The sequence below is a fragment of the Oncorhynchus masou genome, chromosome 32 (assembly GCF_036934945.1).
Source record: "Oncorhynchus masou masou isolate Uvic2021 chromosome 32, UVic_Omas_1.1, whole genome shotgun sequence".
Classification (NCBI taxonomy): Eukaryota; Metazoa; Chordata; class Actinopteri; order Salmoniformes; family Salmonidae; genus Oncorhynchus; species Oncorhynchus masou.
In genome coordinates, this window is record NC_088243.1 from 60549562 (window position 1) to 60656323 (window position 106762).

The 106762-nt window shown below is 43.9% G+C and overlaps 6 protein-coding genes, 1 non-coding gene and 1 pseudogene across 8 annotated transcripts; 5 read left to right on the top strand and 3 right to left on the bottom strand.

Annotated features, from left to right (window-relative positions):
- Nucleotides 1-21323: 21323 nt before the first annotated feature.
- dnd1 (DND microRNA-mediated repression inhibitor 1) lies at nt 21324-23956 on the top strand (the record flags this gene model as incomplete). The annotated part of the gene is made up of 4 exons (XM_064954707.1): nt 21324-21441; nt 22581-22906; nt 23054-23186; nt 23322-23956. Coding segments are annotated over 4 exons (1089 nt in total), but the record flags the coding sequence as incomplete, so codon positions are not given.
- Nucleotides 23957-24012: 56 nt separating this feature from the next.
- LOC135526375 (histidine--tRNA ligase-like) lies at nt 24013-29629 on the bottom strand (annotated as a pseudogene).
- A 352-nt stretch (nt 29630-29981) lies between these two features.
- On the top strand, nt 29982-30053 carry trnaa-ugc (transfer RNA alanine (anticodon UGC)). Its single transcript has one exon. It is a non-coding gene; the product is annotated as a tRNA-Ala (tRNA).
- A 17165-nt stretch (nt 30054-47218) lies between these two features.
- On the top strand, nt 47219-54813 carry LOC135527058 (matrix metalloproteinase-17-like). The gene is made up of 11 exons (XM_064955711.1): nt 47219-47309; nt 47831-47963; nt 48345-48498; nt 48598-48706; nt 48857-49034; nt 49321-49497; nt 49580-49676; nt 49824-49897; nt 51489-51638; nt 53309-53569; nt 54050-54813. The coding sequence occupies exons 2-11, from the start codon at nt 47924-47926 to the stop codon at nt 54424-54426; spliced, it is 1617 nt and encodes a 538-aa protein (XP_064811783.1). The 5' UTR covers nt 47219-47309; nt 47831-47923; the 3' UTR covers nt 54427-54813.
- A 402-nt stretch (nt 54814-55215) lies between these two features.
- LOC135527059 (saxitoxin and tetrodotoxin-binding protein 2) lies at nt 55216-56896 on the top strand. Its single transcript, XM_064955712.1, has 6 exons — nt 55216-55410; nt 55663-55805; nt 55930-55994; nt 56092-56202; nt 56338-56442; nt 56776-56896. The coding sequence occupies exons 1-6, from the start codon at nt 55294-55296 to the stop codon at nt 56844-56846; spliced, it is 612 nt and encodes a 203-aa protein (XP_064811784.1). The 5' UTR covers nt 55216-55293; the 3' UTR covers nt 56847-56896.
- Nucleotides 56897-58375: 1479 nt separating this feature from the next.
- Nucleotides 58376-92242, top strand: LOC135526377 (alpha-1,3-mannosyl-glycoprotein 4-beta-N-acetylglucosaminyltransferase B-like). The gene is made up of 15 exons (XM_064954708.1): nt 58376-58715; nt 66010-66171; nt 68872-69003; nt 69370-69503; nt 79591-79637; nt 79829-79942; nt 80097-80172; nt 80265-80379; nt 82386-82516; nt 82667-82774; nt 83655-83848; nt 84939-85017; nt 90026-90101; nt 90756-90868; nt 91491-92242. Exons 1-15 carry the CDS (start codon nt 58631-58633, stop codon nt 91506-91508), a joined length of 1584 nt encoding a protein of 527 aa, XP_064810780.1. The 5' UTR covers nt 58376-58630; the 3' UTR covers nt 91509-92242.
- A 4-nt stretch (nt 92243-92246) lies between these two features.
- LOC135526378 (short coiled-coil protein B-like) lies at nt 92247-95724 on the bottom strand. 2 transcript variants are annotated; one of them, XM_064954709.1, is made up of 5 exons: nt 95608-95724; nt 94403-94474; nt 94210-94290; nt 93977-94115; nt 92247-92984 (listed from the first exon to the last, which is right to left on the bottom strand). In XM_064954709.1, exons 2-5 carry the CDS (start codon nt 94419-94421, stop codon nt 92954-92956), a joined length of 270 nt encoding a protein of 89 aa, XP_064810781.1. In that variant the 5' UTR covers nt 94422-94474; nt 95608-95724; the 3' UTR covers nt 92247-92953. The 2 variants fall into 2 exon arrangements, with proteins under 2 accessions (XP_064810781.1, XP_064810782.1); XM_064954710.1 differs by lacking the exon at nt 92247-92984 and having other exon boundaries at nt 93078-94115.
- A 435-nt stretch (nt 95725-96159) lies between these two features.
- Nucleotides 96160-97240, bottom strand: mgst2 (microsomal glutathione S-transferase 2). The gene is made up of 5 exons (XM_064955713.1): nt 97074-97240; nt 96816-96915; nt 96660-96730; nt 96487-96568; nt 96160-96382 (listed from the first exon to the last, which is right to left on the bottom strand). The coding sequence occupies exons 1-5, from the start codon at nt 97132-97134 to the stop codon at nt 96256-96258; spliced, it is 441 nt and encodes a 146-aa protein (XP_064811785.1). The 5' UTR covers nt 97135-97240; the 3' UTR covers nt 96160-96255.
- Nucleotides 97241-106762: the final 9522 nt, after the last annotated feature.

A 106762-nucleotide genomic window follows, 5' to 3' on the forward strand; every position in this document is an offset into this window, starting at 1 on the left:
ATTACAAAAAGCAATCATCAGTGGGCCATTTTAATGATGACACCCACAGACACCCACACGTAATGTTGCCACTCCAGAGGTCATATAACCCAACAGTCTGCTGGGGGACCAATCCACCTGGACCAATCCATTAAGCTAATTGGAGAAGAGGTCTTGGACAACATGTGACAACACAGTCAACCTTAACAGTGTTGGCAGAAAGCAGATGTTTCTGGTTTTCAGGGATACAATATTTTCAACCTAACTTTCGTTTCCCCTGAAAACAGGAGTGGGGACTACGCTCAGGCGTCTTTCTGCTCTACATTATGTTATGTAGGGGGTGGGTCCCAAAGACCCTCCCCATTATTGATTAAGGGGACCTTAAGATTCATGTGTTTTGCTGCAGGCCTTATAATAAGATACTGTTGCTATGTGTCTAAAATCTCTGCCACTATATGTTGCACAAGCTATCTATATTAGTCTTTGTGGTTAAGCCCTGGCTGTTGCGAGAGTGTGCTTGCAGGCTAGGTCTGAGTCAGACCGACACTAGACACAGAAGTAACCACTGTCTGGTGTTGATACGAATTCAATGATGGAAGAGAAGAGCCAATGCTTACGCTCAACGTTAATGGACATGACCTACCATTTCTAATAGACACGGGAGCTCACTGTTCCTGTTGAGGGAAATCTGGACAAGTTGTTCAGGCTTCCCTGAGCAAATCATCCGTTACAGTAATTGGGGCATCGGGACAGCCCAGCAATGTGTACTGGACAAAAGATCTGACACTGGACTTTGGCGATGGGGGTAGAATCACAGCCCCCATGTTAAACTCACCTGAAACACCTGTAAACCTACTAGGTAGAGACTTGCTAACAACCATGAACGCCCTGACGTTCAGAGGAGAAAGGCTAACTGCAGATATACTATGGATTACTGGAAGAAATACCATCCCGGTTATGATGAACCAAGTCTACACTGAAGACTTTACTACTATCGTGGGAAGGTCTCATAGAGACACGTGTTATCAGTTGGAACTTTTGAATCTCCACACCATATCAGAATGGTTAATGCCCTATGACAACATACTGAACCATACTGATGTCAGGGGGTAACAGGATGAAGACTACAGGGTTGACTGGATGGATTACATGAAAGGTCCTCACCTGTATGTCATCATGCAGAACTGTTACGTGGGCCCTGAAGAGGTGGCAGCTGGGGTGGAAGTCTCCAGACATGCATGGCCATGGTTCAGGGGATGTGATAACTTTGACCCTCATGTTATACTTCGTGTAAACCCTGGATAAGAAGCAAAATACCTGGTTCCTATGGTGAGGATGATGAACCAAGACAGAACGTGGGTGAAGAGGAAGGATTTCAAAATAACTTGCTGTAATGTCTACAGCAACATGGATGGAGACCTGAAGATTGATATCGAAAATGTGCCCTGTGACCCCGAAGATAATCGTCTATGAGGAAACCGCACCCGACGGTATATTCCCACCTCGAAGCATGGTTCTTACTGCAGAGGGAGAAAGAGATCTGGAGGAGGTCAACTCTACCCTATGGTCAAGCGGGGGGAATGAATTAGACAGAATAAGGTCAGCAGAACCAGTGATAATCAAACTTAAAGAGGGATGTGCCAGACCGAGACAGAAACAATACCCCATGTCACCTGAAGGAATGGAGGGAATTGGAGAAACAATAACCAACCTATTGGGAGGTGTCACTGACCTTAGTTCTTTTGTTATCTTTGTTTTAGTATGGTCAGGGCGTGAGTTGGGTGGGTTGTCTATGTTCTTTTTTCTATAATTTGGGATTTCTGTGTTTGGCCTGGTATGGTTCTCAATCAGAGGCAGCTGTCAAACGCTGTCACTGATTGAGAACCATACTTAGGTAGCCTGGTTTCACCTTTGAGTTGTGGGTGATTATTTTCTGTGTCAGTGTTTGTTCCACATGGAACTGTTTCGGTTTTGTTATTTCACGTTGTCGTTTATCGTTTTGTTCAGTGTTCATTATTCTTATTAAACAATATGGACACATACCATGCTGCGCATTGGTCCTCCGATCCTTCCTACTACTCCTCCTCGTCCACCGTGACAGGAGGAGATGTGATTTTCCCTTGTTACAGTGATTGTAACACACCCATCATCCATTTTAAGAAACCGTCGGGAAAATACAGGATGGTTCAAGATTTCAGCCTACTAAATGCAGCAGTGGAACAAGAAATGGCAGTTGTTCCAGACCCTTCGACCATACTCACCAACATTCCAGCTATGTCAACCCATTTCTCCATTGTTGACCAGAGTGGTGCTTTTTTTCTCTGTGCCTCTAGCTGAGGAGAGCAGGCATCATTTACCTACAGGGGAACTCAGTATTCTTACAATCGTCTCCCACAAGGTTATGCTTGCAGCCCTTCAATCTTCAACAGGATGCTTCAAGCTGACCTAAGAGACCTTGAGTTCCCTCATAGGAGCACTGGGCGCGAACCCAGAGTCTCTGGTGGCACACATACGTGCACTCTTGTACAGTATGTGGATGACCTACTGGTGTGCTCCACCTCTCAAGACGAGTGCAGGAAAGACACCCTGTATCTACTAACTGAACTCTGTAACAAGGGACACAAGGTGTCAAAGGACAAACTAAAGCTCTGGAAAGAGAAGGTGTTGTTCATTGGACTGAACTTTTCATATTAGGAGAAGCATCTATCACCTGAGAGGATTGAGGCTATCCTGAATAACCCCAAACCAAAATCAGTGAAAGAGATGGTTTCTTTCCTGGGATGTGCAGGATAATGCAGAAATTGGATCTGTGATTTCTCCCTCATCACCAGACCACTCAGAGAGATGTGTGCAGGTGGTAACAGCAGAGTTCTAAACTGGGGAAAAACAGAAGAGAAAGCATTCAAGGATTTGAAACAGGCCTTGGGAATGTCTCCTGCCCTTGGCTTACCAGACTACTCTAAACCATTTTTCCTATACGTAGGGGAAAAGAATGGGTTCGCAACGGCTGTGGTAACTCAGAAAAACCAGGGGAGGATGAGGCCTTGTGGTTACTATTCTACCAGACTTGATGCTGTTGAAAGGGGTTCCCATCCATGTGAAAGAGCAATGGCAGCGACTGCATTCGGCCTTGATAGAGCACAGAACCTGTTACTAAGCCAACCCTGTAACAGTATTTGTGTCACATTCAGTAATGACGATACTGAATCATAAAAACTCCTGTATGTCAGGTACAAGGCTCGCAGGCTATGAATGCTTGCTTACTCAACCCAATGTTGAAATCCAAAGATGTTCTGTTGTAAATCCTGCACAACTGTTGGCATCCCTTGAAGATGGGGAGGAGCACAACTGTGTTGGATTAATAGAACAAGACTCAAAGGCAAGACCAGACTTGTTTGATGAACCTCTGGATGACTCTGACATGGTGCAGTTCATTGATGGTTCTGCATACATAATGTAGACCGGAGTACAGGTAAAAACACATAGGATTTGCTGTAGTAGATTGTGGAAGGTGATACAGTCCCTACCAGAACATTTATCAGTGCAACAGGCGGAATTGTTAGCTCTGAAAACAGCTTGTGAATTAGGGGCAGGAAAGGCACTTACTGTTTATTCAGACTCAGCTTATGCTATTGGGGTTTGTTTGTCATGGTGTGTGGTTTGGAGGCGAGAGGGTTTACTAACACCACAGAAACACCTATTAAGAATAGGACGTATGTTGAACAGTTGATTGAAGCAATGCGAAAACCTAACAAATTGGCTATTGTTAAGGTTGAGGCACACACAGGTAGGAGTGATTATGCTTGCATTGGTAACAGCCTAGCTGATGAGGTGGCCAAATTGGCAGCATCCCGTTGTCACACACATGCACTCTACTTTCAGTCGGTTGTTTCATCTGAAACTACTGACCTTGAGAAACAGCAACAGGCATATGTTCTTAATCATCAGGTTTGGAAGGACAAAGGGTGCACCCTTTGCCCTAAATCTGGATTATGGTTTGAGGGGTCAACCGTGCATACCCTCCACCACGATCTTTGCTGTTTGCCGATTGGTTCGTGGTGTTTGCCGATTGGCTCATGGTGTGAGTCATTCGTCAAGGGGGGGGATATATATAGATTCCGGTCCAATGGTCTTGTCCGAATTTGATGCAGCACGTAAAAGAGTTCATCTACCGTTGCGCGACATGTTTATTATATGACATAGCCAAGGGAACTCCACTGCCTGGTGATTGACCGGTTAACCAGGTGGGGGAAGCATTTCCCACAACCAACTGTGATTTGCGAACAGTTGCAAAATTGCTAGTCAGGGAAATCGTACCCAGGTTCGGTGTGCCTGAGGTTTTGTCTGCAGACAATGGCACCCATTTCACAGCAGATGTGATTGCCCAAGTGGCCAAAATTATGGGTGTTGACCAGAAGTTTGTGTCCATCAATCACCCGCAGAGTAACGGGATTACAGAGAGGTCTAATCAAACTATCAAAGGGGGTTTGCAAAAGCCTGCCATTTCACAAAAAATGAGCTGGGTGGAATGCTTGCCCCTTGTCCTCATGAAAATGTGCAGCAGCCTCAACAAAGGTATTGGGTGTACACCTTACGGGATATTAACAGGACGACCCATGAACACACTAGGTTTTCGAGCTATGACTGACCGACAGATAGATATAACTGAGGCACAGTGTGACCACATTTAGTACATGAAAGAACTAACCTTTATTGTCAGGTCTCTCCACTCTGCCAACAGGAAAGCAAACAAGGTTCCCCCAGGTGAAGACCCTGACAAGCTTCCCATAAATGTTGGAGACTGGGTGAAACTCAGAGTCCACAAAAGTAAATGGAACCAATCACGATGGATGGGTCCGTTCCAGGTAACTATGGTGACACCGACAGCCCTGCGAGTGGCGGAGAGGTCCGGCTGGCATCATCTCTCCCACTATAAGCATCTCCCAGGGTTGAAGCCATGGATGAGTGACTGGAGGGAGGGAACGCAGGGCCCCGAGAACATCTGAAGAAGGACGTAGGTATGAGCCAAAGGACAGAAGCAGAGGGCCCAGACCAAAAGGCCGGAAAGAAAGATGAAGAAGAAGGCTCTAGCCAACGAGCAGAAGAAGGAGGCATCATTTCACACTCACACTGAGGGGTTTGATTTCCCCATCGTCCTTTCCATGGGTCTCCTTGTTAGCGAAGCCATCTGAGCCATCTGAGGAAAACAACAAATGGATACAAATGGTGAGAAAAATTGGAAATCAGACTAAGAGGCCAGGAACCCAGGTTTTAGTGTTTAGAAAGCCTACATCAACCACTGAGCTGTTTGGGAGTCAGGTTGAGCATATGAGAAGGACGGAGTTGGACTGTGTTTTTTTAATACTTTATGCAGAGAGGTAATGAGAAACAACCTACTAGGCGAAGGGAGACCACAGGACTGTTCTTTGGGAGAAGAAGTGCGAGGTTAGCCGGGGAACATGGTACACGTATGCTTGGGTGGTCACAAGAAGGGAGCAAACTTACCTAATGTGGTAGAAGGAAGCAGGCAGATCCCTCTATGGCCTTGATCTCGCCTCGGGAGAGGTGAGTCAGTCTTTTTAATTTATTTTTAATTTATTTCACCTTTATTTAACCAGGTAGGCAAGTTGAGAACAAGTTCTCATTTACAATTGCGACCTGGCCAAGATAAAGCAAAGTAGTTTGACACATACAACGACACGGAGTTACACATGGGGTAAAACAAACATAGTCAATAATACAGTATAAACAAGTCTATATACGATGTGAGCAAATGAGGTGAGATAAGGGAGGTAAAGGTAAAAAAAAGGCCATGGTGTCAAAGTAAATACAATATAGCAAGTAAAGCACTGGAATGGTAGATTTGCAATGGAAGAATGTGCAAAGTAGAAATAAAAATAATGGAGTGCAAAATAAATAAATACATTAAATACAGTAGGGAAAGAGGTAGTTGTTTGGGCTAAATTATAGGTGGGCTATGTACAGGTGCAGTAATCTGTGAGCTGCTCTGACAGTTGGTGCTTAAATCTAGTGAGGGAGATAAGTGTTTCCAGTTTCAGAGATTTTTGTAGTTCGTTCCAGTCATTGGCAGCAGAGAACTGGAAGGAGAGGCGGCCAAAGAAAGAATTGGTTTTGGGGGTGACTAGAGAGATATACCTGCTGGAGCGTGTGCTTCAGGTGGGAGATGCTATGGTGACCAGCGAGCTGAGATAATGGGGACTTTACCTAGCAGGGTCTTGTAGATGACATGGAGCCAGTGGGTTTGGCGACGAGTATGAAGCAAGGGCCAGCCAACGAGAGCATACAGGTCGCAATGGTGGGTAGTATATGGGGCTTTGGTGACAAAACGGATTGCACTGTGATAGACTGCATCCAATTTGTTGAGTAGGGTATTGGAGGCTATTTTGTAAATGACATCGCCAAAGTCGAGGATTGGTAGGATGGTCAGTTTTACAAGGGTATGTTTGGCAGCATGAGTGAAGGATGCTTTGTTGCGAAATAGGAAGCCAATTCTAGATTTAACTTTGGATTGGAGATGTTTGAAATGGGTCTGGAAGGAGAGTTTACAGTCTAACCAGACACCTAAGTATTTGTAGTTGTCCACATATTCTAAGTCAGAGCCGTCCAGAGTAGTGATGTTGGACAGGCGGGCAGGTGCAGGTAGCGATCGGTTGAAGAGCATGCATTTAGTTTTACTTGTATTTAAGAGCAATTGGAGGCCACGGAAAGAGAGTTGTATGGCATTGAAGCTTGCCTGGAGGGTTGTTAACACAGTGTCCAAAGAAGGGCCAGAAGTATACAGAATGGTGTCGTCTGCGTAGAGGTGGATCAGAGACTCAACAGCAGCAAGAGCGACCTCATTGATGTATACAAAGAAGAGAGTCGGTCCAAGAATTGAACCCTGTGGCACCCCCATAGAGACTGCCAGAGGTCCGGACAGCAGACCCTCCGATTTGACACACTGAACTCTATCAGAGAAGTAGTTGGTGAACCAGGCGAGGCAATCATTTGAGAAACCAAGGCTGTCGAGTCTGCCGATGAGGATGTGGTGATTGACAGAGTCGAAAGCCTTGTCCAGATCAATGAATACGGCTGCACAGTAATGTTTCGTATCAATGGCGGTTAAGATATCATTTCGGACCTTGAGCGTGGCTGAGGTGCACCCATGACCAGCTCTGAAACCAGATTGCATACAGAGAAGGTATGTTGAGATTCGAAATGGTCGTTAATCTGTTTGTTGACTTGGCTTTCGAAGACCTTAGAAAGGCAGGGTTGGATAGAAAAGGTCTGTAGCAGTTTGGGTCAAGAGTGTCCCCCAGCCCGCAGCTGCTTTCCAATCTTTGGGAATCTCAGACGACACGAAAGAGAGGTTGAACAGGCTAGTAATAGGGGTGGCAACAATTTTGGCAGATAATTTTAGAAAGAAAGGGTCGAGATTGTCTATCCCGGCTGATTTGTAGGGGTCCAGATTTTGCAGCTCTTTCAGAACACCAGCTGAACGGATTTGGGAGAAGGAGAAATGGGGAAGGCTTGGGCAAGTTGCTGTGGGGGGTGCAGTGCTGTTGACCGGGGTAGGAGTAGGCAGATAGAAAGCATGGCCAGTCGTAGAAAAATGCTTATTGAAATTCTCAATTATGGTGGATTTATCAGTGGTGACAGTGTTTCCTATCTTCAGTGTAGTGGTCAGCTGGGAGGAGGTGTTCTTATTCTCCATGGACTTTACAGTGTCCCAGAACTTTTTTGAGTTAGTGTTGCAGGAAGCAAATTTCTGCTTGGAAAAAGCTAGCCTTAGCTTTTCTAACTGCCTGTGTATAATGGTTTCTAGCTTCCCTGAACAGCTGCATATCACGGGGACTGTTCGATGCTAATGCAGAACGCCATAGGATGTTTTTGTGTTGGCTAAGGGCAGTCAGGTCTGGGGAGAACCAAGGGCTATATCTGTTCCTGGTTCTAAATTTCTTGAATGGGGCATGTTCATTTAAGATGGTTAGGAAGGCATTTAAAAAAAAAATCCAGGCATCCTCTACTGACGGGATGAGATCAATATCCTTCCAGGATACCCCGGCCAGGTCGATTAGAAAGACCTGCTCGCTGAAGTGTTTCAGGGAGCGTTTGACAGTGATGAGTGGAGGCCGTTTGACCGCTGACCCATTACGGATGCAGGCAATGAGGCAGTGATCGCTGAGATCTTGGTTGAAGACAGCAGAGGTGTATTTAGAGGGCAAGTTGGTTAGGATGATATCTATGAGGGTGCCCGTGTTTAAGTCTTTGGGGAGGTACCTGGTAGGTTTATTGATCATTTGTGTGAGATTGAGGGCATCAAGTTTAGATTGTAGGATGGCTGGGGTGTTAAGCATGTTCCAGTTTAGGTCGCCTAGCAGCACGAGCTCTGAAGATAGATGGGGGGAAATCAGTTCACATATGGTGTCCAGGGCACAGCTGGGGGCAGAGGGTGGTCTATAGCAGGCGGCAACGGTGAGAGACTTGTTTTTAGAGAGGTGGATTTTTAAAAGTAGAAGTTCAAATTGTTTGGGTACAGACCTGGAAAGTAGAACAGAACTCTTTGCAGTAGATTGCAACACCGCCCCCTTTGGCAGTTCTATCTTGTCTGAAAATGTTGTAGTTTGGGATTAAAATGTCAGAATTTTTGGTGGTCTTCCTAAACCAGGATTCAGACACAGCTAGAACATCCGGGTTGGCAGTGTGCTAAAGCTGTAAATAGAACAAACTTAGGGAGGAGGCTTCTAATGTTAACATGCATGAAACCAAGGCTATTACGGTTACAGAAGTCATCAAAAGAGAGCGTCTGGGGAATAGGAGTGGAGCTACGCACTGCAGGGCCTGGATTCACCTCTACATCGCCAGAGGAACAGAGGAGGAGTAAAATAAGGGTACGGCTAAAAGCAATAAGAATTGGTCGTCTGGAACAGAGAGTAAAAGGAGGTTTCTGGGGGCGATAAAATAGCTTCAAGGTATAATGTACAGACAAATGTATGGTAGGATGTGAATACAGTGGAGATAAACCTAGGTATTGAGTGATGAAGAGAGAGATATTGTCTCTAGAAACATCATTGAAACCAGGAGATGTCATTGCATGTGTGGGTGGTGGAACTAATAGGTTGGATAAGGTATAGTGAGCAGGACTAGAGGCTCTCCAGTGAAATAAGCCAATAAACACTAACCAGAACAGCAATGGACAAGGCATATTGACATTAAGGAGAGGCATGATTAGTCGAGTGATCAAAAGGGTCCAGTGAGTAGAGAGGTTGGTTGGGGGTCACGGCAATTTAGACAGCTAGCCAGGCCATCGGTAGAAAGCTAGCATAGGATGGAGGTCTGTTATTAGCGACCTCTTGCGTTCCGTCAGTAGATTAGTTGGGTTCCGTGTGGTAGAGGGGATTAATCCAAATCACACAACAACAAAAAAACAAAAAAACAATAGATATAGTTGAGGCCCAAGAAGAAGAAAAAATAAACAAAAATAATAATAATAATAAAAATAAATAAATTCTCCTATTGTCTATTCAGATAGCAGCCGATAAGACAGCTAACGGTTAGCGGGCCGCAGATGGGCGTTCAGGTAACGTCGCGACGGAGGAGCCAGCCGGATAACTCCTTCGGGTAGATAACGTCGGCAGTCCAGTTGTGAAGGCCCGGTGGGGCTCCGCGTAGGTAGTAAAACGGGTCCAGATAGGTGATTGTAGCCCAGGAGTGATTGATGGAACTCTTCAGCTGGCTAGCTCCGGAATAATTGATGTTTGCTCCGGAATCGACGAAAGCCGATAGTCACACGGATAGCAGCTAGCTAGCTGTGAGATCCAGGTATGAACGTCCAGAGTTAGCGGTTGAAATCCAGGGACATGGAGAGAAAAATTGGTCCGGTATGTTCCGTTCCTAGCCGCGCTGCGCCGTACAAAACTGGCGATAGATTTTCGAGCTAAAGGATAGCTGATGACCAAAAACCGTGGTTAGCTGAATACTAACGATTAGCCAGTAAAGAAGCTAACTAGCTTCTGATTAGCTTCACGGTAAGAACTACCCATTCTGTAAGGTGTAATTATCCCAGCAGGCACCCGTGGATAGAATTGTTAGGAAATGGGAGCTTGAGCATCAATCCCATACTGACCTCCCTAAGTCCGAAATCAACCCCTTCCCTGTGTCTTTGTAATAATGGGAAGGAAGACATGGGAGATACTAGAGCTTGTTGTGTATATATGGGTCAACTGAGAGAAGAGTGTAGTGATAGGATAAACTATACTAAAGGGGATTTTAGTGTGTTAGACTTACAGCAACAGGTGACAGGAGTAAACCTTTCCAAGATAGAGGAAGGCATGAGAGCACCTTTTGGATGTATGTGGGTATGCAGTGACAAAGGGTACCTCACTTTACCTCCTGGATGGGGGGGTTGTTGTTATTTGGGGAGAACAGAAATGTACATGTTAAGAATTCTGGTCACCGATCTTTTCAATGAGACAAGTAAAACCAAATCTGGGGAACTGAAGTGTGCCAAATGACTCACCCCAGACAATCAGAAAGCCTATGGTCATGTCCTACACCCGGGTGAGATTTTTGGTATGTCATTCATACCCTCCTGGGGTGTTGCTGTCCTGGGAAAGTGTGTAAATAATTGTACCTATTCTTTACAGGCCCATATGAATATAATGACCTGAGGATTTAGCCAACTCTCATTAGATGTCCAAAATCTGAAAGCAGTCGCCGGCCGCCATGAGTTGGCTTTAGATGATCTTTTGTCCTTGAGTGGCCGAGCCAGAGCCAGGACTTGAATCCAATTGAACATCTCTGGAGAGACCTGAAAATAGCTATGCAGCGACACTCCCCATCCAACCTGACAGAGCTTGAGAGGATCTGCAGAAAAGAATGGGAGAAACTCCCCAAATACAGGTGTGCCAAGCTTGTAGCATCATACCCAAGAAGAATCGAGGCTGTAATTGCTGCCAAAGGTACTTCAACAAAGTAAAGGGTCTGAATTCTTATGTCAATTTATTTTGTGTAGATTGGTAAGGGGGATAAACAAGTTCATCCATTTTAGAACAAGGCTAACATAACAACATGTGGAAAAAGTGAAGGGGTCTGAATACTTTCTGAATGCATGAGTACTATGCTTGTGCATCAACATTTATTTGAAAAGGAGGAGAGACTGAGGAGAGTAGGGTGAGTATCCACACAGACAATACCCAGATTTTATTCAAAAATCTCAAACAATTTTAAATGCAAATTCTCTCTCTCCTCTCTCTCCAGTTTTCTGCTTTTTAGTTCCACTTGAAATGGCAAATGACAAGCAATCCAAATCAATGAGGCGGTAGTTTACCAGCTCACAGAACCAGGAAGACAAAACAAACAAGACATTCAGTGAAAACTACACAACGCAGGCTCCCAGTGATCATGCTATACACCATATGCACTTCTTGTTCAAACCGTGCCAATATATCCAAACACTGTCTTTGAGGGCATTATCACTTTTATACAACGGGTTACCAACATATTCAAGTAATGATTGACATATTTTCATTAAAAAAATTATTTTGATTCATTTGCATAAGCTGTTTTGTAGTGACATTTATTTGGATGCATCCATAACAATGAGCTAATGAGGCGTGATTACGCCGGGCATAGAAAATGTGCTCTTTCATCAGGACCAGTGGAGTGAAGTACTTAACCTTTGTCTGGTGTTCATGTTTTTGTTATTCACCCAATGTTTGACGGGTCTGATGGACCCACACAATTATTGTGGTTTTAAAACAATACAGGCATAACGATTGACGCAAAAATACTTAATACCTAATACTTAGATGTTGACTTATATTAATTACAAGCAATATAGACAGCATACATGGTTAATATTTGCCATTTACCTCTGCTAGATCACATTTATCAATAAAAGCGCAATTCGTTTTTTGGGGATTTTTTTATATTTTTGTAACAAAATTATTTTTGTAAACAATTATAATCAAGACATAAATCATGTTTATTTTGAACAAATATAAATGAAACAAAGTTTATCACTATGGATGTTTATTGCTTTGAACTGATTTTTTACATATAGTATTATATGAAAATGGTAAATGAGCCCCATTGATCATAAATTAAGGCCGGTCTACACACCACATGAGGGACAGTTTTACTGTGTGTGTTGCAAATGTATTTCTTGCACATCACAGCACTTCTTCTTGTTGCTACCGGCTGCAATCTAGAATGATGAAAACACTTAGTTCAGAAATTTTACTAACATCTCACTCACATATATAGTTACAGCAGGCCAAGGTAGGAGAGTCAGACACACACATGCAACAACATCACTCACACTTACTTCTGGTATTGGAGTTGTTGGTTCTGTGGGCCAGGAGGATGGGGCACCACCATCCTCCTCACGATGGCTGCAGAAGCTGAGAACCTTGGGATATGTTGCTTCCTCTGGATTTGAGGTCTTACCAATGCCTTGCCCAGCTCCTCGAGAAAGAGCCGTCTCCTCTGGAGCTTCCCTCTGTTCTAATCTGGGTTCAATGCCATCGAGATGACAAACGTGGTGTACGCCGAGATGTCCAAGATGTTGAAGAATATCACAAGAGGCCAGCATAAGGTTCTTCTTTTGCAGCTGTAGCCAGTCACCAATTTGTCTAAATTGTGCACCCCTCCTTGTGTAGCATTGTAATCCATTATGATTTCTGGTTTTTGATGTTCCTGGCCAGATTCTCCCATCCTTATGCAGCGTACTCATGAGTACCACATTTTTGCCTTTCTTTGGCACGTAGGACACTAGGGACACGTCGACCGTGGACATAAACTTTGTGGAATTGATAGGCATGTTCCGTGTATTCAACAGCTGATGTGGGAGCTCTGGCTCATTTTTTCATATGGTTCCTACCATCGTCAGCTTCCTCTTGAGGAGCTTCTGTCCCAGCTTGTGCGAACGTAAAAGGTGATCGCATGTGATGATGTGGCCACGGCATCCCTGTGTCACGTCCAGGACAACCCGCATCCCTTGGCAGGCCAGGAAAATGATCCAATTCACACACCTATCAAGAGAACATCATTGGTCATCCCTACTGCCTCTGATCTGGTGGACTCACTAAACACAAATGCTTTGTATGTAAATCCTGTCTGAGTGTTGGAGTGTGCCCCTGACTATCCATAAAATTAAAAAAAAAAAGAAAATTGTGCAATCTGGTTTGCCTAATAAGGGTTTTGAAATTATTTATACTTTTACTTTTGATACTTTAGTCTATTTTTTAAATTACATTTACTTTTGATACTTAAGTATATTTAAAATCAAATACTTTTAGACTTTTCCTCAAGTAGCATTTTACTGGGTGACTTTCACTTTTACTTGAGTCATTTTCTATTAAGGTATTTTTACTTTCACTCAAGTATGACAATTGGCTACTTTTTCCACCACTGGCCAGGACACTGATTCCAGAGGAGCTAGCCATCAACATAGCTAACACAATAACTTCAAACTGAAGCTGGATGACTGCAAACTAGCTGCCCTTCATTTTATTTGACCTTTTTTTAATTAACATGTATTTGTATACAATACCGTTCAAATGTTTGGGGTCAGCATAAAGTAAAGTTCAGTCCAAATCACAATCAATTGAAATAAATCTGTTAGTAAAGTGCATAAAAACAATCTGAGTACAATAAGTACAAAGTGAAATGCATAAACGTTATTGGCTCTGCTTTCTATAGAAAAACACAAGGAAATACAGAGACCACAATGTTCATTCACAGTTAGAATGGACTTTCTAAAATTTCAAATACTTTATACCACTGCGCCACTCGGGAGCCCATGAAAAACAAAAACATTTTTTGTCATAAAATAATATGAATACTTACAAACACACTGCCCACGTAATATCCTAACCCAACATAGGTTACAATTCATAAATGAATAAATAAAATAAAATAAATAAATAAATAAAGCTTTACACGAAATAGAATGTAATTCTGATAATTACTCACGCTTCAAATAATGTTATCATCAACTCCACATTGTGGTTCTGAGAGCACTGGTATTGAACTAGCAAGAAGCTAACATCCTCATGTCAATCTGAAAGTATCAAAAGGCTAACATGGCCATCTAGTATAAATATTACAAACAAAGTCTTATACACTGCAGATGATGCAAAATATGATATATTCCGGTACTAGAGTAAGATAAAAATATATATATATTTATCCATCTAAAGTGACGTTGGACCCACAATGGATTTCATCAGCTCTCCAGTGTAATTTCTTGCTCTCACTCTTACACACTGGGCAATCCCATAACCGCCTGCACACGTTATTTATTGCTATCTTAAGGGGACAGTGCCATCTAGTGGATATAAATGAATACAGCTATGTGCTTTTACCACCTGGCTACATTCTCCCCTGCTACAAAGTCAGAGTCCTTGGTGACTTAGCACAAGATTTTAACTTCTCTTACAGCTTCGCCTGAAGAATACAGTTCCCAGAATGGTTATAATCTGGGAAAACACTTCAGGACTGAATGAAACTGCATTATTATAAGCTGATTTAGGAATGTTATTTGGGTTTGAGTGTACCCCAGCGTTTGCTCTGGTACTTCTGCGCGGAGTAGGAACAGGCACTTCAATCTCAGGTTCATTCACAAAATAATCTGCATGAACTGGCTCAGAAACATCTTGTTCCTCAGCAACATCTTCATGTTCCTCTATCGGAAGAATAACTGTCACTATCAGCGTTTACTCCCAGGTTCTGTGTTTTCCTCTCAAGTTACTTTTGGACAGGAGGCTTCCTCAAACACTACAATCTCAGGAGTTGAAGGCTCTGGCAAAGACTTAACAGGAGAGGGGATGGGGGTTACTGGCGCACTGTTCTTCACTAGTCTATGAGCAGGGACAGGATGGTCACTCACACATGGCCTTAGATTAATTCTATGAACCGTTTTTACAGGACCACCCTCTAACGGCTCGACGGCAGGTGTAGTATCCTGTACCTCGATCGCTCTGTACACAGTAGGACCCCAAGCATCCTGAATCTTGTTTCTACCCTTAGGTCTGTGGCGTTAGTAAACCAGCTGGCCGACATCAACGGGTGGACTTTGTGAAGTTCAACTCTCTCTGCTGCTTTTTGTTCTGTGTACTCTCTTGCTTACACAAAGCTTACACAACTCGGCGAAGACTTCACACTCAAAATGTATCCCTCGGTCAGAGTGCAATCACTCAGGCACCCAATACTTCACGAACCACTCCTTGAGAAGGACCTAAGCTGTAGTCTCCGCTTTCTGATCACGAACAGGGAACCCCTGAATGAACTCAGTGAAAACATCTATTACCAATAACACATGTTCACAACCATCAGATGCAGGTTCAAGGATGGTGAAATAAATCCACACCAACTTCAAGGGTCCGTGAAGCTAGGAAGGGTTTCATTGATGCCTGTATTTTGGGCTGTGGCATATTTGTCAGAATACATCTCTGGCATTTCTTCACCCACTGCTCAACATCTTCATACATCCCAACCCAGAAACATCTCTGTCTAAGTAGGTTGTGTGTGTTCTATCCCCTGGTGGCCCATGCAATCATGTACACTTTCAAGTACTGGTCCTTTCAAGCAAGCTGGCAATAGGAGCTGGTGACATTCACCTACATGGGTGTCCTCAATCACACAGTACAACAACCCATTTTGCTCTTTTACTCGATGCCACTGCTTCAGCGTGGACATATCTGGCTTAGTTAATCATGACCTCTCCTTGTGAGTAGATTTGTTCTGTTTGTCCCAAACCTTCCTCAGCCCGCTGAGTGTAGGGTCATGAAACTTCTGTAACTCATCTTTAGAGTAACCAGGAAGTGTTGGTGAGTTACCCTGAGACTCACTACTATCAGAAGCCACCCTGGCTTCTGAGGCACAAATCTGTCTGATCTTACAGCACTTGGCTCCTGCTGTCACTAAGTCTGGTTCTAGAACTGTCCCCTTTCGAATGAAATTGCAAATTGCCACACAATCGTCATACTTAGCATGATCATTACCAGGCTCAGGCTCCCCTGCAAACGGCTGCCTAGAGAGGGCATCTGCAGCCGCACTGCAGCGTCCCCGGCGATACATGACCTAGAAGTCAAACACTTCTAACTGAGCCACCCATCTTTGCTCGATGGCACTTGGCTGTGGCGAGGTGACACAGGGGGTTGTTGTCTGTTATCACAGTGAACTTAGAGCCCAAAAGATAACCTCAAAATGTCTCTGAAACAGCCCACTTGAGGGCAAGGAGCTCAAGTTTCATACTACTGTAGTATGCATTACGGAGCCTCCTGCTGGCGTACGCTATTACTCTCTTCTTATCTCCTTGCTGCTGGTAAACAACAGCACCTAATCCTAAGCCACTTGCATCTGTCTCTACAATGAAAGTACGAGCAAAATCAGGATAACCTAACACAGGAGCAGTGGTAAGTTTCTCTTTCCACAGCTCAAAAGCAGCCTGGCACTCAGATGTCCATGAACCATCAAACAAACGTTGAGCTTTTGCAGGGCTACCTTCTCTGAGGCACGCATTGACAAGGTCATGGAGAGGGCCAGCCAGTTTGGAAAACCCCTCAATGAACCTTCTGTATTAGCTACAGAAACCCAGAAACGACCTCAGATCTTTGAGTGTACTGGGGACTAGCCACTGTTTTACGGAGGTGATCTTCTCTGGGTCTGCCCCGGTACCCTCTGCTGAGGAAACATACTTCTTGCTGAAGGAAGGAAATGGCACTTCTCAAGCTTCACTTTCAACCCTGTCTCTTTCAGTCTCTTCAGAACTGTCTCAAGTTTCTCTGAGTGGTCCTGGAATGTCTGAGAGAACACGAGTATGTCATCCAAGTTTACTAACAGTATCTAAAAGACTAGGTCACTTCTAGTAACTTGCATGAGTCGTTAAAACGTTATAGGCCCATTACGAACCCCAAACGGCATCCTAAGATACTCCCATAGGCCAAAAGGAGTTGTAAATGCAGTCTTGTGTCTGTCACGTTCTTGCAATGCAACCTGATGGTAACAACTAGCAAGATCAATAGTCGAAAAGAACTTTGCGACGTGAAGGGCATCAAAACTTTCGTCGATGGGAGGCAAAGGAAAAGCATCACGTCTAGTTTTTGCATTCAGTCGCCTACAGACAACATATAGACCAAGACTCCCATCAGTCTTACGCACTAGGACCATAGGGGAAGCGTATGAGGTCGCCTGGATGACACCCTTCTCATCTCCGCTGTTGTTAACTGAATGTTAGTCTAAAAGAAATGTGAGATAATGTCTAGATGCTTTTTATAGTGGAGATCAAGTTCATAACTTACCTAGCTGGGCTGATGAGACAGTGGATTGCGGAGTCAGATGGAACAGAGTAAATATGCATTTTAACATCATAGATTTAGTGGGTAGTAACTGGTGGAATAGACACTGGCGAATGCTCTTTTAACCAATCAGCATTCAGGATTAGACACACCCCTTGTATAAAATTATATAGACATGTGCGTGGATGAACACACACACCAAATTATATACAAATAAAATCGTATTAGTCACATGTGCCGAATCAACAGAGCTTACAATGAAATGCTTACTTACAAGCCCCTAACCAACAATGCAGTTTAAAAAAATAAAAAAAATAAAAAACATTTAAGAATAAGAAATAAAAGTAACAAGTAATTAAAGAGCAGCAAATAAATGCTAAAAAAGTGTTTAGTTGAAAATGTAATTTATATTACAGGCACGCTGATATTGTCAAGTTTAAATTCAGTTCTAATGCCTCACCACACACACATTGCTCAACACACTTCCTTATTAAACATCGGCTGGCGGCAGTGTGTTATTGTTGTCCCAGTACATAGATATGTCTTTCCTGGTGAGTGACCGCTTGGTTCCACGCATATCACTATCAGGAACATCGGAGGGCGGGAGGGGGTTGTGGGTTATGAGAGGGAAGGAGAGCAAACACATCACTTCGAAAATGTGCCTCCAGAGCTAAACTTGACCAACACGCTAGACTACACACAGCAGTAGACATTAGCTGCAGTACCAACAACCACACAAAGGAACAATGACACATGTTATCACCTGGCTGAATTAGGCCCGTCTGCCGCTGATCAGCAGTGCCCAGACACAAATCCATAAATATCTTTCACATATGAGACACACACACACACACACACAAACATGACAGCACACTGTATATATGTAACTATCATTGAATCTAGTACTCTGGCTCTATACATAGGTGGCATAAAAATAAACAAAAACATTCGTATAGACTAAAGTTATTTTAGAGACCAATTCCCAAACCCAGAAATAAAATGCTGATAAATATGCTGATAAATGCTTCCGACATAATAGTCTTCAGCTTCAAACAGCTGAAAATACAACATCTTTGTTTAATGAAAAGATATTTCACAGCGGTTTAGATGGTACAGTGATTATCTAGACATTGCTTGTTTTGTCACAAACTGAAATGAGGCAAACTATATTCAAATTTTAGCAACCAGGAAATGACGGAGTGACTTCTGCATATTGCACCTTTAAAAGTTTGTTTCAAAGTCTTGAAGACTTGTTGGGAGTTGTGTAACAGCTGAGCAGAGCTGAGGAGATGCAGGGTGACAGGGAACAGATTGACTCTGCCCGGGGCACACCCTCAGGTTAGACTGGGAAAAGAGATCACTCCCTCCCCCTGATGTTTAGGTGAAAGAGGCGGGGACACAGCTGTGTGTGTGTGTGTGTGTGTGTGCACACGCATGTGTGTGTGTGACGCCAAGGCCCTAAGGCTCAGAATCTGCTGTCGCTATGCAGCTGACATCTCCTAGCAAAAGAGTGACAGTCTCCGTGACTAATTTGACTCTAAATACTTTGGGAGAAGATATTCTGGAAAGTTTGCCTCTACTTCAAAATGTACCTTCCAGCTTTTAAAACTAAGAAAGATATACAGCTGAAAATTACCCAAAGGCAGCAGCATAAAATAGCAGAAGCCAACTCAGTTTTATATGCTTTTTCTATTGAGAAGACATTAGATTTCTTCACCAACACAGTTGCCATGAATTTTACAGTAATAAAACATACTTTCAATAGGCACAGTCCCCTGTGTCTCCCTGCTTCTGCCATGTACGTGTCTCCTAACCAAGGCCAATGTGACAGGAAGCAGTTGGGCTTGCAGTGATGTAACAATTTGCGGAACTAAATCCTATAGTTTGTTTTGCATAGACAAACACAATGTGTGATACAGTGCCCTGTAACCACTAAATGGCCCTGTGCTGTTGTGAGTACTGTGGGTGTGTTCCTTTGTCGCACACGTCAACACTTTATATTGCAGTCAATTACCACAGCCTTTCATGGTAAGACACACAAACACACACAGGATGGTGCAGAGAGAAGGGAGAGAACCCTCAAACCAGCACAAAGTGGAGAACACATTAATCTACTGTATATCCACCTCAGCATTAAGTCCAGAAACCATGGTCAATAAATATTGACCTTGATGTAAATCTCCTTAGCCTGAAGCATAGCTCTTATCTGGAAGTCTAGATACAGTAATTCACTTTGTTTCATAGAGATACTTCAGATAAAGCAGTCTACAGGGAACAGTCAAAGAGGAGGAAACAGGAAACTCTCCCTCTTCTCCAAAATTCCATCTCACCTTTCTTTGGCAGAGGGAAATGAACAAGCTACTCCTAAAGGCATGATCAAAAATCCATAAAAGTCATCTGAGGGTGCAATGCATTGCACCACCTCAAAGACATGGCCAAAATACTCCACAGTAGCAACTCACGGTTCACCCACCACCCCCACTGCATTGTTTTGTACCCAGACAGTCAGCCCCTGCTATCACACCGTGACTCACAGAGCAAGCAGGTTGAGGATGTTTACAGCCCGCGTCTTTTCAGCCTCAAACGAACGGCTCTAATTACCAACGGTCTGTGGCGTGGCGCTGCACATACAGACCCCGGACCCAATAATTAAAAATGGATGTTACAGAGAGAGAGAAGACCTTGATGTGCAGGTGTAGTTAGTGTGGTGGGGAGTTGCTAGCAGCAATAAGGAAACACTCCTTTAATGGCAGACAGACACCTGGCTACATCACACTACAAAGCAGAACCACACCAAACCCAGTCAAGCAAACCTAACCCCATGGTCCAATCCAGCCTCATACTCTACAAAACCCCATACCCCCTCCCCTCGTGTACTTCCATTATATGCCATAGGCCTACAGATGAGTTACCAACAACACCACTGCAGGGATAAAACAAAAACCTTTGTTGCACAATCCAGAACGACTGGCTGTGTGCAAACTGCGTTTGAGAATGTGGTCAATTCGTGTGTACTGAGAAGTTCACAAGGTCCTATTGAGAGCGTAATCATTATGATGACACATACGTAGGCCTACATACAGCAGACCGCGGGACAGGCTGACATCTTGTGAGAGAAAGGTGTAGTCGCACCCCTCTCCGTAAGGGACCAAAGTCATCATTTGAAACGTGTAGTTGATTCGTTTAAATGTTTCATTCAGCTCAGGATTAGCGAAGGATGCACCTGTTGAAAATGCACCTAGAACTACCTGTCGAAACCCAATGCAGTTCAAATACTTTGAGGCTTCTTCTCTAAATTACTTTCAACATGCACTGCTTCAAGTGGCCTTTCCATCACCATCGTCTTCAAACGTAACTGATTTAACAACCTTTGCACACGCCCCCAACCTCCTCCGTGATCCAATCGATTTTTACCTAAGGTCACGGGATTTCACCGTGGTACCACTAATGACTAGAAAGCAGATAATTGTTGCTACTTTTTCGAGACCTAGGATAATGGAGGAGCGTTCAAGTCAGGTAAACTGAAATAGCATAACACCGTTTTTATTTTAAAGCGTTGTTTATTAACATGACACCGATAACTTGCCATGGACGTGTATCTAAAGCAGTTCACTAGTTGCTGGCCTTCATGTAATATGATTCACACACTGGACAATGGTGTGCAATTAATGCCTTTTGCAAGTGAAGTTCTCGAAATGTTGCTTGTTTCACAAAACATTTGCTCATACAATTCAACACTCTTAGCCTACTTATGTCAGTATCATCCGAAGTGTTTCTAGTTGTAAATAAGAGAGCCGTTCTCGGGTATTATAAACGTCGCAAAATGTTAACTGATTCTGTAGGTTTGTTTGCAAAAGCGGTTAATTGTTTAGTATTGATCTACAAAACCCACATGTCAAGTACAGAGGCCTCTGATCAACTGCCCACTCCGTTGGATAACAAAAAAGCACATTTTCAAAATTGGACTATATATTGACAGATTAATAATACTTTCACGACGTGTCTTCATAAAGTAGATTGAAAAGATAAACGTTTCAATCTTTGTTCGAGCAGGTGTTGAACCCGGAGCGACTGAAGGCGCTGGAGATGTGGCTGCAGGAGACTGACGTCAAACTGACCCAGGTCAATGGGCAGAGAAAATATGGAGGTCCACCTGATGGTATGTATGATTGGAACCAAATGGCCTATGGTGCTGTAAATGCTCATGTTTTCAGTGGTAGGCATCAGACAGTTTGAGGTATCCAGTGGTGTAAAGTATTACTTAAGTTGTCTTTGGATGCATCTGTATTTTACTATATATATATATTTGACAACTTTTACTTCAATACATTCCTAAAGAAAAGTGTACTTTTTACTCCATACATTTTCCCTGACACCCAAAAGTATGCCTTACATTTAATGCTTAGCAGGAAATGAACATGGTCCAATTCATGCACTTATTAATTGAACATCCCTGGTAATCTCTGTTTCTGATTTGGTGGACTCACTAAACACATGCTTTGTATGCAAATAATTTGTGTGCCCCTGGCTATCCCCCAAAAATATAAATTGTGCCTCTGGTTTGCTTAATAAGGAAATTTTTACATTTACACACTTGATTCTTAAGTATATTTTAGCAATAACATTTACTTTTGATACTTAAGTATATTTAAAACCAAATTCTTTTAGACTTTCTCAGGTAGTATTTTACTGGGTTACCTTAGTAGAAAATTACCCACACAAGTATCTTTACTTTTAACCAAGTATGACAATTGGATACTTTTTCCACCACTGGAAGTATATTCAATGTATGAAGAACTGTAGAGTTGTGGATAATTTTGGCAAAATCTATATGCCTATCGATCTCCTGCATGGCAATAGCCATTTCACCTAATCACTCTTAACGGCACACACCTGTTGGTGAAGTGATCAGCTCACACATGGAGAACTTACTCATCTACAGTGAAGACTCGCAAGCCAATTGGAATTAAGGCAAATTCACCAGGGGGGTATTCATTACGTAACCATTTCAGAAGCAAACTAAAGCAAACCGTTTCTATTGAACATTCCGGTAGGTCCCTCACTGTTCCATTTGCCTCCGCTTAAACATTTTGCAACAGAATCCGCGTAATGAATACGTCCCTGGGTACCTCCGATGTTTGCTGATCTGTAAAGTGGAAAAAGTTCCTCCATTACACTGCTTCTACCTATCCATACCCTTCAGATCTGTAAACATAAAGGTTAGGAGAAAGGCTAGGGAGAGAAAATAACTTGCAAGTTAAAGCTACTCCTGACTCCACTGCTCCCTCTGGTGGTTAGACTGGCTAGGCGCCCCCCCTGGGCCGGGCTGTGAGGTGTTCATCAGCCAGATCCCACGGGATGTCTTTGAGGACCAGCTGATTCCGCTGTTCCGTGCGGTGGGCCCTCTCTGGGAGTTCCGCCTCATGATGAACTTCAGCGGACAGAACCGTGGCTTTGCCTACGCCAAGTACGACAGCCCTGCCTCGGCCGCTGCCGCCATCCGCTCGTTGCATGGCCGTGCCCTGGAGTCAGGGGCACGCCTCAGTGTACGGCGCAGCACAGAGAAACGTCAGCTCTGTCTTGGGGAGCTGCCCACCAGCACAAGGAGGGAGCAACTGCTGCAGGTCAGGAGGGAGGGAGGGGTGGGTGGTTCAGGTGGAGGGACTTGTGGGGTGGGAATGATGCATGTAGAAACAGAACATTACAAAAATAGCTGAATTTACAGTTTAGATGTTTGGTCCGTTTATGCAATTCTTGTGCCCCACCTGCAGGTGCTGCTGGACTTCTCTGAGGGGGTAGAGGGCGTGTCCCTGAGAGCAGGGCCTCGGGAACAGGGGATGTCTGCAGTGGTGGTCTATGCCTCCCACCATGCAGCTTCCATGGCCAAGAAGGTGCTGATTGAAGGTAGGCCAGGGTTCTCATGGAGATTCAGTGTACTGATCAGTGCACACACAGCTTTCTGTTAGCAGCTCTTACATTTGAAATGCTCCCATCTGACCTTTTAATGTGTTCCGTTTGCCTTTTCTCCTCTCTCTGCAGCCTTTAAGAAACGCTTTGGGCTGGCCATCACTTTGAAGTGGCAGTCCTCTTCTAGGCCCAAGCACGAAGAGCCTCCCAGACCCCCCAAAACGCCTCCTCCTTCTCCCAAACCTCCCCGCTGCTCCCTCCTCGACAGCCCCCGGCCTCCCCTGCGCCTCGCCCAGCGTCAGCTCCCTGCCTTCTCCCGGGCTGTGAGGGCACCCCCTCCCATGGTGCACGCTGCTCCTGAATCCCCCAGGGAGGTGACCATTGTGCCTCCTGTGGATGCAGCAGCCCTGCTCCAGGGTGTGTGTGAGGTGTACGGGCAGGGGAAGCCCCTCTATGACCTGCAGTACCGCCACATGGGGCCTGACGGGTTCCTGTGCTTCAGCTACCGGGTGTATGTGCCGGGGCTGGCCACACCCTTCACCGGGATGGTGCAGACTCTGCCCGGCCCCACATATGGAGCCATACAGGAAGAGGCTCGCAGAGCTACAGCCCAGCAGGTCCTCAGCACTCTGTACAGGGCCTGATAGTGTTGAAGCACAGATCCCATACTTTGTTTTAATTATGAAAATACTTAATATTTTGCACTCTTTTATACTTAGTAAGTAGATGCATGATTTTACTTTAATTTTGAACAACTTTTGCATGTTTCTGCACCATTGAATTGTTTCTCATAATAAAATGAGATTTGTCAAATGTCTAGCAGTTGTGTGGTATACATCTGAAATATGCTTATGTATTGATCAAGCAAATATCAGATGAATCTGTTTATTGGTGGGTTAAAATAACAGGCATATTTTACCTTGGTGCTCAGACTGAAGCTGTAATGCAGTGACTTGCAACAGTGCCTCTCAATAGTATATGTTCATTGTCCTTGAGGCTACGCAGGTGTCTGGGTAGTTGGCATGAAACCACTGCCTTTAATGGTCTTAATATAATGAGAGCAGCCTGGACGAGTGGAACAAATTCCACAGTTGAAGGCAGCGGTGAGGCCTGTGGTGAACTTTTTGGGCCACGACCTAGGGTGCTGTTGTCAGGCAAAAACCATGACTTAGACATCTGAGGTCCTCTGCTAGTTCTGCTCTCGATACGTCAACCTGGGAGAAACATGTTTTATTCAACCAGGAAAAGCACATTGGAGACCTACCTGGCCAAGGCAACAATCAATACATTACATGATCGAGCCTAAAAAAAAAGCATTTACACTCCCATCTATTTTAAATTCATTCAGTGGCACTAACATATGAAGTATGGATTGTAGACTACTCCATGCATCTGGTGCACAAGAAGAGAAGGCAGTCTTGCCTAACACTGAATGTCCTGGGGACTAGCATACCAGGTATGGTAACTAGTGGTGAAGGAGACCAGACAGAGGTAAAGAGGGAGTTTGGTGTGTGACTCACTTCCTCTCGGCTGTGGACTGTTCGGAGTTTCACCACCCCGTCCTTGAGCTCCTGCTCCCCCAGGATCGCCACCAGGGGGATCCCAGAGTCCTCACAGTGCTGCAGCTGGCTCAACAACTTAGGGTTCTTCTTATACATCACCTCTGCCTGACAACACACACACGGTCATATCAGTGCTATTAAAAAGGTTCCTCTTATGAATAGTCACACAAAGCCTTTTCAGAAATTAACTACATGCACATCACTCACTAATCAAACTTCGATTGAACACACACCTTGATCCCAGCGGTCAGTCTGAGTCTCTCGTTTAGGAGGTTCTTCTGTGCCGAGGCCACCATGACCTGGGTCTCTGTGGTGCGCACCTTCTGCGCCGAGGCCACCATGACCTGGGTCTCTGTGGTGCGCACCTTCTGCGCCGAGGCCACCATGACCTGGGTCTCTGTGGTGCGCACCTTCTGCGCCGAGGCCACCATGACCTGGGTCTCTGTGGTGCGCACCTTCTGCGCCGAGGCCACCATGACCTGGGTCTCTGTGGTGCGCACCTTCTGCGCCGAGGCCACCATGACCTGGGTCTCTGTGGTGCGCACCTTCTGCGCCGAGGCCACCATGACCTGGGTCTCTGTGGTGCGCACCTTCTGCGCCGAGGCCACCATGACCTGGGTCTCTGTGGTGCGCACCTTCTGCGCCGAGGCCACCATGACCTGGGTCTCTGTGGTGCGCACCTTCTGCGCCGAGGCCACCATGACCTGGGTCTCTGTGGTGCGCACCTTCTGCGCCGAGGCCACCATGACCTGGGTCTCTGTGGTGCGCACCTTCTGCGCCGAGGCCACCATGACCTGGGTCTCTGTGGTGCGCACCTTCTGCGCCGAGGCCACCATGACCTGGGTCTCTGTGGTGCGCACCTTCTGCTCCGAGGCCACCATGACCTGGGTCTCTGTGGTGCGCACCTTCTGCGCCGAGGCCACCATGACCTGGGTCTCTGTGGTGCGCACCTTCTGCGCCGAGGCCACCATGACCTGGGTCTCTGTGGTGTGCACCTTCTGCGCCGATGCCTGGGGGGCCAGATCCCAACACACTAGTCAGACACACAGGCTCTCATGCATTTTATGAATAAACAAGCCTGTGTGTAGAGCTGGCAGCTGATAGACAGTTTGATAATGCCCCTTCATTACCTCAGCCTTCTGCTCCATGATGGAGAAGACCCTTTCGATGCCGATGCTGACCCCCACACACGGCACCTTCCTGCCCTTGGGGTCAAACATGCCCACCAGGCCGTCGTAGTGCCCGCCACCCGCCACGCTGCCCACGCCCTCCTCTGCCCCATTCTGGGTCGCCGTCAGAATGGCCTCATAGATCACTCCTGTGTAGTAGTCCAACCCACGGGCCAGACTTAAGTCAAACACCACCTGGGGGAGGAGAGAGAGGACAGATTGGGAGGAGGCGGGAAGAAGGAACACGAGATTAATGATATGGCAAAAGGACTGCAACCTATCTGGCTAATTTCAGCTGATCATATCTGTATAACCGCTGACCCCCAAAACAATTTATGTTAAACTAAATGCCTCTACAGAGTGAGCTGTTGATGTACAGATTACCTCAGTCATATCACCTTGGTCACCAGACTACCTCTCACCTTGTCTGTGACCTGGAAGAGCTGTAGGTAGCTGAAGAGCTGCTTCATGTCTGTGAGGCCGGCACACGCCTGCTTGCTCTGCGACATCTTAGCGTCCTGCAGTAGGCGCTCAGCTAGGTCCATTCCCCCTGGAACACACACACCAACCAGACAAGTTCAGACAGGGGAAAGGTCAAAGGTCAGTCTGCGTGTGTGACCTGTCCTCACCCTGCATACTGACATATTGTCCGATCTGATCAGCTGCCTCCTCAGAGAGACCCTTCTCATCCACCATCTCACTCTTTACATCCTCCCACGACATCTATAGAGAGAATAAAGAAACATTTTATCCCTATCAACTTGTTTTGCATATTAAGATATTGCTCAGGTTTATTGTTATGCATTCCATTTCCTTAACCACATAAGAGTTGGGTTGAGTGCAGTGGATTTACCTTGTCCAGTTTGTCCACTGTGGAGCAGATAGTACGGAACTTGTCATCTGGAACACCACACACTGCAAACATCCCATCTAGAATACGTCTGTCGTTAACCTGCAGAGAGGATATTATGGTGGGGATGAGAGTTAGGAGGAGTACGTCCACAAATTCCTTGCTTCAGATTGTATCTCAAGATGTTGGACCGTGGGTGCTGTGTGTGTGGATGAGTCTCTTACCTACCTTGATGCAGAAGTCTCCCAGCTCCAGCTCACTCAGGATCTCGTGGACAATCTTCAGGCACTCAGCGTCTGGGAATCATGGGGTCGTACTGGCCTGCAATGTCAAAATCCTGGGAGGGGGAGAGACGCACATAGAGAGCTAGACAATGGGTCATGTGTAACCACAAACACCTGGATGTAGCAGAAACCAAGAACTATTCCAATGTTAAAGTTGATGTTGAAAGTCTAACACCAGGGTTTACGTTTCACCCAATAACCCGATCGCTCGGATGCTTACACACTGATAGAACTCCATGTAGCGGCCGCGGGTCATGGCAGGGTTGTCACGGCGATAGACCTTGGCGATGTGGTAGCGCTTGATGTTGGTGATCTTGTTCATGGCCAGGTAACAGGCAAAGGGCACCTGAGAGGGGGCGGGGTCAAGGACTTGTAGACACCTGATTGGCTCACAACGTGGATAAAACCCACAAGTGGATATACAGCTGGTTTGCTTTAGGGGAATTAACTTACCAATCTGCAAGCTATCCCACTTAACAATGTATGCATCAGGACTAATACAAGGATACAGTGAGATCATATCTAAGAGACAACAGCTCTCCTCCTTGGTCCTTCAGGTCGTAGATGAGCTTAGAGTCCTCCCCATACTTTCCCGTCAACGTTTCCTACAAAATCATAGATGGGAGAAAATGGTCAACATAAGTGCATTATGTATTACATATAGAGGGGCTAGTTCATCTCTTTCTATTCTTCGTCAACGGTGTGTTTTGTGTGTGTATTTGTCACGCACACACACCTTCAGCTCAAAGACGGGCGTGTCGATGGTCTTGGCTCCGTGGCGTTTGAAACAGCGAATGATGGTGTTGAAGACTCTCTCTCTGATGGCCATCTGCTTAGGGTTATAGTCCCTAGTGCCCTGAGAGAGAGAAGGAGAGGGAGATGAAGAGATGGGAGGGCAAGAGAGAAAAAGAGTGCATAAGTAATACAACACCTAGTGATTTGGACTTTCAATAAAGACAAGTAGTAAACATATTACACAACAAGTTCTCTTAATGATCATCCACTGCCTGTGAGATGCACTCTCCATGGTGGCAGTCTATACCTTAGCAGTCTTGAGTGTGAACTGGTGTTTGCCTTCATCTCCTCCAATTTGAGCCTTCAGCTTTAACAATTTGGCCACTTCCTCATCAATCTAGGAAAGAAACAAACAAGGTTAAAAATCAGTGTTCACCAGGACCTTGAACCGATCCTCCCCCATTCCACCCTCTAGAAAATGGGTCTTACCTGAGACACAGTCATCCCAGAAAGGGTGCGTAGAGAGCGGACACACAATCGAGACAGATGGCCCGCCAACCCCGCACACAGACGCAGGGATGCCATACCCAGGGTATTTATTGCAGCAGGAAAAGCAACCAAAAAACAACCAAAAATGGCCGTTCAGGAGTGCGGCATCACATCAGCAGTACAGTCCAATAGAAAAAACATCCACCAAGACAGGTGAGGGGTTATCCAATTCAAAAGCAGGGTTATCCAGGAATATCCAGTGGAAGTGTTTGGATCCCAAGTAGTGACATGTGGAGGAGGTAGATGATGATGGACGTAGATTTGGCCCCAGCAGGGTGGTTGGCATCGAGCAGGAAGAACAGGAGAAAAATGGAGAGCAACCCTATCACTAGGGAGGAGGGCAGGCATGACGCATCATCACAACATGGAGGACAAAACACGAGAGGCAGGGGTCAATCAAACCATCAAGCCTAATCACAGCCCAGAATTAAACCAACGAACTGGCCTATCAAAGCCCAGAGACATGGGTGGGCGCAGGACTTAACTTCCCCTGGAATCAGAACTAGGCCTATCTCTGGACCAGACAAGCACTGGGCCTTGTTCACAAGGAACAAATCTGGATATAAAAACAAAATAATTAAACTGTGTGTCCTACTGAACACGACCTGATCCGGTGATGTAGGAAGGTCTGACCTCCAGCCCCTTGGCATTCAAATCAAATTAAAAAGATAGAAACACAGAGAAAGAGAGGCAGAGAGAAACGGGTTGGGAGAGGTAGAGAGAACATTACAGTTGAGGATAGAGAGCCTAAAGGTGGAGACAGACTCAGAGCAAGAAGCTCAACATTCTGCCACTGAAAAGGAACTATGTATTCACACAGGCTGGAAAACAAATGTACAGCGATTGACCAGCCCACTAACAATTGCGCTTGTTATGACAGCTATCTTGCTAATTATGCCAAATTGCAGGGAGATTGCATCATCAGCGTTGATGCCTGACAGCTATTTTTTGCTGAATAATTTGGGTCACTATTATTAGCCACGTGCATCAGAATGTAATTCATTATTTACTTCGCAATGAACATGACACAAATGCCACTTCTAATTGAACTAACGCTAGCTAGCTACTTTGCGATTCATTCATCTGATAGAGAACCGTCGAGACCGGTGTCTTTGCACTGCTACCGCTAGCTTATCGCGTATGGCACGAGAGTCTACGTTTCCACCAAATGTCAATAAAACGGAACCTTCGTGAATACTGACCTGCTCTTTGCTGGCTTTCTCTGTCTTCAGCTTCCGCACGACTTCTCCTTGTGTTATAATTGCATCTTGTATCTGCGCTTTATCGGCCATTGTGTGATATCTAATGTCAATGAAACTAGAAGGAATATCTATATGCTACTGCTGCTAACGCTTCCTCGAAGACCGGAAGCTGGGATCCGATGACATACCTACACGTACCACACAGTCGCAGTATATTCAAGACCGCGTTTGGCAGAGCGTGATGAAACAATGTAGCAATTTAGCGCTAGTAAGAGGTACATACCAGATACACTATAAAAATCATGTTTTAGCAGAAACACATGGAATGAAACGAAGGCACTTGCAATAAAAAGAGTTTCACACTTCCGACACTGACTATTAACTTGATTTTGTACTTATTATACAGTATAATTCGTGTGCTTTTCACTTACTAACTATGTAGGGGATGTAGCTCAGTGGTAGAGCGCATGCTTTGCATGTATGAGGCCCCGGGTTCAATCCCCGGCATCTCCACACCTTTTGATAATTATCTGTTTTCTGGTGTTACAATTGTATGAAGCGGATGAAGTTGACTATACATATTCCCGGATAAATGAAGAAATTCACCAATCAACTAAGTGTTTCTCATCAACAGAAATAAGTTACATATTAGATTTCATTTGATGGAAATTTTAAAGATTTTTTATTTCCCTTCCAGTAGGCTATTATTTGTTATCTACGTTCTCAGTAACCCGGGTTAATTCAAGAACTCAGATACACATGGCATTGGTTGAGCCTAATAGCCTAACTTAGCATATAGTATATTCTATATTCATAGTATATTCTGGAGCCCTGTTCTTCTCTCATATATCACGTTCTTACTTTTTACGACTTGTATTTATATAGTATTTGTATTCACTTGTAGTTTGCTTACTGCTGTTTTTTTTTTACATTACTCTGTTGTATTTAATTGCACCGTTTACACTGTATCCTGTGCATATGACCAATCAACTTTATTTGGATTGGATTTATAACATTTTCACGACCATTTTATTATGTGATAGGCAAGGTTTTGTGCTGCACTTATTCTTATGAACAAATATCAACAGACAGTCTGATGTTGAGTTGTCTAGTCTCAGCTTTCTATTTGCTCACTGAGAATGTTTTGTAAACAAACATCAGTGTTTTGGTGTGAAACTTGATATATTTTATTGTTTAGAATGTCTCTCTGAAGGCATGAAAATGTCTGCTACAGGTTAGGTTATGCTTGTAATGTGTAGATTGTCAGTAATATAATACCCTATTTTAGCCACACGCACACACACTTCTCAACTGTAGCATTGGTGTCTGTGCAACACCCAATGTTTATGCTCCCTTTAGACATCTAGTTAACAGGGGAATGTTGGAGGCACAGTAGTCACATTGTGACCTGCAATACCCAGCTAACAGCAGGACCTACATAGTCACAGTATGAATCTGTATTGTCCTACAAGTTAAATATGGAGTTGGCCTCACTTGACACCAGTTACTGTAAGTCTAACTCCAGTTGTCCTAGACATGATACCAGTCTGTTTCAGCACTAATATGCCTGCCTGTTTGCCAGTATACCATACTAGTTTTAATTTAATTTAATTAAAGAGCCTTTACAGTAAAAATGAAATCAATCAGATTGTGTCAGTTGATGATCTGGTGATTTCAACAACCTTCCCAAACCTGTTCTTGTCATTTGAGCAGACTGGCATCATGCAGTGAACACCTTTCCTTCTATAACTACAGGTATGTGACAGGATGTTACAATTAGCGCAGTGAGATCTTTTATTTTTTAAATTAAGATTATTATTGTAAAAAAATGTTTTGTCACGTTATTTGTAATTTATTTGTACATGATGTTTCTGTCCGTGTCTTATGACCGAAAATAGCTTCTTGATATCAGGGCAGCGATTACTCCCCCCGTACTGGAGGAATTCTTCTTCAACGAGTCGGATGGGAAGGATTTAATCCAGACACCCGACAAGGTCCTCATCCCCGTCATTTGCAGGAGGAAAAGACGGAGATATTGTGGACAATGGTCCGGGTATCCGTCACTGAGAGGGTAATCTACCTTTACCATCAGTCCAATTAGCCAACATACAATCAATCAATAATAAAACAGACAAACTACGAGCACGTATATCCTACCAAGGGGACGTTAAAAACTGTAATATCTTATGTTTCACTGTGTCGTGGCTGAACGACGACATGATTAACATACAGTTGGTGGGTTTTAAGCTTTTTCGGCAGGATAGAACAGTGATCTCTGGTAAGACAAGGGGCGGAGGGCCTTTGTATATTTGTAAACAACAGCTGGTGCACGAAATCTAAGGAAGTTTCGAGGTTTTGCTCGCCTGAGGTATCTCATGATAAGCTGTCGACCACACTATTTACCAAGAGAGTTTACATGTATATTTTTCATAGCTGTCTATATACCACCACACACCAATGCTAGCACTAAGACAGCACTCAATGAGCTGTATATGGCCATTAGCAAACAGGAAAATGCTCATCCAGAGGTGGCGCTCCTAGTGGCCGGGGACTTTAATGCAGGGAAACTCAAATCAGTTTCACCAAATTTCTATCAACATGTTAAATGTGCAACCAGAGGGGAAAAAAAACTCAGACACACATACAAAGCTCTCCCTCACACTCCATTTGGCAAATATGACCATAATTCTATCCTCCTGATTCCAGCTTACAAGCCAAAACTAAAGCAGAAAGCACCAGTGACTCGGTTGATAAGAAAGTGGTCAGATTAAGCAAATGCAAAGCTACAGGACTGTTTTGCTAGCACAGACTGGAATATGTTCATGGATTCTTCAGATGGTATTGTGGAGGACACCACATCAGTAACTGGCTTCATCAATAAGTGCATCAATAACGTCTTCCCCGCAGTGACCGTACCTTACATACCCCAACCAGAAGCCAAGGATTACAGGCAACATCCGCACTGAGTTAAAGAGTAGAGCTATCGCTTTTAAGGAGTGGGACTCTAACCCGGAAGCTTATAAGAAATCCCGCTATGCCCTCCGACGAACCATCAAACAGGCAAAGCGTCAATACAGGACTAAGATTGAATCGTACTACACCGGCTCCGACGCTCGTCGGATGCGGCAGGGCTTGCAAACTATTACAGCCATGAGCTGCCCAGTGACACAAACCTACCAGATTAGCTAAATTACTTTTATGCTTTCTTCGAGGCAAGTAACACTGAAACATACATGAGAGGACCAACTTTCCCGGACGACTGTGTGACCACGCTCTCCGTAGCCGATGTGAGTAAGACCTTTAAACAGGCCAACATTCACAAGACCACAGGGCCAGACGGATTACCAGGACATGTACTCTGAGCATGCCCTGACCAACGGTCAAGTGTCTTCACTGACATTTTCAACCTGTCCCTGACTGAGTCTGTAATATCAACATGTTTCAAGCAGACCACCATAGTCCCTTTGCCTAAGAACACTAAGGTAACCTGCCTAAATGACTACCAACCAAGGCTGGTCATGGCTCACATCAACACCATTATCCCAGAAACCCTAGACTCACTCCAATATGCATACAGCCCCAACAGATCCACAGATGATGCCATCTCTATTGCACTCAACACTGCCCTTTCCCACCTGGACAAAAGGAACACCTATGTGAGAATGATATTCATTGACTACAGCTCAGGGTTCAACACCATAGTACCCTCAAACTAATCACTAAGCTAAGGACCCTGAGACTAAACACCTCCCTCTGCAAGTGGACCCTGGACTTCCTGACAGGCCACCCCCAGGTGGTAAGGGTAAGGAACAACACATCCGCCATGCTGATCCTCAACACGGGGGCCCCTCAGGGGTGCGTGCTCAGTCCCCCCCTGTACCCCCTTTTTCACTAATGACTGCATGGCTAGGCACGACTCCAACACCATCATCAAGTTTGCCGATGACACAACAGTGGTAGGCCTGATCACCGACAACGATGAGACAGCTTATAGGGAGGAGGTCAGAGACCTGGTCATGTGGTGCCAGGACAATAACCTCTCCCTCAACGTGGTCAAGACAAAGGAGATGATTGTGGACTATAGGAAAAGGAGGACCAAGCACACCCCCATTCTCATCGACGGGGCTGTAGTGGAACAGGTTGAGAGCTTCAAGTTCCTTGGTGTCTACATCACCAACAAAATATCATGGTCCAATCACACTAAGACAGTTGTGAAGAGGGCACGACAAAGCCTATTCCCCCTAGATCCTCAAAAGGTTCTACAGCTGCACTGGTACATCATACTATGGCAACTGCTCATCCTACGACCGCAAGGCACTACAGAGGGTAGTGCGTATGGCCCAGTACATCACTGGGGTCAAGCTCTCTGCCATCCAGGACCTCTATATCAGGCGGTGTCAGAGGAAGGCCCTTAAAATTGGCAAAGACTCCAGCCACCCTAGCCTCTCTGCTACCGCACGGCAAGCGGTACCGGAGCGCTAAGTCGAGGTCCAAAAGGCTTCATAACAGCTTCTACTCCCAAGCCATAAGACTCCTAAACAACTAATCAAAGGGCTACCCAGACCCCACTTTTATGCTGCTGCTACTCTCTTTTATAATCTATACATACAGTCACTTTAACTCTACCTACATGTACATATTACCTCAATTACCTCGACTAACCGGTGCCCCCGCACATTGACTTTGTACCGGTACTGCCTGTATATAGCTTTGCTTGTTATTTTTCTGCTGCTGTTTAATTATTTGTTACTTTTATTTTCTATTTTCTACTCATCTATTTTTTACTTAACTTAAAAAAAATGCTCAACTTCTTAAAGCATTGTTGATTAAGGGTTTGTAAATAAGCATTTCACTGTAAGGTCTGCACCTGTTGTATTCGGCACATGCGACAAATACAATTTGATCTGAACTCATATATCATAACAACATACGGGAACTCAAGTCCTTTTGTTCACCTGACCTAGAATTCCTTGCAATCAAATGCCGACCGCATTATCTACCAAGAGAATTCTCTCCGATCATAACCACAGTCGTGTATATCCCCCCCCAAGCAGACACATCGCCGGCCCTGAAAGAACTTAATTTGACTCTATGTAAACTGGTAACCAGATATCCTGATCCCGCATTTACTGTAGCAGGGGATTTTAACAAGGCTATTCTGAAAACAAGGCTCCCTAAATTTTATCAGCATATCGAATGCGCGACCCGGGCTGGCAAAACCCTGGAACATTGTTATTCTAACTTCCGCGACGCATACAAAGCACCCCCCCGCCCTCCTTTCAGAAAATCTGAGGTATGTGGCAGGGTCTACAATCAATCACGGACTACCAAAGGAAAACCAGCCCTGTCGCGGACCACAATGTCTTGCTCCCAGACAAACTAAACAACTTCTTTGCTCGCATTGAGGACAATACAATGCCACTGATACGGCCCGCTACCAAAACCTGTGGGCTTTCCTTCACTGTAGCCAACATGAGTAAAACATTTAAACGTGTTAACCCTCGCAAGGCTGCTGGCCTAGAAGGCATCCCCAGCCGTGTCCTCTGAGCATGCGCAGACCAGCTGGCTGGTATGTTTACGGATGTACTCAATCAATCCCTATCCCAGTCTGTTGTTTCCACATGCTTCAAGAGGGCCACCATTGTTCCTGTTCCCAAGAAAGCTAAGGTAACTGCGCTAAATGACTACCGCCCCGTAGCACTCACTTCCGTCATCATGAAGTGCTTTGAGAGACTAATCAAGGACCATATCACTTTCACCCTACCTGACACCCTAGACCCACTCCAATTTGCTTACCGCCCCAATAGGCCCACAGATGATGCAATCACAATCACACTGCCCTAACCCATCTGGAAAAAGAGGAATACCTATGTAAGAATGCTGTTCATCGACTACAGCTCAGAATTTAACACCATAGTACCCTCCAAACTCGTCATTAAGCTCGAGACCCTGGGTCTCGACCCCGCCCTGTGCAACTGGGTCCTGGACTTCCTGACAGGCCGCCCCCAGGTGGTGAGGGTAGGTAACAACATCTCCACCCCACTGATCCTTAACACTGGTGCCCCACATGTTGCGTTCTCAGCCCTCTCCTGCACTCACTGTTCACCCATGACTGCGTTGCCATGCACGCCTCCAACTCAATCATAAAGTTTGCAGACAACACTACAGTGGTAAGCTTGATTACCAACAACGACAAGACGGCCTACAGGGAGGTGAGGGCCCTCGGAGTGTAGTTCCTCGGCATACACATCACTGACAAACTGAAATGGTACACCCACACAGACAGCGTGGTGAAGAAGGCGCAGCAGCGCCTCTTCAACCTCAGGAGGCTGAAGAAATTCGGCTTGTCACCAAAAACACTCACAAACTTTTACAGATGTACAATCGAGAGCATCCTGTCGGGCTGTATCACCGCCTGGTACAGCAACTGCTTCGCCCACAACCGTAAGGCTCTCCAGAGGGTAGTGAGGTCTGCACAACACATCACCGGGGGCAAACTACCAGCCCTCCAGGACACCTACACCACCCGATGTCACAGGAAGGCCAAAAAGATCATCAAGGACAACAACCACCCGAGCCACTGCCTGTTCACCCCGCTATCATCCAGAGGGCGAGGTCAATTCAGGTGCATCGAAGCAGGGGCCGAGAGACTGAAAAACAACTTATATCGCAAGGCCATCAGACTGTTAAACAGCCATCACTAACATTGAGTGGCTGCTGCCAACATACTGACTCATCTCTAATGAGTCAGTATGAAAAATTGATGTAATAAATGTATCACTAGCCACTTTAAACAATGCCACGTTATATAATGTTTACATACCCTACATTACTCATCTCAAATGTATATACTGTCCTCTATTGTCACGAATCCCGCTTCCTGAGTCTGTGTTTGCCTGTGTTTCTGTCCTGGAGTGTGTTTCCGGTGCCCTGGAACGCACTCTGTCTGGTTGCCGGGCGAATTAGCTTGTTGGGAGATCGATGTTCACCCGCACCTGTATCCCATCAGTAATCTGCACACCTGTCCTGATCATCACCTCTCCCCTTCAAAAGCTCTGACCTGACATCCATTCCCTGCCGGATCGTTAGCCATGAACAGTATGTCGTGCCATAGTATCAGCCTCAAGTTAGATAGAATTTGTTTTGTTGTTTTTTTTACGTATTGCTTGCCTTAAACTTACCTCCGTTTGTTCTGTCTTCAGTTACTCAGTTACTCATCATTTACCCCATTCCCGCCTGGTCGTCGGAGAATTCCGCTACCCCATTGGATCCACCTATTTACTCTCATCAACTCACCACCGCTGCCCGCTACACCACCTGGATATATCTACCCATTCATATTCACTTGTAAATAAATACTCACCTTCTTCCTACTCTCCTTGTCCTGGTCTGCTTCTGGGTTCGATTTTGAAAGAACGTGACATCTATACCATCTACTCCATCTTGCCTATGCCGTTAGGCCATCGCTCATTCATATATTTTTATGTGCATATTCTTATTCATTCCTTTACACTTGTGTGTATAAGGTAGTTGTTGTGAAATTGTTAGGTTAGATTACTGTTAGATATTACTGCATGGTCGGAACTAGAACCACAAGCATTTCGCTACACTCGCATTAACATCTTCTAACTATGTGTATGTGACAAATACAATTTGATTTGATATCCTCCATGTTCAATAGTGTATAAAAACAGCACATCTGAAAGATGTCAGTTGTGAGGTATGCTACATGTTGAGTGAAAAACAAAGACTACATGCAATACTGAGTGCCCAAAAATTCTCAGTTGCCTGAGGAACCATAAGTTCAGCCCCACAATTTGGGCATTCACAGATTCCCAGACACACTACCCCATTCACACATTCAACCTCATACCCCCTTGCCTGTTTCAGGGGTCCAAAAATACAGCCTCCATGAATTAACCATCTCCCCCTCCACACATCACCTTTGACCGCCCAACCACCACATACACTTATGGTCGGCCCCGTTGTCAAGACAGCAGGGTTAACTATTTTACTATATTTTTTTAGTTTGGCAGCCAACTCTATAGATTAAAGGAATTTGAATATTGTCAGTGGAGTTAAACCACAGACTAATGGGGTGACGTTGGTGTTGTTGTGTTGAGTGGCTGAGGTTCAGAATGAGGGGTTTAAACAGAGTGGTGGTGATAATTTTGCTGCGTTTTATCCATTTGTCTCTGCTTTGACAGGTTATGGTGAAAGATCAGGGGGATCAAGTTTCCTTGTAGATAAAAAAGGGAGCCCTATCTATGCATGTCTTTTCAATCATACATTTTCCCCTGAGACAGACAGAATGAAGGAGAAAGAGAGACGGTGCATCTCTACTGGTGCATCTGGAAAAGTGCTCTGTTCTCCAGCCCTCCTCTCCTGCATTGTCACTCAGATCTGCTTACTTTTGTCTCTGTACCACTTTGTAGCTCAGTTGGTAGAGCATGGTGCTTGTAATGCCATGGTAGTGGGTTTGATTCCTGGGACACCCATATGTATGCATGTGTAGCGTGGTTCGTTCTGCGTTGTGTACTTTTAATTAGGACGCTGCCACAACGGAAGGTCTGCTAGTGGAATTATTTTTATTTGCCCTGCACACGAAGAGACGACACACATTATGTTAACCTTTGGCGCAGTCCTAGCTCTCAGGCACCTTGCTAGCCGAAGGTCAGGCAAAAGAGAACAATAAGGGGGTACGGAAATACAGATAACCCGCGATGGGCCAAACCAAAATATACAAAACTTTTACAATCACAATATTGAGATGAAAAAGTGTTTGTACACCAAAGAAAAACATTAGCTATGCAGCTGTAATTAAATTTAAAAAATACTGAATTATTATTATCAAATTATTAACAGCACCTCTTGACCTGGCCTATTTGAATTGGTCCATGTGTGCAACTTGGTGCATAATCTAGGGGAACAACATCACACTGCCTCATTCATCCCCACTTTTTTACACTAGATTATAGGCACAAAACACATTACCTCGAAGGAAACGAAGCAAGGAAAGAAAAAGACATTTCACACCCACAGGACGACAGAGTAACCCAGTGTAGTCCCTTAATTCTAGACCCACAAATGTCCGATCAGCTGGAAAACTATCCCGCGAAGAATTAGGAAAAATAAGGGGTAGCTAATCCCCTTATTCAACCATATACGAAAAATGCCATATACATTGTAATGCCGATGGACTACACAAAGTTACACAAATTGTCAAGTGTATTAGACAAATCCACAAATCATTCTAAGACACACTTAGATTACTACATATATATATATATATATATATATATATATAAAGAAAAGGTAGGCAATATCCTACCGTCACTGAGAAACCAGGAACTGTTTCATTTCCTGTGTAGACATAGTTTGGATTAGCCTATTCACTGGCTTAATAAATCTACCTAGTCTAGTCCGAACACCCTCACCCAAAAACCTAGCAGGAATGTCACCGACAGCACTAACCCTGCTCAGAGGTCTGTCATCAGGATGGGGAGTACTACAGATCGGCATATCTGGTAACTTTCAGTTACTGACTCAACACTAGTAGTGTCAGACGACTGATCAGAATCCTGGTAGATTGTCACAGACCCCACTGACGAAGCAGCATCATCCACACTGAATGGAGTTTCGCAATCAGAACTCTTGTAGGCTTCGGGGATATCTCTCTGGTCCACTTCTGCTGAGCACACCTCACTTAAGGGGACTTCATACGGTTGTTCCACCTCACTTCCATCAGCTGGGACTTCACCATCCTCTTGGAGTATCCTGCCAGAAGACTCAGGAAGGCCTGCAACCCAGTGGACAGTCCTGGCGTCACTCCCATCCATTTGGCTGGACTCTGCAGACCACTCAATAGAGATCCGTGACCCTCAGGTTCCTCCCACGAAGGCAAAGGCAGAAAGTTGACTGGCATAATCAGGTTCCTATGCACAGCTTTGATATGTCCAGTGGTAGGGTGTTGGATATGATATGTGTTCAGTGAGCTGTTATTCTTAACCACTATGTACACCACACTCTCCCAGCGATCAGCCAGTTTCTTCTTGCCCCTCTCCCCCTTATTAACAAGTAGAACTCTGTCTCCCTTCAGCACCGAGTGACCCTTAGACCGTCTGTTGTAGACCTCGGCTTGTCTCTTTTGTTGCTTACTGGCATGCTGCTGGGCCAATGTCATGGCCTCTCTCAGATCCTCACCCAGAGACTGGACATACTTATCCACATCTACTGTGTCCCCATCCAACAGCACACTTTCAAACATAACATCTACCGGCAACCTAGGGGTGCGTCCAAACATCAAGAAGAAGGGTGGAAACCCAGTAGTCTCGTGAACAGTGCAGTTATAGGAGAATGTCAATGTGTTCAACATCTGAGGCCATTTAGCCTTGGACCTAGCTGGCAGAGCTCTAATCATCCCACCCAGTGTGCGATTCAGACGTTCTGCTTGACCGTTACGCATGGGATGATAAGGTGTGGTGTGGGACTTTTCAACATCAGATAACTGAAGCAATTCTGCAATAAGTGAACTCTCAAAGTTAGTAACCCTGTCAGAATGGATACAATCAGCGAACCCATAAATGCACGATACAGAATCCCTAACCGCGTGGTGAGTTTTCTCCACTGTCTTAGAGTATAAACTGTTTCTTTAGCTTCAAAGACTCGCTCTACAAAGAGCATAACTCTGCTGATGATAGGATCCAGTGACTGGTTATCATACAACACCTTGTGTGTAAGGACAGGTAAAGGGCTCTGACCCATGGACATGAACTTCTCAAGGTGCTGCACATGTGAAACTGCCCTCACTGTGACACCATCATCCCATCAGCGATGGGCATGGAGGACAGCAGACACCTCTTCACAGGAAACCAACCCGCTGACGTCATCACCAGCTCTACTCAACTCACTCCCAGGAGCCATAGACGTTCTACAGCCAGCCTCTGGCTGCTCACAGGACACAGAACATGTCTTGGACATCATCCACTCGAAGACCTCTGGCTTCCTCCAGCAGGACATCATATGGAATTCTTGTCAGTCGGTTTTTGGTAATGAGCTGGGGAAAGCCTACGATAGGGTAATCGAAATGGGCGGTCATCAGTCAGCCGTATGCGATGGCAGAACTCTTTTGCCTCTCCACAATCCAGGCTATGTCTAGAGAACACTGTGTCATACGTCTTAATCAAACCGAAGAGTTTGTCTTTCCAGAACTGTGAAACTGGACACTCCTCAACAGACAGGCCTTGAAGTCCAAGATTGCTCAGTGTACTGTTGCCATTAACTACACTGCCACCAACTGAACTCTTAGCTGTAAGACTGCCATGTGAGCAGTCACATTGTACTTTTGCCACATTCTGGTAAGCTGCTTGCTGCTTGACATCATCAAAATCCTCCAATGCAATGCAAGGGTACACATCTGCCACTTTAGCATTTCGTCTCAGAGTAACTGGCGAAGTTGTTGGATTCACAATCTTCACAGGGAACCATCCATCCCCCCACAGAGGTGTAACTACTCTCCCTACTAGTATGTGTTGATTCACACAACGAGACGGGCTGGGCTCAACAACAGTACTGCCCACAGAGAGTTTTGTTTTTGGGGGTAGGCGGCCCCACACCAGATGCTCACTCATGAGTTGGAGCTTTACTGCTCTCTTCAACTTAATGGTGCCCACTTTATCTTGGATGGAGTCTCCTCTCCATCTCTCCAGATTTGATAGGAGACGCAGGAAGTGGCTGTCATCACACTGGCCAGAGGGACCTGGCGTATCCACCACCCGCCAGTAGCTGCCATTTGATTTGAACTGTCTAATCAGAGACTTCAACACGTTAGTGCCCACAATGAGTTCATCAACCTGCCCATCTACAATAAGCACTGGGACTACATCACTGAAGCCATAAAGCTGTATTTTTAAGTCACACATGCCCACTGGGCTAGTTTGTGTCCCACCACAACCCACCAGGATGATGTCTGAAGGAGCTAGAAAGTTCCCCTCTATCACTCCCGCCTCCCTCAACCGAGGTACAATATCTGCGCGCAGAGTAGTAGCCATGGATCCACTATCTAACATCCCCTTCAGCTCAACTTTATCCTGTACCAGCACGGTGGTGGAAAACACTTTGAACACTTGGGCCAACTCTTTATCAGGACAGTTGCGTGGCTGCCAACTCTGAGCACTGATTGGGAAAGGTCCTACCCTCACTTACAAGGTACTGTTCAGCTGCCTCTGCAGCTTTGTTAAGCCTAATCCAGAAATCTAGTGGGCCCTCATTAGCATATGGTTTGATTGAGTAGAAATCAGCTAATGGCATACCTGAGCAGACAGTATCCCCAAAGTGTTGCTTGAGAACACTGAACACTGCCTTAACATCTAACATCAGACTTTGGTCACATTCCGTGCCCTCCCCACGAGCCTAGACATCACCTCCCCAACATTCTCAGACCCAGTGCAACCCCTCTTCTCTAGGTAGACTCCCATCAGCTCCTCCCACTCCAGGACAGAGTACTTACCTGAGCCATCACCCCTAAAGAAAGGTGGAGCACTAACATCTGACTTCACAACCAGATTCAGCTTGGATGCATCAATAAAAGTTGACCCACATTGCTCAGACAGGGGAACTGCTGGGGTTGGTGAGGGGAATGGGCAGGAGACAGACTCGAAGTCCCAGGCTGCAGTAAACTCTCTCTGATAGATTCTCCTATCTCTGAACCAATCTGCTTAATAAGGTCACTAAACTGACTCGGAGGTGTCACATTTTTACTGAGGACTGGGGATGATGGTACATCAAGAGACAGATGAGGCATACCCTGGTTAGGTGGAGTAAACAGCCTACCCCTCCCAGTGCTTGTAAACTCAGGACTAGCAAACACTCTACTCACAGGAGATGACTGTACAAATGGTATAAATGCAAGAACACCCCTCCCTCTACCCACACTAAAATCCCCAGCATAACTCATGTTATGGACTTGAGTCTTCCATGGCTCAATAGAGCACTAAAATACAATGTAATTTACTGCAGACAAATACCCCCCCAAAATGCAATAAACAAATTCCTTCAAAACAAGCAAATAAACACAAATTCCCTTATCTAGTGAATATGCTACATTCACCTTCACTATTTACAGTATCAATTCACTTATAGCAATGCACAGCTCCGGTGGTCGGCTTGAGCTGACCAGTCGGCAGGTCGCGGCACCAGTTTGTAGCGTGGTTCGTTCTGTGTTGTGTACTTTTAATTAGCACGCTGCCACAACGGAAGGTCTGCTAGTTGAATTATTTTTATTTGCCCTGCACACAAAGAGACGACACACATTATGTTAACCTTTGGCGCAGTCCTAGCTCTCAGGCACCTTGCTAGCTGAAGGTCAGGCAAAAGAGAACAATAAGGAGTTACGGAAATACAGATAACCCGCGATGGGTCAAACCAAAATTTACAAAACATTTACAATCACATGTAGGTACAATATTGATATGAAAAAGTGTTTGTACACCAAAGAAAACATTAGCTATGCAGCTGTAATTAAATTTAAAAAATACACTGAATTATTATTATTATTATCAAACTATTAGCATCCCTTCTTGACCTGGCCTATTTTAATTGGTCCTTGTGTGCAACTTGGTGCATAATCTAGGGGAACAACATCACACTGCTACACATGTATGACTGTAAATCGCTTTGGATAAAAGCGTCTGGTATATATTATTTCTCTCTTACTGTTTGGTGATTGTCTATGGAATTGTCTGTCTTAATCAGTATTATTTCCAGAAGGAGGTCAGTTGGCTTCAATAATACCCCTGTAGAGGGCAAGAGAGAGGGAGTGAGTGAGAGAGAAATAGAGAGACAGAGAGCCAACGAGTGAAATAGAGAGCGAGATCTGTTCAAATTTTTGTCTTTAATTTTTTAAATCCTGACGTTAAGAGGATTTCATCAAAATGTTACTAACCCCCCCCCCCCACTACACACAGTCAAACATGTGGACACACACACACACACACTCACACACTATCTACGCTGTCTCGTTCTCACTAATCCAACAGGGAGAGGCTTTAGTTACATATACAATACATTTGTATACGCAGTGCCAAACATGTTTCTGAGCTTAATTGTTTTACTTTAAAAACATGGATTCATTCAGAATGTGGTTTTCATATTGAATTTGCTCTATGCTACATAAGAACTTCTCACCATTGATTAGGAACTGAACAGTTGGAAAGCACTGGCAGCCATATGGTGTGAGTGAGTGATAGAGAGAGCAAGGGAAACTGTCAATCTTCTTACGGGATGGAAAGCGGCTTTATCTCCATTGATACACACCACACGTACAAACACACGCACACAGATTTTGATGTAGGGGTGGTGGGGGCTGTATGGAGGAAACTATTGTGAGAGCTCAGAAATTTGAGGGGGGGGGGGTTAGCATGAGGGATGAGAGAGGGAGAGAGGGACACATCTGTTCAGATTGAGTGCGAGTGAGAGAAGAGAGAGTGCAAGAGATCAGCGAAAGAAGGACATAAAAGTCCGGGAAGAAGAGCTGGTAAGCATAGGATAAACTGCATGTTATATTGTTTTGCCTAATGCTGCTCTGTCAATCATTAACTATCGTATGTGTGTACACACTGTGTTTCTGTGTATGCACTAGTTTGTTATGTTTCCAGTATCGGTGTATTTAGCATTAACTGGTATTATATGTTTCTCACCCTCTCTTCATTAGTAGACTAGCAGTATGTATATTATCATGTACAGAATATTTTTTTTAGCTCATGTGTTTCTTTGCCATACTGTCTGACAGAGGGTGTTAGAACCAATTGTCCGTGATGCACATGCACTGAACCAGATGCTGGGTCCAGTGCGTGTTTAGAACCCAACATAATTAAAGAATCTATTCATTAACACCCATTGACCCTCACTGCACTTTCATGACTCAACCATCACATGCCACCCTCCTTACTGTACCCCTCCCTTATTCTCTTTCTTTCTTTCTGTATATCCTACCTTCCCTCTGTCTCTCTCTCTCTCATCCCTTTATTATCTCCTTTCAACCTTGAAACAAAGGCCGAGACACCACAGCTTTTATTTCCTCCCTTTCTCCTATCTGTCCCTTGAGAAAAGGACTGAACCCCCATGCCACTTTATCTCATTACTTTACAACTGTCCTCCACCATCGCTATATCCCTCCATCCATACCGCCCTCTTTGCCCCCATCCTTTAACTAAATGACACCGGCTAATTTAATTAAAGCACCACATTCTTCTCAGCCCCCTTACACCCATCCCATCCACTTTCCCTCTGCTTTTAAGTCGAGTGTCTTCTTGTGCACACTAACACAACCCTCCCTTACTTATTTTATGTTAAATGATCTTCCATCTCCTGATTAGATATTTATTGATTCATCTGCCTTTTGAACATGCACAGTTGAAGTCGGAAGTTTACATACACTTAGGTTGGAGTCATTAAAACTCGTTTTTCAACCACTCCACAAATGTCTTGTTAACAAACTATAGTTTTGGCAAGTCGGTTAGGACATCTACTTTGTGCATGACACAAGTCATTTTTCCAACAATTGTTTACAGACAGATTATTTCACTTATAATTCACTGTATCACAATTCCAGTGGGTCAGAAGTTTACATACACTAAGTTGACTGTGCCTTTTAAACAGCTTGGACAATTCCAGAAAATTATGTCATGGTGTTAGATAGGCTTCTGATAGGCAAATTGATATAATTTGAGTCAATTGGAGGTGTACCTGTGGATGTACTTCAAGGCCTACCTTCAAACTCAGTGCCTCTTTGCTTGACATCATGGGGAAATCAAAAGAAATCAGCCAAGATCTCAGAAAAAATTTTGTAGAACTCCACAAGTCTGATTCATCCTTGGGAGCAATTTCCAAACTCCTGAAGGTACCATGTTCCTCTGTACAAACAATAGTACGCAAGCGTAAACACCATGGGACCACACAGCCGTCATACTGCTCAGGATGGGGACGCATTCTGTCTCCTAGAGATAAACGTACTTTGGTGTGAAAAGTGCAAATCAATCCCAGAACAACAGCAAAGGACCTTGTGAAGATGCTGGAGGAAACAGGTACAAATTATCTATATCCACAGTAAAACGAGTCCTATATCGACATAACCTCAGCAGGGAAGAAGCCGCTGCTCCAAAACCACCATAAAAAAGCCAGACCACAGTTTGCAACTGCACATGGGGACAAAGATCATACTTTTTGGAGAAATGTACTCTGATCTGATGAAACAGCAATAGACCTGTTCGGCCATAATGACCATCGTTATGTTTTGAGGAAAAAGGGGAAGGCTTGCAAGCCGAAGAACACCATCCCAACAGTGAAGCACTGGGGTGGCAGCATCATGTTGTGGGGGTGCTTTGCTGCAGGAGGGACTGGTGCACTTCACAAAATGGATGGCATCATGAGGAAAGAAAATGATGTGGATATATTGAAGCAACATCTCAAGACATCCGTCAGGAAGTTAAAGCTTGGTTGCAAATGGACAATGACCCCAAGCATACTTCCAGAGTTGTGGCAAAATGGCTTAAGGACAACAAAGTCAAGGTATTGGAGTGGCCATCACAAAGCCCTGACCTCAGTCCCATCGAAAATTTGTGGGCGGAACTGAAAAAGCATGTGCGAGCAAGGAGGCCTACAAACCTGACTTAGTTACACCAGCTCTGTCAGGAAGAATGGGCCAACATTCACCCAACTTATTGTGGGAAGCTTGTGGAAGGCTACCTGAAACGTTTGACCCAAGTTAAACAATTTAAAGGCAATGCTACCAAATACTAATTGAGTGTATGTAAACTTCTGACCCACTGGGAATGTGATGAAATAAATAAAAGCTGAAATAAATCATTCTCTCTACTATTATTCTGACATTTCACATTCTTAAAGTAAAGTGGTGATCCTGACTGACCAAAGACAGGGATTTTTTTCCTGAAATGTCAGGAATTGTGAAAAACTGAGTTTAAATGTATTTGGCTAAGGTGTATGTCAACTTCAGACTTCAACTGTATATAGCCTACATCTACTGACTATCTTCATTGACGTTTTCATTCACCATTATTTAATATTTAATAATATTGTATCTTTGCATTATTTAGGCTACATATTTCAATTTTCTCAATGATAACGGAGATTTACTCACTTTTATGCTGAGTAAAAAACTAGGCTATACAGCTTCGTTGCGATACAGTGCTATTATGATCATGCATCTACCTCTGCATGTTTAAAGGATTTGCGACATATAGTGCAAAGGTCAAGCGTTTTAAGGCCATTGAAAGCCTTTAACATAAAGTGTGTAATGTAATGACAGCATGATCAGAGATAGCATGAAAGTTTTCTTTGGCAACAACAGCAGAAAACTAACATGTAAATCGGTGCTCTCCCATCTCCAGAGCGTTTTACCAGTAGTGCCAAAACGTCTCGAGAAGCACTGGTCCTGTCACAGCTTATCTACACTCCTCACGTCAACCCGACCATGAAGGACGGGTGACACTTCGGAGACCCGGACCCCTCGCCTGGATGAACTGACCTAAAGCGATAAATGTCCCCTCCAATTTTGTTTTGCGAGTTTCATTGGAATATGCAAGCGCCAGCGGGATGAAGGCAGCAGCTTGGAGTTTTCTCTTGCTGTGCGCGTGCACGCAAGCCGTGTCCATGGCCGGGATCCAGGGCTCGGCAGTTGCCCCAACGGACACAACAGCATCCACCTCCTCTGCTCCTGTTACCCCCACTGACGACCAAAGCACTGGACTGGTGGTGAGGAAAAATGCAGAGGCGTACAATACCCTAGGGCTATTTTATTATTCATCCAGCATGGATTATTTATTTCAGCAAGTTGCTATCATTTATGATGGCCTTTGAAGTGAAAATAGTAAAAAAAAAAAGAGTGAAATAGAGAATAGAACAAAATGTGAATACAAGTTCACTACCAAAGTGATAAATCATTTGCCCTTATCTGATTTTGTATCATACATTGTTTTCACTTTGCCTGCAAGGCCAGAGTGTTGAGCCTGTATGTTTCATTGTGAAACTGGGCTCACATGGACATGGAGCTGTACCTTCACAGGATTAGTCTAGATACTGTACATAGACACACTTTGAAGAGCAGTCAAACTCTGATTTTCACTTATCTAATCTTCACTTAGCTTAGTGATCTCTTTCCCTCTCAAAACGTCGACTTCTGCTTCTCAACATATGTCTCTAAGCAGCACAAGTGACGTTATAGGACTGACCTACGATAATGCCTCTCAATGCAATGCCTCTGTTTCCTGTCCCAGGATTGGCTGACCAGGTATGGCTACCTCCCGCCCTCAGACCCCTCTACTGGACAGCTACAGGCCTGGACAGCTGTCACTCATGCTGTTAGATCCATGCAGAGGTTTGCAGGCCTCGAGGATACAGGAGTTGCAGGTGAGAAAATAGAAATAGGGTTGGGAAAATTAGGTTGATTATATCCATCCTCTCTGTGTTGCTGTCTCTCTCACTCCTCCGTCTCTGTCTCTTTTTCTCTCCCGATCTGGCTTTCTCTCTCTCTCTCTCTCTCTCTCTCTCTCTCTCTCTCTCTCTCTCTCCCCCTCTCTCTCTCTCTCTGACCTCACTTCCTTCACTCCTGTGTTGCTGACCTATTGTTGACCTCCTCCGTCTCTGTCTCTTTTTCTCTCCCGATCTGGCTTTTCTCTCTCTCTCTCTCTCTCTCTCTCTCTCTCTCTCTCTCTCTCTCTCTCTCTCTCTCTCCTTCACTCCTGTGTTGCTGACCTATTGTTGACCTCCTCTCTCTCTGTCCTCTCTCAGATGAGGAGACACTGGCTCTGATGCGAGCCCCACGATGTTCACTGCCAGATGAAGGGGAGGAGCCAAAACCACTGGCCAATCAGCTCCAGGAGGGGCAGAGCCTGAGGAGAAAGAGGGCTGTGACCACATGGACACGAAGAAACATCAACTGGAGGTTCATTAGACTACTGCTCACTATTCCTCATTCATCTCTGTATCTCACTAATCAACCCATTGTCACTTTCACTCTCAATACATCTCTAATTCTTCCTAGGTTGCGTTCATACCCCACCTCCTCCTCCCTCTCCCGTGAGACGATTCGCTCCCTGGTGTTTTATGCCCTGAAGGTGTGGGCGGACCCAACCCCACTGGAGTTCCACGAGGTCAGTCTCTTTCCCTGGATGGGTTAGTTGAATACAAAGATTACCCCCTCTTTCTTCTCTCTCTCTCTCTCTCTCTCTCTCTCTCTCTCTCTCTCTCTCTCTCCCTCTCTCTCTCTCTCTGACCTCACTTCCTGTTTATCCTGTTACCAGGTGGGAGGCTCAGAAGGGGCAGACATGCATGTGGACTTCCTCCACGGTTTCCATGGTGACAGATACCCCTTCGATGGGGCAGGGGGAGCTGTTGGCCACGCCTTTTTCCCCTCTGACCCTGCTAGAGCGGGCGGCGTGCACCTGGATGCTGAGGAGGAGTGGGCGTTTCGCCAGCCAGGTGAGTGACAACAAAAAGACCCAGAGACAGCAGAGAGAGGTACTGGGAGATTCAAGGGCCTGATTCCAAATCAACAGTAGATCTGAAAGTTAAGGGTAGGTATTCGTATTGCACTGATAGCCCTCTGGTAAGGTAGATGGAATTTAAGTTTGAGTCTCCCCTGAGGTTCACAATAGAAATGGGTTTGGATGTAAGTTTTCAATTTGGAGAATGTTATGGACGCAGTCAACACACTACTAACAATCGCCCTAACCTGAACCAACCCCCCTCTCCCGCCTCACCCCAGCCTCTGAGGGTACTGACCTGTTCACGGTCCTGGTGCATGAGTTTGGCCATGCCCTGGGTTTGTCCCATTCGTCTGCCAGGCGCTCTGTGATGAGACCCTACTACCAGAGCCCCGTAGGAGATCCTCTACACTACCGCCTGGGCCCCCACGACCTGGAGCACATCACCAGGCTCTACGGTCAGTCTCTGTGTGTGTTTATCTGTCTGTGTGTGTATATGTGTGTGTGATTGGTTCTGAAACGACAGTGTTGTGTTTGCAGGTAATAGAAATCGTCTCATGGTCACAGACGTTCCCCGGTTGGCGCCTGAACCTCAGCTGCGGCATCGCGACAGGCACGGACACCGACACAGACACAGGTACTGACAAACTTTAGACACAAGGACACAGACAGGGAAACAAAAGAGGATAAGGGTTAGCCACTCAACAAATAATAGTCTCTTGGCCTTCCCTCCTTCCCTCCATTTCACTCCTGCCCTCTTTGATGCTCTCTCCTTCTCTTTCAGACATTCTGTAGACCGCTGTAACACTAGCTTTGATGCAGTGGCCAACATTAGGGGAGAGACGTTCTTCTTTAAAGGTGAGTGTGGTGTAGGTAGGCTGCCTATTGGTTGGGTTCTGCTGTGACTATTGTCCCCAGGTTCCCTCATTATTCTACTGGCATCATCGCCCCCCGGTGGATATATACAGTGCCTGGCGAAAGTATTCGGCCCCCTTGAACTTTGCAACCTTTTGCCACATTTCAGGCTTCAAACAGAAAGATATAAAACTCCTATTTTTTTGTGAAGAATCAACAACAAGTGGGACACAATCATGAAGTGGAACGACATTTATTGGATATTTCAAACTTTTTTAACAAATCAAAAACTGAAAAATTGGGTGTGCAAAATTATTCAGCCCCTTTACTTTCAGTGCAGCAAACTCTCTCCAGAAGTTCAGTGAGGATCTCTGAATGATCCAATGTTGACCTAAATGACTAATGATGATAAATACAATCCACCTGTGTGTAATCAAGTCTCCGTATAAATGCACCTGCACTGTGATAGTCTCCTCAGAGGTCCGTTAAAAGCGCAGAGAGCATCATGAAGAACAAGGAACACACTAGGCAGGTCCGAGATACTGTTGTGAAGAAGTTTGAAGCCGGATTTGGATACAAAAAGATTTCCCAAGCTTTAAACATCCCAAGGAGCACTGTGCAAGCGATAATATTGAAATGGAAGGAGTATCAGACAAGGAGAAGACTGATCAGAGATGCAGCCAAGAGGCCCATGATCACTCTGGATGAACTGCAGAGATCTACAGCTGAGGTGGGAGACTCTGTCCATAAGACAACAATCAGTCGTATATTGCACTAATCTGGCCTTTATGGAAGAGTGGCAAGAAGAAAGCCATTTCTTAAAGATATCCATAAAAAGTGTCGTTTAAAGTTTTCCTCAAGCCACCTGGGAGACACACCAAACATGTGGAAGAAGGTGCTCTGGTCAGATGAAACCAAAATTGAACTTTTTGGCAACAATGCAAAATGTTATGTTTGGCGTAAAAGCAACACAGCTCATCACCCTGAACACCATCCCCACTGTCAAACATGGTGGTGGCAGCATCATGGTTTGGGCCTGCTTTTCTTCAGCAGGGACAGGGAAGATGGTTAAAATTGATGGGAAGATGGATGGAGCCAAATACAGGACCATTCTGGAAGAAAACCTGATGGAGTCTGCAAAAGACCTGAGACTGGGACGGAGATTTGTCTTCCAACAAGACAATGATCCAAAACATAAAGCAAAATCTACAATGGAATGGTTCAAAAATAAACATATCCAGGTGTTAGAATGGCCAAGTCAAAGTCCAGACCTGAATCCAATTGAGAATCTGTGTAAATAACTGAAAACTGCTGTTCACAAATGCTCTCCATCCAACCTCACTGAGCTCGAGCTGTTTTGCAAGGCACTGTATTCACGATTACAGGGCTGTGTACTGAACTCCTCTCTGTCTCACCTCTTTTCAACTTTTCTTCACCCCTTTCTTCATCCTAATTTCTCTCGTTGTACCTTTCCTACCGTGCCTTCCTCCTCTCTGTTCCTCACCTCGCTCCCGACCTCCTTCACCCTCTACATTATCTACATTATTTCCCCTTTCTCATCTGTCACCTCCTTACCAACCTCCCTCTCTGGCAGGGCTGAGTATGTGGCGGGTCAGTACTGGGGGGCTGGTGTCGGGCCGGGGGGCCTCGGTGAGGAGGCTGTGGGGGGGTCTGCCCCCTAATCTGCCCCCTCTGCAGGCTGTGTTGGAGAGACACTTGGACCACGCCATCATCTTCATCACTGGTAGGTAACCTCTGACCCCAGCCACCCCACACACTAGACCTCCACACAGATAGCTCTGGGTAGAATTTGCCCTAAGCCACAGATCTAGGATTAGTATTCCATTCCTGACTCCTAACCTTAACCATTTAGAAGGGAAATTATAAACTGACCTTAGATTCGTCTGATTATTCTACTCCACATGCATCAGTGACACATTATCAACAGAGGAGAATTTGTGCTACTCAACTGACTAAACTGTTAACGTTTCTCGGTTGCTTGAGCACATTTGTCAAAATGACACTCAAATCATTAAATACATTACACAAGATCAACTACCTCCATCAAAACATACAGCCTGTTATGTCATGAAAAGTTATTAATTGAAAAGTCTACACCTGCATTGCTTGCTGTTCGGGGTTTTAGGCTGGGTTTCTGTACAGCACTTTGTGACATCAGCTGACGTAAGAAGGGCTTTATAAACGAATTTGATTATTTCAATCAATCGTTACACAATGGCCCAATAAATACTGACTACAACACATCCTAACATGTTTGTTTTTTTCCCCTTACTTTACATGGAAAGTGACTGAGAACACATTCTCATTTACAGCAATGACTTGGGGAATAGTTACATGGGAGAGGAGGGGTTGATGAATGAGCCAATTGTAAACTGGGGATGATTAGGTGACCATGATTTTATGAGGGCCAGATTGGGAATTTAGCTTGGACACCAGGGTTAACACCCCTACTCTTATGATAAATGCCATGGGATCTTTAGTGACCACAGAGAGTCAGGACACCCGTTTAACGTCCCATCCGAAAGATAGCACCCTACACAGGGCAATGTCCCCAATCAATGCCCTGGGGGATTGGGATATTTTTTTAGTCCAGAGGAAACGGTAACTTCTACTGGCCCTCCAACACAAGTTCTCAAAATATGAGTAAGAATAAGAAATAAAAGTAACAAAAGAGAGCAGCAGTAAAGTAATTCTAGCGAGACCAGACACGGGGGTACCGGTACAGGGTCAATGTGTGGGGGCACCGGTTAGTTGAGGTAATATGTACATGTAGGTAGAGTTATTAAAGTGACTATGCATAGAGTGATAACAACAGAGAGTAGCAGCAGTGTAAAAGAAGGTGGGGGAGTAGATGAAGGTAGATGTTCAGGAGTCTAATAGCTTGGGGGTAGAAGCTGTTTAGAAGCCTCTTGGATCTAGACTTGGCACTCTGGCACCGCTTGCCGTGCGGTAGCAGAGAGAACAGTCTATGACTAGGGTGGCTGGAGTCTTTGACATTTTTTAGGGCCTTCTTCTGACACAGCCTTATATAGAGGTCCTGGATGGTCAGGTCTCTGACCTCCTCCCTATAGGCTGTCTTGTTGTTGCCGGTGATCAGGCCTACCACTGTTGTGTCATCGGCAAACTTAATGATTGTGTTGGAGTCATGCCTGGCTGTGCAGTCATGAGTGAACAGGGAGTACAGGAGGGGACTAAGCACGGCACCCCTGAGGGGCCCCTGTGTTGAGGATCAGCGTGGCGGATGTGTTGTCATTAAAAGTGTCTTAGCAATTTAGAAAAATGAACATGATTCTAGTTTCTCTCTCCACCCATATTCATATATCCTTATGAATTGTAAACCAAACCTGAACCTTGAGAAGACTCTTTATTGCCTCTTTCTGTTTTGTGTTTTAGAATCCCAGTTTTGGCTGTTCAATGACCTCTCTCTCCAGGCGGGCTACCCCCGCCCCCTCTCAGCACTGAGGAAAGGGAGAGAGACAGAAGGAAAGAGAGGAGAGGAAGGAGAGGAGGAGCAGGGCCTGATGTGGGACCCAGAGGAAGGACCAATGTGGGGGGACATTGGAAAAGGGGAAGCAGGAGGAGAGGAAGAAGAGAGCGAGACCTGGACCGAGCTCATCAGAGGAGGAGTGAACGGGATTACGACAGAGAGAGACGGTGAGAGCGAGAGTGAGTGTGAGAGAGCGAGATGAACGAGAGTTTGTGAGATTCTATGAGACTGACTGTGAAAGATTATGTGAGACACCTCACAATGTACAATACTGTACAAGTGTGAATGTTTGTCAACAAACATTAAGCCCCATGCTATATATCACTTCCAGACATGGGTTCAAATACATGTGTATTTTAGTATTTTTTTCTGTATATTTTAATATCTTCAAATGCACAGCCCAAACAAGTACTTTTAATTTAATATTTGAATGGTTATTTGTAAAAACAAAAAACAAATAGTATACCAAAATGTATTTGAAAGTATTTCAAAATACTTTTTTCAAATACTATCTTGAAATACCTGGTTTAAATGCATTTGAGTCAGTGTATTTGAGTATTTTCATTTTTTATAATAAAGGTTATCAGAATACTTGTTTTTAAATGTATTGAAAGTAATTGAAATACCAAGTCTGATCCCTTCGTCAGGCTCCATCTACCTCTTCAAAGGAGATTCATATTGGAAGTTCCCCTACCCAGCTTCTGTCCCAGAGGTAGGATACCCTCGATCCCTGGCCACCGATTGGTTGGACTGCCCTCACCCTTCCGCACCTGTCCTAGACGACTTCTCTCGCTCTCTTTCTCCCCCTACTGGACGACAGGAGCTCCGTGAGAGGGGGAAGGAGGAGAGGGGGAGAGAAGAGAGGGGGGGCCAGAGCGGTCATGGCCTAGACAGAGACACAGACAGAGAGGGACTACAGCACTGGCCCTGCACTTGCCTGAATGGAGCAAAAGTTAGCAGCGTGAGCATGACTTTGTTCATATGTGCCCTGCTGTTGACTCTCCTCTCCCTGATAACTGTGTGATGTTAGGCTACGTCCCAATACTCTCGACGGCGTCCTCTCACCCCCTTCTATCCCATGGCTACGTCCCAATACTCAACAATGCCCCCCCCCCCCCCCATTCCCTCCAGGTTGTGGCTGCTGTTGTCAATGGTGCTAGGTCCTTTCTCACCTTCCACTATGACAAAGTTTAACATGCACCCTTACAATCCATTCCACATGCCTACCCTTAGGGCTGTGGTATAGGGGTTGGGCTAGGAGAAGCTAGGAATTTGGGACACAACCAAGAAGTCCCTACACCCCAAAGGAGGAATGTTTGTCCTGGACATTTCAGATGAATTATGAACAGTTATCTGCTGCTGGTGTACCTCTTTGTCTGTCTGTGAAATGTATCCCATAGCACCTTGTTGTACAACCTACACTTGATGATTTCAGAACATTTTATCTGACCAAATAAAATAAAAACAACTCTATTGCCTTCAGTTTTCATTGTTAAACCATAACCGCAGACGACTAAATTATATTTTGATACTAACAGCAATAAACGTCACCATTAGGTTCATAGTCACCGTCAAAACGTGCCTCTTGGGGTGCTGCCCTATAGGTCCTTGACCAAACCAAACAAACTATAAATAATTAATAGTTGTAGAGGTCCAATTGTTTAATCTTGCTGTCACTGGGGTAGTTTTGGAATTTCCCTGCACCCTAGCGTTCAACCACATGCCAATTTGGGTAACTTCAGTATTACGTAACTTGGGGAGAAACATTATCTTAAAACACTCCACATCTTACCTCTGTATATATTGAAGGTGTTTCAGCTCATTGACAACCGATACTTTACTCTTGCTAAGACTTACTTCTCTGAAGGCTCAGTTTACCTTGATCTACACAATGTGTGTCCTCTACTTGGCCCCTCTCCTTGCTCTGTTGTCAGTGGGAACAGCAGCACCGGCGCCAGAGGATTGTGGACATCTGGTGAAACTGCTCGCACCGGAAGACAAACATACTGTGAGTACATCGCCTATCTATAGAGTGGACCTCAATAGAGGCCCACTGTGGTGTTGGGGTGTGTTAGAAATAGTGATGATTTCCAATTTGTGAACTGTGTTGTATTGAATCTAATGGAGTACAAAAGGCATTTGACTCCAACTTATAGGCAGTATACAGCCTCTGCCCTCAGGCACTATGCTTCACAGACAAATAGTGCTATAAAACGGAAATGTGTGAAATTAAATGACAGACCGATACATTTTCCCACAGATATTTGGGAAGTGGATCTTCATCGAGGGTTTCTCGAACCATGAGATGTTCAACGCAGTACTGAGAAAGACCAACAGCTCATGGATTGAAATCCTTCCCACTTCACACACCGAGACGGTCCTTTTGAACCAGGGAAACTTGATGTACGTGATAGTAACTCTCTGCAGCCTTATCTCTAACCACTCGTCATATGTCATTTGACACAGTAGCTATGCTATGTGAATAGACATTCTACAGCTCTAAGAATTATCTCATTTCATCTGACAGTGATGGAAAATGTCTTGACTCCTCTGCCAACATGACCTTTTCCAAAAACATTATGCAAATCTCACGTAAGTCAAACATTATTGACTGGCAGGCCATCCATGATCTGATAGAAAATAGGCTGTTAAAGTACTGTGAGTTACTGTGTTTTATTTTCTTACATAGAGAATAATATGACTGCCACTGGACACTTCCTACTATCTTGCCCTGACTGTCTCGTCATGGACCTCAATAGCACCATGGACGAAGTGCATCTCCGATCTCTCTATATCTTTGGTAGGTGTGTGTGTGTGTGTGCGCGCTTTTGAGATCCTTCCAATGGCCAGAACCAACATTTACCCAACAGAAATGTGGAAACCTTGGTCAATCAAGTCATAGAATTATCCAGTTTCTTTTTTCTTCTATTTCCAGGGAAGAGCAGGACACTGCCGGAGGCCGAGTTGAAACAGTTCCAGAAGCAGGCAGAATGCCTCCAGTATCCTCAGCCTGCACAGTATTCCTATGATGGAGTTACAGGTCATTATTAACCCTAACCTATTCATCAAAAGAACACCAGGCAACATTTAGTATTATGGTGGTAGGGTTGAAGAAAAATATATAAAAAATATATACTGTATATTTAAAATAATATATATATTTACCAAAGAATATATATAGGATATTGGGAATTATGCAGACAATTACATTGATAGAAGCCACATTTTGCCTGCAATTTTAAAGCTTAAAAAAAGGTTATTATTCATTTACGCTGTCAATCCTCAGTTTAGAATAGATCCCTGTTGCATGAGTCCTGTGTTCATTTAAACCTTGTCCAAGTTCTCATTAACGTCTCCTCTCTTCTCTCTGCAGAGTTTTGCGCTGAGAAAAAGGAGAGCTCACACACTGTTGAGTCACAAGATGTGAAGGATGGTTCACAGTGATATGGCTACTGAGGATGGAATGGCTGCATTAATAAAATTGTGTACTCTTATACTGACTGCTTGTTTTGAAACGCATCCTCATCCACAAACACAGTAAAGCACGCACGCAAACAGGCAGACACACACTCCCTGTTCTACCTCTTTAAATATGTAATATATCATCAGGGACCAGGGTGAACAACACCGGACTCATCACACTTTCCTGAGGAGTACTATTGTCAACTTCAAACCACGTTGACAATTCTGACCCCATACTCTCCCATATGACTCGATCGAACAGGAAGTCCGTGATCCAGTTATACAGACGTCCCCCAATGCCCAATGAATGCCAGGGTTGGTCATTTACCTGTCTTATATCAGCTCACTTGTGCTGAGGTGGTAGGGGTGGAAGTATTCAAGGTGTGTCCTTAAAAACCAATGTGCCAATTTCAATCAGCGCTACTGGTGATATTAAAGATTCACCAAAAGCTGGTCTCAGTGGTAAAGCAATTGGTTATATTGGACATTGCTTTTGTCCATGCAGCTTGGACTCTTTGGGCCTACATGTTTGTTATAACTAGGCCTATTGTAGGACTGTATACTATTCAATACATGAATAAGACAAACACCCATGTGCATCTCCAAGACATTCTTAACTCAAATACTTCTGCTAAGTATCAGAACTCAGGATAAGACCCAGATGCAGACGGCTAGAATCACAGATGTTTATTGACTCAAACGGGGGGCAGGCAAAAGACTGGTCAATGGTAGGCAGAGGTCCGTAATCCGGGGCAGAGTCAGGCAGGTACAGAACGGGAGGCCGGCTCGGGATCAGGGCAGGCAGAATGATCAGAACCGGGGCAACTAGGAAACAGAATCTTGAGAAAATAGGAAGACTGGAAAGCACACTGGTAAGACAAGAAGAACTGGCAAGAGACAAACAGGGAATGCAGATAGAAATGCACAGGGGATAATGGGGAAGATGGGCGACACCTAGAGGGGGAGACAAGCATAAAGAAAGATGAAACGATCAGTGTGTGACACTAAGTTGAACTCAAATTCAAATCGAGAGACTGAAAAATAGCTTCTATCTCAAGGCCATCAGACTGTAAAACAGCCATCACTAACACAGAGAGGCTGCTGCCTACAAACATACTTGAAATCATTGACCACTTTACTAAATTGATCACTAGTCACTTTAATAATGCACTTTAATCATGTTGACATATCTTGCATTACTCATCCCATATTTATATACTCTATTTCATACCATCTATTGCATCTTACCTATGCTTGCTCGTCCATATATTTACATGTATATATTCTTATTCCATCCCTTTACCTAGATTTGTTTGTATTAGGTAGTTGTTGTGGAATTGTTAGATTACTTGTTAGATATTTCTGCACGGTCGTAACTCGATGCCCAAGCATTTCGCTACACTCGCAATAACAACTGCTGTGTATGTGACCAATAAAATTTGATTTTGAAATCACGCAGTTCCACAATTGGCAAGTAGGTGGGGATGAGACCGCGCTGAGACAGGCGCACATCAATTGTCGCATCACCTTTTCAAGGAAATGTTGTAGGCTAACCAGGGGTTGTCATGTATGTCAATCTATTTTATGAAGAGATAAGGAAGTGACTTTCAGGCTTTTCATCATAGAATGTCCTTGGCGCAGTCATGGAGTAAACGTGAGAAGAAACTGAGTAGACTATCACCTGTGGATTCATTTGAACGGCAGCACTGTTTTCAGCATAAACCGAAGTCAGACGGAAGTTTTCTATTGACAGTTTGAGAGATGAGATGAGGCTCACCCATATAAAACTTGGATGTATTCTGGCTTGTGCTTTTCTCTCTCTAACCTGGTTTACCGCTCATAATGGAAATGGTAAGGTGTCGCACATATCACACTATTCTGTTTACATTATGATGTATTAGGCTACAAACTTTTTTCAAAAGGTTAAACATTGTACATAACTGAATTCAGTTTTCTATTGTTTTCAAATGGTAATACTGGAAGCTAAATACGTGATAAATTGAACATTATAAACTGGGTGGTTCGAGCCCTGAATGCTGATTGGCTGACAGCCGTGGTATGGCAAAACATTTATTTTTACTGCTTCAATTACGTTGGTAAACCGTTTATAATAGCAATAAAGCACCCGGGGGTTTGTGGTATATGGCCAATATACCACGGCAAAGGGCTGTGTCCAGGCACTCCGCGATGCATTGTGCCTAAGAACAGTCCTTAGGCATGGTATATTGGCCATATACCACACCCCCTCATGTCTTATTGCTTCATTATACAATGGGTGGGTCTAATCCTGAATGCTGATTGGTTAAAACTGCATTCCAGCCGGTGTCTATTCCACAAGTTACCACAGGCTAAATCCATGAAATGAAAATGCCTATTTACTCCATCTGACTGCGCAATCCGCTGTCTCATCAGCCCAGCCAGGCAATTTATCAACTTTATCTCCACTATAAAGAGCATCTAGACATTATCTCACATTTCTTTTAGACTAACATTTAGCGTTCAACAGCAGAGATTTGTAGAAACCTTGCTGTCAGTCTCTCCGACATTTGCAACATTGTTTTAATATTCAAATTCGATCTCCAGGATGAGACAGACAGGCAGGCAGCATTTCTTAGCCAATCAAAATCATAAATCGTCTGGCATCATTTTTATGGATATACAAAGACTTGTCAATTGAAAAAAGGTCAAATGAAATGAAGTGCAGCTAGTTTGCACTCTCTGCAGCTTCAGTTTGAAGTGATTGTGTTAGCTGTGTTGTCGGCTAGCTCCTCTTAACAACAGTGTCTTGACAAGTGAGCACATTTTCTATGCCAGGAAAAATTGGGCATCATCAATTCAAATCAAATTTTATTGATCCCATACACGTGTTTAGCAGATGTTATTGCAGGTGTAGCTAAATGCTTGTGTTTCTAGTTCAACAGTGCAGCAATTCAAAACAAGTAATATCTAACAATTTCACAACAAATATCTAATACACACAAATCTAAGTAAAGGAATGGAATTAAGAATATATAAATACATGGATGAGCAATTTCAGTAGATAGTATAGAATACAGTATATACATATAAGAAGAGTAATGCAAGATATGTAAACATTATTAAAGTGAATAGTGTTCAATTATTAAAGTGGCCAGTGATTTCAAGTATGTGTATGTAGGCTGCAGCCTCTCTGATAGTGATGGCTATTTAACAGTCTGATGGCCTTGAGATAGAAGCTGTTTTTCAGTCTCTCGGTCCCAGCTTTGACGCACCTGTACTGACCTCGTCTTCTGGATGATAGCGGGGTGGACAGGCAGTGGCTCGGGTGATTGTTGTCCTTGATGATCTTTTTGGCCTTCCGGTGACATCGGGGGGTGTAAGTGTCCTGGAGGGCAGGTAGTTTGCCCCCGGTGATGTGTTGTGCAGACCACACCACCCTCTGGAGAGCCCTGCGGTTGTGGGCAGTGCAGTTGCCATACCAGGCGGTTATACAGCCCGACAGGATGCTCACAATTGTGCATCTATAAAAGCGTGTGAGGGTTTTAGGCGACAAGCCACATTTCTTCAGCCTCCTGAGGTTGAAGAGGCTCTGTTGTGACTTCTTCACCACACTGTCTGTGTGGGTGGACCATTTGTTTGTCAGTGATATGTACGCCAATGAACTTAAAACTTTCCACCTTCTCCACTGCTGTCCGGTCGATGTGGATGGGGGGGGGGGAGTGCTCCCTCTGTTTCCAGAAGTCCATGATCATCTCCTTTGTTTTGTTGACGTTGAGTGAGAGGTTATTTTCCTGACATCACACTCTCAGAGCCCTAGCTCATTGTTATGGATGTATCCAAATAAATGTCACTAGAAAACAGCTTAAACTAATGCAAAATCAGCTACTTTGCTGTTATTCTAGCTGGGCTTTTTGACGTGACTGCAAGTTAGCCGTAGTTGGCTTTCTAGCAAGTAAGGGATAAGAACGTTGCCAGCCCGTATGGCAATGGAACATTTAGAACGAACGACTGGGTTACGTCTCTGGCAATCAAACCTATAGAACGAACGACCAGCCGGCTTGGGTAGCAACCCTAGATTTTTGTCGGGACTGTATCTTGTGGAAGGATGAAATAGTATGAATAAATAACATTTTTTATGAAAATATGTAAATCATTATTTGAATATGTTGGTAAGCCATTGTATGAAAGTGATAATGCCCTCGAAGCCGTTGTTTGGAGGATATATTGGCACGGTGCCAATAACACCCGTGCCATTATATCCGCCCAACACCGGCTTCTCCGGCATTATCACTTAATTGTAAATTGGGTGGTACAAGTCCTGAATGCTGATTGGCTGACAGCCCTGGTTTATCAGAATGTATACCACGGGTATGACAAAAACTTATTTTTACTGGTCTAATTACATTGGTAACCAGTTTATAATAGCAATAAGGCACCTCGGGGCTTTGTGGTATATGGCCAATATACCATGGTTAAGGGATGTGCATTCCTTATTGCGTCGTGAATAAGAACAGTCCTTAGCCGTGGTATATTAGCCATATACCACACCTCCTCGGGCCTTATTGCTTAAATATATTGAATCATATAGGTCTACCTAGAATTTGAATGGTTCTCATCTAGATGTATTGCCATGATTTTGCAACACCAGGGGCCGCGTTTATAAACATTGCATAAGTACAAAATATACCCTAAAATGTGCATGCGCCAGTTTTAATGCAAAAGTTGGCATTTATTTTAAAAAATATCTTCATGTGAGAATGTGCTCACCTCCCTGCAAACCTTAGACCACGTGTAAGCACATCTGTTAGTGATTGAAATCATTATTGTATTGAAAGCTGGTAAGTAAAAAAAAACAACAGGAAAACAGGAAAACATATATTAACAATGCACCATTAGTGAGAAAAGCAACAATCTGGGTTTTTTTTAGAATCTAAAATAATTAGACACAGGAATCTTTTTTCGATTTTATTTTCATAACCAATGCAGAATATATTCTCACCTTTTCTGGCCATGATATTCCCCAAGGACCCATGCAACCATGCGTATCTCTCATTTAATTGCACCTAGTAGCCTGGTAAATAGATATATGTATTTCAAGTTTTGCAATATCATAGGCAGCATGGTTTATAATACCGTTATACAGTCTATTTTAAGAGCTTATATTTTATATTGAAGTATGCCTAAGTATCAAGTTTCAAGTTTGTCATGTGCACAAGTACAGTGAAATGTCTTTCTTGCTTCCTCTTTCCTAACAATGTAGTAATTAATATCAGTAGTACTATAAAAAAAATAGTCATGTAGCACAAAAAACATAATTAGAAATCCGGCTTGTAAATAGAACTGCATAGTGTAAGTACTGTAATTGCATTCTTTGACTAGCCTGCCCTACAATGTTTCAGAATTCTGGACAGTCCATCATATTTAGGTTGAGGCAAAAGTCAATATAAAACATTGTTGAATTAAAACGTTCTGCTGAGAGGTCCACAACAATTTGCAACTGTTTTCTCATTCAGAAACTGACCGTCATTATCCAGATACAGAATAAATTACTGCTAAAGATGAAAACATTCTGCCAACACATTAAATAGACCGATAGTTCATGTCAAATATTTGACAGTATGGGTAGGCTACAGTAAGCCTATTGCTATGTGATAGGAGCGCGACATCATTGCCTATTTAATCTCAGAGCCTATGCCAAGGCAGGGCATATTGTCGTGTTTGAGAGATAAGCAGCATGTTACTATGCACACCTGGTTAAAATGGTATGCACGTATTCAGTGCGTGATATTGGAAATATGTATCTGATTGGATACGCATAGTTTTATTGGCAGACCCTCATTGGTTGTTGGCCAAGGTATTCAGGTGTGCTTCCTTTGAGCGGGTGGAGATGGATTCAGCTTGGAACCGGCAATGTTGTATACGCTGTCATGTTGGAAATAAACCTCTTTATGATGTTAATGTAAAGTTTCTCTTTACAATAACTAAAAAGAACAGGCTTCCTTTAACTAGGGATGCAACACATATAAATCCAATAATCTATTGACAAACTAAATATCGAACAACAAATTCTTATTTTGCATGGTGGGCAATTTTTTCAATCGTAACCTTTATTTATCTAGGCAAGTCAGTTAAGAACAAATTCTTATTTACAATGACGGCCTACCAGGGAACAGTGGGTTAACTGCCTTGTTCAGTGGCAGAATGGCAGATTTTTACCTTGTCAGCTCAGGGATTCAATCCAGCAACCTTTTGGGTTACAGGCCCAATGCTGTAACCACTAGGCTACCTGCCGCCCCTGCCGTTCCAAAATATACAGCAAATAAATGGCATTATTGTCACCACAAAAATCATCAGGCAACAGCAAATGCTCAATTTGCTCTCTCGTGGGGCCTGCAGGGGTATATGCCACACCATTGAAGCACACAGAGTGTGGTACCAGGGTACCAGTTTTACATGATGTAATACTTCATGATGGCACTGCAGACGGCACCCCGACAAGACTAGGTTGATGAACAAATAAACTACCTCTACCCTCTGTTCTGTTGGCGAACGTACAATCACTAGAGAACAAACTGGATGAGCTCCGCTCGAGGATACGAGGGACATGAAAAATGGTAATATCCTATGCTTCTCAGAGTCATGGCACAATGAAGACATGGATATACATCTTGCTGGTTTTTCTAAGCATTGTCAAGACCAGATAGTATGAAGGGTACACAATCTTTAAGGAAGTCTCACATTTTTGCTCACCTGAGTTTGAACACCTCATGACAAGCTGCAGACCATACTATTTACCGAGAGAGTTTTCATCTATATTTTTCCTAGCTATCTATTTTTATTTATTTTATCACGCAAGTCAGTTAAGAACAAATTCTCATTTTCAATGACGGCCTAGGAACAGTGGGTTAACTGCTTGTTCAGGGGCAGAATGACAGAGCTGTACCTTGTCAGCTCAGGGGCTTGAACTTGCAACCTTCCGGTTACTAGTCCAACGCTGTAACCACTAGGCTACCCTGCCGCCCCATTTACCACCACAAACTGATGCTGGCACTAAGACCGCATTCAACAAACTGTATAGGGCAATAGTCAAACAAGAAAATGCATACCCAGAGGTGTGTCTCTTGGCCGGTGATTTTAATGCAGGGAAACTGAAATCCGTTACCAGTATGTCCCCTGTGCAACTAGAGGCGACAAAATTATAGATCACCTTTACTCCACACACAGAAATGCATACAAGGCTCTCCCTTTCACAAATCTGACCATAACTTTATCCTCCTGGTTCCAGTTTACAAGCAAAAACTCAAAAAGGAAGTACCAGTGACGCGCTCAATATGGAAGTGGTACAATGATGCTAAGCTACAGGACTGTTTTGCTAGCACAGACTGGAATATGTTCCGGATTCATCCGATAACATTGAGACGTTTACCACATCATTCCCTGGCTTCTTTCGTAAGTGACCTTACGTTTATATCCCAACAAGAAGCCATGGATTACAGGCAACATCCACACTGAGCTATTGGCTAAAACTGCCGCTTTCAAGGAGTGGACACTTTTCAAGGTGGATTCCTACTACATCGGCTTTGACACTTGTTGAATGTGCGCAAGCGAAATGCCTTGTATGCTCGCTTCAAGGCAAGCAACACAGAACCATTGTTTACGAGGATGCATATTTGGAGCATGCGCTGACCAGCTGAAAAGTGTCTTCACTGACATTTTTAACCTCTCCCTGACCCAGTCTGTAATACCTATGTGTTTCAAGCAGACCAACAAAGTCCCTGTGCCCAAGATAACCTGTCTAAATGACTATCGCCCCATAGCACTCACATCTGTAGCCATAAAATGCTTTGAAATGCTGGTCATGGCTCACATCAACACCATCATCCCAGACACTCTGCACCCACTCCAATTTGCATAACACCCCAAGAGATCCACAGATGACACAGGAAATGGACTACAGGAAATGGAGGTCCGAGCGCACCCCTATCCACATCGACAGAGCTGTAGTGGAGCAGGTAGAGAGCTTTAAGTTCCTCCATGTCCACATCACTTAGAAATTAACATGGTCCATACACAACACAGTCATGAAGAAGGCACCACAAATTCTTCTTCCCCCTTTGGGCTGAAATATATTGGCATGGACTTTCAGATCCTCTTGACTGGCTGCATCACCGCTTGGTATGGCAACTGCAGGGCACCCGACCGTAAGGCGCTACAGAGGGTAGTGCGTACGGCCCAGTACATCACTGGTGCCCGAGCTCCCTGCCATCCAGGACCTCTATACCAGGTGGTGTCAAAGGAAGACCCTAGAAATTGTCAAAGACTCCAGCCACCCAAGTCAGACATTTCTAGCTGCTAGTGGTACTGATGTACCAAGTCTGGAACCAACAGGACCCTGAACAGCTTCTACCCCCAAGCTAAATAGTTAACCAAATAGCTGCCCGAATTTGCACTAACTCTTTTGACTCCTCACATATACTGCTGCTACTGTTTATTATTATTTATTATTTATCCTGTTGTCTAGTCACTTTATTCAGAACTATATGTAAATATCTACCTCAATTACCTCTTACCCATGCACATCGACCCAGTACTTGTACCATGTGTACTGTATAGCCAAGCTATCGTTACTCATTGTGTATTTATACTTTGTGTTATTATTTTCCATTATTTTTCTATTTCTCTCTGAATTGTTGGGAAGGACCTGTAAGTTAGCATTTGACGGTTAGTCTACACCTGTTGTTTACGTAGCATGTGACTAACAATTTGACTGATTTTGATTCAATGACTTAAAAACCACTAGCGTGTGAGTTCCTTGTTGTCTGGGAAACACCATTCTTTTTCTGCTTTAGACGTGTAACCCAGTAACTAAAACACAGGGTTTGTTGTTTGAGGAACTATGTGGTATGAATGGGGTTGTCATGGAAATCACAGCAGTGGAGCGGGATTATGGGAAGATTAGCCTTTACCTGTTGTTGTCCTGCACCCAACTCCTCAATACATTTGCAAATTTGATGTCGATGGAGCTTTTTCAAATACACACTTTCAAACATTGACTTGTAACTGTTAATACTCTCTCTATCTCTTCTTATCTCTTTCTGTCATGCAACTGTATGGGTGCGTGTGTGTGTGCCTGTCGGTATGTGTACACGCGTGTGCGTATGTGTAGATGGGGATGAACCCCCCAACCACCCAGTTATGATCCAGCTGTATGAACGTCTGCTGGCTGCAGAGTTCAAGGGGGAGCTGCTGTCCAGGGAGCTCAACAGTGTTCTGACCAGCCTGAGGAACCTCACCATACTTAACAACAGCTCCTCCACTAATGTCCCAGGTGAGGGGACAGAGTTATCATGTTATCATCCGTGTACAGTTGCATCACAGGTGACACTGGGCACACACAGGTTGAATCAACGTTGTTTCCACGTCATTTTAATTCAATTATGTTGAACCAACAGAATATACAGTACAAGGAAAAAGTTTGGACACACCTACTCATTCCAGGGTTTTTCTTTATTTTTACTATTTTCTACATTGTAGAAAAATTGTGAAGACATCAAAACTATGAAATAACACATGAAATCATGTAGTAACCAAAAGAGTGTTAAACAAATCAATATATATATATATATTTTTGAGATTCTTCTTGCCACTTTCTCAACCAGCTTTTTTTTAATGTAATTATTTTATTTTTATTTAACCTTTATTTAATTAGGCAAGTCAGTTAAGAACAAATTCTTATTTACAATGACGGCCTACCAAAAGGCAAAAGGCCTCCTGCGGGGACGGGAGCCTGGGATTAGAAAAATAAATACAGTATAGATATAGGACAAAACACACATCACAACAAGAGATACATAACACCACATAAAGAGAGACCTAAAGACAACAACATAACAAGGCAGAAACACATGACAACACAGCATGGTAGCAACACAATATGGTAGTAGCACAAAAACATGGTACAAACATTATTGGGCAAAGTCAACAGCACAAAGGTTAAGAAAGTGGAGACAACAATACATCCTACAAAGCGGCCACAACTGTCAGTAATAGTGTCCATGATTGAGTCTTTGAATGAAGAGATTGAGATAAAACTGTCCAGTTTGAGTGTTTGTTGCAGCTCTTCCAGTTGCTAGCTGCAGCGAACTGAAAAGAGTAGCAACCCAGGGATGTGTGTGCTTTGGGGACCTTTAACAGTATGTGACTGGCAGAACGGGTGTTGTATGTGGAGGATGAGGGCTGCAGTAGGTATCTCAGATATGAGGGAGTGAGGCCTAAGAGGGTTTAATAAATAAGCATCATCCAGTGTGTCTTGCGACGGGTATACAGAGATGACCAGTTTACAGAGGAGTATATTGTTCTGTGATGTGTCCTATAAGGAGCTTTGGTGGCAAATCTGATGGCCGAATGGAAAAGAACATCTAGCCGCTTGAGACCACCCTTACCTGCCGATCTATAAATTATATCTCCGAAATCTAGCATGGGTAGGATGGTCATCTGAATCTGGGTTAGTTTGGCAGCTGGGGTGAAAGATGAGCGATTACGATAGAGGAAACCAAGTCTCGATTTAACTTTAGCCTGCAGCTTTGATATGTGCTGAGAGAAGAACAGTGTACCGTCTTGCCATACTCCCAAGTACTTGTATGCAGTGACTACCTAAAGCTCTAAACACCTGTGTGAAGAGGGGCATTCTTCTTACCAAACCACATGACCTTTGTTTTGGAAGATGTTCAGAACAAGGTTAAGGGTAGAGAAAGCTTGTTTGACACTAAGAAAGCTTTGTTGTAGAGCATTTAACACAAAATAAGGGGCGGGGCCAGCTGAGTATAAGACTGTATCATCTGCATATAAATGGATGAGAGAGCTTCCTACTGCCTGAGCTATGTTGTTGATGTAAATTGAGAAGAGCGTGGGGCCTAGGATTGAGCCTTGGGGTACTCCCTTGGTGACAGGCAGTGGCTGAGACAGCAGATTTTCTGACTTTACACACTGCACTCTTTGAGAGAGGAGTTAGCAAACCAGGCCAAAGACCCCTCAGAGACACCAATACTCCTTAGCCGGCCGACAAGAATTGAATGGTTCATGCGGTAGTCACCTGGAATGCATTTCAATTAACAGGCGTGCCTTGTTAAAAGTTAAATTGTGGAATTTCTTTCCTTCTTAATGCTTTTGAGCCAATCCGTTGTGTTGTGACAAAGTAGGGTTGGTATCCAGAACATAGCCCTAATTTGTAAAATACAATATTATGGCAAGAACAGCTCATATAAGCAAAGAGAAACAACAGTCCTTCATTACTTTTAGACATGAAAAGTAATCCGGAATATTTCAAGAACTTTGGGGGTCTTTTAAAGACCATACTTGGGGGATATTTAGGGCAGTGTCAATAATGTACCAGTGCTTTCTGATAATGTCCTTAAATACATTCCCCAATGGTGAATTCCAAGAGCTCTTCCTGAGTCCCTGTATAGATCAGGAAAATATCATCCAAATATGAGGAGAATATTGGAGAGAAATGGGTTAAGGTCTGGATTCAGCACCACCTGTTTTTCAATCATTCCTAGATACAGGTTAGCATAATTAGGAGCCATAGTACTCCTTATCGCTGTCCCTTTGGTCTGGAAGAAAAAGTCTCCTCTGAAGAGAAAATAGTTGGAGGTTAGTACCAGTTCAGTCAAGTCCACAGTACAATTGGTGCTGAGGAGAGCATTAAGGGGACATTCATTAAGGTAGAACTTGAGGGCCTTAGATCTTAATGGATACATGCTTTAGAACAATGGTGGAATCTTCCCGATTTCTCTCCCTCTCTCTCTCTCTCTCTCGCTCTCTCTCTCTCTCTCTCTCTCTCTCTCTCTCTCTCTCTCTCTCTCTCTCTCTCTCTCTCTCACTCTCTCACCCCCTCTCTCACCCCCTCTCGCTGCACTTTTGAGAAGTCAAGATAAAACTGTAAGCAGTGTCAACAAAGCTACATGATTGTTTTATGTCTGACCATTACTTGTGTGTTTGGTTTGGTTTTTGGTGATGTGGAGTGTAGAAGGACCGATAAAGAGAAATCTCAGTCTGCTGTCCTCCAGACTGCCCAACGCCTACCTCTACCTGCCCCACTTACGGGATCACCCAGACAGCCTGATTCCTAACGTGGTCCTGGGACAAGGCCGAACTGGAGGTGAGCGACGAGTCATGTAAAAATGTCTCTGGGTAAACATGTCCTCTTTGACAAACCAGAGGGGTGTTAAAGTGAGAGGCTACAAAGCTTGGTGTGGTTTGCTAGTGTCAGTCTGTACTGTGGCCCGCAGCCTGTAACCCCTATCCTGCCACCTCACCCACCCTGCTCAGTGTTGACTTTATTCCAGTGAATGGTTTACTTTAATGTGTGTGTGTGTGTGTGTGTGTGTGTGTGTGTGTGTGTGTGTGTGTGTGTGTGTGTGTGTGTGTGTGTGTGTGTGTGTGTGTGTGTGTGTGTGTGTGTGTGTGTGTGTGTGTGTGTGTGTGTGTGCGTGCGTGCGTGCGTGCGTACGTGCGTGTGTGTCAGTGTCCCTGGTATTGGGGATCCCTACAGTGAAGCGTCAGAAGCAGAGCTACCTGGTTAGCACCCTGAACTCCCTCCTCTACGACCTTTCACCTTCTGAACGGAACGACATCGTCATCATCATCTTTGTTGCCGAGGTAACCTGCTCAGATACCCTGATAAGAGTGTATAGAAACACATGGGATGGTCTTAGCCAATCAAACTGCTTTTAAAACAAAACACTTGACAGTAACAATAGGCCCACATCATGTCACTTAAAGTGTCTTTTTTAGATGGTTATCATAAAAATAATTTACTTTTTAGATGGGGTAATGTAGCTTGAGGTGGGAAGACTAGGGTCTGGTCTCTGCCTCGGGTCAAATCGACCTATTGTTATTAACGCAGAATATCGACTGATTATGATGAAAAAAATGTAGTGATTCATTTTCAAGGAAAGACCTGCTAAACCTGTTGTGTGAACGTGCCTTTCAGAAGCCTAGGTACAGTATGTATGTTATCACACTACACACCTAAACTACAGGAATGGACGAGCACATTACGAGAAATGCCTGTTCTAGATTCCCAGTTAAGTAACTCATTCTAAAGACCTCAGATCAAACTATGTAGCCCAAAAGCATATGTATATCTAAGTACATGGCTCTTATATAGCCCTCAAATTCAGATTTGTACTTTGAAGCCAGTTGCATTGCTTTTCTTCCATTCTTCCCTTCTAATCAGGGACTGATTTAGACCTGGCACACCAGGTGGTTGCAATTAATTACCAGGTTGAACAGAAGACCAGCAGTAGTCTGGACCTCATAGGGTAGGATTTGAATACTTCTGGTATATAGTGGGCGCAAAAAACAAATGGTCATCTTGCTAGCCAGGACACACTCATATTCACAATTTCACTAATATCATTCAAATCAATAAATCATAGCACGTTTTTTGGGCTCATTCAGTAGTTTTTACCTGATTTAGGTCTAATCATGTTGAAAAATATTGTTAATAGTACCATTAATATTCCTAAAACATAAGTAGAAAAGTATACTGTTGCTGCTTCCTGTCTTCATGTATATAGACTGAAATCTACTGTAATCAATAGCGTGTGCATATTAATCTGTCACATCGATATTGTATGAAAATCAATGGAACCAGGACAATTTGCTGCCGTTACATGTGCCCATAGCCCTCCTCTGAAAGACAAACCACAACGAACTTGCGTATACTACATAAACAGTATAACTCTTGATACATAAACCTGTAGTAGCCATTTGTCAACTCATGTCCTTGTGGGACAGTGTTTATAGTAGATATGGACTATACGAAAAAGGACACACTTTTGACTGGATCATTTTTAACAAATCATCTCTCCACAGGAAGTTCTAAATAGTGACATGGATTGCCTCTCATTTGAGTGACAGCTTGACTGTCCAATCCATGTATTTGTTTGTGGCTAGCAGCTCTCATAAAGAGAGCACCCTGAATTTTGAAGTCCTGCGATGGACAGGCGTGTATGATATAATCAACAGTACCAAACCAAAGATATGAATCTGTTTTAATGCAAGCAATTTACTACTTAGGAGTACTTAGGAGGTATTTTCACACCCCTTGAATTTCCCCGACATTTTGTTGTGTTACATCCTGAATTTAAAAGGAATTAATTTCAGATTCTGTGTCACTGGCATAGACACGATTTAATAAAAAATGAAAAGCTGAAATGTCTTGAGTCAATAAGTATTCAACCCTTTTGTTATGGCAAGTCTAAAGATGGTCAGGAGCACAAATTGCTTAACAAGTCACATAATAATTTGCATGGCCTCACTCTGTGGATTAATAGTGCTTAACATTAATTTTTAAATGACTACCTCATCTCTGTACTGCACACATACAATTATCTTTAAGGTCCCTCAGTCGTGCAGTGAATTTCAAACATGGATTCAACCATAAAGACCAGGGAGGTTTTCCAATGCCTTGCAAAGAAGAGCACTTATTGGTAGATAGGTGATTACAATTTTTTTAAAGCAGAAATTGAGTTTCCCTTTGAGCATGGTGAAGTTATTAATTACACTTTGGATGATGTATCGATACACCCAGTCACTACAAAGATACAGGCGTCCTTCCTAACTCAGTTGCCAGTGAGGAAGAAAACCGCTCATTGATTTCACCATAAGGCCAATGGTGACTGTGATAGACTGTGATAGGAGGAAACTGAGAATGGATAAACAACATTGTAGTTACACCACGATACTAACCTAACCTAAATGAATGCATCCTGTTTGCAATAAGGCACTAAAGTAACTCTGCAAACCATTGATTCTACTGCACACACACACCCCTCTAGTAACATTACGTCATGTTTCATCTACATTGATTCTACGGCACACACACACCCCTCTAGTAACATTACGTCATGTTTCATCTACATTGATTCTACTCCACACACACCCCTCTAGTAACATTACGTCATGTTTCATCTACATTGATTCTACTCCACACACACCCCTCTAGTAACATTACCTCATGTTTCATCTACATTGATTCTACTGTACACACACCCCTCTAGTAACATTACGTCATGTTTCATCTACATTGATTCTACGGCACACACACACCCCTCTAGTAACATTACCTCATGTTTCATCTACATTGATTCTACTCCACACACACCCCTCTAGTAACATTACGTCATGTTTCATCTACATTGATTCTACTCCACACACACCCCTCTAGTAACATTACGTCATGTTTCATCTACATTGATTCTACTGCACACACACACCCCTCTAGTAACATTACGTCATGTTTCATCTACATTGATTCTACTGCACACACACACCCCTCTAGTAACATTACGTCATGTTTCATCTACATTGATTCTACTGCACACACACCCCTCTAGTAACATTACGTCATGTTTCATCTACATTGATTCTACTCCACACACACCCCTCTAGTAACATTACGTCATGTTTCATCTACATTGATTCTACTCCACACACACCCCTCTAGTAACATTACATCATGTTTCATCTACATTGATTCTACTGCACACACACCCCTCTAGTAACATTACGTCATGTTTCATCTACATTGATTCTACTGCACACACACCCTTCTAGTAACATTACGTCATGTTTCATCTACATTGATTCTACTGCACACACACCCCTCTAGTAACATTACGTCATGTTTCATCTACATTGATTCTACTGCACACACACCCCTCTAGTAACATTACGTCATGTTTCATCTACATTGATTCTACTGCACACACCCCTCTAGTAACATTACGTCATGTTTCATCTACATTGATTCTACTGCACACACACCCCTCTAGTAACATTACGTCATGTTTCATCTACATTGATTCTACTCCACACACACCCCTCTAGTAACATTACGTCATGTTTCATCTACATTGATTCTACTCCACACACACCCCTCTAGTAACATTACGTCATGTTTCATCTACATTGATTCTACTGCACACACACCCCTCTAGTAACATTACGTCATGTTTCATCTACATTGATTCTACTCCACACACACCCTCTAGTAACATTACGTCATGTTTCATCTACATTGATTCTACTCCACACACACCCCTCTAGTAACATTACGTCATGTTTCATCTACATTGATTCTACTCCACACACACCCCTCTAGTAACATTACGTCATGTTTCATCTACATTGATTCTACTCCACACACACCCCTCTAGTAACATTACGTCATGTTTCATCTACATTGATTCTACTCCACACACACCCCTCTAGTAACATTACGTCATGTTTCATCTACATTGATTCTACTCCACACACACCCCTCTAGTAACATTACGTCATGTTTCATCTACATTGATTCTACTCCACACACACCCCTCTAGTAACATTGTCATGTTTCATCTACATTGATTCTACTCCACACACACCCCTCTAGTAACATTACGTCATGTTTCATCTACATTGATTCTACTCACACACACCCCTCTAGTAACATTACATCATGTTTCATCTACATTGATTCTACTCCACACACACCCCTCTAGTAACATTACGTCATGTTTCATCTACATTGATTCTACTCCACACACACCCCTCTAGTAACATTACGTCATGTTTCATCTACATTGATTCTACTCCACACACACCCCTCTAGTAACATTACGTCATGTTTCATCTACATTGATTCTACTCCACACACACCCTCTAGTAACATTACGTCATGTTTCATCTACATTGATTCTACTCCACACACACCCCTCTAGTAACATTACGTCATGTTTCATCTACATTGATTCTACTCCACACACACACCCCTCTAGTAACATTACGTCATGTTTCATCTACATTGATTCTACTCACACACACCCCTCTAGTAACATTACGTCATGTTTCATCTACATTGATTCTACTCCACACACACCCCTCTAGTAACATTACGTCATGTTTCATCTACATTGATTCTACTCCACACACACCCCTCTAGTAACATTACGTCATGTTTCATCTACATTGATTCTACTCCACACACACCCCTCTAGTAACATTACGTCATGTTTCATCTACATTGATTCTACTCCACACACACCCCTCTAGTAACATTACGTCATGTTTCATCTACATTGATTCTACTCCACACACACCCCTCTAGTAACATTACGTCATGTTTCATCTACATTGATTCTACTCCACACACACCCCTCTAGTAACATTACGTCATGTTTCATCTACATTGATTCTACTCCACACACACCCCTCTAGTAACATTACGTCATGTTTCATCTACATTGATTCTACTCCACACACACCCCTCTAGTAACATTACGTCATGTTTCATCTACATTGATTCTACTCCACACACACCCCTCTAGTAACATTACGTCATGTTTCATCTACATTGATTCTACTCCACACACACCCCTCTAGTAACATTACGTCATGTTTCATCTACATTGATTCTACTCCACACACACCCCTCTAGTAACATTACGTCATGTTTCATCTACATTGATTCTACTCCACACACACCCCTCTAGTAACATTACGTCATGTTTCATCTACATTGATTCTACTCCACACACACACCCCTCTAGTAACATTACGTCATGTTTCATCTACATTGATTCTACTCCACACACACCCCTCTAGTAACATTACGTCATGTTTCATCTACATTGATTCTACTCCACACACACCCCTCTAGTAACATTACGTCATGTTTCATCTACATTGATTCTACTCCACACACACCCCTCTAGTAACATTACGTCATGTTTCATCTACATTGATTCTACTCCACACACACCCCTCTAGTAACATTACGTCATGTTTCATCTACATTGATTCTACTCCACACACACCCCTCTAGTAACATTACGTCATGTTTCATCTACATTGATTCTACTCCACACACACCCCTCTAGTAACATTACGTCATGTTTCATCTACATTGATTCTACTCCACACACACCCCTCTAGTAACATTACGTCATGTTTCATCTACATTGATTCTACTCCACACACACCCCTCTAGTAACATTACGTCATGTTTCATCTACATTGATTCTACTCCACACACACACCCCTCTAGTAACATTACGTCATGTTTCATCTACATTGATTCTACTCCACACACACCCCTCTAGTAACATTACGTCATGTTTCATCTACATTGATTCTACTCCACACACACCCTCTAGTAACATTACGTCATGTTTCATCTACATTGATTCTACTCCACACACACCCCTCTAGTAACATTACGTCATGTTTCATCTACATTGATTCTACTCCACACACACCCCTCTAGTAACATTACGTCATGTTTCATCTACATTGATTCTACTCCACACACACCCTCTAGTAACATTACGTCATGTTTCATCTACATTGATTCTACTCCACACACACCCCTCTAGTAACATTACGTCATGTTTCATCTACATTGATTCTACTCCATACACACCCCTCTAGTAACATTACGTCATGTTTCATCTACATTGATTCTACTCCACACACACACCCCTCTAGTAACATTACGTCATGTTTCATCTACATTGATTCTACTCCACACACACCCCTCTAGTAACATTACGTCATGTTTCATCTACATTGATTCTACTCCACACACACCCCTCTAGTAACATTACGTCATGTTTCATCTACATTGATTCTACTCCACACACACCCCTCTAGTAACATTACGTCATGTTTCATCTACATTGATTCTACTCCACACACACCCCTCTAGTAACATTACGTCATGTTTCATCTACATTGATTCTACTCCACACACACCCCTCTAGTAACATTACGTCATGTTTCATCTACATTGATTCTACTCCACACACACCCCTCTAGTAACATTACGTCATGTTTCATCTACATTGATTCTACTCCACACACACACCCCTCTAGTAACATTACGTCATGTTTCATCTACATTGATTCTACTCCACACACCCCTCTAGTAACATTACGTCATGTTTCATCTACATTGATTCTACTCCACACACACCCCTCTAGTAACATTACGTCATGTTTCATCTACATTGATTCTACTCCACACACACCCCTCTAGTAACATTACGTCATGTTTCATCTACATTGATTCTACTCCACACACACCCCTCTAGTAACATTACGTCATGTTTCATCTACATTGATTCTACTCCACACACACCCCTCTAGTAACATTACGTCATGTTTCATCTACATTGATTCTACTCCACACACACCCCTCTAGTAACATTACGTCATGTTTCATCTACATTGATTCTACTCCACACACACCCCTCTAGTAACATTACGTCATGTTTCATCTACATTGATTCTACTCCACACACACCCCTCTAGTAACATTACGTCATGTTTCATCTACATTGATTCTACTCCACACACACACCCCTCTAGTAACATTACGTCATGTTTCATCTACATTGATTCTACTCCACACACACCCCTCTAGTAACATTACGTCATGTTTCATCTACATTGATTCTACTCCACACACCCCTCTAGTAACATTACGTCATGTTTCATCTACATTGATTCTACTCCACACACACCCCTCTAGTAACATTACGTCATGTTTCATCTACATTGATTCTACTCCACACACACACCCCTCTAGTAACATTACGTCATGTTTCATCTACATTGATTCTACTCCACACACACCCCTCTAGTAACATTACGTCATGTTTCATCTACATTGATTCTACTCCACACACACCCCTCTAGTAACATTACGTCATGTTTCATCTACATTGATTCTACTCACACACACCCCTCTAGTAACATTACGTCATGTTTCATCTACATTGATTCTACTCCACACACACCCCTCTAGTAACATTACGTCATGTTTCATCTACATTGATTCTACTCCACACACACCCCTCTAGTAACATTACGTCATGTTTCATCTACATTGATTCTACTCCACACACACCCCTCTAGTAACATTACGTCATGTTTCATCTACATTGATTCTACTCCACACACACCCCTCTAGTAACATTACGTCATGTTTCATCTACATTGATTCTACTCCACACACACCCCTCTAGTAACATTACGTCATGTTTCATCTACATTGATTCTACTCCACACACACCCCTCTAGTAACATTACGTCATGTTTCATCTACATTGATTCTACTCCACACACACCCCTCTAGTAACATTACGTCATGTTTCATCTACATTGATTCTACTCCACACACACCCCTCTAGTAACATTACGTCATGTTTCATCTACATTGATTCTACTCCACACACACCCCTCTAGTAACATTACGTCATGTTTCATCTACATTGATTCTACTCCACACACACCCCTCTAGTAACATTACGTCATGTTTCATCTACATTGATTCTACTCCACACACACCCCTCTAGTAACATTACGTCATGTTTCATCTACATTGATTCTACTCCACACACACCCCTCTAGTAACATTACGTCATGTTTCATCTACATTGATTCTACTCCACACACACCCCTCTAGTAACATTACGTCATGTTTCATCTACATTGATTCTACTCCACACACACCCCTCTAGTAACATTACGTCATGTTTCATCTACATTGATTCTACTCCACACACACCCCTCTAGTAACATTACGTCATGTTTCATCTACATTGATTCTACTCCACACACACCCTCTAGTAACATTACGTCATGTTTCATCTACATTGATTCTACTCCACACACACCCCTCTAGTAACATTACGTCATGTTTCATCTACATTGATTCTACTCCACACACACCCCTCTAGTAACATTACGTCATGTTTCATCTACATTGATTCTACTCCACACACACCCCTCTAGTAACATTACGTCATGTTTCATCTACATTGATTCTACTCCACACACACCCCTCTAGTAACATTACGTCATGTTTCATCTACATTGATTCTACTCCACACACACACCCCTCTAGTAACATTACGTCATGTTTCATCTACATTGATTCTACTCCACACACACCCCTCTAGTAACATTACGTCATGTTTCATCTACATTGATTCTACTCCACACACACCCCTCTAGTAACATTACGTCATGTTTCATCTACATTGATTCTACTCCACACACACCCCTCTAGTAACATTACGTCATGTTTCATCTACATTGATTCTACTCCACACACACCCCTCTAGTAACATTACGTCATGTTTCATCTACATTGATTCTACTCCACACACACCCCTCTAGTAACATTACGTCATGTTTCATCTACATTGATTCTACTCCACACACACCCCTCTAGTAACATTACGTCATGTTTCATCTACATTGATTCTACTCCACACACACCCCTCTAGTAACATTACGTCATGTTTCATCTACATTGATTCTACTCCACACACACCCCTCTAGTAACATTACGTCATGTTTCATCTACATTGATTCTACTCCACACACACCCCTCTAGTAACATTACGTCATGTTTCATCTACATTGATTCTACTCCACACACACCCCTCTAGTAACATTACGTCATGTTTCATCTACATTGATTCTACTCCACACACACCCCTCTAGTAACATTACGTCATGTTTCATCTACATTGATTCTACTCCACACACACCCCTCTAGTAACATTACGTCATGTTTCATCTACATTGATTCTACTCCACACACACCCCTCTAGTAACATTACGTCATGTTTCATCTACATTGATTCTACTCCACACACACCCCTCTAGTAACATTACGTCATGTTTCATCTACATTGATTCTACTCCACACACACCCCTCTAGTAACATTACGTCATGTTTCATCTACATTGATTCTACTCCACACACACCCCTCTAGTAACATTACGTCATGTTTCATCTACATTGATTCTACTCCACACACACCCCTCTAGTAACATTACGTCATGTTTCATCTACATTGATTCTACTCCACACACACCCCTCTAGTAACATTACGTCATGTTTCATCTACATTGATTCTACTGCACACACACCCCTCTAGTAACATTACGTCATGTTTCATCTACATTGATTCTACTCCACACACACCCCTCTAGTAACATTACGTCATGTTTCATCTACATTGATTCTACTGCACACACACCCCTCTAGTAACATTACGTCATGTTTCATCTACATTGATTCTACTCCACACACACCCCTCTAGTAACATTACGTCATGTTTCATCTACATTGATTCTACTGCACACACACCCCTCTAGTAACATTACGTCATGTTTCATCTACATTGATTCTACTCCACACACCCCTCTAGTAACATTACCTCATGTTTCATCTACATTGATTCTACTCCACACACACCCCTCTAGTAACATTACGTCATGTTTCATCTACATTGATTCTACTCCACACACACCCCTCTAGTAACATTACGTCATGTTTCATCTACATTGATTCTACTCCACACACACCCCTCTAGTAACATTACGTCATGTTTCATCTACATTGATTCTACTGCACACACACCCCTCTAGTAACATTACGTCATGTTTCATCTACATTGATTCTACTCCACACACACCCCTCTAGTAACATTACGTCATGTTTCATCTACATTGATTCTACTCCACACACACCCCTCTAGTAACATTACGTCATGTTTCATCTACATTGATTCTACTCCACACACACACCCCTCTAGTAACATTACGTCATGTTTCAGGTTGTCTTTCACTGGATTTCCTCTTCTCATTTATTTCCCTTCTCTCTGTATCTTTATTTCAGACGGATGCAGAATACGTCAACAGTGTAGCAGAACTCCTAGAGAAGAAGTGAGACGTTTTGGTCGTTTGTGATTGTAATTTGACTGTTGTTGGCTATGTTTTGTCATTTGACTGTTGTTGGCTGTGTTTTGAAGTAAAAAAATGTTTTGCTGTGTTTTTTTGTAGTTTGACTGTGTTTTGTAGTTGGTCTGTTTATTCACTGTGTTTTGTAGTTCACCTGTGGTTGTGTGTGGCTGTAGTTTTCCTAAGGATGTGCACTCAGGCCTGTTGGAGGTAGTGTCCCCTTCTCAGTACTTCTACCCCAACTTCAGCAGACTCAGGGAAACCTTCGGAGACTCCAAGGAGAGAGTCAAGTAAGAAACGGACTCATGCACAACCTAACACAGTCCAACACATACAGATGCGTGGTCTTACAATCATGGAGGGGGGGGGAGAGAAAAAAACTGAAATCGAAGTCTAACATCATGTGCACCTGCAGTTAGTGGTTTGTGTTGTGGTTGTTTTCAGATGGCGCACAAAGCAGAACTTGGATTATAGCTTCCTGATGCTCTACGCCCAGGAGAAGGGAACCTATTATGTACAGGTGGGGTCAGAGTTCCACCTCTCTGATTGGTCAGTCAGTCTGAAATCATATTCATGTATTAACACATCCTCATTAAAAATGTGTGTTGTCAGTTGGAGGATGACATCGTGGCTAATCCTGGTTACTCTCAGACCATGAAAACATACGTCACAAAGCTGGCCACCGATGACTGGATGTTCCTGGAGTTCTCTCAGCTCGGCTTCATCGGTGAGTCTATGCTCTTCTGCGAAAGTGTCTGTTCTCAGGACTTCTGGAAAAGGAGGGTGTAGTTAGTAGTAAGACAACTGTAGGAACTAAAGCAGATGAACACACTTTATTTAGTACCTTTATTTAATGAGGGAAGTTACTGACTCTCACAGATGAGAGTACATACACATGTATGTGGATACAATAGACTTATGACTCTCCCTTCCTGGACAGATACAAGGCACTCCCTTCGGCAAATCGGGTCACACACACCACCTGCTCCTTCCCACTTATAGGCAGAAACTTAATCAGGAAACACCCATGGTAAGGACTGTTCAACGTTGGTCTGATCAATCGGAATCTATGCTTCAAGACCGTTTTGATCACGCGGACTGGGAAATGTACCGGGTCACCTCTGTGAATAGTATTGACGTATACACTGACTTGGTGACCAGGTTCATCAGGAAGTGCATAGAGGATGTTGTTCCTACTGTGACAATTATAACTTGGATAGATGGCAGCATCTTCCTACTGTGACGATTAGAACAAAAACAGTGAATAGATGGCAGCATTCACGCAAAATTGTAAAACGTGAATCACCGTTTTTAACCACTGCAAGGTGACTGGGAACATGGACGTGTACAAACAGACCGGCTATGACCTCAATAAGACAATCAAGAAGCAAAACGACAGTACAGGGGTAAAGTAGAGTCGTAACGGTTCAGACACAAGACACATGTGGCAGGGACTCCAGACAATCATGGATCATAAAGGGAAAGACAAGCTTCTTTGCCCGCTTCGAGGAAAACAACAGAGCCACCGAAGTGAGCCCCAGCAAGTGGTGAAGGTAGGAAACAACGCCTATGCCATGCTGATCCGCAACACTTAGGCCCCACCATGTTGTGTGCTCAGCTCCCAGCTCCCTGTTCACCAATGACTGCATGGCTATGCACGTCTCCAACTCAGTGATCAAGTTTGCTGATGACACAGTGGTTGGCCTGATTACCAACAACAAAGAGACAGCCTATAGTGAGGAGGTGAGAGCCCTGGCAGAGTGGTGCCAGGAAAATTACCTCAACGTCAACAAAACGAAGGAGCTTATAGTGGACTACAGGAGACAGCAGAGAGAGCACGCATCCAAAATCTTTATGTTCCTCAGCGTGCACATCACTGAGGACCTGAAATGGTCCCTTCACACCGACAGCGTGGTGAAGAAGGCGCAACAGTGTCTCTTCAACCTCAGGAGAAATTTGGCTTGGCCCCTAAGACCCTCACGAACTTCTACAGATGCACCATCGAGAGCATTCTGTCTGGCTGTATCACTGCCTGGTAAAGCCCAACACATCACTGGGGGCACACTGCCTGCCCTACCAGGACATCTACAGCACCTGGTGTCACAGGAAGGCCAAGAAGATCGTTAACGACCTCAGCCACCCGAGCCACGAGCGGTTCACACCACTACCATCTAATGTGGAGACATTACAGGTGCATCAAAGCTGCGACAGAGAGACTGAGAAACAGCTTCTATCTCCAGGTTATCAGCCTACTAAACAGTCACCACTAGCCGGCCTCCGCCCGGTACCCTGCCCTGAACCTTAGCCACTGTTCTAGCCGGCTACCGGCCGGTACTCTACCCTGCACCTTAGAGACTGCTGCCCTATGTACATAGATAGTCATTGAACACTGACCACTTTAATAATGTTTACATACTGTTTTACCTAATTCATATGTATATACTGTTATAGTCATGGCTCATTATATTCCCGACTTTGACATTGCTCGTTCTGATATTTCTTAATTTCTTGTTGTTTTTTTTAACTTTTTGGATTATGTGTGGAGTGTTATTGTATTGCTAGATATTACTGCACCGTTGGAGCTAGATATTACTGCACCTGCGATAGCATCTTTAAATCTGTGTATGTGACCAATACACTTTTATAGACTCTTTTTCACTTTGGTTATTCTCCCCACAATGTCTTAGGTAATTTTACTTTATTTATTATGTGTGTGTTTTATATCTTTGTCAGGCAAGATGTTCCGAGCCAGTGATCTACCAATGATAGCAGAATTCTTTCTGATGTTCTACAAAGACAAGCCCATTGATTGGCTGCTGGACCACATCCTGTGGGTGAAGGCTTGTAACCCAGAAAAAGATGCTGTGAGTTGTGCACAACAAAAGTATTTTGCTCAAGAGAATAAAATGAAAATTATTATATAATGTCCAAACTCATCAAACTTGAGTTTGTGAGTGAACTATTCCTTTATTCAATTGAGAGTTGATGGGTTTTTCATATTTTGTCCCGTCCAGAAAGACTGCAACCTGCAGAAGGGCCTGCTCAAGCTGAGATATAAACCCTCTCTGTTTCAACATGTAGGCCTTCACTCCTCTCTGCCTGGGAAGCTACAGAAACTGAAAGTAAGCACTTTCTCCCTCTCTCTCTCTTAACCCCCCCTTCTCTCTCTCTTATCCCCTCTCTCTCTCTCTCTCTTAACCCCCCCTTCTCTCTCTCTTAACCCCTCTCTCTTAACCCCTCTCTCTCTCTCTCTTAACCCCCCTTCTCTCTCTCTCTTAACCCCCTCTCTCTCTTAACCCCCCTTCTCTCTCTCTTAACCCTCTCTCTCTCTCTTAACCCCTCTCTCTCTCTCTTAACACCTCTCTCTCTCTCTCTTAACCCCCCTTCTCTCTCTCTTAACCCCTCTCTCTCTCTCTTAACCCCTCTCTCTCTCTCTCTTAACCCCCCCTTCTCGCTCTCTTAACCCCTCTCTCTCTCTCTTAACCCCTCTCTCTCTCTCTTAACCCCTCTCTCTCTCTCTCTTAACCCCCTCTCTCTCTTAACCCCCCTTCTCTCTCTCTTAACCCCTCTCTCTCTCTCTCTTAACCCCTCTCTCTCTCTCTTAACCCCCCCTCTCTCTCTTAACCTCTCTCTCTCTTAACCCCCTCTCTCTCTTAACCCCCCCCCTCTCTCTCTCTCTCTCTCTCTCTCTTAACCCCTCTCTCTCTTAACCCCCCTCTCTCTCTCTCGCTCTCTCTCTCTCTTAACCCCTCTCTCTCTCTTAACCCCTCTCTCTCTCTCTCTCTTAACTCCTCTCTCTCTCTTAACCCCTCTCTCTCTCTCGTTCTCTTTTAACCCCTCTCTCTCTCTCTTAACCCCTCTCATTCTCTCTGTCTCTCTCTGTCTCTCTCTCTCTCCCCCCTTTCTCTCTCCATCCCTCTTGTACTACCCCCTCTCTGGTGTGTGTTTGTGCAGGATAAAGACATATAGCGGAAGTTATAATTAAAGTGTCTGTTTGTCCAGGATAAGGACTTTGGGAAGGTGCCACTATTCACAGCCCACACCAACCCTCCTGCAGAGCTGAGCAGTAGTCTGAAGCACTACCAGCAGCACACCCTGGAGAGGGCTTACAATGGCCAGGACTTCTTCTGGGGCCTGACCCCTACCGCCAAGGACTTCATACTGCTCAGCTTCCCACAGCCACGCACTGTCAACCGGTCAGTGGACACCACAGGTGGCCGGTGACACCTCAATTGGGGAGGACGGGCTCATAGTAATGGCTGGAATGGTATCGAACAAATCAAACATGTTTTCCATACCAGTCCGTTCCAGCCATTATTATGAGCTGTCCTCCCCTCCGCAGCCTCCTATGTCGAACACACACACACACAGGAATTAAAACACCAACCACAGGTCACATTTTAAATATTGCCTACTTGACGCTGATCCCAGTTCCACCTGTGTACCTGCTTGTATAAAGGTTGTGGAACAGACTTTGTGGGTTGTCACTGTGTTTTCCATTTGTCACAGTCATTATCAAGATGGAATCCAGTGGGTCATGTTTGCCCTGCCCTAATACCACAGAGCAGTGTTTCCTAACCCTCTAGACTAACACGTTTGGCCATGTGTGATCGTCATCAACACACTGTGATTAGACACGCAGTGAGTATCTTCATGAGCATGTTCAAAGGCAGGAGAATAATACCACCCTGCATCCCACTGCTAGATTGCTTCTGAGCTAAGCAGGGTTGGTCCTGGTCAGTCCCTGAATCGGAGACCAGATGTTGCTGGAAGTGGTGTTGGAGGGCCAGTAAGTGGTCTAAAACTTTAAAAAAATATCCCAATGCCCCAGGGCAGTGATGGGAGACATTGCCCTGTGTAGGGTGCTGTCTTTCGGATGGGACGTTAAACGGGTGTCCTGACTCTCTGTGGTCACTAAAGATCCCATGGCACTTATCATAAGAGTAGGGGTGTTAATCCCGGTGTCCTGGCTAAATTCCTAATCTGGTTTTCATACCATCATGGCCACCTAGTCATCCCCAGTTTACAATTGGTTTCTTTCACCCCCCCCCCCCTTCAACTATTCCCCAGGTCGTTGCTGTAATTGAGAATGTGTTCTCAGTTAATTTAAAATAAGGGTTAAAACAATAGAGATTAAGGTAATGACTTGACATTTAAAAGGGGCAATTTAGTGTAAAGCTCTACATTTCAGTGGGATGATTTAAAGCATGAGAGAGATATATGACAGAGGGATACTCTTTGTTGGCCAAACCAACTGGTAATAAATAGGTGATTTTGTCTCTCCAGGTACCTGTTTCGCAGTGGAAATATTGAGAACAACGGAGACCATTTTTATAACACCACCGTGGCGGTGCTCCCGAGTGATGTAAGTGCCATGGAGGTCACACTAACTGCCAACAGTGTTTGTGTGTGCCATGGAGGTCACACTAACTGCCAACAGTGTTTGTGTGTGCGCGAGTGTGTGTCATGGAGCTGGTCTAAGAGACTCTGGCTCTCAGGTGTTAGGTCCTGGAGACGAAGTAACAAGGTGACAGGAAACGCCAACCACTACATGCTATCTGCTAACACACTGATGGCCTGTGTATGTAATGATGTATGTAATGGGAATTTCCAGGTGAACAGAAAGGTGAGCAGTCATTTTTAAAAATGTATATTAATTTTTACCTCTATTTAACTAGGCAAGTCAGTTAAGAACAAATTCTTATTTTCAAAGTGGGTTAACTGCCATTGATTAAATTCAGTACGACACTCCCAGAACAGAAGCATAGAACATGTCTAACATCCTCTTGGAGACAGGCCCTTTTATATCCTAATCAGACTGTACCAAAATGTTCTGTAAACATCAGCCCGGGAGGCTGCTACAGAATCACACAGTGTTCATAGTGTCATCAACAGAATAATAATCAAGTGTGTCCTTGGTACCTTCGTTAGCTCTGATGTCAATCACTATCAACAGATATAAGAACCAACCATAACGTTTAGTAACTCGGCTAGTGACCGTCAACCCGCACACAAATTAGTGTCACAAATAGAGCACGGGACATCATGTATAAATATGCTAAGCACTGTGTTAATTACTCTTAACTGAATGTGAACTTTATTCATCTTAAATATTCCCATGAGTAATCTTAATGTAAACCGATGCGATCGCCGTATGCCTTTGGAGGACAACAGAGTTATGCACTAATGCTAGTAGATACAGGTTGTGTCACAAAGTGCTAGGGGTATATTGAATGTGTTCCATAGACCTCTGTTCATATTGTGGTTGTGTGGCTATTTACATTGAAAGGATACTAATTCAATGACTGTGCTCCCTAGACCTTTGTCTTTCTTAATGGTTGTTTTCCATAGAACTATGCAATTGTTGCAGATCTGGTCCATATTTCAGTGATTAATGGGATAGTGAAGAAAATACATTGTAACAATGTTCCCTCTAATCTTTTTCAGCACCAAGCAAATTTCAGGTCTGCTCAGCGCAAATGTGAAAATTGTGAAAATTCTGTGCAACATCCAGCGCATGTTTACTATGAACACGGAGTCTGTACCCGCTTTAAGTTAGTTTCAACAGTGGTCAAGTAGGCTACTGTGGCTATTTGATCATAATGTAGGTCTACCAGAGTGACCTACCATCAAAAACAATTTGTTCAACAATTTTAACATGGAAATAGCTGTTCTATCATTCAGCCTACAGTAGCAGCTAATGTGTGGTGTTCAATGTAGGTCTACATTCCATGAGACTTTAAAAAAAATCATACAGGTCTTGACATCGTTCAGACAAGGAGGTGACTGAACATGTTGTTGTGTTACTTGATACAAGAAACCACTTTACAAAATAAAATGCATTATTATTCCCATAGCATTATTCCAGAGAATCAGACAAATTATGCTACCCTCTGCCTATTGGCTTATTCAAGCCTGTCTGAAAATACAACATTGCCCCTTTAAGACCAAAAAAACGTTCTTTATCTGACTCGCTTTTCAAAGATGTCTAGAAATGTACACGTTTTGGGCACTAGTAGAAAGCAGTCACTCCCCTATTGCTGACTACAAATGATCTATAACTGGGCTAATAACTCACTAACTAGCAAAGGATATGAATAAAATGTGCACACGTAGCTATGTGCAGCTTTAGCTTTGATCCCAAAACAAGCGTATCTACTCACAACTGCTCATGCTGTAAACACAGTCCAGTTCGAAGAAAATGGCACAGATCCATTTATGGCATTGGTTTAATTGCATATAGGTCTACTGCAACTCTGATTTGTTTATTCCACACCGGTCTGTGTAGAATACAGCCTGGATAGTGCGTGTCAGTGCAATAGAATCCTACTCCGATGTGTTCTGCCTACAACAAAATCTTTTGAATAGTTAGTTTTGTTTCGGTATTTTGCATTGAAAGTGGCTAATATTGCATTTATTTGATCACAATTGCCACAGTAAAAGGAAACATTGATAGTATTAACAGGGAAAACTCTAGAACAGTGGTCACCAACCTTTTCTGAGTCAAGATCACTTTGAATCAAAATGCAAGCCGAGATCTACCGCTCTTTTTTTTAACATTACATTATCCGTACAGTAGCAAAGAGGTTTGTGCAGTAAGCTTTAGGCACAATACATTATCACCGCATATTGGCTTTGTTTGAATTGTCCTGCCAATGCATTGTTGTTTGGGACATTTAAAAAAAAAATCTACTTCAAAACTTGAGGTAGGCTACAGCATATGATCACACTGGTAATAGATTTACTTGTAATAGATTTACTTGTGAAGCACAGCTGAGTGAGCATGCATTTAAATAATTTGCTTTTTATTTTACTGGGCTGATGGTGCCTCGATCTGCTGGTCAGGCTCAGTGGAGGGAGAGAGCAGCAGACTGAGAGTTCGCCTCTCAACATCCCTCCACTCTCCCTTTCCTCCACTGACACTGACCAAAAAGGGACACCGTCTTCCAGCTGATGGCGAAACTCGAGTCGCACCGCATTATTTCTGCCTCATGCACAAATTCATGTTGTTATTAATAATAATAATAATAACAATGATAACAACGCTAATAATAATAACAACAATGCAAGCCTATATATAGATACACTTTGCTACTTATTTATTACTGCTATTGCTGCTGCAGTGCTTGTTGTAGCGCTGAGTGGAAATAGGAAGAACACGCATTTTATGGCTTATAAAAGTGTTAAATACAAATTGTTGACAGTGCTGAGTAAGAACTTAAACATGAACTCACTCATAAAACAGCATCTCTTTGCTGTATTCGTTGACAGTCTCTGTCTGCTCTTGGTTTTTAACGTTTTGAAAACTCACAGTATCATCTTTGCTGAAGCTTTCTTTTATGCCTGCTTCGTTACTGCAGACAGACATAGTCATCTGAGCCATCCGATTGGCCAGAGGTACAGTGCCTTGCAAAATTATTAATCCCACTTGCCGTTTTTCCTATTTTGTTGCATTCAACCTGTAATTTACATAGATTTTTATTTGAATTTCATATAATGGACATACACAAAATAGTCCAAATTGGTGAAGTGAAATTAAAAAATTACTTACATTTTTTTAAATTAAATTTTAAAAATGTAAAAAAACAGAAAAGTGGTGTGTGCATGTGTATTCACCCCTTTGCTATGAAGCCCCCAAATAAGATCTGGTGCAACCAATTACCTTCAGAAGTCACATAATTAGTTAAATAAAGTCCACCTGTGTGCAATCTATGTGTCACATGATCTGTCACATGATCTCAGTACATATACACCTGTTCTGAAAGCCCCAGAGTCTGCAACACCACTAAGTAAGGGGCACCACCAAGCAAGTGGCACCATGAAGACCAAGGAGCTCTCCAAGTCAGGGACAAAGTTGTGGAGAAGTACAGATCAGGGTTGGGTTATAAAAAAATATCAGAAACTTTGAACATCCTACAGAGCACCATTAAATCCATTATTAAAAAATGGAAAGAATATAGCACCACAACAAACCTGCCAAGAGAGGGCCGCCCACCAAAACCGGGCAAGGAGGGCATTAATCAGAGAGGCAACAAAGAGACCAAAGATAACCCTAAAGGAGCTGCAAAGCTCCACAGTGGCGATTGGAGTATCTGTCCATAAGACCACCTTAAGCCGTACACTCCACCAAGCTGGACTTTATGGAAGAGTGGCCAGAGAAAAGCCATTGCTTAAAGAAAGAAATAAGCAAACACATTTGGTGTTCGCCAAAAGGCATGTGGGAGACTCCCCAAATATATGGAAGAAGGTATGCTGGTCAGATGAGACTATAATGGAGCTCTTTAGCCATCAAGGAAAATGCTATGTCTGGAGCAACCCAACACCTCTCAACACCCCGAGAACCTTATCTCTGTGGGGATGTTTTTCAGCAGCAGGGACTGTGAAACTGGTCAGAATTGAAGGAATGATGGATGGCGCTAAATACAGGGAAATTCTTGAGGAAAACCTGTTTCAGTCTTCCGAAGATTTGAGACTGGGACGGAGGTTCACCTTCCATAAGAACAAAGACACTAAGCATACTGCTAAAGCAACACTCAAGTGGTTTAAGGGGAAACATTTAGATGTCTTGGAATGGCCTAGTCAAAGCCCAAACCTCAATCCAATTGAGAATCTGTGGTATGACTTAAAGATTACTGTACACCAGCGGAACCCATCCAACTTGAAGGAGCTGGAGCAGTTTTGCCTTGAAGAATGGGCAAAAATCCCAGTGGATGGATGTGCCAAACTTATAGAGACATGCCCCAAGAGACTCACAGCTGTAAATGCTGCAAAAGGTGTCTCTACAAAGTATTGACTTTGGGGGGGGGGGGTGAATAGTTATGCACGCTCAAGTTTTCTGTATATTTTTTGTCTTATTTCTTTGTTTCACAATAAAAAAATATTTTTCACCTTCAAAGTGGTAGGCATGTTGTGTAAATCAAATGATACAAACCACCCCCAAAAAATATTTTAATTACAGATTGTAAGGCAACAAAATAGGAAAAATGCCAAGGGGTTGAATACTTTCGCAAGCCACTCTAACTCAATAGTGCACTTGATTTGCTCTCTGAGCCCACCGGGAAGGCAGAGTTCAGACACATGAAATAGTTCAAAATGGAAACAGTTCGCCTACCTGGTGCGCAGGGCAGCTGAATCGGGTGCACCCATCACCAACAGCCCGAGACGAATAACAACAAAATAAGAACATAAGGCTTTATCGTTGTTGTTTTTAAAGAATTGTTTGGTCATTGACCGGTTGGTGACCACTGCTCTTGAAAGTTGAGTGAAGTTCAATCTCGTGCTTCTCTCTGTGGGCTGATAGTCCCGGGGGACTGTGCAGCAAACTCTGGGAACATTTATTATAACATGGTGTAACGTGTGTTTTTCCTCTCCAGAGCTCAGTGAGAGACAGACTGGTGGGTGGCAAGTCTCCTCAATACAAAGGATCTTATGGAGGCTTCATAGTGATTGGTACATGAGCTTCAATATTCTATATCATTACTAGGACAGGAGTTTTTACTGAACATATGACGTGACCAGGAAAAACTATTTAGGGCCCAGCGTAAGGGGACATACTCCCATCTCATAGTATTACCCAAACACTTGTCAGAGGCAACACAGCTTCATCATCAAGTGTTGTTCTGTGTATCAGGATGATTCTGAATCATAGAAATGCAATGACTAGAAATTATCACTCCCCTTCAAGTCAAGGTACCATGATGTATGGATCAGCAGCCATAATAAGTGTACCCATGCCATGAATGCTATTTCAATGCCCAGCTTGCCAACAGGCTATGTCCCACTGTGGGCTGTTTTGTACATTTTTATTTTTTATTTTACCATTGTTTTACTAGGCAAGTCAGTTAAGAACAAATTCTTATTTTCAATGACGGCCTAGGAACAGTGGGTTAACTGCCTGTTCAGGGGCAGAACGACAGATTTTTGTACCTTGTCAGCTTGGGATTTGAACTTGCAACCTTTTCGGTTACTAGTGCAATGCTCTAACCACTAGGCTACACATGACTGGTTGTACTGTTATAATATACTGTATATTCTGCCAGATGTTCAGAATAATGCTACATTCAGGTAACTGATATGTTCTAAATGTTTGAGTCATGTTTGTAGGTTGCTTTGTGGATGGAGTGGCTGAGGGACAGATAGACGCACAGATGCAGCCCATCTCTGCATTACGTCTACTGGTACAAAGCGACTCTGACATGTGGGTTCTGCTCAGCGAGGTGAGGTGTGTGTGTGTGTGTGTGTGTGTGTGTGTGTGTGTGTGTGTGTGTGTGTGTGTGTGTGTGTGTGTGTGTGTGTGTGTGTGTGTGTGTGTGTGTGTGTGTGTGTGTGTGTGAGTGAGTGAGGAAGTGACAGGAAATAGTTGTTTTATTAGTCAGTCTCAATGATTGAGTAGATTTAAAGGTGTTTTGAAACTGCTTCTAGGTGCTCCACCGAAAGAGGAAGAGGTCTTGTTTCACTAGAAAAACATGTCACATTCCTACCTAGTTCCCTCTCTAAACTTAGAGGGATCTCTGTGAACTTATTCACAATAACAATGTGTCCTTGGTACCTTCAGTAGCTCTGACGTCAACCGCTATAAACAGATATGAGAACAAACCATAACATTCAGTAACTAGTCAAGTGACCACCCGTACACAATTGAGTGTCACAAGTAGAGAATGGGAAAATATAAATATGTTAAGCATTCATTATGTTAATTAGTAATAACTTGGGAGGGGGTTAAGAATACAAGAGGGTGTCTGTGTACTTATGTAATGAGTGGTGACAGTTTGAATTGAACACACTGCAGGATTACATCAGCTAAGGTTTGGTTAACGCTCATGCTTCTCTGTCTGTCAGATATTTATTCAACTTTAAGGGGAAGAGATAGGAGATACCTTGGAGGGCATGCGCTGCTCGCATGTAACTCCACACCTGGATAAACAGTGACCTCTATTGGACATACAGTCAATGCAGTTCCTCCAAGCGCCTCACCTTTTACTGTATGGAAGCACATACACACACACTCTGGATGTTCTCTTTACGCACAACGGAGAATTGTTCAACCTTTGACTATACTGTGAATCTGGAGGAGAAAGTGTGTTTTTCTGTTCCTAAATGAGTTTGTCAATCAACTTGAGCACTTCTACATTTGTGGAAGACTTTGTACTGGGCACCAGCTTTCAGCTGTGGCTTTAGTCTCAGTTCTCTAGAGGGAAAACATGATTAACATGTACAGGGCTATGATCGTGTAAGAAAGATATGTTCAGTGAGAGGTGAATGGATTGATACCCTCGGTGAGTAATGGATGCAATGTACTGTGTTGTGTGTGAGAAAAATTATGGACTGGTGCAATTGTTTGTATTAGTGTATTATTGACACTGTTTGCACAAGTGTGTGTGAGTTCATGTCTCTGGCCAAAATGCTGTAGATCAGGTTCATTCCTCACATAGCTTTTTTGCCATAGATGGATTTCTATGTAAATCTTCTGTTGTGATTCTAGTACTGAACTGCTAGTTTCAATGGGGATCACAGGAGAGCAGCCACTCCAAATGTATATACAGTACATGTGTTACTATGTGCTGTTAATAAAGAACAAACATGAAAGCATTCTTGAATGTGTATAAGAATTTAACTGCTTGGCAATTTCTCATTTTTTTCCCAACCCTTACAGCAGACAAAAAACACAGGTTACCTCTACTCTCTACAAACAAGAACATTGTCTGACATTACTGACTTACTTATATTCAGATGTGACCAAATTGATGAGTAGCATTTGCTGTCAGGTCACAGCTAATGTTCCCCAGCAGGGGGCACTACTACTGCATGAGTATAGCAGCTGGGTCAACTCAACAATCTCTTCTATGGAGAATATATGGGGAGATTCTTAATTAGTTTCTCTCCTCCGGATTTGAAAACACTTCCTCGTTAGCCGGTGGGGGAATACATCCGGGTATCATCAGCTGGAGGAGGCAGTTTCCAGCTCACGGGGGACTGAGGATTTGAGGAGGACAGACTTTTTCCAAATTGAGAATCTCCCAGAGAAATTCCTCTTATCCAATTCAACGGATTGACCTTAAAAAGGGAATGACCTTCAATCTAGGGATTTGTATGTCAACTGAATATCAGGCTTCAACAGGCCCCAGCAGAGTGTGCCAGAATTTGAAATATAATATTAACTATAAGAACATGTTCCAGATTGTTGTGAGATACTGAGCCTTGTTAGCTGCTGACATACAATACCTTTACATTTCAACAGATACATTTACAGCATGATCTGACAATGAGATGCAGAATGTCAAAACTCAAAAGGTGGCTGTGCCTCATTTGTCCTTCCGGGCACCCTTAGAGCCCCTGTGGAAGGGTGGAAGATGGAGATATAGTTTAGTGAGAGAGGACTATGAAGAGACTACACCAGTGGAGAGGAATACCACTACAGGCACTCAATCAAAAAGGCAAATAAAACAGTTTTATTAAAACAAATGTATTTGAAAAGAGCAACATAATGGTCAAATGTACACACCGGCAACGCAATACATACACGGCAGGTTTAGGGTGACTTCCTCTGGATCACAAATGCAATGAATTAACTTTATCCACCAGTGACACATATTAGCAAGCCCCAAATGATTAATTCAATGACAATATATGTGAGACAGCACTGTTTTAACAAATTGTTTGAGGAAAACTTTGGCATTGGAGAGAAGTAATCATTGCAATTGAGCCTAGAACTAAAACCATAGTCTAATAATATTGATGACTAACAATATTAAAACATGACAATCTAAATTAAATGATTTAGCCTTTGGGTTGCAAACTTTCAGTAAACTTTCCCCAAATTCCCTGGTTTTCCAGAAAAAGATTAAGCAGGAAATCTGGGGATACTCCAACCGGAATTAATGAAAAACCTGAGAATTTGGGGAAAGTTAACAGAATTTTGCAACCTAAACTACAAGGCAATCTGAAATGACACAGTTCCCTTGTCTCTTCCTCCAGATGAGGTTGTGTAGTAACAGATAATAAACGTATACACCACAAAATAACATAATTTTGGATACAACAACTGTGCAACAATGACAGCAATACTGTAACAAATACAAAAGGGAAAAAGTAACCCAACGTAAAAATGTAAAATTGAGCTTCACTGAAAAAATCTTACAGGGAGCAAAGTGAGGGAAGGGTCTAGGGTTGTCATGATGACAAAGGCATAAACTCTACCAGCTGTAGTTCGGGGGCGGTTATGGGGTGGTATATGGGTTATGAGGGATTTGGTTGAAGGTAGAGGGGGCCAGGGGAGGTGGATTGGTTAAGGGAGGGGGGGGGGGGGGTCCTGGCTGGTCGCTTACTTTCGTTTGCTCTTGGTGTCAGTGGTCTGGAACACGCTGGAGGCAGACATGAGGTTCTCGATATACTGACCCAGAACCTGGTTCTCAGACTTCAACTTCAGGTTCTCCTCCTTCACTGCGTCCACACGCGACGACAGGTCTGACAATGACAACAATGATTTTCAAGGAACTGCAATAACTAACAATTTACTGCTGCTTTCGTCTGTCTGTCTGCACACATCCAGATGTCTCACCTTCTAGAGTGTGCTGAAGCTCCAACACCTGGTTTATAAGCCTAGTCTTTTCTTCCAGCTCAGCCTGATTCTCCATGTCACCTACAAACACAAACACACACACACACACACACAGTAAATTTATTTGCAAACATGTCCACAGGAATCAAATGCTGCTGGCATTGCACATTTCCCAGAAGTGTTTGTCTCTTACCGTCCCCATCGGAGCTCATGGCGAAGTACTCGTCTTCCTTTTTGGAATGCAGGGCTGCGACTTACAAGGACACTGGAAGTGGACAACAAAAAATGTGAAGGAATGGGACGTAAGCTCAAGGTTCAATGACCCCATGACTGACCTCTTCAACCATATTATGTAGTTCAGAAAAGTAGAGGTTTGTGACAACATGGTGCCTGCATGTGTGGATTGATTAATAACAGTTTTAGGATTGATTGACTTGCTGTAAATGATTCAATCAAATCAATGCAACAGTCTCTACTCGTAGGCCTAAATTTGATGTTCCCCCACTGCTCTGTTCAATCTGCCAGCCAAGTGGTACACTTCCACTTCTGTTTAAGTTCGTTGTAGGCAACATTTCAACATTTCCCTTCAGCTGCTTTAAAGGGGAAATCTTGGGATTGCTACATACATTTTTGGTTTTTAAAATGTAATGATATAGCTATACCCTTTAATTATTGGACGGTCAGTCCTTGCATTAAATTTACATTTGAGTAATTTAGCAGATGCTCTTATCCAGAGTGAGTACATACATTGATACTTGTTTCGTACTGGTCCCCATGATAATCGAACCCTCAACCCTGGTGTTGCAAAAGCCATGCTCTACCAACTGTGCCAAGGATATCATGGATGATCAGTCTTTGCATACCTCCGTCTCTGAATATGAGAGTGGTTACATTTCTCCAGTCCCATTCCTCAGCTGTTTGCCAAAACAGTGGCGGGGAAGCGATTTGTTATTGTTTGAACTGCAGATGTCCCCTTTAATATATTTACATAATATACACTTGCTGCCTTCAATAATATTAACGTTACCCTATTATTACCCTAACCCTAGCTTTGAACAGACAGATAACGAGATAACGTTAGCTAGGTAACGTTACCTTAGCAAGTATAGTAGCTAGCTAGCGTTAGCTAAATAATGGTTTTCGTCTGCCCGCAATCACAAAAAGCAAATTTAGAAACACTTGTCCACCCAAAGGTGTTATGCTACCGGTAAGTTAGCCACGTTAGCAGGCTAGCTGGCCGGTTAGCTAATCTAGCTCGCTACGCCGACAGAGGCCAGCTGGCGAAACAATAACAAACCCTGACAGACCTCTTATTTGCTACCCAGAACAATACATCTACAAAACCATTAAAACAGCACAAGTCGACATTGACAGAAAATATGTAACTAACTTACTTACCCACAAAGACCAAGAAAATGATTGAATGTTGTGCTGAAATGGAAAATGACAAGAGAAATAGAACAATCCTGTTCAATGTGTCTAGCGCCTCATTCGTGTGATGACGTGCCACGTGTGTCCGCTGGGGGATGACGTAAGACTGATTATTAAAACCTGAGCATAATTGAGCTACAGTAGCTACTAACGCATTTGCATACGCTTCGAACACACCGACAGTGTATTTGCGCACAATAGTATGCAGCATCATCTGGATATGTATGCAACAAAAGTTCAACATTCACCTTCTGCTACCATTCTGTCAAGCGGTCTACGCATACAGTTTGAGCATACTTCGATAAATCCAATGATTGCACCACACCGAATGCACTAAAACTGCCTCTGCAATGCAATGCTGCAAGGCAAACGCAGCGTTTCATTGGAAATTACTGTAATTCTGGTGTCCCAAAAAGACTCTGTCAGTGTTTTCGAAGCGTTACACTATTTGCTATTGCTCTGCTTTGACTTAACAGTTTGACACAGACTGAAAAAGGCATGGTCAAACACTTTTTTTAAATTTAATATTTTATTTAGGAGTTTCACAATTGTATAGCACAAAACAGAAATTTCACTACCATGACATTTTTCCCATCCATTTGTTAATATTCACTGCTAATGTGTTACCATCATAGAAACTATTTTGTAAAAGTATTCAAGGAGAATGCCATGAAGAATACCAATGGTGCTTAACACAGACAAGAAGAATAAGGCACCCAAAGTCAGGGAAAACCCAGGCAACCTAGAAATACAAAGACAGCTGCATTAGAGTCCAGTTCACATATTCATTAACAGGGGAAGGTATGGTACAGATTAAGCCATGTTCACTTTTTCAAGCAATCCTACCTTTTTTTAGTGGACATGACGTATCCACTGAAATACATGTGCCGAGCCACCATATACACAACACCTCCAAGAACAGCAAGCACTAGGAAGACACAAATGTACAGTATGTAAGGGTATTTTATGGTGCAAAATGTAAGGAATGCTCTAAAACATTCTCAGACATGCAGAATTACCTTCACTGAAGAGCAGTCCAGAAGTCCACAGCACCACTAGGAAGACTGGGTACAATTCAACATTGTTCTGACTAGGGATGCAATAGGACACACACACATTAGCATTGAGTTATGCAGACACAACATTTAAACTAAAATGACGTTTAGAAATCTTACTGTGCCCGGAATGTTCTCTCAAACTCCGGTGGTCCAGTGACAGTGGGTGGTATGACCTTGTGTGTCATTCTCGCCAGCCCCACCTGTCTCGCCAGGTACCCTGAAGAAGATGCCCCAACAACACTTCAATCTTACAAACTCAAAATTATATATTTACATAATGTAGGCCTTCATGGGTCTGTTCCAATGAGCAGGGTCATAGATATCCGTATAGTCAACCATATTACAGGGTAAGGCCTGAAAGTTTCGTTTGCTTACCCATTTGAAGGGCAGAAAACAGAGACACAGCAGCCAGCAGAACGGGTATTTCTGTAGTCATGATTTGAGTATAGTTTTAGCCTAAGAGAGATACGGTTTGCCCACTGTTATAACTCAGGGTTGGTTTGAGTAACTTCCTTAGGGAAAGTCAAGTCACACCCATTGTCAACAAGTATGTTCTTGTATTATGAATGCCCCAGAGCAAAATTTCTATAGCCCGCCCATAATATTGAGGAGAGGTTGTTTTAGGAAGCTTGGTGAAAACAGGTGGATGTCCACTTCTGATAGAAAAAAAATAAAAAATATAGTAGACCTATATACAGTACCAGTCAAATGTTTGGACACATCTACTCATTCAAGGATTTTTCTTTATTTTTACTATTTTCTACATTGCATAATAATAGTGAAGACATCAAAACTATAAAATAACACATGAAATCATGTAGTAACCAAAAAGTGTTAAACAAATCAAAATATATGTTATATTTGAGATTCTTCAAAGTAGCCACCCTTTGCCTTGATGACCGCTTTGCACACTCTCACTGGTTCTGTACATTATGCATAATATTCAGTATTATATACAGTATGCAATGCTATAGTCATTCAGTGTAGTAGGCTATATTGTCAGAAGAACTTGGGTAATGTTGGAGCTGACATGATGACCTCACTGTGATTTGATGTTCTTTAGATCTTTGCCCAGTGACCTCACCGCATGCTTTGGTTGTATAGTGATCGACAGGCACTATGCAGCTCAATATCGGTGATGTCAGAGCATCTTAAATCCAATGTCTGCATTACCATTCAGAATTTGCAGTGATACAGCCCTGCAGAAGTCAGGGCATTCATACTTCTTGCGCTTTGCAGAGCAGTGCAGAGCTGTATGATGGAAGTTGTCAAGGAAGTGAGTTTGTGTTTATACAGGGCCTCCCGCCCCCACCTACCATCAACCAATCATGTCAATGCCGCACTATAAAGCAGACATCCGCATTGTTACAAAATTTGAGAGGCGCACGGCGGTGCGGTACAAACCTCAATTTGGCCTGTATGTGCCTCCGGATCCTCCACAATTGCATAACACCATCCTTATGGCACCTCCGACCACATTTTCGGAAAAAGCATAAATTAGCTCTTAGCTGATGAAAATAGAGCTGTTTTTTGGGGTAGGGAAATGGCATAAGTGGATGTTCTGTTTGAATCGGATGACGTGTGGAGTGGAGATGAGAGTGAGAAGAATTTGATTACAGGGGCGAATGCAAAAAGAAATAAGAGAAGTAAAGTGGTAGTAAATCCAAATCTAGTTATGAGTTTTTATTGGTTGGAATAACGGTTTGGATCGATTGTGTTACCTGGGAGATCCGTTTGAAGTCTCTATTCAAATTTTGGATGCGTTGGATGAGGTGGCTTCGATGAGAATAACGAGACATGGGCTTTTTTTGGTGTGTTTTTCTATGGAACAGAACAAGCGTGTTTTGCGCCTCAAGAAGATGTCAGATTGGAATGTGTAGTGTGTGGATCTTCGAAGCAGGGTGTCTATAAAGGGTGTTATCTCTGGGGTGGCGCTAGCAGAATGGCACCGACAGAGATGGTCGCCTTGCTTCGCATTCTTAGGAAACTATGCAGTATTTCGTTTTTTTAATGTATTATTTCTTACACTGTTACCCCAGGAAATATTAAGTCTTATTACATACAGCCGGGAAGAACTATTGGATATAAGAGCAACGGCAACTTATCAACATTACGACCAGGAATATGACTTTCCCGAAGCGGATCCTCTGTTTGGACCACCACCCAGGACAATGGTTCGGATCACAGTAGGCGACCCAAAAAACGGCGCCGCAGAATGGGCAGACGGAGCGGTCTTCTGGTCAAGCTCCGTAGATGGGCACATCGCTCACTGCTCCTGAGTATACTACTCGCTAATGTCCAGTCTCTGCATTCTGGATCAATCATTGCTACTCTAACTTCAGTGATGCATACAAAGCCCTCCCTCGCCCTCCTTTCGGCAAATCTGACCAGGACTCCATTTTGTTGCCCCCAGCCTACAAACAGAAACTAAAACAGGAAATGCCCTTGCTCAGGTCTGTTCAATGTTGGTACGACCAATCGGATTCCACGCTTCAAGATTGCTTCGATCACTTGGACTGGGATATGTTCTGGATAGCCTCAGACAACAGCATTGATGTATACTCTGATTCGGTGAGCGAGTTTATTAGCAAGTGCATCGTGATGTTGTACCCACGGTGACTATTAAAACCATTGCTTTTAATCATGGCAAGGTGACCGGAAATATGACCAAATAGAAACAGTGTAGCTATTCCCTCCGCAAGGCCATCAAACAAGCTAAGCGTCAGTATAGAGACAAAGTAGAGTCGCAATTCAACTGACCTTAGACACGAGACGTATGTGGCAGGATCTACAGTCAATCACGGATTATAAAAAGAAAACCAGCCCCATCGCGGGCACCGGCATCTTTCTCCCAGACAAATTAAACAGCTTATTTTCTCGCTTTGAGGACAATACAGTGCCACTGACATGTCCCGCTACCAAAATCTGCGGGCTCTCCTTCACCGCAGCCAATGTGAGTAAAACGTTTAAACGTGTTAACCCTCGCAAGGCTGCAGGCCCAGACGGCATCCCTAGCTGCGTCCTCAGAGCATGCACAGACCAGCTGGCTGGAGTGTTTACGGACATACAGTGCCTTGCGAAAGTATTCGGCCCCCTTGAACTTTGCGACCTTTTGCCACATTTCAGGCTTCAAACATAAATATATAAAACTGTATTTTTTGTGAAGAATCAACAACAAGTGGGACACAATCATGAAGTGGAACAACATTTATTGGATATTTCAAACTTTTTTAACAAATCAAAAACTGAAAAATTGGGCGTGCAAAATTATTCAGCCCCTTTACTTTCAGTGCAGCAAACTCTCTCCAGAAGTTCAGTGAGGATCTCTGAATGATCCAATGTTGACCTAAATGACTAATGATGATAAATACAATCCACCTGTGTGTAATCAAGTCTCCGTATAAATGCACCTGCACTGTGATGGTCTCAGAGGTCCGTTAAAAGCGCAGAAAGCATCATGAAGAACAAGGAACACACCAGGCAGGTCCGAGATACTGTTGTGAAGAAGTTTGAAGCCGGATTTGGATACAAAAAGATTTCCCAAGCTTTAAACATCCCAAGGAGCACTGTGCAAGTGATAATATTGAAATGGAAGGAGTATCAGACCACTGCAAATCTACCAAGACCTGGCAGTCCCTCTAAACTTTCAGCTCATACAAGGAGAAGACTGATCAGAGATGCAGCCAAGAGGCCCATGATCACTCTGGATGAACTGCAGAGATCTACAGCTGAGGTGGGAGACTCTGTCCATAGGACAACAATCAGTCGTATATTGCACAAATCTGGCCTTTATGGAAGAGTGGCAAGAAGAAAGCCATTTCTTAAAGATATCCATAAAAAGTGTTGTTTAAAGTTTGCCACAAGCCACCTGGGAGACACACCAAACATGTGGAAGAAGGTGCTCTGGTCAGATGAAACCAAAATTGAACTTTTTGGCAACAATGCAAAACGTTATGTTTGGCGTAAAAGCAACACAGCTCATCACCCTGAACACACCATCCCCACTGTCAAACATGGTGGTGGCAGCATCATGGTTTGGGCCTGCTTTTATTCAGCAGGGACAGGGAAGATGGTTAAAATTGATGGGAAGATGGATGGAGCCAAATACAGGACCATTCTGGAAGAAAACCTGATGGAGTCTGCAAAAGACCTGAGACTGGGACAGATATTTGTCTTCCAACAAGACAATGATCCAAAACATAAAGCAAAATCTACAATGGAATGGTTCAAAAATAAACATATCCAGGTGTTAGAATCGCCAAGTCAAAGTCCAGACCTGAATCCAATCGAGAATCTGTGGAAAGAACTGAAAACTGCTGTTCACAAATGCTCTCCATCCAACCTCACTGAGCTCGAGCTGTTTTGCAAGGAGGAATGGGAAAAAAATTCAGTCTCTCGATGTGCAAAACTGATAGAGACATACCCCAAGCGACTTACAGCTGTAATCGTAGCAAAAGGTGGCGCTACAAAGTATTAATTTAAGGGGGCTGAATAATTTTGCACGCCCAATTTTTCAGTTTTTGATTTGTTAAAAAAGTTTGAAATATCCAATAAATGTCGTTCCACTTCATGATTGTGTCCCACTTGTTGTTGATTCTTCACAAAAAAATACAGTTTTATATCTTTATGTTTGAAGCCTGAAATGTGGCAAAAGGTCGCAAAGTTCAAGGGGGCCGAATACTTTCGCAAGGCACTGTAGTCTATCTCTCCCTATCCCAGTCTACTGTCCCCACATGCTTCAAGATATCCACCATTGTTCCTGCACCCAAGAAAGCAAAGGTATCTGAACTAAATGACTATCGCCCCATAGCACTCACTTCTGTCATCATGAAGTGCTTTGAGAGACTAGTCAAGGATCATATCACCTCTACCTTACCTGACACCCTAGACCAACTTCAATTTGCTTTCCGCCCCAATAGATCCACAGACGATGCAATCGCCATTGCACTGCACACTGTCCTATCCCATCTGGACAAGAGGAATACCTATGTAAGAAAGCTGTTCCTTGACTATAGCTCAGCATTAAACACCATAGTACCTTCCAAGCTCATCATAAAGCTTGAGGCCCTGGGTCTGAACCCCGCCCTGTGCAACTGGGTCCTGGACTTCCTGACGGGCCGCCCCCAGGTGATGAAGGTAAGAAAAAACACCTCCACTTCGCTGATATTCAACAACGGGGATGCGTGCTCAGCCCTCTTCTGTACTTCCTGTTTAGCCATGACTGCATGGCCTCAAAAGCCTCCAACTCAACCATTAAGTTTGCAGATGACACAACAGTAGTAGGCCTGATTACCAACAATGACGAGACAGCCTACAGGGAGGAGGTGAGGGCCCTGGGAGTGTGGTGCCAGGAAAGTAACCTCTCATTCAACATCAACAAAACAAAGGAGTTGATCATGGACTTCAGGAAACAGCAGCGGGAGCTCCCCCCTATCCACATTGACAGGACCATAGTGGAGAAGATGGAAAGCTCCCAGTTCCTCGGCGTACATATCCTTGACAAACTGAAATGATCCACCCACACAGATAGTGTGGTGAAGAAGGCGCAACAGTACCTCTTCAATTTCAGGAGGTCGCATAAATTTGGCTTGGCACCTAAAACCCTCACAAACTCTTACATATGAAAAATTGAGAGCATCCTTTTGGGCTGTATGGAATTTCCACAACCGCAGGGCTCTCCAGAGGGTGGTGTGGTCTGCCCAACGCATCACCGGTGGCAAACTACCTGCTCTCCAGGACACCTACAGCCCCCGATGTCACAGGAAGGCCAAAAATCATCAAGGACAACAACCACCCGAGCCACTGCCTGTTCACCCCATTATCATCCAGAAGGCGAGGTCTGTACAGGTGCATCAAAGCTGGGACCGAGAGACTGAAAATCAGCTTCTATCTCAAGGCCATCAGACTGTTAAATTCTGTTAAATAGCCATCACTAGCAGATTAGAGGCTGCTGCCCTATATACATAGACTTGGAATCCCTGACCACTTTAATAATGGAGCACTACTCACTTTAATAATGTATACATATTTTGCATTACTCATCTCATATGTCTTCTATCCTATTCTACTCTATCCTATTCTACTGAATCTAAGTCTATACTGCTCTGACATTGCTCGCCCAATATTTATATATACTTAATTCCATTCCTTTACTTTAGATTTGTGTTTATTGTTGTGAATTTGTTAGATATTTCTGTTAGATATTACTGCACTGTTAGAGCTAGAAACCCAAGCATTTTGATATACCTGCAATAACGTTCTTGTCTACTTCCGGGGTAGTGTGTAGCTGAGTCTGAATAAATATGAAGGGATTGTAGCAACGCCAACTATATTATCGCCTTAGCTGTCCAAAATGACAGCTAATTAGCCGTCAATGCCACTAGCTAACTAACATGCTATCAGTTCTCTAACGTTAGTTTCCGCCACAGACATGTGTGTCTTCTAGTCTGTGTTGCCAGCAATGTGTTGATGCATCGCTACGATAGCCTGCTCGTTAACCCTGGCGCCATCGTCAGATCTATGGAAAATTGCTAGCCAAATGGAACTATTTGAAACATTCTTCCTAGCTTGGTAAACTGGTGAATGCGATCAAAGCAGCCAATAAGTTGGCTTACTCATACAGTGGGTTTCCCCCTCCCTTCTTGGCATTGGCCAACTACTTACGAACCTGGTCCAAGGCTAACCCTCACTAGCTTTAAGCACCAACTGTCAGAGCAGCTCACAGATTACTGAACCTGTACATAGCCTACCTATAATTTAGCCCAAACAACTACCTCTTTCCCTACTGTATTTAGATGCACTATTGTAAAGTGGCTGTTCCACTGGATGTCAGAAGGTGAATTCACCGATTTGTAAGTCGCTCTGGATAAGAGCGTCTGCTAAATGACGTAAATGTAAATGTATAACTACTGAACACGTGTATGTGACAAATAAAATTTGATTTGGGTTTGATTTGAGAGTCTGAATACTAAAGTAAATGGAATAGTTCCATTTTTTTATTTTATACATTTGCAAAAATGTCTATACCTGTTTTTGCTTTGTAATTATATGGTATTGTGTGTGTATATTGAGGGGGGAGATGTAATCTATTGTAATGACCTGACTAGATCATAAAATGAGCAATTGTCCAGACAGAGGCTTGAGTTTGCGAATTGACGTTTTATTAAACCAACTTTACACAGGCTACTGTTTGGGCCGTAGCACACGCCAAAAAGATAACAGATAACCCACAAGCCAATCGTGACCTTCTCTTGGGAAGCCCAGACGTAAGAGAGAGAGAACAAAAAGCTGAACCTGGTCTTAACTTCCAATGCTCCACCCCCCCTCCACGCCACTCCGCCAACCACCAGGATGCCCGGCATCAGAACATTCCAGGCATTCCCGTGATTGGCAGATAGCAGGTTGATTGACATGTCGGACCCCGCGAACACCGGGTACTGGTCAGTACAACACAACCACCTCCTAGCCTAACACATAACACACAGCTGTCTGTGCGGGTCGCTACACAGCCCCCCACCACAAAGTCCCTCGTCCCCGAGGGAACAAACAAAGTCTCTGAAGCGACCCGGAGGTCTCCTTTGCCTGCGTGTCCGTGATGGTCGCAGAGTGCCCCTCTGGGAATCAGGGGATGAAGGCATGGGGGACAAGGAAGCGGGAACGGGTAATACAGTCCGTGGCTCTGGGGAACCACGCGGTGACACAGGGGGGGAGACAGGGGGAGTGGGCTGTCTGGAGCCTTGTCTGCGGCACCTGAGGGTGGGTGCCTGGAGAATGTCATTGCCAGAGCGGGGAATTGTGGGGGTTCCTGGGGTTTGGGGAAAAGAGGCCCCTCTGTATGGGGCTAACCTGTCCCGGTGCAGTGCCACCTTTCTCCCCTGGGAGGAAGCTGCACCCGGTACACAACCTCCCCTACCCTCTCCAGGACACTGCAGGGTCCCACCCAGTGACTGTCCAACTTGGGGCATCTGCCTTTTTTCCTTAGGGGGCTGTAGACCCAGACCAGCTCCCCAGCCACAAAGTGCCTTCCCCGGGTGTGCACGTCATAGTTCCTTTTCTGCCTCACACCTGCATTCACCAGCTGCTCCCTGGCGAAGGTGTGGGCTGTCTCCAGGCGGTCCTGGAGTCTCCGGGCATACTCCGGCCCCGGAGGAACATGAGGGCTATCCAGGGGCCGACCAAACGCCATCTCCGCAGGGGTGCGGATCTCTCTCCCCAGCATGAGGAGGGCAGGCGTGCAGGAGGTGGAGTCTTGGACAGCGGAGCGGCATGCCATGAGGACCATAGGCAGGTGCTTGTCCCAGTCCCGCTGGTGTTTGGAAGAGACGATGGCCAGCTGCTGTCCAAGCGTTTTGTTGAAGCGCTCCACAAGGCCATCACTTTGAGGATGGAGAGGAGTAGTGCGGGTCTTGTGCATACCCAGCCTCTCACACATGGTGGCGAACACACGGGACTCAAAGTTTCTGCCTTGGTCGCTGTGGATGGACTCTGCAGCTCCAAACCTGCTGAACATCCCCGCTGTCAGGGCGTCGACGATGGTCTCTGCCTCCTGGTCAGGCAGAGCATAGGCCTCGGGCCATTTTGTGAAATAGTCCATGGCCGTGAGCACCCAGCGGTTTCCACTGTCTGTGGTGGGGAACGGCCCAACTACATCCACTCCCACCCTCTCCATGGGAGCCCCCACTGGGAACTGTTGGAGCTGAGCATGAGAGCGGCCTGGGGGCCCTTTCTCGCTGTGCAGTTGTCACAGCGGCGACAAAAGTCCTCCACATCCCTCTTGTGCTGCCCCCAGTAGAAGCCCTGACGGAGACGGCGCAGTGTTTTTGTGACCCCAAAGTGTCCAGTCCCCACCCCCATGAATACTCTGGAGCACAGCCTCCCGCAATGCTTTTGGGACCACCACCTGCCACCTCTCCTCTCCCGTAGCTGACTCCTTCCATGCCCGCTGTAGCACGCCATCAGCCAGCCGCAGTCTCTCAAACTTTGACCACAACCCTTTGGTCGCGAGTGAGAGCGCTGTCACCTCTTCCCATGGTGGCCTCACCTGCGCCTCTACCCACTGTAGCACTGGCTGTAGGTCTGTGTCCCGTCCCTGCTGCTGCCGCCATTCAGCCACGTCGACAGTCTGCAGCTCGCAGCAGACCGGCCCGCCGCCCGACACACTGTGGCACAGACACCCTCCTCTGCCCGCAGCTCTCTCTCCCGTCCCTCTCTCCGTTCACAGTGGCGGCAGCCGTCTGCAGTACAGGGCCGACGGGACATGGCGTCGGCGTTGGAGTGGCGTGCCCCTGCCCTGTGCACCACCATGAAGTCATACGGCTGAAGCTCCTCCAACCAGCGTGCCACCTGCCCCTCTGGCTCTCTGAAAGACATGAGCCACTGGAGAGCAGAGTGGTCAGTCCTTACAGTAAAGGGCAGACCACCCAGGTAGTACTTGAAGTGTTTGACGGAAGCCACAACAGCCAAGAGCTCCCGCCGGGTGACACAGTAGCGGCGCTCATGTTTGTCAAATGTTTTGCTGAAGTACGCCACCACTCTCTCCCCCTCTGGCCCCACCTGGGCCAGCACCCCACCCATGCCCACATTGCTCGCGTCTGTGTCCAGGATAAAGGGCAAGGTGAGGTCAGGGGGGGCGAGCACGGGGGCCTCGATCAGTGCACGTTTGAGGGTGTTGAACGCCTCCTCACACTCCACTGTCCAAGTGAAAGCCTTGTCCTTCGGCAGCAGGCGGTTCAGTGGAGCAGCAACGCTTGAGAGGCCCCGTACAAACCTCCTGTAGTACGAGGCCAGGCCCAGGAAGCTCTTCAGCTGACGCTGGTCGGTGGGGGTGGGCCAGTCTCTGACAGCCCCTACCTTGTCCTCCATGGTGCTGATCCCCTCCTTCCCCACTCGGTGGCCCAAGAAGGACACCTCTCTCCTCATGAAGTGGCACTTCTCGGGGTGGAGCTTCAGACCTGCGGCAGCCACCCTCTCCAGCACACGCCGTAGCGCCCCCAGGGCTGACTGGAAGGAGCTGCCATGGGCCAGGATGTCATCGAGGTATACCAGACACTGCTGTCGGGGATGCC

Coding starts and splice junctions, on each gene's coding strand:
- LOC135527058 (XM_064955711.1), top strand. CDS start 47,924: ATGCAGAGGTTTGCAGGCCTCGAGGATACAGGAGTTGCAG. Junction 48,707..48,856: donor CCCCACTGGAGTTCCACGAG/GTCAGTCTCTTT, acceptor TCCTGTTACCAG/GTGGGAGGCTCAGAAGGGGC. Junction 49,498..49,579: donor GCACATCACCAGGCTCTACG/GTCAGTCTCTGT, acceptor TTGTGTTTGCAG/GTAATAGAAATCGTCTCATG.
- LOC135526377 (XM_064954708.1), top strand. CDS start 58,631: ATGAGGCTCACCCATATAAAACTTGGATGTATTCTGGCTTGTGCTTTT. Junction 69,504..79,590: donor TCATCATCTTTGTTGCCGAG/GTAACCTGCTCA, acceptor TCTTTATTTCAG/ACGGATGCAGAATACGTCAA. Junction 83,849..84,938: donor CAGCCACGCACTGTCAACCG/GTCAGTGGACAC, acceptor TTGTCTCTCCAG/GTACCTGTTTCGCAGTGGAA.
- LOC135527059 (XM_064955712.1), top strand. CDS start 55,294: ATGTGTGTCCTCTACTTGGCCCCTCTCCTTGCTCTGTTGTCAGTGGGA. Junction 56,203..56,337: donor CCGATCTCTCTATATCTTTG/GTAGGTGTGTGT, acceptor TTCTATTTCCAG/GGAAGAGCAGGACACTGCCG. Junction 56,443..56,775: donor TTCCTATGATGGAGTTACAG/GTCATTATTAAC, acceptor TTCTCTCTGCAG/AGTTTTGCGCTGAGAAAAAG.
- mgst2 (XM_064955713.1), bottom strand. CDS start 97,134: ATGACTACAGAAATACCCGTTCTGCTGGCTGCTGTGTCTCTGTTTTCT. Junction 96,916..97,073: donor GTTTTCTGCCCTTCAAATGG/GTAAGCAAACGA, acceptor CATCTTCTTCAG/GGTACCTGGCGAGACAGGTG. Junction 96,731..96,815: donor GAGAGAACATTCCGGGCACA/GTAAGATTTCTA, acceptor TTGCATCCCTAG/TCAGAACAATGTTGAATTGT.
- LOC135526378 (XM_064954709.1), bottom strand. Junction 94,116..94,209: donor GCTTCAGCACACTCTAGAAG/GTGAGACATCTG, acceptor TGTCATTGTCAG/ACCTGTCGTCGCGTGTGGAC. Junction 92,985..93,976: donor GACACCAAGAGCAAACGAAA/GTAAGCGACCAG, acceptor ACCCTTCCACAG/GGGCTCTAAGGGTGCCCGGA.